This window comes from Eucyclogobius newberryi, unplaced genomic scaffold (assembly GCF_026437365.1).
Source record: "Eucyclogobius newberryi isolate DKJ021-1_F unplaced genomic scaffold, fEucNew1.0.hap1 SCAF_19, whole genome shotgun sequence".
Lineage (NCBI taxonomy): Eukaryota > Metazoa > Chordata > Actinopteri > Gobiiformes > Gobiidae > Eucyclogobius > Eucyclogobius newberryi.
In genome coordinates, this window is record NW_027315823.1 from 19,261,480 (window position 1) to 19,386,159 (window position 124,680).

At 38.9% G+C, this 124,680-nt stretch overlaps 5 protein-coding genes across 6 annotated transcripts; 2 read left to right on the forward strand and 3 right to left on the reverse strand.

The window, feature by feature from the left end:
• Positions 1-3,487: 3,487 nt before the first annotated feature.
• On the reverse strand, positions 3,488-40,552 carry col2a1b (collagen, type II, alpha 1b). Of its 2 annotated transcripts, XM_072452050.1 has the most exons (54): positions 40,252-40,552; positions 37,383-37,598; positions 36,057-36,073; positions 35,779-35,811; positions 34,036-34,068; positions 33,743-33,796; positions 32,139-32,240; positions 31,211-31,288; positions 29,812-29,856; positions 28,460-28,513; positions 27,254-27,307; positions 23,069-23,122; positions 22,946-22,999; positions 22,796-22,849; positions 22,590-22,634; positions 22,460-22,513; positions 22,013-22,057; positions 21,832-21,885; positions 20,474-20,572; positions 20,347-20,391; positions 18,458-18,556; positions 18,248-18,301; positions 18,047-18,154; positions 17,903-17,956; positions 15,018-15,116; positions 14,441-14,494; positions 13,955-14,053; positions 13,806-13,859; positions 13,621-13,674; positions 13,077-13,130; positions 12,886-12,939; positions 12,758-12,802; positions 12,574-12,672; positions 11,826-11,933; positions 11,670-11,723; positions 11,528-11,581; positions 11,193-11,246; positions 11,054-11,107; positions 10,664-10,771; positions 10,481-10,534; positions 10,333-10,386; positions 9,590-9,751; positions 8,232-8,339; positions 7,618-7,725; positions 7,348-7,401; positions 7,133-7,240; positions 6,845-6,898; positions 6,523-6,630; positions 6,268-6,321; positions 5,786-5,893; positions 4,623-4,911; positions 4,300-4,487; positions 3,978-4,220; positions 3,488-3,865 (listed from the first exon to the last, which is right to left on the reverse strand). In XM_072452050.1, exons 1-54 carry the CDS (start codon positions 40,337-40,339, stop codon positions 3,719-3,721), a joined length of 4,476 nt encoding a protein of 1,491 aa, XP_072308151.1. In that variant the 5' UTR covers positions 40,340-40,552; the 3' UTR covers positions 3,488-3,718. The 2 variants fall into 2 exon arrangements, with proteins under 2 accessions (XP_072308151.1, XP_072308152.1); XM_072452051.1 differs by lacking the exon at positions 37,383-37,598.
• A 23,409-nt stretch (positions 40,553-63,961) lies between these two features.
• nckap1l (NCK associated protein 1 like) lies at positions 63,962-82,490 on the forward strand. The gene is made up of 31 exons (XM_072452052.1): positions 63,962-64,119; positions 65,249-65,359; positions 65,428-65,520; positions 65,932-65,988; positions 66,774-66,916; positions 66,995-67,085; positions 67,352-67,489; positions 67,708-67,756; positions 68,239-68,395; positions 69,536-69,592; positions 69,678-69,774; positions 69,958-70,067; positions 70,153-70,285; positions 71,131-71,212; positions 71,281-71,339; positions 71,407-71,552; positions 71,621-71,747; positions 72,624-72,743; positions 73,042-73,181; positions 74,300-74,431; positions 75,425-75,643; positions 76,106-76,236; positions 77,418-77,515; positions 78,010-78,103; positions 78,248-78,330; positions 78,547-78,627; positions 79,470-79,563; positions 79,729-79,845; positions 80,731-80,840; positions 81,050-81,139; positions 81,674-82,490. The coding sequence occupies exons 1-31, from the start codon at positions 64,027-64,029 to the stop codon at positions 81,788-81,790; spliced, it is 3,369 nt and encodes a 1,122-aa protein (XP_072308153.1). The 5' UTR covers positions 63,962-64,026; the 3' UTR covers positions 81,791-82,490.
• Positions 82,491-85,759: 3,269 nt separating this feature from the next.
• Positions 85,760-95,629, forward strand: LOC140365558 (dual specificity calcium/calmodulin-dependent 3',5'-cyclic nucleotide phosphodiesterase 1B-like). The gene is made up of 14 exons (XM_072452053.1): positions 85,760-86,202; positions 87,884-87,997; positions 88,120-88,302; positions 89,004-89,070; positions 89,160-89,276; positions 89,574-89,714; positions 89,999-90,099; positions 91,536-91,661; positions 92,195-92,296; positions 93,055-93,175; positions 94,626-94,707; positions 94,773-94,890; positions 94,964-95,100; positions 95,306-95,629. The coding sequence occupies exons 1-14, from the start codon at positions 86,150-86,152 to the stop codon at positions 95,395-95,397; spliced, it is 1,554 nt and encodes a 517-aa protein (XP_072308154.1). The 5' UTR covers positions 85,760-86,149; the 3' UTR covers positions 95,398-95,629.
• Positions 95,630-97,699: 2,070 nt separating this feature from the next.
• On the reverse strand, positions 97,700-114,386 carry LOC140365559 (protein phosphatase 1 regulatory subunit 1A-like). The gene is made up of 7 exons (XM_072452054.1): positions 114,090-114,386; positions 106,762-106,822; positions 103,021-103,058; positions 102,884-102,947; positions 102,112-102,288; positions 99,004-99,126; positions 97,700-97,876 (listed from the first exon to the last, which is right to left on the reverse strand). Exons 1-7 carry the CDS (start codon positions 114,168-114,170, stop codon positions 97,797-97,799), a joined length of 624 nt encoding a protein of 207 aa, XP_072308155.1. The 5' UTR covers positions 114,171-114,386; the 3' UTR covers positions 97,700-97,796.
• Positions 114,387-119,191: 4,805 nt separating this feature from the next.
• npffl (neuropeptide FF-amide peptide precursor like) lies at positions 119,192-121,606 on the reverse strand. The gene is made up of 3 exons (XM_072452853.1): positions 121,427-121,606; positions 119,573-119,688; positions 119,192-119,495 (listed from the first exon to the last, which is right to left on the reverse strand). The coding sequence occupies exons 1-3, from the start codon at positions 121,568-121,570 to the stop codon at positions 119,375-119,377; spliced, it is 381 nt and encodes a 126-aa protein (XP_072308954.1). The 5' UTR covers positions 121,571-121,606; the 3' UTR covers positions 119,192-119,374.
• Between the last annotated feature and the right edge of the window lie 3,074 nt (positions 121,607-124,680).

Consider the following 124,680-nt stretch of genomic DNA (forward strand, 5'->3'; position numbering starts at 1 on the left):
AAAGAATATTTCCGGGTCTCATAAAACATCACGACTGGTCACACATTTACTGGAGAAGGGGACAGATTTAACGCAATAAGGTGCAACATGTAACTTTTCGTTTACACCACAATACAATTACAGGCGGTTTTATTGATAAAAAATGCCTTGAAAAGCATTTATTTACACAAATTTACTAAGTTGCCTCTCCAAAGATCTGAATTGTGAATTGGCCTGCCTTGCACCAGCATGAGACCCTTCACCTGAAAAGTTACATAATGCACCTTTAATACAGCAAGTTCAGATTAGTCTATTATAAATGATCGGATTCAAACAATACTGGTTGAAACATTCTATTACTTTTAAATATTTCTGCTGAAAATACCAAAAAGGAACGTTTTCTTTCTGAATGTTTCTGAATGCCGGTCCCAAATCACTAAATCACAAATGTTAATGAATCTGTTGTGTTTTTCTTTCATGTTGTCTGCACTGACTGTTACGTGTGTGTTGTTTATCTGCAAGTGCTATCATATTTAGACATTTTCAGATACTTCAAACTTCTCTTGTTCACGTGAAATGTAGCAGTTAGGGATGTCACGATATAAAAATGTTGGTGTTACAATTATTGTCCTAGATTTTTTGCAATTCTCAGTGTCTAATACTATTTACTTTCCTCAAGTGTATGACCAGCTTTAGGAAATCAAACATTCTGAATAATAAAGTAAAAGTAATATGACATGAACATCCACGTAAAAGGCACTTTTAGTTTGTCTTATGAATTAAATCACACCATGATTATATTGTGATCTGAATATCCACAATTATTGATGAACTGAATAGTCTTGATATCCATAGTAGTTGCACATAGTGCTGAAGGTTGACGTCCATTCCAGCAAAGCACAGGCTGATTGGATTGACGGGTGCGTTTGTTAATTTCACTTCAGTTCACTGTAATCATATTTGTTGTGGGGAGACTGTGCAGTGATTAATGTAATGTCATCGTGCAGTGTTATTAATAGTCACTCTAAAAAAAATGTCCTTAGTTTTCAGAATGATGGAGGAACACATAAACCTGCCATGTTCAATAATCAACAGGCAATGAATGATGTTTCTCCAATCAAATCAACGGAATCAATGGAATTACTGGACATTTAATTACAACTCAGGTACCTCTAATGAATGTTGTGTCTAAGTATCATGTATGTATAACAGGCCTATCAGATCGTACCTTTGCAATCCTTTAAAAATGAGCAAAAATGTGCCACTAAATGTCTTGATTGAGGTTTGAGTATCACACAAAGGAAAAATGAAAATCATCATATGTTTGTTTTGTGCTGATTTTTTTTTTTGTTTTCATATTTTAGGCGATACTTAATCAAAAAAATTGAATGTCATCGTAACAGCTCCTACGGTCTTTCTCTTTTAGTTGATTTAGTATATTGTCCACCTCTAAGACAAAGAAAATGTATCTGTGTAATTGTATTTGTGTAGCACTGAGAGAAGGAGTAGCAGAATGCTGTAATGTGTAATGTGAGCTCGCCTCGCTCCAGATTCTAGTTCTAGTGTCCAGCATTACAAGGAAAGGTTCAACTTGAAAGAAGTTTCTATAGTGGATTAACTTGATTCATGTCTTTGTGCTGTGCCCTACTAATAGAATGAACTTGAACCCTTTAAAATGTTTAATAAACCAAAACTAACATTCTGACTTAATTTGGAAATGGACAAATTAGACAGATTTAGATTTTCAATTTTTTTTTATCATTGTGTTTCTTTTGTTGATGTCTTTTTGTATTTTTTTATTCCCGATTTTGCTCTCTGGTCCTGTTCTATGTCTGTTTTGTGTTTTATGTTTTAAACTTTTAAAAATAAAAAAGAGAAAAAAGTTTAGCAAACCAAAAATGCTGTTACTAATAGTGTTTTTGTGTGATTTATTATCCACTCTAAATAAGAAGTTTGTTCGCACATATTTCCAGGTTTCCTCTTGCAAATCTAATTCAGCAACAACAGTCAGACACAAAATAAACATCTATCTGTGTACAATTTTCTGTATTTTCTGTGTCTTCAATGTGGTGTGTTTGAGTCACTGGTTTGTTACAAAAGCAATGTTATGTTCTAAGGAAGGAAGATTTATGACTGTAATAACAACAACAACAACAACAACAACAACAACAACAACAACAACAACAACAACAACGGAAAGGAGAGTAGCACTGAGGGACTGCAACATTTTAATCTTGATTCAATCATCTATTTGAAAAACAATGTATTGTGTTTCATACACTTTATTAAGTTTGTAAAACAACCACAACGTTGCCAACTGAAAATCTATAGTATAATTTTCCTTTTCCCTGGCTTAAGCAAAAACACTGTAGGGGCATTGCTATTAAATGTAAAAATAACAGGTGTAGAGGGAACAAAAAAACAGAACAATTGTGAATTTCCTAAGTTCACTTTAATTAAAGTAAATCAGGCTTCAGTTTGTTACTTAGTTTTGTCTTTTATTTCCAATTTACAATAATTAAACGTAACAAAAACAAGTCAATGTCATTTTTATAATATAATATATTATCAATAATAATACTATTATTAATAATAAAAATGTACACAACCTCACATGACTGAGCATTCAGTACTGGCTGAAGGACTGCATTCTCGTCCATTGCAGTGTTGTAAAATCAAAGTGTGTGTCTTGGGGGAGAATGACAGGAAGTTCAGACCAAAGATCACCTGCCACAACAGTCAGGGGGCAGCAGGGTGGGCTTCAGTAACTAACCTTCCACCATGGTTGTAGAATAGGCCAATCAAAATGGGTTTGTAAACAAATCTCATGGGGTTTAAAGCCTTAAAATGATCTGCAAAAATGTTAGCATGAGGTAGGCAGGTAATTTATAAATCAAACACAAAGTAATTAACATTTGGCGTTCCAAATAATTGATTATTTTTTTAAGACACATTCTGTGTGAACAAGGAAATAGAGTCAAGTAATAACATGTGGTAGGCAGAAAGAAATTATATATGTATACACGCATATACATATATATATATATATACATATATATATATATATATATATATATATATATATATATAATGTATATACATATATACAAATAACTACGAAAGTGAATCTGACAAAAATACAACGTGTTTTACAAGAATAGCACCATTGATTTTTATTACAATGAAATGTTTTTGAACATTTGACAGAAAGCTTTATACAGCTACATTTGGATCAAAAAAGTGAGGGGACACTTGGTTGAAAAAGAAAGGATATATTCGAAGGAGTTGGTTCATATGGTTAATAATTGTGTGTATTACGTGTATCATTAAAACTCCAGTCCAAACACCCAGGACTCTAACCTTCACAATAAATAAATAACAGTATATTATTTTTCCCATTTCCATCTGTGTTCCCATATGACTCTGGTTCTTCTCATATTCCCCCTTCTTTTGTGCATAAGTATTCATCCTGGAGTGGGGCACCGGGAGTGCTGGGCTTCATGGAGTCGCTGAGCTTGCTGAAGCAAAGATGTGTGAACCACAGATGACAGTTGCTGGTGCCATTCAGTGCAGATATCCTACGGAGTTCAACATGAGAGAGCACTTTTTATTTAGAAAAAAGTCCCATTAAAAAGTCTCTTGATTTTTGTTTTCTCCTTCTTCCCTCCTATAACTGAAGCATTCTCCTTTTCCACTTTTTATTCCCACTTTTTATTTGTTCTAAGGCTCCTTTTTCTTTTTACAAGAAGCAAACTGGGCCAACATTAACTCCAAACTCCTGGTCTGCTCCCCCAATATCCATAGGGGCAATGTCCACAAGAGGCAGTCGAGATGTCTTCTGTGATCTGTACTCAAACACTGTCTTGCTCCACTGTCCTGTGTGTTTCTGTGAAAAGAACCACATCGCCATGTCATTTTTGTGTAACCCAATATCAAAACAAGTCAACACACATTTAGTGAACATCATGTGATGAGCTAAACTAAATGTGCAGTCTTACCGCGCAGCCGTCCTCCATCACACTGTAAGTGAAGCGGCTGTTGCCCTCGGCTCTAATCTCCACATCGTTTGAGCCCTGCAGCAGCACAGCCTTCTTCAAGTTGCCTGTTGAGGCGTCCATGTAGGCCACACTGTTCTTGCAGTGGTACGTAAGGTTCTGTGAAGCCTCAGTGGACAGCAGTCTCAAGAAAGTCATCTGAATAGCAGCAGTGTTGGGTGCCAGGCTGTCATCACCATAGCTAAACTGCACATTATCAGAGGGAAGCAAAATTACTAACCTTTAAATGATAATGTGCAGTGAAAGGAATTAAAGCACGACTTACGCGGTATCCACCATTCATTGTCTCTCCAAACCAGATGTGTTTGCGCTCCTTGCTCTTGCTTGACCACCAGTTCTTACGAGGAAAGTTAGAAGGTTTAGGGAGCACACAGGACTCTCCGGTCTCCATGTTGCAGTAGACTTTGATGGCATCAACAGTGCAGCCTTGATTTGGATCAATCCAGTATTCACCTGCAGATTGAACAAAAAAGGATCAGAAAATTCCCACATTTTATTAGAATTCGGTGATCAATATAGATGCACTAGATGAACATGTATCTATACATTCTCCACAATGAACTCAACATTTCTGGACGTGTCACTCACCACTCTTCCAGTCTGGATGGCACAGTTTCAGGTCTCTACATGTGCGGGCAGGGTTCTTTTTGGATCCTTCTGGGCTGCGGATGTTCTCAATCTGGTTGTTGAGGGATTTGAGCGTGGCATCGACCTCAGCATCGTGCTGACGGAGGTTTCCAGAAGCCTGGTCAGCTCTCATGTATCCGAGAGGATCTGGACCCTTGTCAGTGTGACCAAGACCAGCAAAAGCCGACATGTCAATGCCAGGGCCTGGAGGGCCGGGAAGACCAGGGGGTCCAGAGTTTCCTGGAGGTCCCTGAAAAGAGGACATTTTAGTTATTTGTAGAAAAAAGAGGTTATTCTATTTTGAGCAGTTTCAGAATAAAGTGACATTAAGTTTTCTGCTTGAGTCATCACTTTGATATCCCAATCTCTACTGGTGCCTAATTCCTGCCTCTTCAGTCTCACTAAGGCCTTTTCTCTATAAAATATGGGTGGGAGATGCTGCCATCTGTTCTTCAGTCTGTTCAGTCATATGATTTCATTTTCCTGTCTGAGACACGCCAACAAAGCAAACAAACTCAAGACACACCCACAAACTACTTGTAATTCAAATATGTTTTACTCTCTCACAATTGTTGTGTTGTATAACTTAAAGGTGGTATGGACGATTTTTTTCAGCAAATTTTTTATCATATTTCCTTGTGGCATGGATAAATCATTTGTCCTGCCACGTATCAATCATAAAACGCACCTACCGCTCACCTGCAGCCGCGTCTGGCTCTTGCCCACGTTTCCGCGTGCCTAAGCGCATGGATCTATCATAATATAGTTCCCTCATTGTACGGGGCAAAATGAAGACGGAGAAAGACAGTTCGAGCTGACGCAGAAGTGGACAGAAATCTACGGAAGACGAGCGATGCGATGTGCTCCGTTGCGCTAATAAACAAACGCACGTGTGTGTTGTATCGGTCCGCACGGGGGAGTGCGCATGCGCACTTTTGCCTGCGTTCTCAAATCACCGAAAAATCGTCCATACCGCCTTTAATACTGTACGTCACTAAATCAGACTAAGCCGCAATGCAAAACTACAAAAAAACTCTTCCTTTCAATTAGTTACTCTATGACTGTGAAAACGACAGATCAATCACAGGAATATATCACAGGTATGTATAAAGTAGAATATTTACAGCGGGGCCGCTGTCTCCACTGCGTCCTCGTGGTCCAGGGGGTCCAATTGGTCCTGGGAGTCCATTCATGCCGTCCTTACCAGAGGGGCCAACAGGTCCGGGTGGTCCCTATACAACAATATGGAGGAAATATATTATAGCAGCGTTTTTCTGTGGTATATGTAGGTCCTTTAGGTACGTGGACACCTCTTCAGTTTTTGTCATTTTTTGTAAAACATTGTTAATTTATTGCTCCTCTTTGAGTAATTTCTTTTTTAAAACTCCTGTGGCAATGATGTATCCCTTATTAAGAACTGGTTTAGTCCCAATTTAGTCCTGAAATAGTGCTGTCATAGACCTGATTTGGATCTGGTGGAACTCGAACAGTCACATTTTTTCTTTGATGATACTTGCTGTAAGAAGTTTGAGAACCAGTGTATTATAGTATTATAGTATAATAGTAGAATATTATATAGAGTAAATATAAGGGATTGTGTGCATACTCTTTGCCCGGAAGGTCCAGAGGGTCCAGTGGCTCCCTGGTCTCCAGCTTGACCCTGAAAATAAAACACATCATATTATGAAAGGAATAAAACAATGTCACTAGTTTAAATATAGTGGTCATTGTTATGTACTTCATATTAGTTTGAGTTCTGTTCCATACAGGTAACGTAATAAAACAATTGAACTTATGAGATAGAGCTAAACTTTGAATTAAGACGCAGCAGATGTTGCAGAATGAACATTTAAATTCTTACTGGAGGTCCGGGCAGACCCTGCAGACCAGTGAAGCCTCGGTGTCCCTTCTGTCCTCTCTCTCCACCCTCTCCTCCTTCCCCTTTGTCACCACGAGGTCCTTGAGGTCCCTACATACATAAACACATGAGCATAATCAGAAAAAAACATGGTGGTTGTCTGTGGTTCTATTTCAGACAATGAATGGTTATGAACACGACTTTAGAGCGAACGTGTTCTCTATGACAGACCTCGAGCATCACGGATTGACCTTCAACTCTGTCTTGCTTTTCAGAATCTCCTAAATATTTGATTCTGCACTTGAGTGTGTACAAAGATACTTACAGGCATTCCTCTTGCTCCAGCGGGTCCAGGAGATCCTGCAGGTCCTTGTGCGCCCTAAAGACAAAATAAAGTGAGTTTGTTCATACAATCTCAGTTTATTGTGCTGAATACATTAAAACAAATTAAAGGGTGTAAATTGCCACAATTGGGTGATTTAGGTGGTTATTTGGTAAAAAAAAAAAAAAATAAAGAAAATAAGAGACATCTTTCAAACTGTGTATTTCTTTTACACTGAAACAATTCACATTCATTGTGAATATAGTTGCTGTATATAAAGGTGATACTTACAGCCTCGCCTCTGTTTCCCTGTTTGCCAGTGGGACCAACAGGACCAGAAGCCCCAGGGGCACCTGGAGCACCAGGGGCACCAGCCGGACCAGTGTTACCACGATCACCCTACAATTCAATAGATTTATTACACCTTAAATTACAGAGTATGAATATCCAATCAATATTTTTAGCATAAAATGTCATGAATTTAACCAAAACGCCTAACGGCTTACTTTAACTCCAACAGAACCATCTCTACCCGGAGGCCCATCTGATCCTGGATTACCCTGTGAGATAACACATTGATAATTATTATTGACAGCCCCCCTTTCTCCTGTAAGCAGATGTCCTCCTGAATACTGATGAGCTGTATAATGAAGCCTACTCATCTGACACAGAGAGGTGCACACACAGTCAAACATATGCATGACAAAAACAGCACTGCATCGCAATCAACATGGCATTTACACACCAGTATACTAATAATAAATGTTGCTCCTGACCTCTCTACCAGGCTCTCCAGCAGGTCCAGTGAGTCCAGGAGATCCGACAGGTCCAGGAGGTCCACGGTCCCCAGCACCACCAGAGGCTCCCTGCTTTCCAGGCTCTCCCTGGAATAGGCAGACATATACTTTTACACTACAAGACTAGTACAGATAATATGCAAAAAATTCTGGATAATTGAACACCAAACCTTGTATGATTATTTTAAAGCTTGTGGTTGCATCTAATACAACTGTTATATACATTAGTTAAATACATTTAAGTATGAAATAGTTTGAAAACCTAATTTGCTGATCTATTCCCAGCGCCGACTATTTTCTGAATGTCCTCCCTGCTCTTTTCCCTGTTCACAGTCAACAGATGATAATTCTTTTTTCATGTGCTCTGATAAATAGTGAGTGGTAAGGACATGTCCTCTGAGATAAACAGTGTGGAAGGAGCAGGGACATTATTTCTGCCTCGTGGCATTCCACAAATTATAATTTTAAACAGATATATTCAGCTTCAGAATAGTATCTGTAATTATGTATACAACTGTGCGACTTTTGCTGTTGCAACATGATGTTGACTGTTAGATTCTATTATACATATCCTGAGAAAAAAAAATACTCACAGAAGGTCCAGGCAGACCAGGGAATCCTCTCTCTCCCCGTTGTCCAGGTAGACCGACAATACCTCGCTGTCCAGCCAATCCTGCAGGACCAGAGGGACCAGAAGGCCCCTAACACAAAAAGGCATTTACTAAGACATTTGAAGTGTACTAATTAGTAAACACAATCCATAGTGAAGTTCATTATGTCTTCTAGTAATACACTGCTTTTCCCAAAAATAAATCTTTCAAAACCTAAAACACCAATATTTGTAAACCCAAATAAACATACATTTCCTTAGTGTATTTCTTTGCATATACTTTACTATTTACTGCACCCAAATTTATACTGTGTTTTAAAATATTCTTGTTTTGTCCTTGTCTGATTACAGAGCCAAGTTGTTACTTTCCTGTTCCTTTGGCAGGAGTTTTGATTTATACCTTGTGTCAGTTGTTCCACCTGAGATTTATATGACACACAAATCAACACTGATATTATGTGACAGCAGCAGAACAATCTGACTGTTAAATCTACCAACCATGACCAAGAATGACACAAAAAGTGAGCTTAAATGGAAGAATTGATCATAACTTTAACGTATGGCTAGATTATATATCACTTTTCTATGTGTTTCAAATGGATGCATGTGTGATACTGTCATCACTGTGTCACTGAGCCTGGCCTCCCTGTTCTGTCATAAGGTTAGCTCTGCTATTCCACTCTGTGATGGACACTGGTGGAGACCGTGTTCAACTGTGGACCATAATTGCTGAAAGTGGCTCTTAGCCCTGACAGACCAACAGAACAGTCAATGCACCGATGACAAAACAAACACATTTAATGGTTTTATCACTAGATTGCACACATACTTTCTCAACCCCATGGATTCTGTGCCTGGCCTTTACCAGAATGTCTCAGATTAGATTTTTGATCACAACTTTTTTTACTCAGAGTAAATTAGAGTGAGAGAAAGCCCAAAGATCTGGCCAATCGCATCCTTGTATGCACTGTAAATAAAGCACTTCTCTTTAAGGCTGGCAAAAACTGAGCACCCAAATGTCTTTTTGCCACAAGACAAGAAGTTGAGGATGTATATCTAAGTGTACTGAGTCAGAATATTTGATCATATTTAGCTATTTAAACGCTGTATTAATCAGTATGTAAAACAAATACCTCAGAAAAAAATCTAAAGAAAATAAGCAATTGAATGAAATATTTTGGATTGGTTAGATGAGACATATTGAAATTGTTTGACAAATGGTAACTACTGACACATTTGTCTGCCTGAGCATCATAAATTGTGTTATTTTTGTCAGGATTTAATAATTGCTCAAAAAAGAAAACTTATGCATAAGTTTTTCCCCCAAAAACATATACGTACAGGAGGCCCATCTTCTCCCGCATCTCCCTTCTCTCCAGAGGGACCTGCAGGACCACGAAGACCAGCATCACCCTGTCGACCGTGAGGACCGCCATCTCCTCTCACTCCCTTGGGTCCATCTTTACCAGAAGGCCCAGCAGGACCAGCGGGGCCAGGGTTGCCCTACAGAAAATAAGGTACGGTATACTTTAATAATCACTCGTGAGGGAAATTCATCCTCTGCATTTGACCCATCCTTCTTTAATGCAGCTGAGGTATCCTGTCAGGAGCAGAGCTGCTGCTGTAACGTGCTCGGGGACCCATCTCCAGATCTTTGTGCTAGGCTTAGTCAGGACTACTGTAGCTGGAGGATTTTACCTATTTTGCATGTTTTGGGTCGATGTGGGGAACCAGAATACCCGGAGGAAACCCACCCAGACACGGGGATAAACATGCAAACTCCACACAGAAACACCTGGGAGTTGAACCCATGACCTTCTTGCTGTGGTGCATGAGTGCAAGCCATTAAGCAGTAATATGTTATTCCATAATAATGATCCAGCAAGGGCTTGGGGACTGTGTGTTATGATTCCAGCCAAATGTGAAATAAACCCTCATAGTGACAAACATAGTGTGGCACAACATTTCAATGTGATAATTAACTGGAAGTCTCTCTGTCTCTCTTCTTCCACTCGCTCTTTGATCATCAAACACTACATCAAGGGTGGTGATCTTAAAAGTGCAATCATGTGAGAGGAGCTTACATTGGGGCCAGGAGGTCCAACACGTCCAGCAGCTCCAGGGAAACCAGTGGCACCCTAAAATAAAAGGAAATGTTTTTTTTTATTTTATTTTTAACTGAAGATAGATACACATTTGTGTTTTATGGCTTTGTAACATTTAAAAACTTACAGGAGGTCCTTGAGCACCACGAGCACCTTTTGGTCCAGTAACACCTGTAGGGCCCTGAAAGAGAATAAATATACATTTTAAATATATATTTATATTTCTAAATAAAACTGATAAAAAATCATGATTTTAATCACAAATATAATTATGTAGCAAACATATTATAGGTCATTGTGTCACACTTACTGCAGGGCCAGGGGCACCAGATGGTCCCTGGGGTCCAGGGGCACCAGCATCACCCTTTTGTCCTGACTCTCCCTGTTCTCCTTTGATTCCAGGCTGACCATCAGCACCCTAGGAGGAAACAATATGACATGTATTCAATGACACAGACTGTAAATGATGAAAAAGGTATTTCTCCTGTGTACTTCACAGACAGTATATTTTTAAAGGAAAATAGTGTCAATCAACAAGAGAATCCATATTTTTAAATGATTAAGTGTTAAGTTAAGTTACGTTTTAAATGTCAGCTTCACTTTTACTATGGGTTCCGGTTGTTAAAAGTGGACAAAATAAACTGATGAAACAATCCAACAAAAAAAAAAAAGCTCATGTAATTTTCAAGCAGTTACTCACAGGAGGTCCAGCAAATCCAGCAGGCCCATTGGGTCCAGTCTCACCTCTGTCACCCTAGAAAAGACAACCTGTAATGGTGCACTTACAAAAGCTTCAATGGTAGAAGATAATAAAGAAATGGGTCAATAATAATACATACAGGGGCACCACGGGTTCCAGGAGCTCCAGAAGGACCAGCAGGACCCGATTCACCCTGGAAGATTCACACAAACCATTTACAAAAACTGCACATTGACACAACTGTATCTCTCTTACAAAACTGGCCACAGCAGGAACTCTTAGAATCAGAAAGGTTTATTGCCATTGTCAATGAACAGAATTCACAACATATTGCCTATTAAATCTATGTAATTTAAGTTTACATTAAGTTATGACAGTAAACCTTTAAGATCCTTGATGGTGGCAAAATTGTAACAATTGATATGAGAAAGCTGGGATGAAAGAGGACCAAACACCTGTCCTTCAAATACGTACCTTTTCACCATTGGGACCGCCAGGGCCAGGAGGACCAATGGGTCCAGTGAGACCCTAAAATATAGATTAGATTGTATGGTAAATCAAGAGAGCAATGTGAAAGCAATAAAAAAACAAGTCAAATAATTTTTGGTTGACTTACTCTAGCTCCGTCTTTACCGGCAGCACCCTCAGGTCCTTTCTCTCCAAAATCACCCTGTGGACAACAAATCCGTCAGCTTGGGACCGAGATAGAAACCTGGCTTAAGTCATAGACATACAGACATTATAATGCATTGGAGTGATATTCATGACTCACTCTGTCTCCTTTGGGCCCGGGAATGCCAGCACCTCCTCTCTCTCCAGGCATGCCTTGCAGGCCGGGGGGTCCCTGAGCTCCTGCAGCTCCAGCAGGTCCAATAGCTCCCTATTTATAGAGAGCAAATACATGAGGTGCCATTAACATAACAGCGGGGTACTGTATTTCTGTTCTGTTGTAATTCTTTGACTGGTTCACACACACGGTCTGCAACAAAATTGTTATAAATTAGCTTGAAACATTGACTAGAACCTAGTTGTGGTCATGCTATATGTAGCTATTCCCATTTTGTCCTCGTTATCTGCAGAGATTTTAATCTCCACATATATATGTTTGTGTGTGTGTATGTGTGTGTATGTGTGTGTATATATATATATATATATATATATATATATATGTATGCAGTATACACACACACACACACACACACACACACAGATAACGAGGCCAAATTGGGAATAGCTGCAACTTCTTTTGCTGCCTGTACTGATGCCGACTGATAGAAGGATTCAATTCTCAGAAAGCTGTGCGTCAAACAATACTCTCTAAATACTCTCTATGATTTACTCATATCAAATACATTAGATTTAGCAGCTACATTTGATGCATAATGATGACGCTTAATGCCAGATATTTATCCTGCTACTTTCTTTTGTGCTTGCCACTTGGCATAAGGGATTTAGTTTATTGGGAACATTCTGTTGGTATATTATTAGAGGTTAAAAGAAAATCTTATTTTGAGACCTACCTTGGATCCGTCAGTTCCAGGGGTTCCAGGCAGACCTCTGGGTCCCTGCAGACCCTGGGGCCCAGCTGCACCTCTCTCACCAGGGAACCCTCGCTCTCCCTGCACATCAGCACAGTGGTCATCAGGGCGTGTTTGACAGCTTAATGACTCACGACTAATGACAGACATGTAACAGGCAACTTACTCTGGGTCCAGTGGCACCTGCAGCTCCACCCTCTCCAGGAACACCCTACAATAATTATATGGACATTTAAATTTTTTTGTTTGTTTTTTGTAGCAAAAAACGTTATGTTAAACTAAAATGGAACAAACCTGGTCTCCAGGTTTGCCCCCCTCACCAGGTGGGCCGGGAGGTCCAGGTAGACCCTGTGGAGAGAAACAATTGAACAATATTAGTATTGGAGAAGTATGTACTGGTATCTTAAATTCAATTAGATTATATAATGCAAACTGCAGTTTTTGAAGAGGAAAGCTATAAAAACTACAGTTACAGGTTCACTTACCTGGAAACCATGGGGACCGGGCTGTCCCTGCTCTCCTCTCTCTCCAGCGGGGCCCTGCACAATTCATCAAAATGATTACGGTAACTTTTTTTGTTTACACTATTTGGGTAATATTGATAGATTTGTCTCCAAGACGTTTTACCCAGACAGATCTACAGTACAGTGGGGTGGTGTGAGAAATGAAAATACTGTGAAAAGGCAGTAGAGGGCAGATGATATCTATGTCGATGCAGGAGTGGGATTATTAAATTAATCTGTTTTAACGCCCCATCTCATAACCCTGACCTTTAGATCTGGATGCTCCTTAACTGCCTGGATGAACTTTCTCATCAACAAATGAACATCTGCCACCTGTCCGTCCATGGGAGTATCTCTCCTTCTCTGTGGTTTTCCCCAAGGGTTCTACTTTTTCCCACAGGTTTTTGTTGTTATTTTTCCTTACTGAGAAAGAGGGTCTATGGGCAGGGGATGCTGGGACAGTTATTTCATTGTCGCCCATCGAGGCTTGGTGATTTTTACAAAAATGTATTGAACAGATACATACAGCTGGTCCAGGGGGTCCCGCAGCACCAGTCTCTCCATCTTTGCCAGGCAAACCCTGAGGACACAAATGTGATGTTATTAACAACTACCACAGGATTAATTATACCCGCACATAATGGACTAATCTAGATTACTGTCAACATAGGTACTTAATCTGCTAAACCAATCACAGTTTCTTTAACTCACTCTTAGACCAGGTGCTCCACCCAGTCCTTTCTCTCCTGACTTTCCAGGTTCCCCCTAAAGAACACATAACAATAATAATTGTTACTATAGAGTGCATTCAAGGTAGAGAATGTTTTTAATAGAATGTTGAATTTCATGATGTTACTCACAGATGCTCCTTTGGGTCCAGGGAATCCCATTACACCAGGCTGTCCGCGGCCTCCCTGAGGGCCTGGAGGTCCAGGGCGACCGTCCTCGCCAGCAGCTCCCTAATTACCCAATGATATTGAAAATATCTTCTATTATAAGAAACCTATTGTACGTGTTGAAGAAAAATGTGAAACAGTGAAACATGGGGATAACTTCTTGTTCACATGTTTTAGACACAACATAGAAATGCATTACACAATGTTTCATGTTCAATGTTTCAATGACACAGCCTGCGCTCTGAACCCATTTTGAACAGTTAAGGAATCCACTTAAGACACTTTCACAATACTAAACCAGAATGTGTTGTTTTATTTCTAGCTCACGGCATAATGAATAGTGGATAAATATTGTGAGAATCTCTAAGTTCCATGTGTTAGTTTTTCGAAAGCACAGCCCAAAAATTACAATAATATTGATTTATTAAAAAATCTGACAATGCCACTTACTGAGGGTCCCCCTTTGCCTTGAGGACCAGCATCTCCAGGGCGTCCAGTTAGACCCTGAATAAAGAAAAATGGGTGTCAACAAACATCTTTATGCAGAGAAAAGATACATGGAGTGAAAGCATACGGCAATGTGGCAAATCAAAATCACACCTCTGATGTGCAACAAAATATGTTTAAAATGTGACATAGGAAGAGAGCTTCAATATGAATGATCAATTCAATATTTCATGCTTTTATTCTACTTTCAGTTTTTTATGCAAATTCAGATTTTTAGATAAAATGCTCATTTAGTTTGAACATATTTTCATTCTTTCATTTATTGTTCATCTTAAATATCTTTGTTGCTTATTTGCAATTATTTAATCTATCGCTACTGCTCTTATACATTTCTAATAATAATAATTATTCTGTGATCTTCTCTTTTCTTATCATTATTTGACATAACAATCAACAATCACTTGGTTATTTGTTACAATCTGATGTCTGCTGTCAAATTATCAATATTACTTCATAGTCAGCTCTTCTGTAGTATTTTGTGATATTGGCAGCTGTATTTATAGGGATGAAGATCACTCACTCTGGCTCCAGGCAGACCAGATTCTCCAGGACGTCCAGGGTCACCGCCAGCACCCTTAGGACCACTAGCACCCGAGGGTCCTCGCTCACCAGGGGCTCCCTGTTTTAGAAACACAGGAACAATACAAAAGGGGGTCAGTCAGGGGCTGTTTACACGGACATGAGTTTTCACAAATCTGTCATGTTTTGATATTGGATTTGCCTCTCTTTAACACGACAACGAGCTGCGTGTTCATTTAATCCACGCTCCGCTGAAATCGCTGGAAGAGGTTGTTTCTTTGGGGTCGGGAGGCCATTCTGAACTCATAAATACTGAACAAACTGGTCTACAGAAGTCTAAAGAAGATGAAATGCTCGCAGCACACAGTGGAATATTCTTCCCTGTTTAAAGTGAGATACACCCATTGACCCAGAGGAATCAGAGCATTAAACACAAATGAAACTGGGAAAATTGGGACAATGGAAAATAGAAATCTGCCTTTTCTCAATTGGGACATGGACTGTAGGTCAGTGTGTCCACAGAGTCTGCGTTGTACTGCCACCCTATGGTCACATCTCAGACTTACAGCTCTCATGTAGATGAGAGTGTGTCATTACAAATCAGGCTTGAAATAGATTTGTTAATTTCAGCATTGCCATCTCTCAATATAACCATGTGTTATACCCAACAGATTCCCTGGAATTAAAGTTAGAGTTAAAGTTTATAATCATTACAAATGCAGTAAAATGTTACCTGGCCAGTAAAGACTACACACCTTTTCTATACTGTACAAAGAACAGGTCTTAACTCTTGATGGACAGGTGGAATAACCAATCAGAGAAATGCTTAGTCTGTTAGTGTTCTACACCAAAATGGCAGCTTATGAGTATCAGTAATCAGATATGGAGCTCAACAGTCCCGTCCACTTCGTAATAAGTTCGTAAGTAGTAAGTACCGTATTTTCTGGACTATAAGTCGCACCTTTTTTCACTTTTGGCCGGGGTGTGATATTTATATCACTTGTATGTGATATTATTTGTTATTTTGTTATATTCACACTTGCAACCGCATTTCATACTCCAGTTCAACTTATATATGTTTTTTTCTTCTCTATAATGCATTTTTTGGCTGGTGCGACTTACACTCCGGTGTGATTTATAGTCCGGAAAATACGGTAAATGAAGTAAAAAAGCATGTGCTGTGATTAATCAGATGTGTGCTGCTGCTTGCTGATTGGTTCTCGATCAAAATGTAAGGCTATATGGTTTTTGGCTGTGGCGTTTGTCTGAAAATCTAAATTAAAGTGTGAATTTTGTGAAGATATGCAATAACCTGCGTTGCACCAATGAAATTTCCCCATGTGGGACAATAAAGGAATATCTTATAATCTGGATTGGCGACTAAGCGGTTCACACAGGGGAAAATACATTTTACTTATATGTGGAATTCTGTGTCCTCCCTTGATAGTGACCTTTGATTTCACTAACAAAAGCAGATAGATGATCCATTTTTGCTTCAGGGATTCAGAAATATGAAAATGTTAAGCGTATGAGGCATGATGGCGGATTACCAGCCACCAAATCCCAGAAGAAAAAGATGTAAGCATCACTACAATTGAGTTGCCTGACCCGCCAGCCCTGCCCACATTCTGTTTGACTGTGTAAGGGTCTGGATTCGGACCATTGGGGGGCGTCAAAAAAACTCTCCAGCATTAACCGGTCCAACCACCGCTGCTAATTTGTGTCACGTGTCTCTCAAATGCGGAAGACTTTGTGTCACGTGTGTCTCAAATGCGGAAGACGTCTCTCAAATATTTTTGGAATATTCAGAACAAAATGTATAACTTCATTTACCTGAGATTTACAGAGTTTAGTGCGTCGCTTGTTGACTCGGCAGAAGTCCGCAACGTTTCTCAGTCTGTGTTATTTTTATTCTTTCCTCGTAATCCACCATGTTTGTTTGGACACGAACGGAAAATGTGTTTGTCTGATTGGTTAATCCGCCTGTCAATCAACTCCCTTTGGAAATTGGAGCGACTGGGTTGGATCCCAGACCCTCAGGTTTTGTAAAGTAGTCTGTTGGGAATGGCTGGTCAGGCAAACAATTGAGTGTTGGCAGCGGTTCACTGAAGCGGTTAGAAAACAGTACATTTGCCCAAAAATGTATGGATGTGAAAAGTTTGTTAGGGCAAAGAAAAAGTTAGATGGATATAAATACCTACTTCCTCCTTTAGCTGTTTTAAAATTGGGTAATGCAGATTTAATGTAGATATTCATAGTTTTTCTTGGATTTTTGAGTTTTAAAAACCCCAAAACGTGTTAACAATAAACAGCTGTGATTAATTCGACAACGTTTTTTATAGAGAGCTATTTTATTTAGAGGTGCTCTGATCGATCGGCCGCCAATCATGATCGGGCCAATCACGGCAAAAATCACGTAATCGGTGATCTGCAAAATGGGTGCACAAAATCAGACGCACCAATCACACTTATCTTTGTCATCATATTTGCCTTGAGATAAATGATCTGTAAGTTATTGCAGTAGTGTTGCTTGAGTTCCTTATTAAACCCTCCTTGTTAAAACGCGCTCTGATGTGGTCCTTTAAGTTCCGATGTATCCACCGTCTGCTCCCCGCTCGCTCCTCGCCTGCTCCCAGAGCAGACAACACGGAGCAGCCACGTGTTTCTGTAAACACGCACAGAACTACGAGCTCATCCGCTTTTAGTTAAAAACATAATAGAGGTTCAGAGCCAAAGGTGTCTATCGTCTATCAGCCGTATGAAGTGAAGTGATTGGGTTTCCCAATGTATCCACAGAATGCACAGACTTCCCTTATTTACAGGTACTCCTTATTCAGGTAAATTCAATTGCCAATCCAGTTTAAGGTCATTCTTAATCCCAATTACCTTGGGACCAGGCAGGCCGTCTTGACCAGGGAAACCACGGTTACCTGGGGTTCCCTGCAAATAGCAGAAATCGTGAGTTAGTATCCAAATTTCTGTAAGAATGGGCTTGCTCCACAAATACACATTGTGTAGAGTTGCACTTACCCTCTCTCCGGGAGGTCCAAGTGGTCCGGCTGAACCGGGCTCACCTCTGGGTCCACGCTTTCCCTCTTCTCCCTGGGGGCCGTGAGCTCCCTGAAGACCGACTGGTCCCTAACAACACACACACAAACAAACACACAAATATGTATTAGTTATTTATTTTACTTATTCCTTTACAAAATAATATTTTAAAAGGCCACTTACAAATTCTCCTTTTGGTCCAGCTTCACCCTTGAACCCGGGAATACCTGAGTCTCCCTATACAGTAATGCATAAATATGAATTATATCAACTCAGACTTAAAATAGTAAGCACAAAGAAAATGTGAATTAAAAGGCAGTTTTTTGACCAAAAAAAACACACACAACAGCAACAGCACTTCCTTTCTTCTTAGACTATTCAGTCGGAACCTACCGAGGTTCCTTTTGGTCCAAGCGGCCCAGTGGCTCCCTGAGGCCCAGGAGGTCCACGAGGTCCAGGGAAACCAGGGGCACCGGCGATACCGGGAGCACCCTATATATAGCAAACATCACATGTTAAGGCGAGACACTACGGGCAAAACTCATTTTTCTCTACTTATTATTTTTTGGTCATTTCACTCTCTCAACATATAGTGCTGTACTTTGCCCCCAATCTTAGCGGTAATGGGAGCCTTGGCCGTGGGGCAGCTCCAGGTCGGGCTCTTGCTACCTTCACAACGTTAGCGTTAGCGTAAAGATGCTGGAGAGTGGCGGTACATATATGATGAGAGTGCCAGTACTTATATGATGACTGATGACTGACAACTGTGGCATTCAAAAGCACCACTGTGTGGGTGATTTATCCACATCCAGGCAAAGAAAGAAGAGAGCGGTTCACAGCAAAGGAGACGCTTGTTGTCGTCCAACAAGTGCAACTGTGAGAAAGAACATTAATGTGTATGATTTGTTCAATGGATTTCAAAATAAAAACAAAAAAAGAACTATTTAATTTTTCATTTTGAGACAAATTACAGTAAAATGGTTAATTTTGCGTTCATAAATTTGTTCCCAAAATTGACAAAACAAACAAATACAGCATTGAAGCTTGCTTTCACTCCCGGGAATAGAGCATGTGTCCGTGGGCTTTTTCCCAGTCTGCTCGGACTAAACCAAGACTAAACCAGGTCCAAAACCTAAAGGTGCTGAACACAAAATGCACAGCAGTCCGCACAGCTCTCTGTGAATCCCACTCAGGTGAATGGCACAACTGTGCGTAACCGTGTGGCGCTAGCCCCGCTGCAAGCTCAATTCCAGTTACCCCTGGGGATTGGAACATATGTCCTCACAATGGGACCAGGTCCAGGAAAACAAGGAGTTGCAAAAGCGTGGCCCAGAGGGCGCTCCGGAGCAGAGTTAAATTTTGATCCAGTTTCCCAAATAGACCGCACAGACACAGTACCAGGTGTTCAACACTGAACCACTTGGCCAAGTTCCCCGTACGGAAGGTGGAGGTGTCCAGCAAAGAGCTTAGTGTGTAACGGCTCTGCGCTGTGAGTGAAATATTGACACGGATTATCCCTTCTTTGCAGACAGCCCCTCTTTTCTGTGTGCTATCTAACTGGACCGTATTCATTATTCTATCATGTATAAATTGCATTATATTTATTTCCATGAAGGCTGATTATGATTATTTTGTCCATGTGGAGTAATACCACTCCAGAAAATGTCTTGGGCATGTTACCCATGTTATGTTTTTCAGTGCACTACTTTTTAAGTTTATTAGTTACAATTCTGGCCTTTCGCAGAATGCACCACACCCTCAATATGCATCACTCCACCTCATAATTTGGCATGATCACACCTCTTGTTTAGAGTTCAACGCCCTATACTCTCAGCAGTTGTGCCGACGCTGGATGTCAGGAAAATACCGCTTTGCTAAGATCAGGGGCAAAATAAGACCCAGAATATTTCATGTGGAAACAGCAAACATGTCAATTCTGCTTCTAAAATGTATTTATTATTTAAATTAATCCACTTGCATCCATTAATTTCAATGGAATATTGTTATTTCAAAGGCCGTTTTCTTAAAATGTATTTTCTCCCATAGGAACGTAAAGATCAGCACTAGCACTTACACACACCAAACTTTCAGGTTTTTACACCAAAACTAAATAAGATATCCAAAATCCCCCCTATACATTTTTGTAACAAAATGTCAACAAATGTATTTTTTCTATTTACATTTTTACAAACTATCCACTCGACCACCAAACATATGCACATTTTGTGTTAGAGAATCATGGTCAGCACAAAACACTGTTAAAAATTGCAATCTGAACTTACAGCTGATCCTTTAGCTCCAGGAATACCATCCGTACCAGGGTTTCCCTACAGTGATAAAGAAACAGGCCTTTAACATTTGATGTATTAAATGTAAACAAATATATTTCTTTCATATGTATTTACTCACAGAAGCACCTGAAGGCCCTGATGATCCAGGAGTACCTGACTCTCCCCGAGGTCCCTGAGCACCCTCAGGCCCACGAGCGCCTGTTGGACCAGCTTCTCCCTGGACACAACACATTAAATCAGTAAACCGATAACCATGTAAAATATGCATGGATGCATGGATAAGAATTGACCCTGTGTTGTGCTATTTTGATTTGAATAGGATTTTTATTGTTTCTGGGACAAAATGATGATAGAAAAATGTAGTCTTAAGTCCAAATAATAACAATAGGCTCAGTATTATTTTGCCATGGTCTACATTCAAATCATATATTTTTAGGATTGGAATGTTCTTTAACCTTAATGATCTTTAGCATCACTCTCGGTTTGAAATCTTGAGCGGGCCCTTTCTCCATAATTATTGGGTCTTTTTGGATAAAAATCATAAGCCCTGTTTGTGTGTGTGTGTCCGTGAGTGCGGTGTAGACAGGAGTTTTTTTTGACTAAAATAATTTGTTAACACAATATGTATTTCTTTCCACAGGCTAATTTGCATTACTCAATAGGGTTAGGACAAATAACCCTATTATTCTTCATTATAGTAGAAAAGAGTTAGCTCAAGAGACATTCAAAGATGGATAGATACGACTTAATATTATTTATATAGCAAGATGTATAAATCTAAAGAAAGAAAAAATGTGTTATTATTTCGAAGAAGTCATAATATGTTTTTCAGCATTATTTTACATTTTGTTATCTGTAAATTGCATTATTGAGCAAAAAAAACGTTAATGATTCAAAAGGGTCAATTGACTTCCAAATGAAATTTTCTGAGGGTCCAAACATGCATGAATCAATTAAAATAAAACTCAAGAGTAAAATTCAGAATTTTAACGTGATTGTAAGCTCATAAAATTAGATTTTGCATAGTATGTTTCTCTTCTCTAACTTGGGTGCACGGTGGCAAAGGCAGTTAGCGCTCTTGCCTCCCAAGAAGGAGCTCATGGGTTTGATTCCCAGACCAGACCAACATCACATGATCTCTCTGGGTGGAGTCTGCATGTTCTCCCCGTGTTACCGTGGGTTCTCTCCGGGTTCTCCGGCTTCCTCCCACCGTCCAAAGACATGCATGTGTTAGGCAAAATTGGTAATTCTTGGTAATTGGCCCTAGAGAGTGAATGTAATGTCTGTAATGTCTATGTCTCTGTGTTGGCCCTGCGACAAATTGGCCACTGTGTACCCCGCCTAAGGCCCGAAGTCACAGGGATACCCTGTGGGTCACGGGGTATCCCTGGGGGGGTTCCCTCTCGGGGTCACCCGTTACCCCGAGAGGGAACAAGCGGTAGAAAATGGATGGATGTTTCTCTTACAGCAACTCACCTTTGAACCTGGAGAGCCGGGGAAGCCTGGAGCGCCAGAAGGACCAACGGGACCCTACACAGAGACAAAGAATAAAGTTATTGATATGTGAATGCCCTAATCACTACAGTGTAGTGATTAAGTGTAGTGACTACACCTATAACAGTCTTTTATAAACAAGAAGGACATATGTTACACTCACCGGAGGACCAGAAGGACCAGGCATACCATCATTTCCCCTTGCACCCTGAATAATAGGAAAATGAATTTAGGCTCTACATGAACCATATATTACAAAGAAAATGAGGTAAAGGTTGCAAGCGTTAAAAGTGTTAACATGAGAACACCTAGTCAGATTGAAACAGAGACACAGTCCCTTGTGTGACACGACTGGGAGTTCACATTTCAGCAGCTGAGGCAGCGCTCACAGCTTTTATCTTTTAAAAGTGTCACTCATTCAAGATCTCCTGGCTGGCAATGATGTACCAGTATTGGTTTTCTAAAGTTTGAAAGTCAAGTTAAGGTAAAAAAAGGGTAGTAGAGTTTCTAGTGTTGCTTGACACTTGACTATTTTCTTTAGACGGGAGATGAAAGAAACAGAGAATAAACTAGTGTTCTCAACTTGTATTGATTGAAAAAGCATACTCACAGCAACTCCACTGGATCCGGGACGTCCTCTCTCACCAGGCAGACCGCGAGGGCCCTGTCAAAAATTCACAAAGAGCTATGTAAGTAATTCAACCTATTTATTCAGTATATTCAGTTGTTATGATGCTCACCATTGGTCCAGGGGCACCACTCTCACCAGGGGAACCAGACTCTCCCTTAAGAACACAAAAACATTTAAATTTTCTGCTATTTCAATATTATTGTCAGGGTTTGTTACGGCCACATTTTTTAATAGATCTACAGTATTTAAAAAAAAAAAAAAAACATACTGTAAAGGAAAGACAAAGCTGAAGTATTATTGGGTCAGAAGCCTTACCTTTGAACCAAGAGCTCCAGTTTCTCCCTTTGCTCCATCAAGACCTGAATAACCCTAACAATGTTGAAAGGAAAAAGGTAAAAAAAATAATATGAATGAATGAAAAATAAATAAATAAAACACCAAAGATTTACAACAGATAAATCTTACTCTGTGTCCTTTGATGCCAGGAAGACCAGGAGTTCCTGGGAATCCACGAGCTCCCTTTAAAGACCATAGATGAGCCATAGAGCAGTGTTGTGTTATACAATGTACTCAAGATTAAGGCCTCACCTGAGGTCCAGATGGTCCACGGTCACCAGGTTTACCAGATTTTCCAGCTTCCCCCTTAATAAAAAGAAAACATTATTTTCCTGTGACAGAACTGAGTGTAAATGCTCTTTGATGCTGTTTTTTATTTATTTATTTTTAATTGCAAATGTTATGTTTGCTGCCATCTTTTGCTGAACTATTGTAACTGCACATATTAGTTGAATCCCAAGAATGACAAGTAATGACAAGGGGAAGCAGAAGGCTTAACAGCATTTCCCAGGCTTTTGTCCAAACAAACTTCCCCCAGCTCTTCCAGGGAAATCCCGAAACATCCCCAGGGCAGCTGAGAGAGAGCGTCCTATCAGTGTGTTCTGAGTTTGAGGAGGCAATTAAACAGATGCCCAGAGCCACCTCAGCTCCTTCCTCTTGATGTGGAGGAGCAGCGGTTCAACTCCCAGGTGGATTCTCACCCTAACATTAATTTTGTATTTCTTGGTCCGTATGCCTGACCCGACAGCATGAAATGGGGATGAGAGTGGGGAGAGACATGCAGTAAATTGTCAAGAGATGGAATTGCACTCACAACGCTGCGACCTGCTCCACAAGGGTCTCAACCTTTTTAAGTTTGTCCCGTAGATTATTAGGCCCGAGCGCCACAAGCTGGCGAGAGGCCTATTAATCTCGTAAGGCCGTGCGAAGCACGGCTGCGAAAGTGCACGAAATCGAGCGCGAAGCGCTCGCCCACTTCCAAACACTCACTAACGCACTCCTTCACTCACGCACGCCCCGTGCATACTAATTAGTAGTAGGAAAATGGAACATTACCGTTGTAAACGGGCAAAGCCCGTGCAAAAGTGCGCACTAAACGAGCACTTTACATTGAAAGCACTCATTTGCCCTAAGTAGCTCACGAATATGTTCCCCATCTCTTGCATGTTCCGTGCATATAAGCATGTAATGCAAAAATTGAACATTATTACTGTATAGAGGGCCAAAAACACAAAGTGGGCGGAGCCCACTCAAAATTAACGAAAGTACCCGTCAGTGACCAGGGACCCACACCATGAGGTAGGAAAGCGCGAGCGCTTTCCGAAAATGTATAGTTTATGATATTTGAAAAATGGGAAACATTGTTTTCGCATCGGAATATTATTCTTTCTTCTTCTTTCTTCTTTCTTCTTTCTTCTTTCTTCCTTCTTTCTTTCTTTCTTTCTTTCTTCTTTCTTTCTTCTCGGGACCAACCCCCCTATTTTTCACCCAGTGAACATTGACAAAAAGTCACAAAAATTTGCACACCTCTAAAAATCGTGCCTCTCTACATTCTGGCTATTTCCCTTTTCTAAAATAAAAAAATTGGCGCGTCAGCGCCCCCAAATGTACCAAAAATGCATTGAGAGATAGGAAATGACCCCAAAAAAATCTGATCGTAGAATCATGAAATTTGGCGCAGAGGTAGATGGTGACAAGAGAAGTAAAAAATATTATTACGGCAACGCCGTCCACCCAATCAAATGTCGGCCATATTGCTTCAAAAATGGCTAAGCAGGACTCGGGAGTTTTTCCAAACGTCGTACTTTTACGAACTCCTCCCAGGGCGTTGGCTCTAAAAAGCTGAAATTTGGTGAAAATGCTACTGAGGAGTGGGACATCAAAAGTTATCCAAATTACATTGATACCTCTCACGGTCACGGAATTTCAGAAATCTCCCAAATTTAACATTTCTGCCATTTGCGCAGATAAAGTCCGAATTGCGTCAAATTAGAATCAGTTGTTAAACTCTTTGCGCTAAACGTACTTGAAGTGAAATAAATTAATTTGGAGCCACAGCGCCCCCTACAGATTTTATATGGAGGTTAAATGTTTAGTTTTGCGAAATTTTATGAAATTTGACACACAACTCAATTTTGGCATCCCCATCAAAAAAGTCAATGAGACCCATGTCATAATTGTTATGGCTTTGCCGTAGCGATGACCGAAACCTCCCATGTTATTCCAATGGGGAAATCGCCAGAACATGTTTACACTTTAGACTTTCACAAACTCCTCCCAGGGCGTTAGCCCTATTAACCTGAAATTTGGTGATACTCATCTTCAGGGGTGGACCATCAAAAGTTATCCACATTTTTATTCAAAGAGTCACGGTGTCTGTGCGGCAAAGCCGCACATTTTGCCAAGAATTCAAAATAAAATAGCTTTTTGATGGTGTAATGGCAGAAAATGGGTCATGTCATGTCATTCTAATGTTGTTTTAGGCCATGACATGTCACGGAATTAATATCTTTGTTGTTCTCCTGTGTGCAGATGGGATAAGAATATGAGGTCCTGATTATACTGAATATCTACTGTCCGGCGCCTCTTAATCATCAATTAATGCGTCAGGACCGGATTCGGTGTGGAAATGGTCTTTGATTAAACCTCTGAAGAGATGGCTGGAACCGTCACAGACGTGATAGTCTGGTCTATCTCTTTTTGAGCTGATTTGGGTTGTGATTATGTTATGTTTGTTACCACCTATAAAAGGTGTACTTTGTAAATTGTAAAGTTAGGTAGGGACAGAACGAACTTGTCTTAGGGAGAGAGAGGGTGTTTATCCACTGTGCACGTGAATAAACTTCCACCTTTTGAGAGAGACCGAGAGACTCTGTTTCTGCTTCAAGTTATTGCCTGGTTACTCTTTACTTGATCATTGTTTACAGGAAACTGCCGTAACAATGGTAAAACAAAGGGGAGAAGATGTGACAGCGTCACAGATTCAGCAGTAGGCGTAATATAGGACAATTGGGGCGCGTTAGCGCCCCCTCCTCTTGCGGCGTGGCGGCGGTGTGGCGGCGGCGTGGCGAGGGCCGATCATTGCCGCTTGCGGCTATATTTTTGTATTATTATTACAAACCAATTGCGTTCACAATACCCAAACACAAAAGTTTAGATAAAATGACGGCCATAAAATGATGTGGTAGCTTATTGTCTAATATGTATTGTTTTGTTTACAAGACATAGGTCTAGGTCAGGGGGGCCCACACGTTTTCGGCTCAAGAGCTACTTTTATATTCAACAAAGCCCAAAGATCTACCTCTAGATCTAAATTATTGTATAATTTAGTGTTATTTTTATTGTCAGTATTAAACAGATTTTTATTTTTGTTTAACCATAATTAGGCTGTAGAAACACAATGTAGGCTTTCATGAATAGCCTAATATTGTTTATCATATACAAATGTGCAATATAAAAAGAGATAATCTGCTATTTAACTAGACCATTTAATACAGCTGAGTATTTTGAAAATAAAATATGCTCTCTCATCCTCCTGCTTCTTGCCTTGACTCTCTCTCCTCTCTCCTCCACCTGCTTCTTGCCTTGACTCTCTCTCCTCCTCCTGCTTCTTGCCTTGACTCTCTCTCCTCCTCCTGCTTCTTGCCTTGACTCTCTCTCCTCCACCTGCTTCTTGCCTTGACTCTCTCTCCTCCACCTGCTTCTTGCCTTGACTCTCTCTCCTCTTCCTGCTTCTTGCCTTGACTCTCTCTCCTCTTTCCTCCTGCTTCTTGCCTTGACTCCCTCTCCTCTCTCCTCCACCTGCTTCTTGCCTTGACTCTCTCTCCTCTTCCTGCTTCTTGCCTTGACTCTCTCTCCTCTCTCCTCCACCTGCTTCTTGCCTTGACTCTCTCTCCTCTCTCCTCCACCTGCTTCTTGCCTTGACTCTCTCTCCTCTCTCCTCCACCTGCTTCTTGCCTTGACTCTCTCTCCTCCTCCTGCTTCTTGCCTTGACACTCTCTCCTCCTCCTGCTTCTTGCCTTGACTCTCTCTCCTCCTCCTGCTTCTTGCCTTGACTCTCTCTCCTCTTCCTGCTTCTTGCCTTGACTCTCTCTCCTCCTCCTGCTTCTTGCCTTGACTCTCTCTCCTCTTCCTGCTTCTTGCCTTGACTCTCTCTCCTCTTCCTGCTTCTTGCCTTGACTCTCTCTCCTCTCTCCTCCTCCTTGCAGGTTGAGAATCACTGCTCCAAGGGAAAGGAAACTAATTATGAATGTTTGTGTTTGGGCTCTAGACCCAGAGCTCATGAACATAGGCGAGAGTAGGAGAGAGTAATGGCATGTTTATTTTAGTAACAGAGGAAAAAAAAGCATATCCACGTTTTCAAATCTACATCTACAATGATGGTAACACAGTAAAATGGTACAAATAAAGTTTGACAGGTTTTTGTTGAACACTTACATCATCTCCAGGTTTTCCAGAGGATCCAGAGGGGCCACGAGGACCCATTGGGCCCTGTCATAGGAGAGAGAAAAAAGCTCAGGTGAAACACAATTACAGCCACACACTGATAGGGGGCGACACTGTACAGTAGTCCAGTCCTCTTTTAGAGATTCCCACACTGTCAAACAGGAGATAAAATATGGATTTCAACACATAAATGCAATTACCATTTGGAGCTATGTAAGAGCATGTAAGACAGTACTAACTTCCATTAATAATTCATTTACAACTTGAATTTCCCCAGCCAAAACATTTTTATCTATTTTATGTAACAAATTAGAAACGGACTCAAGTGGTTTGTAAAACTTAAAAAAATAATCAGAACTATAAATTACAGCCAAACTGAGGGTGTATATTCCAAAGTGAAACAGATTCTATACATAAGATAATGCCTACAAAACAAACCCAGGCTGACAGTTTTTGGCCTTTCACCAAAATATTTTGGACTGTCAGTTTGACTCCGGTGTTAAGCTTGATTTTAATGCAACATAATGACTATAGTTAGGGGCCTTTGGAGATTAGCGCCGCAGTGGGGACCCTACAGTGTCAGCTCACTGGGAGGATGGGAATGAGGAGAGAATTAGAAAGGGTCAGCTAGCACAGGAAATAGGATGTGTATTGTTGGATGTTAAACAAGGTAAGAGTAAATAATGAGCAAGAACGGATTAATTCCCAAGTGTGATACACTGAGGATTTCAAATATTATTGTGTGAAAAACGTCAACGCCTAAAGCGCTAATCAAACTGAGCTTCTTTACAATATAAGTTCTGATTTAGGCCCAAGTTAATCCTATGATTATACCTGATTTAGAAGTATTCTTCACTCTTGCTTACACAAAGTAGATTAAGGTGGTCATTAACATGTAAAATGTTTGAGAGCAGAAAGGGTTATAAAGTTCTTATTGACTCCTAAACATTACAGTGACTTTTATGGATCTAAACTAACTAAAGATATACAAAAAAATCTGCAAAATAACTGTATATATTTTGACAAAAGTTATATTGTCATATTATTTTATAGTATTACATTTTTTATTACATAAAAAAAGGATAGTAATGCAAGGCTTGTCTAGTGGAAGAGGTGTTTTCTGAAGAAAGTAAAAAAGAGGCCAGGGGGCCGTAGTCTAAACAGAGGGAAATGTGTAAAGTATAATTCTTTACTCACAGCTTGTCCGGGCTCTCCAGCTTCTCCTGGGTTACCTTGGAAACCTTGTGGTCCCTAGGATGAAACAAAAACATAATTTAATAATTAATGCAGACATAAAAAAACACATATTACAAAAAAGAATGTCTCTCTTAAGCCTGTCCTTTAGTTGGTGAATGTGTCGACGGTGTCTTAGTCGACCACATATCTATATAATTTCTATAATAACGATTTATTTACAAAACAGCAGAAGAAAGCATGGAGTGACTTAACTGGAGGTTTAGGAGTGAATGAACTTTAATCTGCTTTTTCACTTCTCTGTGTACATGAAAGTTTTTGGCATATTTTATTTTACAAATTTGTTTGTACTACACAAGTTTTATGCCACCAGTTATGCTTTCTTTTCTTTATGATCATAGACGGTCTACTGAATACCAGAAAACACGTTGAAACAAGTTGCCTGCCATTGCCTACAACTTAACCTTTTTCCTGAGTAGGCGGGGCGACTGAAGGTAGAGAACATCAGAGTGTTTGATAGGCAGGTGTTTGTCTGATTGGTGCTGTTGGAAAAAGCCCTAGAGCTGCAGGGACAGAAGCCGTGCCCCCAGAGAACAGGCCGTAGTTAAACAGTCACAGGGATGAGTACACACACAACGTACGAAGGCTAATGGTTTTAGATGACATGTGTGCCATTTAAGGATTTCTGCTGTTTTTAGAACTCTATGAGAACAGTTGTTTGCTTCTGGACAATTCAAATAGTACTTGTAGATGGTCACAGTATTTGTAGATGCTTACTGTACTTGTAGATGGTCACAGTATTTGTAGATGCTTACTGTACTTGTAGATGGTCACTGTACTTGTAGATGGTTCACTGTTCACTTTCTGCACTACATTTGTAAAATCAACTGTAAATTTGTGTACATTGTAAGTCTATTTTGATTCTTATTTTTTTTTATCTTATAGCCTATTTCTATTTTTCCTCCTATAGTAGATTTTAATTGTTTTGAATTGTTTTTATTTTTGACTTATAAAGGTTGACTTATAGGTTGTTTTGTCATTGTTCATTGTTTTATCCACCAAAGCAAGTTCCTATGTTTGTGAATTCTGTTCATTGACAATGGTAATAAACCTTTTCTGATTTAGATTCTGATTCTAATTCTGATTCACTAGCCTGGATTGAAAGACAGATACGAATTCACCCAACACATGCATCTTGGGGACGGTCTCCAGGATTGTTGTACGGCATTTACTTTAGCACATTAAATTGATCCATTTCCTCTACATTTCAAAGACAATGACCCAAGCCAGATAAAAACACCATACACACTGACCACTTAAAGCTGCTTTATGTGTGAAATATGCAGTGTACTTACAGGTGATCCAGAGGGGCCAGGTGGTCCTCTGGGACCCATAGGGCCCTGAGAAACAAAAAGAGACAAGATACAGCATCAGATGATCTGCAGAATCATAATTACACCAACCACACACTGTCCAAGGAGCCTCCCTGGCTGATGTTCTAGTCATATCACAGATGCAAATGAAAGTCTTGTCCACTTAGATACTGTCAGAACTTATGAATCACCTGCCTTACCCCAGAGCTAAAACTCTAAGCTTGGCTTGTAAAATACATAAATCCTTTGAAATTCTTCAAAGTCTTGAGCTGCCTGTACCTCTTATTTTTCAAGTTACTTCTCTCCCTTTGGCGTGTTTTGAAGTGCAAATGTCACTAGTGGCAAATTAAACAAAGAACAAAACAACACATCTGCACCTGCTTACATAAAGTGTCTTTTCTGTATTGTGATAATTATTGTGTTTTTTTCTTTGAACACAAATACCGGTGTGGACAATAATAGACAATTATTGTGAAATAGTTATGTCTCAAACATGGCAATGTCTTCCTTTGTGCATGACTGCTTATTGACAGTCTCAGAGGGTGGGCCAAATCTCATTCCTGCTTCAATAATGAATGTATAGTATTATTTTTGAAGGCAGAGGTTTTGACAATTTAACCTGTAAAGCTCTCTTTTTTGCAAAAAAAAAAAAAAAATCTGGGATAGCAGCCAAAAGCAGCAGGAAGCTCGGGGGTCATTGGGTGTGAATAAAGTGGTCTTTCAGTGGATGTGGGGAAGCTGTGCGACAGCAGCCAGACACATCTCAATGTGGCTTTATGCCTTCACAGCCTATGCCTGTGTACTTGGACATGTTTTTATGAGCTTCATACATCTGACTATGAGGGTTGGGTGGTTTTAGTGGGGGCTTCAGTTCTGTGGTGGGCTTTCCCTGTTTCCCACTAGACTCTACAGAAAATATGGGCTTTCTTTTTAGGGGGTGAGCAGCTCATAGACGCATGTGTAGAAGGTGCTCCAAATCCAACCTCCCTGTGTGCTCTTGGTACGTCCCAGGCAAGCTGCCATGCCAGTGGAGAGTTCGCCAAATGTGGTTCCACAATTTATAATTAGCTCTTGTACTCCATTTGAAGGATTCATTTCACAGTAGACATACAATACCTTTAATCCCAAAATGGTAAAAAAAAAAAAAATGTCACCAAAGGGTTAGAGTCCATATATACGACTTCATCATCATCTTTGTGTTCTTGTCGTCTTCATAGTTATACATCCCATACGGTCGTTTTGTTTTTATATTGAATTTGAAGTAATTTACACATAGGGCAAATACACTTCTTGGATAAAAACACAGTAGAATCCCACATCCATGTTCCACTGTGCCAGTGCTGTTTGGAATAGAGTGGAGTTTGGGGTCTTCAGCGCTCACCATTGGTCCTTGCATTACTCCCATCTGTGCACCGCCAGATTTCTCATCGAAACCACCAGTCATTTGAGCAGCAAAGTTCTGTTGAGACATAGAAAGACATACGTTCACAATAAAGGTCAATAAAGGAGTGTCCCATTTGCAAAAAAGAAAAATGGAACATTCATTCAAATTACAAAATCAAATATCTAGTAGAAAGTAATAAAATGTTGTGTTTAGTATAATTCTGCCTAAGATCTAAGTATTGCTTCTCATGAGCAAGGACAGCAGTTCACACAGCCAAGAATATTAGCCCTTTGTAGAGTTTTAGCTCGCTCACAAGAGCCTATTTGTTCTCATCGCAAATTATCCCTCTAATGCCTGCTGTCCGCTGCACAATTTTGGGCGTCTGTGTTGACAGATTACAGTGCGTAGGGATAAACCTGAGTTGCGGCTCAAAAACGGGCACATTGTGACAAAGATTAAACTTCCATCGAACCATTGTATGACAAAAGACGAGCTGTGATTTATATCAAACATGTCAGCATTTTGGACTGTGGGTGCAGAGTGAGTCCTCTTACTGAAGCCCACAATTAATCTCTGTCTAACATGCGACGCTCTACAGTAAACACAGAACGGGAACAAGCCTTCATCACCATCTTCAGACCACACCTCTATTACCCAGAAGCCTGCGTATACCAGCCTAGTGATTGACTCGCTCGACCAGCCTTCCCTCCTCTTGTATATGCTTTTCTTTCAGCCTTATCTTTCCTTTGTGTGACATCTTAATATAGTAGAAAATGAAATCAATTATGCAGTGGACACCAGGATTGAGGTCTAATTCCCCAAATGACTTTCTCTTTCCAAACTTTGTCTTGTATTTTTCTGATTTCTGAAGTCTATACCAAGAATAATAATTTGAATTATAATACAAAGAAAACCGGACACTTACCCCTCCAAGTCCAGGAGTCCCATTAGGTCCGGGGGGTCCAGGAGGGCCGGGGTTACCGGGGGTGCCAGGCTCACCATCTCTGCCACGAGGGCCAGGGTTTCCCTACAATCAACACATATCATGAACAGATAGTATGTCCATAAAGGAGGTTATAGGGGCCAAAATATCATTTAAGAATGCTGAAATTGATCCAAACAATTACTCTGGATAAGTAGGAAGATAACTGCTGAAGTACTGAGTAACTCTTTGGGTGTAAGAGTCTAGTCTGTGTTGTAGCAGTGATGTAATCTGGCAAATGTTACATCATGTGAAAATGCTATTTCCAGTAATAGACTATAATAAACGTGTGGTGAGTCGACTTGAAACTACGTACACACATAATGATTTATCATTTATTTTATTAACCTTAACCTAGGTAAGAACTCTTTGAGATCGAGACCTCTTATTCTTGTTCCTAAAGTAACTGATAACCCACCTGTGGTTTGAATGTAACCATAACAGAAATACATCCCAGGCAAGTTTTTCCATTCATTTTGACACAAAAGGTTCACTATTATGTGACCCCTAATGGTTGTACTGGTCATAATTGATGCCAGTAATAGTAAAAAAAGTACAGCTGAACTGTCAATTCTAAACAATACAGCTAAAACTAAACACAATTTTACCTCTAATTAGATTTCCTCTTTATATATAATACTATTGAGTGACAGCACTTAAAATATATCGACGCAACTGAGCTCTTAAAACCCATTAATAATTTGCTTCTACCTACACAAAGCAAGTGAACTAATATTTTACTCAGGAAGTGGCTTGCTGAAGATTTATCAGTGGCCCTTCTGGCATACCTGTGTGCAAGTAGTGACATATTGCCCTTTGAGGGAATTAGGAAGAATGTGTTGAACACCTGAAAGACTTCTAATAACAGAAAAGAGTACCGCTGTATCTAAATATGCATACAAATTAGCTACACAGTGTAAATTACTGGCCTGCAGTCATTATTTCATTAGCAAGTCTTGTTACATTACATAGATGATAAAAGTCGCACAGGACTAGTTTACACAAAGGGATCGCAAATTGACCCTCAACAGGTAAATCTGTAAGAAACAAACAAGGAACAGTCTTATGGATGCTACAGAAAGGAAAGTAGCATCTACTATACAATAACTATTTGAACATTCCTTTACTGCTTTGAAATGGTTCATTGTATGTGGTATTGCAGTAAAATTACACTTTTCTGGGAGGAGATCAGAGATGTGATGTGCCTCCTGATGGCTAAATGTCACTATGTTTGAAGAAAGAGCACAGACCTTACACAGATGTTATCTGTTCTACCATTAGAAAGGATGACATATGTACTGAAGGGCAAACAGTAGTGTTTGGGGCTTTTTATTTTGTTTAACAGAGATTTTAAGTTGCAAAGTTATATTTGTGTTTTCACCCGTTTGTTAGGGAAAATGGTAGAAAAATTACATATTCTTCTACCTGTTTGAACGTAAACTAATACCACTGCACCTGTCACATTAACTATTACATGACCTCCAGGTCCACACAAATTTATGGGTGAAAGGTAAATTTCAGTATTATGGGCGGTATTTACAGCTTACCTTCTCGCCTTTGTCTCCTCTTGATCCGCGCTGTCCTTGCTCTCCTGGTGGGCCCTGGTTCAAAGTGTAAAGAGACATCAGTGCAAAGTCCTGAGGTGATACAGTCTCTATTTAGAACTTTAGAAACAGCTGTAACCTGTCAGCTTTTATGTCCATTTCCTATCACAGACCCAAATTACGTTTTATACTATTGACACAACCTCTAAATAGAAACACTTGAGAAAGAGTTCTCCAGAAAATAAATGGTTTATTATATGGGTTATATAAAATAAAATGCTGAAGGCAGTGCATACCATTGGGCCACCTGGTCCTCTTGGTCCTACAACCTATAAGTGTGAAAAAGAGAAAGTTTCATCACATTTCTGTTAAATAAAAACACATAAAGTTGAAACATCAATGTAACCTATATTCCACAGTACTCCCCTTTTTACAATACATATTTAACAGTGATTCATATTTGTTGTGAGGATGCATATGCCTCTTTCACCAGAGGGAGCGTGTTAATTGCTAAACTCTTTAAGCAAAGGCATGGCTAAACAACAAACAGAAACAACTGCACATTTCCAGCCATGTGTGTCTTCTCCTAAACCACTTCCATGTGGGTGTCGCTACAGTGGCTGCTCCAGGGTCTTTATGGAGCAATTGTAAACAGGTTGTATTATACTTGGCTGATTTCCCCAGGACATTGACTTCTGTTATTTAATTTTGTAATTTTGAGCTTCTGCAAAACTGAAAAGAGACTATTGGCAACTAATGTGAAGGGATTTTTTCATAATTTGTTGCTCTCTCCATGGCATAAATAAATCTATAATATTGTCTTTTTTCAATTCTTTGATCATGTGCAAATCTTGTGTGCGTCTATTTTGTTATATTTGTTTGAAGGTGGAATGGACAATTTTTTGGCGCCAAATCGCGTGGACTGCCACGTATTAATCATAGGATGCACCTACCTGCAGCCTCGTCAGCTCGTCCCCAGGAGAGCAGCATGTTTCCCTGTGTCTAAGCGCATGGATCTATCATAATATAGTTCCCTCAGTGTACAGGACAAAATTAAGACAGAGAAAGACTGTTCGAGCAGGCTCAGAAAGAAAGAGAGATGCGATGCGATCCGTCACGCTAATAAACAAACACACGTGTGGCCGCGAGGCTTTTCTCTGCTTCCGCACCAGTTCTCAAACCGGCAAAAAATCGTCCATTACGCCTTTAATTGTTGCAGTGGATACAACCTATTTACAGGTTATTTTCAACTGTGCTATTATAACGTTTTCTTGTAAATCAAATAAATGTATCACGCTCAGAGATTTGACCCAAAGTGAATGACGTAAAGAAAATTGTTTAGTTTTAACTGTTAGTTCCACCCACTTCCACTTCCATCCCTCACTCTGATGTTGGATCATGACAGACAAACATCTGCCAGCGATAGTCAATCACAGGCAGTACTTTCCACATAGTTCTTATCAAATTTAACTAACTCAGCTTCATTTTTGTACATTGCATCAGGGCAAACAACTCTCTAGGACAGTTATAGACAGGCAGCTGTTACAAAAAGATTAAACTGTTCAGACAAATAGGGGCCAGAAAAAGAAAAGAAAGGCAATCATTCAACAAGTATTAAACAACAAGGAGCCGTGCATTATATTCCTTATTACATGGGCAATATCCTTCACTCTCAACTTCTTTCTCCAAATGATTTTTTAATTTCACTCCTTTTTTAATCAATTATGGGTGGGAGGTATTGAGAAAAATCCTATATTTTTTTTTTGCATTGTCTCTATAATAATATTCAGATAACATGAGGTCATTTTTAATAGTTTTGACAATAGACGGTGTAATCCCTCATACGTGCAGGACTATTCCATTGTTGTGAGTTATGTTTCAACTCTCATGCAATCTGATCAGATGACCATTATAGTTTATCACAATGTTCTCTCCAAAACAACAATTGCAATATTTTTGGACACATCTCCCACCTCTACATGCACTTTATTTATCTAGGTACCTCTTTGAAATAAGTTGTAATGCATTTGAATACTTACATCAATAATGTCTCCGGGTTCACCTTTCTGCCCCTTTAGTAAAAAATAATAATGATATAAATACCAACATTAACAATAGGTTTTCAAAGAGTATTATTAGCCCACTATGTGTCAGAGGAAGTAACTATTATCCAGCAGCTTCCTTCACATCAAAGTCTCATGTAAATCCATAAACTACAAGACTTGAAGCTGATAAGGGCATGGGGCAGACAGAGGATAATAGCAGGTGCCTTTACTTCAAAAACATACCACGTACAACACAGATGCATTTGACTCACCTTAGCACCTGGGACTCCTGGCGTGAGGGACAAAGAAGGAGAGACCATGGTTAGCCGCTTTCCGTGTACAAGAAATACAGTAAATACAATTTTGTCTCGGGTTGAATAGTTTTGCAAAATAGCCCTGATACAATCTTTTAATTTTCGTGAGCTTAGGGCCAGACTTGACTGGCCAGTTCATCACTGTATTACTGTTGTACCTAAATTCCCATAAGTATAACCATCTGGAAAGATTAGAATTTGCCTTTAAAGCAAATCAACCAAATTAGCAAAGGCGCAGAGATGCTCAGCTGTAACTACATTGTCACATCTCAGAAAGAAAAGTAAGAAGACTAAAAGCATTAAAGACCATATTAGCAGACAGGATTTCTAGCATATTATAGTGCACAAGTGAAAGCCAACTCTATGTAAAACAGCAAAAACAAATGACTAAAAGCATTGCTGAAGCATTTATCTACAGGAAGGCAGTGTGAACAGTGTCACTTCTGATTTCAGCCATGCTCCTTCACCCATTTTTGTTGACATTTCCAAGTGGCTCGACAGTTGTTTGAATACTGGGGGCCCTTATGCATCACACTTCTGCAACAGCTTTAAATGTCCCAAATAGCCCCTTGAAATATCCTCAGTTTGGTTTTACTTGATGTGGGAGCTGCAGAGAGCTCCACAGAGAGAATATAGGGGAGAAATGTGGGGCCTTGCCTGCTGGTATTTCCTTAATCATTCCCACATGTCTTCATGATACTAGTATGTGAGTATTCAAACAAGATGGGGCCAAGGTAAATCCAGCTATGGAAATATATATAGGTGGAGGTGGCATGAGGCTGAAATCACTTAAGAAGTGCCATTGCTGTTAGCGTGTTCTCATCATGTGTTTGCTTTGGGGATAGTCAGCTGTTTGTTTGTTATTTTATGTAAAGATTATTCAGAGAGAACAGAAAGGGCACATGTGATATTCTGCAAACTTTATGTGAGAATGTAAAAAATAATGCGTACAAATATTCAAAAATTATCAAATTTGAGCTAATCCCTGTCAAACTATATGATAAACAAACTAAAATCAATGTTGAGATATGCTCTATTTGGTTTGTTTCTTCGTCAAAGCTTAATGAGAAGAAGTGATAGTCAACATCAAGATCATTTTCAATTGGGAATATACATTTAAGTCACTTAATTTGTAAAAATAAAAATAAATTAAAAAAGTACCCTTTCTATTAGATTAGCCTTATAATGATATAAAGTATTAAATGCATGAATGTCTCTATCCACCAAAGTAAACATGTTTGAACAGTAATTTATTTATGATAAATGTGATAAATAAATTACGACCGATGGGTGTAGATGGGTCAGGAGCGCAGATAGGACAACACTCTCCAAATGGGATTTCAGGTTTGGCACAGTCTTTGAGCTCCTCGCAGACTATCTCATCGCACAGGACAGTGCCAGTGTCACACACACAGATGCGGCAGGGCTCAGGTTTCCACACATCTTTGTCGCTATAGCGCTGTCCATCCTGTAAACAGCTCAGCTCATCCTCCTCCGTCACTGCACATCAGGCAAAGGAAATTGTACATCAAGCAACCTGTTACTTGGGGGGATGCAAACTGGTTAAAATTCACATGCCAATTATGTAAATGTAACAATAAAATGAAAACTAAAATGAAAACTGGATTGGGATGATAGCTGGTCTTCCTCTCTTATACTAGTCATACAGTTCATGTTAAAACATTATGGTTCCATGTGTTTGAAATGGGCCGTAAACACTAGCATCAATAAATCCTTTGAGGGCTGTGAGAGAAATGACATTACAAAACACACATATACATGACAGAGGTGGGAAATATATTGAAATGTAGATGATATTTTGAATGCTGTTTTCAAAATATTGAATATTTAATATATCATTTCTAGTTTAACAAATGCTATAAAAACTGCATTAAAATATAAATTAAAATGTAAGATAAGGGTATAGGGTCATATTTCTAAAATGTTGTGGTGGATTTACATAATATTGTCTGAATGTCATTATTGGAAGACTTGGAATTGGAAGAGATACATTTCATCACCCACCTCTAATTGACATGATCATATAACAAGTCTGTCCAGATGTATGTATACAACTACATGCATACGGCCATAATAAAACATATTACATGAAGAGATGCTGTTAATTATTGTTTTGTTTTTTTTCTTTCCCAGAAGTCAAGTGGATATTCAATCAAGTGAGCGCAGTCTCCATAGTCCCCACCAGGAGTCAGTCTAACACAAACAAACAGCTGGCTAGAATCAGCTGAGTAAGACTTGAAGGTCCAGCAATAAGTTCACACAAGAAAGTGAAGTGTGCCTGAGTTCCTCCACAGGTTAAATATAGACTACAGAGTTTACATTGTGGGAGACACCCCGATGGATTCCAGAGCAAACAGGCAATGCATTCACCAAAAATGTCCATTTAAAACACGAGCAAATGTGAAGTTGTTCTCAATACTCTTACTGTACTGGGCTTCAAATGACTGCTCATATGAATACCTTGCAACGTTTGTAACTGACCTGCTCACTTTCCAATCTGGAAGTTTCACTAAGAGTCAACATTGAGCAAATAACTGTGCAGAGTGTCAGAAGGTTTGATGCTCCAAAAATGAAAGACCCAGGCACAGGAGTTGCACTGTAAGTGGTAATATTTACGGCTTAAGTCCAACTAAGCTGGAGTTTACAGCACAATGAATGAGGTCTTTTTGAGCCAGCATAGTGTGACAGTGTGGGCAATTCACAAACTACTGCCATGAGCAAACATAGTGTGGAGCTTAGGCCCAAACAAACACAGGCCCAAACAAACTCATCTCCCCCGAAAATGTAAATGTTGGTGTTGATTAGTCTTACATAATCTACCATAGAAGTAATATTGTACCTGTTTTAAAATAAAACAAAACATGGAATAATGACTACTGGGAAAGAAACTCAACGCCACCAAATAAAATGCATCATGGTGACAAAATAATCTTAAGTGTGCATGTTTAACTCCTAGACAAATAAGGGTCCCTGTGATTGGATGACATTAGCATTAGCATCATTATCATAATTTTTACAAATTCACAGAATAAAAGTCTGTCTCCAGTTAGAAAAATAAAAGCCAGTATTATATTGGAGGCCTGCACATGGGAGAGAGAAACCTGAGACACCAGACCTGAGCTTATACCAACTCCAGGCTCTGCTTCTCATGAGCCATCTAGTTTTTGTTCTCTTTGACAGACTGTGATTTAAAGGTTGCAGCTTCAGGAGCACTGAAATGTCCAATAGATTGAATTCCCCATCACTTCTCTCCTACACCTTGGCTCTGACTCAGTCTGGCGCAACTGTCACCCTTTTTGATGATCTTTTAAGCAGATGGAAACCCTGAAATGATATGGCAGAATTCTGACCCTAGTCTAAAGCCATACCTTCAGTTGTAAAACCTCTGGAGGCCAAAATACAGCAATGACTACTCTAAATATCAAAGTACAGGTACAGCACAGGTAATAATTAATAAAACGACTCTTCCTAACTTTCATTGCTTTATGGCTGTTGGTCCACTTCAGCACCTCAGCAAGCTGGGATTTGCCTGAATGCTCTCTGACAGAAATGGAATGTGAGCATTTTTGTCTAAAGGCCCTTGAGCCCGACCACCTTTCACTTCCCCCTGCCCCCTCCACAATCATCAAGCACATTATAGAATAAGAATCTCGAGGCACGCACAGTTGTCACAGGTGTATGAAGCCTTCAGGAACAAATAATGCCATGAACCTTTCATTATAGCATGATTGACAATCAGAATGCAATTGACTTCATTCCAGTGGAGATAAATAAAAAAGTGATGTGGAATAATCTCCAATATAATCATGAACGCAAATGTTCGTGCGTAATGGTTCTGCCTCCATAACTTACGCACATCCAAAGGCATCTACTCTACTTTCTATCTTAAAAACGATAATAAACTAAACATTATCTGCATACATTTACTTGTCATTCACTAGTATTATTCAAGCGCATCTTTCTGCAATAAGAAAGCTACATTTACTGTGCGTAAAGCTGTGCCACTCGAGTAGCCAATCAAAAGAGCCACATTTCTAAAAGCAGGTGCAAGTTCAAAATATGTGTTTAAGTTAAAAGAAGACATTCTTAAACAACCAATCGCCCCAAATACCACAAAATAAAGTTTACTTACGTTCGTCCTGACATCTCACAACGGTTAATAGACAAGCTTGAGACGCCAAAAGTAGCAGTAAAGTCCTGGAATCCATAAAGCCTAACATGTCTAAATATTAGACATGCAGGGCCCTTGAGAGAGAAGACGAGGAGAGCGCAGCTTCTCTCGGGTTTTAGAATGTGTCCCCAGTTACAAAAGGCAAACCATTCGACACGAGTCACCCCTCAAGTCCTTTGGAGAAATCCTGTGGCGGGACAGTGACCAGCCGCTCAAACTCAGCACCGAGCGCTTCAGGCCAGACGCTGTAGTTTTATGTTCAGAGCTCAGACTACCTTCAATGAATCTTTGGATATTTCCAAATAGGTGGCCGGCCCCTTACCCCCTGTCAAGCTGAAACATGAGCCCCGTCTCCCTCCCATTCTGTCTCCCAGGTTTCATTATCCTGCTCCTGAGGCCGCGCCCCCCCCCCACGTGCTCCTGAACCCACAAACTTTATGGAATAACTTAGCCCCGCCCCCACTTGTCCCGTTCATCGAAAGCGTTACACTGCACAAAAACATGTCCATGCATATTTAAAGAACAAACCACCTGACAGTGTATTTTTTATGTTTAGAAAGGCCTTTATTGTAGAAGGCTACTTATAAGTATTTAAGCAGCTGATTTATGGGGCTATATTCCTATGCCAGGCTGAAAACTTGCCCTTGAGTATTTGATAACCTGATTAACTTGAATTGAGCAAGACCAATTAGAAAGCTACACATGAACTTCATCACCTCCATAGTTAAGCCAAATTACATCATGCTTGTCTTTGTGTTGCACATACTGTACACCAAAAAACATTTCAATCAATTTGTACAAAGATGAAGTTAGTGAATGAAATAAGTCGACCTTGCATGCACTGGTTGAGCTATATTTAACCTGTGGGTGACAGGTTGCATGCATCTTATCTGCGTCCGTCCCCCAGTGCAGTGCAGGTTGTGACCTGTGGGCTTTGCCTGTGACCCCACACACTTTATGGGCAACAGGAGCAGCTGGAGGAGGATAAGTGATTACTTCAGTCGGTCTGTGGGAAAGTTAGTTTTTGGGCCAGGTTCAAGTCAAAAAGGAAATAACTAAATGATCAGTTCTGGTTTGTAACACTGGATGGAGTCAAGAGTCATTACACATAGTCACGCCACTAGTCGGTGAGTTAAGTGGTGGTAACAGTTATTATTTCTGTTGTTTGTTTTCCTAAAAAACACAGGAAGACTGCTCCCCCCCTTAAATCATCTAAAACTACAAGAAGCCGCTTACTTCCGTGTTGAAAACCGCTTTTGTTTATTTACTTCCTTTACGTTACGTCGCCTTTAGAGAGCAAACAGAGGAATTTATTTCATTTGTGCTAAAATGACTATGTGACGCTGCCGACTCCAATATGCGTTCCTTTTTTAGTAACTCAAATTGTTGAATGAAAAAAGTGTGACACAGGAAGTGAAGACCTGAAATGATGGCAAATGAAGGCATCTTTTCCAAATGAGAATAAAGATGACTCAAATCTTTTACAAATTATGTATCACAAATTTGACTAGACAACAAGAAATTGAAAATAGAACTAATTGCCGGTAGTTTAAGTTCCTGATTGACAAATATTGAGCTATTGATAAACGGTTATTAAAAACGAGACAGTGGAAGGCTCTTAGCTGTGTGCCTCAGCTGCAAAGATAATCAGAGTATGGGAAAGGGAGAGACTTGGAGTGAGTGATAAGTAAGGGTCAGTATTTATTCTCTTAGTAACAATATTCTAATATTCCAACAATATTCTAATTCTTTAAATGTCTTAGTTCAAGTTCAAGTATTGCACAGAATGTAAACGGTCCATCAAATTAACTACAAAAGGGCAGAAATATCACTTGTTTGGGGGATCAAATTTGACATTTCTGTCTCTTTTTGAGGTCATCTTCAGATGTTTGACTTAATATTTCAAAAAACAACTGCGATAATGTAAATGTGTTGATACTATATCTATTTACTGTTTGGGATTGTCAAAGAGCAGAAGGAAGGGACACAATTCCACCGTGAGAAAGGAGATTACATGACCTGCACTGTATTTTTTACTATCTCTTGTATACTATATATATATACTCACATTTTACTTTACATAAATGTTTACTTATTTTATTTCAATGATTCGAATCTGTATTACTGTCCTGTTTGCTATTTGCTATCAACACAAACGTTTGCTCAGGACAACGACTGTTTTCACTTAGAACTCACAATTTGCTATTGGCAGCTTTTGCCACCAAAGTGCCAGGTGGAAAAAAAAAATTTGAAAAGTAAAGTATAAAGTATATTGGTGTTCATGATTTTGTGTTTTTTTGAAATCCCTTAATGTGAATGAAAGTGCTGATGGGGGAGAGGGGAGACTCAGGTGGAAACTTCATGAGCATTTGTGAAGTCTGACACACACATTATTCACATTTTTTGATATAAAGTTTTATTTAAAGGTATTTCAGAGACAGTTCATTTCTATGGGGTACTGGTACGTAAAGGAAATCCCAGTGGGAATCTAGTATTGTATTTTTAATCTGAATGCGTTTACTTGACCTCAAAAGTTTCTATCTTGATGTTATGGAGCTAGAGAATTGGTAAACAATATTTTACTGTCAAAGTTGCGCACCGGCACCACTGTGGTTTCAGTCTGGTCTCTTCTGTCTCTTGACACGTCTGGTTTGTCTGTCAGAGTGATCGGTTACTCCATATTTGTAAAGATGACTTCAATGTTCACAGATTCCATGATTCTCCCTGCACAGTGTTTACATCACCTTATTTTTTATGCACATGTTGAAGTACTGCTTAAGTAGAGGTGGAAATGCCAAATATTACATTTAGAACCCTTCATTTTTATACAAGTTTACACGGTCGCTTCATGTGCATTTTGATTTATGCGGTGCTGAATTTTGAAAGGTGGAAACACATTTAGCGTCCACACAATTCTAAGATCAGGGCTGACAGATGTTAAGTAAATAACCAGTGAAAAAAAACATAAAAATAAGTTACTGTAAATTAGAAGATTTGTGGGACTATTTATTTACTGCTTTAGTAATACTTTTAGAATTGCGCTATTGAAGTGAAGTTGTCTATATGATTTATTAAACTATTTTGAAAGGGCATTTGTTATATCACTATCTTTAAGTCATTTGTTTATGAGCAACATGGGAAATGTTTGATTTTACTTGGATATTTCATATACATATTTGTTGTTACAAAACAGATCTTGTTAGTGGCCTGTACTGTATTTACATGAACATATATTTAATGAGACAATAATGCCTTCACAGATGAAACAAACAAGAGGGAATAGCAAAGCAGGAGACAAATCACATCTGGAGTGATTCAGATATCCTCATAATATCTCAATCTTCAGAAATTAAGAAATCTCAAACCAACTTTCCAGACTAAACGTTGTTAACGACACAGCTCTTGTGCCGGCTGGCAGAGACAGAGCACAGTCTATTGTGTCGTGGAGGCTCTGCGGTGGGACGTATGGAGCTCATTTCCTGCAGCGGATCAGCTGAGGTGGGCGGGTGAATGGGCCTTTTTACAGAGCAGAGGGGTCCTGTCGACAGAACCAGGAAGGGAACCCCTGATCTCTGTCTGGGGACATGAGCTGAAGGAGAAGAGGCCATTTGTGTCGTTTATCCTGAAAGATGATTCATTTCATTTGTTCAGTTACTGCCTGTTTAAGGAAGAGACGTAATGCACTCGGATAGATTTAGCTCATAAGGTTTGATGCCAATTGCACTTTTTTCCAGGTTTTTACAGTGAAAATAAAAAGGCAATCTGCAAAAAAACAAAATTGCCTTCAATTATAGAAATAAACAATCAGAACCTGGTGCTTCATCCAATCACGAACTTCTATTTACCAGGAAAGGACGCTTGCTTTTTTAGTCTTAAGTTCCACTTCTGTTTTAGCAGCTGAAATGTTGTGCCCAGGTCAGCACTACAGCTATAACTATTTCTCCCCCACTTTCTCGTCTTCAGGAGCTCACACCAACACAATCCTTTGTCCACTCACTTGTTTTCTTTGTCAAAATTATCTTGCAAAAACCTATGGCAAGGTTTGGGGTCAACTATTTCAAACTTCCAGCCAACTTGTCCTTACATTCCCTTGTCCTGGTAACATAACTTTCAAATATGTCACATTTGGTCAGACACAGACTCTCTTTGACTCAATGGCATGTGTTTTGGTTCAATGTCTATGATCTGAGTTGATGACATGCCCTAACCCCACCATTACCCCACCATTACCCCACCATTACCCCACCATTACCCCACTAACGACAAGAGTCTGTCACTGCTTGTCTGACCTACTGAAGTTGCAATATACAAATAAACAAGAATACCTGCAGTCTGCTCAGAAGACCGGTTGTTATGTGTTGACTAATAATTGTAGTTTATACTATTTCTGTGTCGTTATCACGCATGCATAAATGATTTATGTGCTGTGGGTACAGTTCTGTTTAAGTGTCATTCTCCGTACCTCAAGACGAGCTCATCAGACTGACGAATGTATAATTATCACCAAATGGAGGTGTTAGCAGATGTAGCTTCCTTGAATGGTGGTCCTTTTTGTATTTCTCCTTTGATCCCCCACTGTAAAAACAAGGGCAAACATAAAATCATCAAAGCTAGTTCCTATGTTTGGGAATCTGTTTTTGACAATGGCAATAAACCTTTTCTGATTCTGAATTTTAAAAAGCATGTGATTAAATACTAAAAGCAATCACTTTCCAATCAATAGCTAAAATGTTATAAGACTTTGAATGTTTGTCTTTTAACAAATTAGATCTAAAACTAAAGTTATTATTGTATGATTAACCTCATATACTGTAGTGTCTGATTCTACATCTTTAGAACTCTTTATCCCTCTAATATTGTATCTACAGCACAGTATCAGCAGACAATAACTGTCTGCATTTAAGTAATCTGAATACTTCCTCTGTAGTAACTGTGAGGTTTGTTTTTATTTGTCAGATGTGTTGTGACGTATAATAGAGTTGCATAATCACAGGCCAAATAGTGTCTACTGCAGTAAAAGGAATGTTCCACTTATAACTGCACAGCTGCAGCTTCAGGCCAAAAACCATGAATCACGTCCAGGAGGATAATAGGGCGTTAAAAAGGAAAAAGGTCACCAGGATGAAAGTGTGTGAGAAAAGTATACTGAATAGTTTATTGCCATTTGAAAAAATAAAAAACACTTTTTGAATAGTAAAAGCTTTTTGATGTGCTTAGAAATAGAGAATCCAGTAAAAAACAGAGACACATTGAGAGCTGGACTCTGGAAAGATGAACCCATTCCCACTGCCTGGAGCTGGACTGAGTGACACTTGAGATGAAGCTGAGCTTCAGTCTTAATGAAAAGCAGAGGTGAGCTGGGACTTCTGAGTGGCTGCTCTGGATTGGCTCAAACATTGATACATTATGTTGCACTGTAGTGTAGTAGTGACTATTTTCTTACAAAACAACAATCCAAGACCTCTGAAAAGGGCTTCTCATCAGTGCTCAAGCAAAGGGAAAAAAGAATGATCCCTATTCAATTATAATATAATTAAATTATAATTACCTATTATAATAGGTCTGTAGCTATTAATGCGGTTTGTACTATTTCCATTATTCCTGGTCAAGACCCTAGTTCAAGACATGGAGATAGATCACTTTTTCTATCAACAGTAAAATTATAATGTGGGACATATTTTTAAGGGGTGAGATTCAAGGGTTGTCTTCCCATTCCCTTTCTAAGATTTGTTAATGTATGTATAGCTAACTTGTTATCAGAGGTGGGTTAGTGGCCTAGATGTGCACTCAGGAAGTTAAATGTTTACATGAGCAAACTCAAATTACTATTATTATTCATTAATCTATTGGTTGGCAAGTTACATAAAAACAACCATACACACATTATTATTTCCGTTCCTGCTAGTTGGGGATAATTACCTGTTATTTAAGCTTAGGCAAGACAACGACTCACTAATAAATCAGGTAAACACTGTTTCACAATTGTGATGACATTTAAATGAATCTGTGTGATTAAACCATTGTGCACTATTTAGTTTTGATGAAAAGAAAGAGTGGTGTGGCTGCTATGCTTTGCTCTGCTCACAGCGGGCGCTCTGCTCCTCTCTGTAATCTGGGCCACATGCCTCTGTCTCGTGAGGAGATCCCTGTGTGCAGCTCATTCTTTCTCTGCTAAAGACCTAAGCCTGAGAGGAATGCTCTCTCTCTCTCTCTCTCTCTCTCTCTCTCTCTCTCTCTCTCTCTCTCTCTCTCTCTTCTCTCTCTCTCTCTCTCTCTCACTATCTCACTCTCTCTCTCTCTCTCTCTCTCTCTCTCACTCTTGCTCTCATTCTCTCTCTCTTGCTCTCATTCTCTATCTCTCTCTCATGTTCACTCTCTCTTGGTCTCTCTCTCTTTCTCTCTCTATGTCTCTCGCTCTCTATGATGCTCTGTAGCTTTTACATTTGTAAATGAAGTGCGTAAGATTGTTTGCAGGACGCAGTTAGAACAGAGGTTAGTTATATTAAAATAAAGTTTTACGTGTTAAATAGGGTATTGACCTTAAGAAGTCTCAAAGTCTTACAGAATTAATTTGAGTTGCACGTGATTCTTTCTAAGACTCAGCCAAACTGAACCCATTAACCCAGAGGTGGTGCAGATTGGGCAGGTCTCAAAGAGCTTGTGGCTCTGTTGGCAACCCCTTTATAAGCTATGCACAATGTTTATGTTATTGATGTAAGTTTTTGAATAATTATTAAAAAAAAAGGTATTGAGCAAAATTGCAAAAGCATTTTTGAATCAGAGAAAATACCAGTGGTTCCTAAATATTCCTATCAATTACCATTTAAGAAAATATTTGGCTTTTGCCACTAAATCTAAACTAGTTCTATAACACGACTATAACAGGTCTAAACCAGATCCAGGAGTACACTATAGGGTAAAGCAGTGGTTCTCAACCTTGGAGTCCCCAGACGATATGTACAGTACGCAATAGCTTTATTCAAATGCTGTGATAGCTTTATTATAACTAGCACAAGACCAAGTGGTAACATAAGAAAGTACTATTATTTTTAAGTAAAAATTACATTCTATTGTCTAAAAAATGTCATTATGGTATCTTAAGTTTTTTTGTCTGATGCAAACTCTTGTCCCCTGCTCTTCTCTGCCATTGCTGCCACTTAACGTTTAATCTGAGTTTGATTGAGACTGTTATTTTTTCAAACGTGTTGGTGGTGGCTCAGGTCCAGTGTGGATGTGCTAGTGGAGGTGTAATGAAAGCACAGGAGAGCGGCAGACGCAGCAAGCCTTACAGTAGTCCACTGACTAAACTCCCAAACTGCAGCACAAAGGGGCTCTCTGTGGCCAACTTGTGGAATGCTGAGAAACTCAGGAGCACTGGGCAGAGGAAGGAAGAGGGGGTTCAGGGAGAAAGATGGAGTGGAAGACAAAACCAAAAAGATGGACAAATGACTATACACTTAGAATTATGTGTTTTGGCATGTGTTTTACAAAATCTGTGTGATACAAGCATCAGTGTCGAGCTCTTCTGCCTAAATCTCTGCGCTGATCTATACTTATTGTGACATTCTATCTAATACCTGACAGAGATCGTATGAGTTGGCAGATAATGCAAGATTGGGTATTCCAGTGTGGATTTTGAATGATTGTGTTTGCTATGATTTCTTCCAGCAGCTCTTGTTCACCTCTTCAATCAAAAACATGCCCAATGATCTAATCTAAGAGGGTCTGGCTACTGAAATAGGATGAGGAGAAAAGTCCCAGACAGGTTGATCAAGTGCCATTGCACATGTTGAAGGACCAGCCAAAACGTTAACCAACAGAATGATAGTTCAGGAATCAAAAGTGGTAGAAAAAACACATATTAGTGATTTGCTTGTCACTTGTTAAACTGCATGTATTCAGGTTGTCCACATTCCATTTCCCTCTACATTTCCAACTTTGGGTCAGACCACCAACTTGCTACGGCTAACGCAGTGGATAAATTCAGAGCTTATGTCAATAACTCCACCGTTTATCCACTAATGGGGCATTTGCTAACTCTTGACGAGGAGTGAGCAATTATAGATCCTATCTACTAAGATGGTGACCTACTGTAGGATAATATATATGTCATTCAACATACTCTGTCTTTTGATGTTATTAAATGTATTTAGTATTTAGTGTACAAATGACTGAGCGCGTAGGTACAGACCACGCCAGCGTTTAGGCTTTTGATAATCTATATTAATTTATGGATTTGAAGGAAACATTTTTGTAAGTCTTTCCAAAACAATCTAATGTATAATCTCAGCTGTAGAGAAACAGATATAGATGTGGTATCTTGTCTTCTTGAGCAAGCAGTGGCTGGGCAGAGTGAATACAATGCTATTCCTTGGCAACAGAAATAGAAGTAAAGTTCCTCTCAAATTCAGACAGCTTACTAGAAGATGAAAAAATGGGGGGGGGGAAATCACATTTTGGTTTGAACTTTTTAAAATTTTCCTCGAGTGACCCAGGATTTATAAAGCACCAGTGTATAGAATGTTTCCACAGGTAAACTGAGTGCTGGATGAAATGTGGCCTGGCCGCCACAGATGCTCTGTTTGCTCTAAACAGACTAATTCAGTTCAGCAAATGTTTGTGAGTGCCTCTGCCTACGCCCTGGACTGGGATATAAACCAGCTTTAACATTATATTATAGTACCTCTTTCTTTCACTTCACACATTTTTTGATGATGACAACATTTTGTAGGGCCACTACAGCCATGACTTGTCAGTGTTTAATGCGATGCTCAAAAACACTTAATCTGACCTTGATCATTTTATAGACAAAAATGACTTTTCTCATAGTTACAATCAGTGCCTGTTCAAAGTACAGACATGGAGATTGATTGGAGAAAACAAAAAAAGTCTGAAAAATACTATTCATCTCAAGATATTTAGAACTTTCTTGTTGTCTGTACCTCCCAGACTAGGGTGACACACACAAACTGTTGTGGGATTATTGGATTAAGCAACTAAAAGCAAAAGTATACAAAGATAAAGATGGCATTTCTAAGAATCTGCCCTCCTGTGAATGAGCTGCAGAATGTATGGCCTTTACTCCCTTATCCTGGCTCTCTAGTACAAAACTGAGGTCTGTCGGAAACTGGAACTTTCTGTGTGTCCAAAATCAGCAGAGAGATCATGACTGTTTATGCAGAGAGCCAGTGGATGAAGGAGAATCAGTTTCCTTTCTCAAACTAATGCCGTTTGTATTAGCTCCAAAAAGGACACCAGTGTTGTTGTTTGGTCTGTGCAGTTTCACTCTCACAGCATGTTTGATTACCTTTTGGATAAGAGCCATGCTTGTAGAAGGAATGAAGGAGAATAGGCATAAGAAATTAGTTTGGAAAACAAGTTCTAATCACTGATTAGGGAGTAGACACCGAGAACAAGAACAGGTTTCCTCTGTGTAATAAATCTATGGCCTTATTCAGAATGTTTGTGAAGTGAATGCAGTGACGATTAGAGTCATGGCAGTAAACAGACACACAATAGTGGGAAATAAAAAGATCAAGATGAGCAATTACAGTAATTACACTAATTTTACCAATGATTAACTTTTCCAGTATCTTTTCAGTAACTTTTTCTGACTTTCTGTTGTTTTCCATATACAGCAGGCACTCAAGTCTCACTGCAATGAGTTTGCTTTGTACTCGCAATGTCCGTGCGGGTCTTCCAGGCACTGCATCGTAGTTTCCCCCTTTTAACCAAAAACATGGTCCCTGATCAGCAGTCCACAGTAGGACCCAGGGGCACTGGTTTAAGGAGGGGCCAAATGCAGAGAAAGAGTGAAATACATTTCTCTCAAGAGAGATTAATTCATCAGCCATTTTTGCCAGGGTCAGTTGAAATGCATGTAACAGGATAGATATTTCACTAATATGTAAAAAAAAAAAAAAAAAAAAAAAAACACAAATATATATAAAGCTCAACTAGTTTCTTTCAACTAGTTTTCCTTTGTTTGACCATTTCTATGATGTAAATCATTTTACTTCCTGGTTGGACATGGGCATCAGATGTGACCAAACCAACTGAGGTGCATCTGAGTTTGAAAGGTGTGCAAAGACAATACTCTTCATTAATTTACACACTAAGATATGACAAATTATTTGTTAATTTTTTATTTGAAATATCAGCAAAATTGTGTTCCTTGTGTGTACATTGTCCAAGCATTTTGGCCGGAATATTGTGCATTGACGAGAGATGGAGGGACTCACAAACTGCCACTGGGGAAAAATATGATACATATTTACCACAAAGTAATAACTAGAAAAATCCCTTGATTAACAATACTTCAGAAACAAATGCAAGTAGATTTTAATTTGTCTTTCTATCAACTACATTATAAAGTTAACAAGTCCCGAAGACTGTATTTAAATCTGGACGAAGACAAAGTGGGACTAAAATGTAATGGCCATGACACACGTTTCACACATGCAGCCTGATGCTAACCATCGTAGATCCAGACAAAGCGTTAAATGGATGACACACTTGCACTTTTTCATATTTCAGTAGAGCACGTGAGAGAATGTGATAACATACACTGATTTCAAAGTAAACTGGCGCCATCCAAAATGTTTCTGATCTCCTTCTTGTGTGAGAGGTTTGTGAGAATAAGGCACAATAAACACAGTTCCCTTAAGTAAAGGCCTTAAACAAAAGCAAACAGCTCCAGCTTGGCTATAGCTTTATTAGCGCTCAGCTGGTTCCCATTAGAATTGCTTTGTGAACTGCTTTCTCCTCAAGAATCCCAAACAAACTGACCCTTTGCTCTGTTTGCCTGCCTGAACCTCTCCAACATCCTTCATGGAGTCCAGCAGGCCTCACACAGACAGAGGTCACCTGAGCGAACTTTCAGACACAACTGCTGCTGTTACAAAGGCACTATGTGTCGATAGCTCTGATTGATTTGTAAACAACATACCAAAAAAGTTTGCTGTTTGAATAAGATCTAAAACAAAGCTGTGAAAAAGAGCCGGGATATTGCTGGGTTTTCTTGCCTTCAGCCCCAATCTGAGGATCTGACATCGTCACAATCTGAAAACACACAATCAGTGACAAAAATTATTCAATATTCAAGTTTTTTTAAACGTGCATGTGTCCAATGGAATTCCTGAATTCCTGAAATTCACTACAATGGCATTCAGGCCGATTTTAACCTTCTCTCGCTCTTTGAAAAATGCTGTTTTAATGTTTGACTGAACAAAAATAATAATCTTGTTATCAGAATCAGAATACTTTAATGATCCTCAAAGGAAATGATTCAGTTGCAGCAGATCCAAACACAATGGAATCACAATATAAGTCACATAAGCAGTGCTACTGGGACAATAAAATAGTTTTTAAATTTTGAAAATACAAAAAATATTTACAATGAAAGTTTTCCTCTGTAGATGCTTTTTATACATAAATAAATACATATTTTTTTAAACAAAAACACAACACTTAACTAGGTATGTGCACTGATATGATGTAAGATTTTCAATCCCTGACTGTCCTATTCATAAACACTGATATTCCATTTGACTTCAAAACAATGCATCTCGGCTGTAGGGCACCGGCAATGGGGATGATTGATGGATATGTGATAAAATGTAAATATATGATTATATTTGTGTGTTAAAAGTTATCTGCATCATTAGCCTGGGGGGAGGGAAAGGCATGTATTTCTAATAACATGTGTGAAGCTGTTGTAGAAGCAGCCGTGAGGAATGTTCCTCCCATCCTGGGGACCAGATGGGTAGAACATTCACCAAGGTTTTTATCTCTAAAGATAATACCAAAGAGTCGTAAAAGACAAGTGCCTTAATGTGAAGCTGACCAATGAGAAATGTGACCCGCCTCCTCTTTTCTATGTGTGATTTTAATAAAATGACTTGTAAGAGGGAGGAACGCTGAGAGTGATTTTGGAAAGTCGTTCAGGTTGCTTACAACATCTTGACTCGGCTAAGCCTTCCTCTCCCTTGCAAGCCACACAAAAGACTGACGTTTCTGTGTCGTTTAATATTCTAAGTTGAATTATGTTCTCTGACTGTTAAGTAATAGCATTGATTCATGTGTAATTTCTTGACAGGATACCTGTGGGGAAAGGCAATAACTTAAAGAATGGATGACAGGAATGGAGCCGACTATCAAGCACTGGACTGAAATAACTTTTATAATATGGAAACATGTACTTTTACATTGAACCAGACACCGGGACTGATGGGACTGATACGTAGAGGGACATAAGCCTGACTGACATTTCTTATATACACATTGTTTCTTTTTCTACTTTGGGCTATTCCATTTCCTTATTTAGAACAGAACAAAAAACAACAACAACAACAATAAACATATTAATACTTCTGGGTTTTATTCCAGATTGAATAGCTACTGTATGCAAACAGTAAACAAATATGTTGTTTTATACCAGATTTGTGTCTGGCCCCTGTTAAGCACATTGCAGGGGCCAGATATGAGCTGTGAGAAATAAACGGGTTTGGGGCTGAAGAATGTGCTGATGCTGAGGTTGACCTATGAAAACAGATCTCTCCCTCGGTCCATTCCTGACGCTGGGCTCGCAGCACTGAGCATCCTTTGTGCAGGAGCAACTCCTGCGCCTTACTCATGTGCTCAGACTGCAGCATCTGGATCAAAGCCTCACGTGTGCGGCCCCACACCAGACTTCCTGGGATCAAAACAAGGCTACGGGGATATGAAGGGGTATGAAGGGGTATGAAGGGGTATGGAGGGGTATGAAGGGCTATTAAGGGGTATGAAGAGCTATGAAGGGGTATGAATGGGTATGAAGAGGCTATGAAGGGCTATGAAGGGCTATGAAGGGGTATGATGGGGTATGAGGGGCTAGCAAGGGGTATGAAGAGCTATGAAGGGGTATGAAGAGCTATGAAGAGCTATGAAGGGCTATGAAGGGCTATAAAGGGCTATAAAGGGGTATGAAGTGATATGAAGGGGTATGAATGGGTAAGAAGGGGCATGAAGGGCTTTGAAGGGCTATGAAGGGCTATGAAGGGGTATGAATGGGTATGAAGGGGAATGAAGGGGTATGCATGGCTATAAACGGGTATGCAGGGCTTTGAAGTGGTATGAAGGGGTATGACGGGGTATGAAGTGAAATGTAAAAAGTGTAATTGGTGTATAACTAACAGTATCAACTTTTGAATGTCTTCACCTCACTGAACATTTTGAACTTAATCTTAACTTGTAGTTGGATGCAGTTTTATGAATGAACTGTATAAACAATGGCTGTTTATCATTCCAAGATAAGTGGAAGTGAGTATGGAGGTACGGTGTGGTGTTTGTTCTCAAGGAGAGTTGCCCACACCACTTACTGACAAAGCAGTCTTTCATAGCCCCTTTACCAGTAATAGGAACCTTTCCCCTGTGGCCAAAAACAGAGTGAGCTAAAATGTGCAAAGACAACAGACAGAGAGGTCCCTGCTGCGACCGTCGCTGCTGTGTTCAGATCAACTCAGCATCTACGAAGGCAGAGGAAATGAAGCCCCAGATCAGATGTCCCGAGAGGCCAGGGGGACCCACTGTAGAAGTCACCGCTCACGGACCAGCCCTGCATAGACACATTTTCTTTCTTAAAATATGCAATTAGAAAATATGACAACGAAATAAACTAGATAATGTGCAATGGCTGAAGCCATTGCGAGTGTCTGCATTCTTGCGTAAAAGTACTACATGTGTGTAGTAAAGACTTTATTCTTGTTAGGCTCGAGCCATGGAATGGAATGTTCATTCTAACGTGCTTTGAACTCATGGGCTTTAAAACACAGAATAAAGTCTGAAGAATAAAGTCTGGCGGCAATGTAACACTTGGATACCAACCGCCATAAAACAACAACAACATGTAGTTTAGTTGTGTAAAGAAGTGTAATGTGCAAAATTTGTGGAAAAGGTACTGCGTTTGTGTGAAAGTACTGCATGTGTGTAACACATGTGCGTCTACATGTGTTATTGAACATTTTCAATATTTGTTGAAAAATAGTCAGCCTTCCCGCATGTTCATGTTTTCTGCTGCGTTTTGCGGCATACCAATAATGCTCAGTAATTCACAGTTGATGATTTCGTAGTTTGCGATTCAAATAGTTGTTGTCCTGACAAATTGCAAGATCGTGCTGAACGCAGACCTGAGCAGGGAGAAAGAGAGAGAGCCTCAGTTACCCGGCTGCACCCCCTCCTCCCTGTAGAGAAGCTAATGCTAATGCTAATGTTAGTAATTAGTAATGCTAATGCTAATAGCGTTAGCGTTAGCTTTAGCAATTTACTTTTGCAAATACTGAAAAATATTCTGGTATGTAAAAATGTGTAAAGCAATAACCCCCCTACAGTGAAGCGATCGTAAAGAGGTATAACTTGTTGAAATTGGTGAAAGTGTTAAGGAGTGGAAATGTGTCAAAGCTCCTACAATCCTAAAATACAATAACATAGTGTCTGCTTCACACTCAATGAGGGAGTCAACCTCTAATATTTGTCAGTACCAGAAGGGAGTAGTACTCGGGTACTGACTAGAACCAGGAAGTATGATCACATCAGTCCTGTGCTCAGGTCTCTGCACTGGCTCCTGTGGCTCAGAGAATAGACTTTAAAGCAGCTCTGCTTGTGTACAAGTCTCTCCATGGCCTAGCACCAAAGTACATCTGGAGCATATTAGTGCCATATGAACCATCTCGGACTCTGAAGACCTCAGGGACCGGCCTCCTGCTGGTGCCAGAGTCAGGACTAAACATGGGGAATCTGCATTTCAGTTTTATGCAGCTAAAATCTGAAACGGTCTTCCTGAAGATGTGAGACAGGCTTCTACTCTGACAATGTTCAAATCTAAGCTAAAAACAGTTTTGTTTCGCTGCCTGAAAGGATTTTTTCTTTGCACTCTTCTCTTTTGTTTGTGATTTCACTTTAGACAATCAGTTGGATTGATTTAAAATGGATTTAAAAAGGAGTTGGACTCCAAAAACACGTTACCCTTTGTGGCTAGGTGTTCTTTATTTAATTTTGAAATTAAAATGTTGTTAATTTTATTGTATTTCTGTTTCTGTAATTTCTTTGTGATTTTAATGCATTTTTCCTGCTGTGTGAAGCACTTTGAATTGGCTTGTGTATGAAATGTGCTCCACAAATAAACTTGCCTTGCCTTGCCTTTCTCACTTTCCCAGTACTACTTTTCAGTTTTCTGACATCATACTTTTACTTAAACTTGAGTAATATTTAGTATGAAGTAACAGTGCTCAAACTTGAGTAAACATTTAGGGTACTCTACCCACTGTGAGTAATTCTATAGTGAAAAAGCTTTATATGAACAACACGCTTGAAACTCTTACAACTTCGGATCTGATTTGATTTGTCATAAATCTTTTTTCTTCTTTTAAGAAAAAATAATTAACATCCAAAATAACATCCAAATTGTTACTCAGTACTCAAGTATTAGTTTCTCCAAATACCTTTTTACTCTTACTTGGGTAATTATTTTGGCCTCTACTTTTTACTTACTACTTGAGTGATATTATTTGAATTACTCTTACTTAAGTGTATATTTTGGCTACTCACCTCTGGTCAGTACACAGAGAGAACTTTTTATGGTATTTTATCACTAGAGGAAGTTTAACCATATAGAATAATTTTGTTAATTCAATTTGTTTATAACAAAAAGAATCACAATGTCCACAAAGCTCTAAATAAAATGTGCTGTCCCACTATACCCTTCCACTCCATTCACCCTGTTGTATTTCAATGCTGTCCAGAGCATGAGTTGTGCGTAGGGCAAGGGAGAAAGGCCTGTTTGGGAAAGGGCTATCGTCTCACACGTGTTTGGGTGGCCTCTGTGCTTCTGATTATCCGATGTGATGGGAGAGCTTTGTTTTGATTGGGGGCCTGCGTCTTCAGAGGGCTGTGGTGTGAGGTGGGACATCCTGTTTCGGTAAAGGGAGAGGGCTTGTGCTCTGTGTCCGAGTCCCAGGGTGTTGCCTGCAGAGATTAGAGCAACTTTAAGTTTCCGACTGTTGATGTTTTCATATGAAAGTGTATAGTTGGACGACAGATCAAAGTCTCGAACTCACCAGAGATAATTGGGTCAAGTTTTCTCACAGTATGTACGATACAGCATACTGACCATGTGAGTCTCATTTACAATAGTCTGTAGAAAACTGTGCATAACTCTAATATACCTTATACTGGCTACACAGCTGAATACACTGATTTTGGGAGAGAAAACGGTCCTACAGTTAATCATAGTGCATAGTATTGTATGGTGAGTCTGAGAACAGTGATTTCAGGAAAGGCTGAAAACATTCTCCAGAATGTCTGAACTTGTGTTGTATATAGGTTTCATAATGATATTGTGATAAAAACGCAATGTTAATTACTTTTTTCCTGCCATTTTGCATGATATTATAAGGTTAAGTGCAATAACGTTAAAACTGATAATAAGTGTAGCATGTTTTTATCATACAGTTACAATGAATTTAACTCCATCCATCCATCCATTTTCTTCTGCTTATCCGGGGCCGGGTCGCAGGCGCAGCAGTCTAAGCAGGGACTTCCTTCTCCCCAGACTAAATCTAACTCCTTACAAAAAAATACAGAAAGCCTCACATGATGAACCTAATGGAAGGTTAAATGCTGAATTAGTACAAATGAATTATAACACGTCTAATCATGAAATTACATCATGAAGCCATCTTCTAAATCTGGGCTTGAAAGTTGTTTTTGCTTTGAAGCTTTATCATTCTTTATAAACTCACCCTTTGATTTGTTACAAAAAATCCAGGTTTGTGTGGAATTTGACATTTCCATTTGCTACCTCTATTATTAGGTGAAATGTTCAGTGTTGTATTTATCTCTTTTAAAATCGGTCTCCTCAGACATCCTTCTTCCCTTTTGGACTAAAGAGCAGGTTAGAGCAGAGGAATGTGGTACGGTAATTTGAGTTGAAGAGGGTGGAGGGGAAGTGTTCTGGGCTGGGCTCAAGAATTACCTGAGGATTGACTTGAACTTAGTAGATTTTGTGCGAACAGTTTCTTTATATACTGCAATACTGTACATAGAAATAATTCAGTGTGACTTGGTTTTATTGTTATTTTTTACCTTCATTTAACCAGGACAGAGTTCCCCTGAGATTCCCCAGGTAGCCTGGAATCCAGACTGGTTCTCTGTACGTTCAGAGGATCTTAGTCTGGTCACCACATTCTTCGCTGCGTCTACGGGCGTGTTCACACTTCTGGTCTTAACTGGAGGACTGGAGCATGTTGTGAGAAAATACGCACCAAAGCTCCTGAGGTCATTGGTCTGGTTCTCTGGTTCACATTTGACTTCTGTGAAAAGAACTGAACTGACTCAGTACCATCACTCGCCAGGAGAGGGCAGTGTGCCCTGGATGTCAGTGTCAGAAATGTCAAGCACCTCATGTAAATCTATGTACATCTAAACTGTTGGTTTGTTTGTAGTATAATTCCCTCCCCTGCTCCTGTGTGGTGTGTGGACATACATTTGTATTTTAAGTTTAAGGCTATTAAGTCTTTCCCTTGGTCTTTGTGCGCTCAGGTGCGCTCCAGGAGAGCTGCAGGGCTGGAAGTGTATCGCACTGAGACTTCAGATGTCAAATTTGACATATTTAGCGCAAATCTGTTTCGATAGCACATTCACATATCAACAAACAAAGCACACCAGAGTTTGCTCCAATAAAAACGTTGGCGTCCGCAACCCCCAAACATAAAAAAATAGACTACCCAGAAACTGACAAAGTTGCCTTATTTCTATTGATTGATTTTATTTTAAGGACATAGGTCTAGATAAACACATTTTGTTGGTCAGCATACAGGAATCGACATTTACCACTGCATTTGAAGGGTGTCAAACATTTAAAATTTTCCCAACATCATCTGGGGACCCGCTGAAATAATTGAGCGCCTCCCAGCTTGAGAACCATTGATCCAGGCTATAGTTTGAAACAAAATCATCCTCTCCCATCTCAAATTAACTATGTTTTGTGCTTTGCTCGTTGCTTCTGCAGAAATCCTCAGTACAGGGAGTTTAAAGCGTCTGACAGAAACGATTACCACATCGGTCATCACCACCAGTCGGACATGTTGACAGATTATTACACACCTTGACAGATTATTACACACTATCCCTGTTACCATGGGAACATCCACCTAGCAGAGTAAAGTCTAGACTAGTTATTACTCTTAAGACCCATAGAGACAGAGCAGGTGAACATAAAGGCTGAAGAGCTGTACCATTATGGCCGACTGGACTGGAACACTGACCCTTCTGTGACTGTGATGTCTACATCCAGATACTATCTTTACCTCACTGATACAATAGAACTCTTGTCAGGTCCCTGCACTGACCAATAACATGACTGCGCCACCTACAGGAAGCTCCCATGTGATCACTGATAAGGCTCCACCTGGACATTACAGTTACTATGAGATCGCAACTCATGAAAATTATTTCAGCAATTGAGTTTTATTATTTGTTATAAAATGGGTAAATGACTGTACAGTGCTTTGTCTCATTATGCCCCATCACCACCTATTCATTGACTAGCACCTCCCACACAATCAGTCTGAGCTATTTGGGGCTTTGTCAAAAAATGAGGTCTTTCTGTGTCCACTTATTTGCACGAAGTCAGTAGCTATTTCATCTTGGCGCACCTACCTCTCTTCTTGTGACACAACAGTTGGGCAGGAAGTGGAAGATGAGACCAGAGCAGAACAAAGTCAGAAATCGGCTCCAGTGAAAATATGCTTTTTGTCATTAAGTGTATAATATGAAATAGTACAATGTAAATTACACTTTAGTTTGCTCTGTCTCCCATTTTCTAGCTGTTCAGCTCCACCTCAACTTAATTTCTGCTCAAAAATATTAATGTTTGCTTTTATACAATGAATCATGCAAGACTTAATGACGTCACTACTAACTACTAACCCTTACTCAACTTTCCTATTCCATTAGTGGCAAATGCAGTAGCAAAAGTTGACACATTTATTTAATCTGTGCTACCAGCCGAGGCAATCAGCTAATCTGCTTTTGCCGCTGGGCCAATCCTCCACCTGCAAGCAATTTGCATTCTTTTCACTGGATCTCTCCAGTTTGCCTCGTACGTTGACTAAGAAGAAATTCTAATCTAAAAATGAACTGGAACTACTGACAAGCCATTTGGTCAAGACCAACAGTGAATGCTTGTCTCATCATAACTTCATAAATACATAAGTTACCTATAGTGAGTTGTAATTCACACAACACAAGTAAACTGAAAGAGCTGGAATATAAAGAGACCAGTTTTGTGTCTCATCAAAGTCTTGTTTGTCTTTGGAAGTGCAGAACAGGGACCAGCCCTGCAAACTACAAATCTCAAATACTATCAAAAGATACATTTAGTCACGTTTTCTTTAAATACAAAAGTGTTTCATTTTCAGACGCGTCTTCAAGCCCACGTTCATATCGAATTACAGTTTCTGAATATTCCACATCTTTCACAGCTAATAGTCAAACTATTTGTGCGAAAGCAGCCACAGGACAACTTTGCACGATCCGTAGCTTCTTCTAAAATATTCAATCACTTTGTTTAACTCATGATTCAAATATTGTGCCTATTTTTCCAGGTTCATAATTTTACATTCCGACTGATTATGTGAAGAGATGAAGCATGGCCCTGTTAGAGGATTACTGTCTAACTCTATCCCTCTGAACGCTCTGTCACCTCCTGCTTTAGCATCAACACAGAGGTCCACCCAGCACCTCAGTAAATTTCATACTAATCTCACAATATTCCTTTCACAGTGTATCATTTCAATCTCCCCACACTAAAGAGGAAAGATTCATTTTTGACACCAAGACTCCAATTCCATTTTCGTGTTCAATTGCATGATAATAAGTCTGATTGTGTTTTTACATTACCGCGTCAAAGAGTTATAGAGTACTATTGATAGCTTTCTCTTCATGATTGGCGCTGACACAAACATTTACTAGATCCCTATAAAGCTCTCAAAAGTTGTATTCTTGGATTAAGCTCCTAATTGTAAGCAGTTCACACTCGCGGTAAAGCAGCGGACCAGAATGCATTCTCCATGTGTCGCCAAAGGATTAGTGATTGCAGGAAGTCTGGGCACTCAATGGTAAACCACAAAACAACTGAGATGTTAATAAACTTCTGTGATATTTTTACATCTTAACATTTGAAAAGGGACATTGCAACTGGGCCATATATTTTTAATGTGACACAAGAAGTTTACAGATGGTTACTTCTAATTCTTCTGGTGTGGAGTTGTTTTCTGCTCTAGCTAAAAGTAAAAGCAGAGTATTCTGACCTTTCTTGAGTCTCGCGGTCAGTTTGGGACTTTTGAATTTAACTGCTGCTTGTTAAGTATTGGTTTTGTACTGGTTTGGTTTACTGGAGGACCCTGTTGAGAAAGGTTTTGAAAGCGACTGCAATAAAGCATGTACAGTTCAAATCCTGCCAGGACATGGTAACGGTAAAGCTCTGTGAAGGTTTTAAAAGCCGTCATATTTGTCACACACGCACGCACACACACACACAAACACAAACACACACACAACTTTCTACTGTGCAGTGTGGATGATGCCTGTAGGCACTTTACAGTAGATGTTGTGAATGTTGTTTCTGTCTCTTGTCAATGCTCTTGCCTGTACCATGCCCTGACGTGCCATGAAAGAATGCCTCCTGTATATGTCTAATCATTTAGATGTGTAATTACACACCATATAGAGCTATAGCCAGGGGACACACTATCACAATTATGTTCTTTAAAAGGAGAAGTTGCTTCATTCGGTTCTAGAGCCAGAGAACCAAATGAACAAAGAGACAGAACAATACTAAATGCTAACATGAACTCTTTTAAAGCTGATTGTCAATAAATATACTATTTTACCGTTGTTCATATAACAAAATATGTACAAACCGTGTATACTTATAGTGTAACAGATGTAACTACAAGTCAAATGGGGACAATTAGTGCAGAGGTATCAACAGGATCACTACACACATAGGTGTCACTTTTTCCCTGTTCACTATCACATTCAAACCCTGGTGACATTGTATAGAAAACCACTCACTGGCAGACAGAACTGATACTGAATGGAAATAGCTCTCTGCAGATGAATACTCAAGCCCAGTGTGTTATGTTATATTGTAGATACAGTAAGTACGAAGAGCCCGTGTGCTGACATGTGGACTGCAGACGGAGCTGGGGCCACTTCCCTGCACCCCTTTGTAGATTTGCCTGAAGTCAAATGGGGAGCAACAGGCCTGTCTCAAGTCAGTTTCGGCTTGCCACAGTAATCAAAAACACAAATCTGCGTAAAAAGTGTCCCAATCAATTATAAGCAAGTCAATCCTCTAATCCTTTTCAGTATTAATTCAGTAGTATTACAATTAGCTCTATCACTCTATCAATAAGTCATCATTCCATCACATTTAAATAGAGCCAATGCGGTATTACATATGGCTTTAGAACAAAGAGAAAAAGAAACATACCAATAAGTTAAATTGGGTCAATGTCTACTGTTTTTAAAAGCATTTTTTAAAATCACAACCCCGTTCAGAGAGAGTAACTTAGTTACACCTCCCTCAACTCCATTGGCACTCCTCTTGCCTGTTTACATGTGCTTTTGTCTGCCTTCCCAGACGGTCTTGTTAACACGTCCTTCATTCTCTCAGGCTTTGCCAAACGGGAAATAAATGTCTCATGTCCATTTAACACCAGTCATTCATTTACCTTGCCGACATTTTCTGTGGTTAACTTTAGTGCTTCTAATTAAGACGATTATCCCCCCTCAGCTTAGACATAAAAAAAACACTTCATTATACACTTTGGTCAAGATGCCTCTAAAAAGGAACATGCACCCAGCACTTGCTTGTTTAGCAGCTCAGTTTGTTCTGGTTAAATTTACAGTCTATAAAGTCAGTAAATGTAACTCGATTTATGTTTTCACTGTTTGGGATATAAGGAACTACTTCATGAATGTACTTCATTAATGTAGTTCATAAATGTGTGATTTTGAAGTTATTTGGTTAGTTTGCATTATATTACTCATTACTACATTACTAAATTACTATAAAGCACATATCTGTTGTTCATTTAGTTATTTGTTTGTTTGGGTGAATCTATTCCTTGGGCCACATGCTTCAAAGTCTTTGAAGCTTTCTCCTGCTGAGCTTTTGGCTGATAGACACTGCCATCAAGTGGTCAAGAAACAACATAACATTATTCAAGAACGTATTGAACTTATTGATTTAATATTTCCTGCCTTCCTGCTGAATGCTGATGTGGCCCAAATAATATACATGTTAGTAACAAATACTATTATAAAGCTATTTAAGTTGTAAATAATCTGAATCAGAAAAGGTTTATTGCCATTGTCATTAAACACAGTTCACAAACGAACTTGTCTCCGCGTGAAGGTGCAACATAAAACAATGAATAATAAAATAATAATAGCAACATTTATAGAGTCAAGTAAGGGCAAATAATGGTTAAGAATGTACTAATAAAACAAGTAAAAAAAAAATACTTGTCTCGGTATGTACAGATATTTACACAAACATTACAGATGCACGGAAATAAGATAACCTTTATTTGTCCAACAATGGGGAAATTCCAGTGTTCCAACACATCTTAGACACAGAAACAGATTAGGCACAGAAGTGTAATAATAAAAAAACAGAAAAAAACTTGAACTCACCAGAGATAATTGGGTCTTATATTGGCTCTTGTACTCTTGATAAAAATAACACTCTTATTTACAGCTGTTTTATGGACAGAAAATATTGCACCAGGATGGTTGACCTTCTGTCACAGTATTGCACAGGATTTTGACAGTATTGCACATGATTCTGAAGCTGAATGACACATGTTCAGGGCTAACAGTGTTTATTGTAGCAGCAAGAAGGACAGACCTGCAAAACCTCTCCTTCACACATAAATATGGCAGACAGTGTGTGGATAGTATTGGTTGAATAATTGTTAAAGTGGCAGGTGTTAAATGTTCATGAGTCCAACGGCAGAGGGAAAGAAACTGTTCTTATGGTGGGAGGTTCTGGTCTTGATGGACCGTAGCCTCTTGCCTGAGGGGAGTGGCGAGTGGTGTTAAGCTCCTCGTCCAGTTTTCGGTCGTCTGCAGCTTGGGGGGCTTAGGGCTTGTAGTTAGTGAAATGCCGGAGCCCACTTCACACAGTGGCGGGTTTTTGTCAGAGAACTGCTGCTTCAGACGCATTTTTCACGCACTGTGATCTAGCTCTTTATACCTCCCTGCTAAGTCCATACTACGCTTCTTTGTAGCGGTCACCAGCCCTGTGCGCTGCCTCCTTAACTGCCAAATAAAGTTAATTTCATATTTTTTACTATACATTTAATTGTGCTTTGCCAAATTGACAATAACAATTTAGCCTAAAATGGCCAAATTAAAAACAAGAACAGTTAAGTCTACATCTGAGAAAATAACAGATCAACTTTTCTTAGTTTGCAATACAGTAAATTGCATTACCCTAAATATGTCAGTTCAGAAATGCTGATTAGTGCGATGTACTGTACAGCTAAAGAGAGAGTGAAGGATTTACAAGTCTATGATACTTCCCTATATGAGCCCCATGTGACCCAGACCTGGGAGAGGCTGTGGTGCTTCTGCAGCCTCACAAGGAGACCTAGGCCCTCACGGAGTTGCAGGTGCTTTGAGACCAAAATGATGGACTACCAGCAGAAACTGGCTGAGAAGTTGACCCTCTTGAATGAGCGGGGCAGTGGAGTCCTCATACGCATGAACTACATTAAGAAGGTGAGGCTCACAGGAAGTTAACATGAGTATGAGACTTGAAGAAGGATCTAACATTTTGCTTCTTTTAACTTACATTTTGAAACTTTACTCTTTTTACAGGGATGGAATTTATTTTGAATATGTAACAGGAGCGATATTTCTGGTCTATGAAAAGTATTCATTATTGAAATCCTTGACTTCGGTTTGAGAAGCTTTTGTCACTGCATCGTTCTGCAAAAAGGAAGCGAGAACAGGAAGTCAGTTTTAGCTCACAATCTTGTCAAATTTCAGTAAGGCTATAACTGTGTGTCAAATGTTTGATGAAGCATAAATGACATCAATATATGAAGTGTAACAGAAAACAATGAAGGAAAAACAAACAAAAAACACTTAATGTTTGGATTTATAAACTTTTTAAACAATTTAGCACTTCAAGTAGTTGGAACCATATCCGATGTTAATAAAGCACAGTTCTCACTTTGAAGATATTGACACGCTGTGAGAGAGGCTGCTGGATCAGGGCCACCTTAGATGTGGTTATGAAATGAAGGAGGAGGATTCAGTGTAATACTTCACACTCATCACGTGCATCATATTTATGTCGACATAATGAAGCTCTTCAGCACACTGGGGTTAAGATTTGGATGTTATAAAGCCTATCCTGTCTTATCATGTTCCAAATATTTGATTATTGTTTAATTCTGGTTTAGACCTGGTTTAATTCTAGGTTAGACCTAGGTCTGACTTGGTTGGTACTAGTTTTATCTTAGTTTAAGTCTAGTTCAGTACTGGATTGGCATATTTGCAGAGCAAAAAAAATGCTTAACCAATGTTTTGCTTCTTATTTTTCACCAAATTATGTCACCAGTGGTGGTTGTTCCCCTCAGGGGGACATGATTATTGTCCTATCGCCCAGCCCTAGTTTACTGTATTGCTGTACAGCAGTAAGGGGATACAACTGTCCAAATAAAGGGTCTGTAGGTCAAACCTCAGCCATATTAAAAACAGTGTGTCACTAAGTAAAACACAAGCTACCTCCAGGCCCAATATTGTGACAAAACGCATTAGACATAAAAAAACGACACAATTACTCTATGACCGGTTCATTGTGGCTATCAATAAGCTACAGCTAATTGTCTTTTTATGTCAGACATGTACCGACCCCAAACTACGGCCATCCGTCCTGTCTGATAAAGCCATGGAGTCAGCCATCAAACACATTAACAAGAAATTCCCGAACATTGACTTCAGAGGAAGTGTTGTAAGTTTGCATTAAATAATTAGCAAATGTTGTCTACGAGTGAATTAAAAACATGTATTTGAATGCAGCAAAGTCTGACCTCTATCCAGCGCCAGAAGTCTGAAGTGCTCTCAGCCACGTCCACCTACTACGACTCCTTCCTCGATGTCATAGAGTTCAGGGTGATTCTGTCTTTTTTCAATTTGCATGTCCAATATTTGTGTGTGCAACTTTCACGGTTGCCTTGCTCCTACATGAATAACCGAAGTACACAATGAGCCATCCAATGTATACAGATATTTCCTCTTTCACTTTAGGGCTGCATCACCTTGATTTGCACTTTCAGAACAAATTTACATATAGAGTGGTTTATTTTCATTTTGAAATTTGATTTAACTACAAATATCAAGGGAAGTTAAGTCAGTGCAGTTAGCTATATTACTCCAAAGATATTTCCATAGTTCAATGATTGAGGTCACTCGCAGACATCACAGTTATGAGTTATAATATTTTTGTTGCTGTATACAGTTAATAAAGCGAGGAAAAATGTATAAAGCCTCTTATATCTCAATGATTCTATATCGTTCATCCAGGACCATGTTTATGAGCTGCTCAACACAATAGATGCCTGTCAGTGCTTCTTTGATATTGTGAGTATTTGGAAAAGAGGTAACAAAAATTAAAGCTGTGATAGACAACAACAACATCAACAACACATCTGCTTATACCATCTGCTGCTTCTATTCTGCATTATACATCAATGCTCTCTTCTCTCTCTCTATGATGCTGTTTCATCTCAGTGCAGTAAGCAAAAAATACATTTGATGCATTATGAATGTCTCTTACATAACTGATCTTCGTTTCCTGTGATGAGACTAAACTGATTTTAAAAAGGTCTTTGTTTGACCAGCTAAATCTCTTGTATATTCCATTATTTGCAGTAAAGTTTCAAACTACATTTTAGCACCTGATCGTAATAATTTTTTTTACAACAGCTTTGGTTTAAAGGCATATCTGTCTATGACCCACTGACGCATCAACAGCCATACCACACTATATCAAGATGCAATAAAATATAGTAAAGTTATATGCTAATTACATTTAAAAATAAATCATTTACATAGGTGCCCATTAAATAAGATAAGATAAGATATTCCTTTATTGTCCCACATGGGGAAATTTCATTGATGCAACGTAGGTAGATACAGAGGCAGATACAGAAGAAAAGAACAGATCACTTGTAGGAAGTTTGAAAAACACTCTCAGTAGAAGATCTCCTATAAACAAAAACTCCCATAGACAAAACCTCCCATTTCCCAACAAGGGATGGAGGGGAAAAAATAATAAAGATAAAAATAAATAGATTTTTATATAAGACTCAAGTGCAAGTGTTACACACCAAACCATTCTCTCTGGTATTTCCTCTTTTTGTAAGGCCATCAATTTTGACTTCACTAAAAGCTACTTGGACCTGATCACCACCTACACCTCTGTCATCATCACGCTGTCTCGCATTGATGACAAGAAAGCCCTGGTGGGGATGTTCAACTGCGCTCACGAGATGACCAACGGAGCAAGGTGCAGTCTGGTACGGTCACGTTAGTGCGCTGTATTTATGACAACGTTTTCATGATCACCGCTCCTTGTGCCTTGCAGTGACCCTTCATACCCACGACTTGGACAGATGCTTGTGGAATATGAACATCCTTGGAAGAAACTCACGGAAGAGTTTGGCCCTCACACAAGAGTAAAAACTGACATCAAAATACACACACTTGATTGATTGATGTACTTTTGGAAACATTTGGTGGCAAAAGTTGTATACTTCATCAACATAAGTATTAAAACTGTCAAGTTCAGTTAAAGTATATACACCAGAACAATTGCCCGTTAGACTTTTGACTCAAACAAAACAGGTAGTCTACCCGAAACAGCCCCAGGATTAAAATTCAGGCATATCTGAAATGAGACAACACTATATTTTTGACGGCTGTGTTTTTCTTCCTGCTCCAGTCAGTGACAACGGCCCTGCTGTCTCTGGGCGCGTTGTATCCTCGCAGGAACCTGCCAGCGGAGCAGTGGCGCAGTGCCCACCTCCTCAGCCTGCTCAGTGCCCCCGCGGCCATGTTGGACCCAGCCTGCTGCGACACGGTGAGGTGTCTCCACTTACACACACTCTGACATGGCTGAGTGTGTTTGTTCTGAAAAGAAAAGGCACGAGCAGAACATTGTAAACATTGCGACACGTCTCACTTAGATCTTCTTTCCCTTAATAGAAATACAATATTAAAATGTTTTTGTTTGTTTTCCTCTTATTTGAGTTCTAGCATTGATTCTTGTGTGTTTTTTCTGAATGCATTGTTTTGTAGGTGACATGTGAATATCTATCAGTGGAAGTGATGGAGAGGTGGATTATTAGTAAGTAGACCAAATAAGCCTTTATTTGTCCCACAATGGGAAAATTCCACTGTTGCAACACAGAGTAGGTACAGAAGTAAAATAATAAAAAACAGATAACTTATAAAAAACACTCTTGTAGAAAAACTCTTTTACTCTTAATAGAAATAATTATAACAATAATGACATAATTATTTACAGCTGTTATATGGACAGAGAATATTGCACCAGGATGATTGACATTATGTCAGAGTATTGCACCTGATTATGTCAGTATTGCACATGGTTATGAGGATGAATGACACATGTTCAGGTCAATCACAATATATTATGATTTTGAACAGTGATGATGATATGATTCCTATTATGTCCTTACTTTTTAATCTTAAAGGCCTACCTATCTTTATATCTAAATATTAATATCTTATATTGGCTACATCTGTGTGTGTGTGTGTGTGTGTGTGTGTGTGCGTGCGTGCGTGTGTGTGTGTGTGTGTGTGCAGTTGGCTTCCTGTTGTGTCACAGCAGCCTGAATGCTCACTCACCTGCTCTGGAGCTGTGGAAGATGGCTCTGCGCAGCGGCCTTTACCTCACACTCACCAGGGACGAGATGCTCAACATCCACAAAGTCTCTGAGGATCTCTTTGACAACATAAAGGGGTAAAGAAAGGAACTAAAAAGTAGAGCTACAGAGTTAAGCCTGCGGAAAATACTCAATACCCATTCAATGCTCTAATTATCTATTTTCGGCTCATAAGCTGTAGCACATCTGAATATAGGGGCCAGAGGCTGCTCTCTATTGGCCAGATTCAACAGTGCAGATGAAGATAAACAAACATTTAGGCACTCGCACTTTGTAATGTTTTTGCTTGTTTTAATGGAGATTTTATTGCTTTGTCTGGAATTTTCCACTGCATTGCATTAAAGGGGGCATATATATATATATATATATATATATATATATATATATATATATATATATATATATTGGATGGCGCAGCAGCTAGTACTCTCGCCTCACAGTAAGAAGGTCCTGGTCCTTTCTGTATGGAGTTTGCATGTTCTCCTTGTGTCTGCGTAGGTTTCCTCTGGGTGCTCCAGTTTCCCCTAACACTAAAAACATGTACAATAGGCTCCTCCCCTCTGGGGAGGACTTCCTTGAAAAAGAGTTGCTAAACTCAGTGGGACTTTCCTGGTTAAATAAAGGTCAATAAATATAAAATAGTATTTTAAGGGATTTTTGATGTACACCTGAGTCATCTGTGTTCCCGCCCCCTCGGGTTGACTCCTCACATTAAACAGCATCATAACTGGTCCTCTCTTATTTACGCCCTACACTTGGTATGCCAAAGTATCATGCAAAATCAACTAGTTTTTTAGCACCATGTGTAAACACATCATGTTTTACCCCAGATTTAGCCAAAGCTAATTTCCATCTGTTGTCCCTGGGCAGGCTATGTCATCTATAATGTATATGTCTTTTACAATTACACTTGTTTATATTGCTAAAAAAAAAGGGGGTTTAAGGTTTTATTGCCCATAGGCTTTTTAGACTGGACAGTGCAGCCTGAAGTGGGATTCGACTATTGGGTAGCTCAAGACTTTTAAGATTGATGCTATATTGTGGAACTTTCCAGGCAAAGCCATATCAGCTCCAGGGAGACAGGCAGGTGGCGGACCTCCTCCAGGAGATTTAAAAGATTTAAATCAGCCTGATTTTCACCATATTGCTATGTTTTAAATTTGATTGTGCACACTCTTTCCTAAACAACTGCTTTGATCTTTCATCTCTCTTTTCAGGTATAACAAGCGTATTGCAGACATTAAGGAGTGCCGTGAACACGTCCTTGTAAACAGGTGAGTCTTGAATTGTCTCACTTTAAAAGCCTGATGAAAAGTAATAGGTTTATGAGTATATGTGTGTTATTGTTGTTGTATCCAGTGGGGCCATGCACAGAGAGAAGAGACACTTTCTGAGAGAAGCTTTGAAGGAGTTATATAATGTTCTGGAAGATGAACCTGGTTTACTGGGACCCAAGGTAATGCAGTCTTAACCATAACATGCAGCGCTGCGGAAACATAAATTATTCATTATAACCCCTAAAAAGACGCCTGCTCCTGGGAAGCTTCGACTGAGAGACCTTGAGTTTCAATGTTGTGGGATTTTCTCCTGTCACTGCTGAAATGTGCTCATACCTTATTCTTTGTAATTAAAATTCTAGGCCCTGTTCGTCTACATGGCTCTGTCCTTCTCCAGAGATGAAGTTCAGTGGCTTGTCAGGCATTCAGAAAATATGCCAAAGATTAAGATGCCCGAGGACTATGTTGACAAGTAAAACAGGCTTATAATAGTTAATCCTATGGTTACATGGTAATGGGTGTAAACATACATTCTTCTTGTACCCTTTGTCTTGCAGTCAAATGGCTGAGCTGCTCTTTTACATGGAGAAACTGCGAGACCTGATGACAAAGCACAGCCGTGTCGTCCAGAGATATCATGTTCAGTATTTGGCTCAGTTTGACGCTCTGGTTCTGAACGATACTATACAGGTGTGTGTGCCCAGACGTAAAAGAGCAAACATGTATTTAAATATATAGGTGCACCATGTAACTGTTCTGGTGGGAGGTCTGCCACCTGCTTTTCTTCTTTGAAATGTTTTCTTTTCCTGTAATGTTCAACTGTATGCCATTTATTTATGTTGCATTTGTTCAATTATGGTGCAAGATGTATTGCAATTGAATCGAAATTACAATTTATTGGAACAGCAATTATTCAAGTAACATAATTTAATCTGCAAACAGCAAAATATCCTGTCTTAAAAGCAGCTATAACCCTGTAGTTTAGACCTTCGCAAACATGCTCTGAAAAGCATGGAATTCTTCTATTAGTTTAGCGGTTCATATTTCTGTCTCTGAAATGTTCTCCTGGACGTGATGTGAACATTAACACAATCCTACATTTGAAACACAAATCGTAAATGCCATCGCATTGAAGAAAGTCAATGAAGAAAAATAGATTTATTTTAGATATTACATAATATACATTCATTCATTCATTTTCTACCGCTTGTTCCCTTTGGGGGTCGCGGGTGACTGGAGCCTATCCCAGTGACTTTGGGCCTTAGGCGGGGTACACCCTGGACAGTAGCCAACTTGTCACAGGGCCAACACATAATGTACATATGACACACAATTGTCCCTAACTCCCAAGCCTGGATAAGTGGAAGGGTTGAGTCTAGGAGGGGCATCTGACAGAAACATTCAGTGTGTGAAATACATAAAGGCACATGATGTTATATGTTAGATGACCTTTAGCCCAAGAAGGACAATGATTTTAACGTATTTCCTGTCGAATCTTACAACAAATGGATCTTTGTTTATTCTTTCTTTCCAAGAACATGTATGTGTGTCCTGAAGAAGAGTCGGTCCTTATGAGTTCCTTTGTCTCAACTTTGTCAGCTCTTTCCATAAAACAAGGTAACCACCATATACAAGCTTTTACAATCATTTATACATTTAATTGATCGATCGGATTCACCCGGCAGTGGAAAACAGGGAGGAATTTGATTTGCAGCCACTGAGATTGGATTGGTTGAGATTACAGGTTTTTACTATTGTATTATGCATTTATTCATGTTTATAGATGGTAGGTAATATATTATTCGTTGTAGGCATATGCCAGTGTCAACAAGGCTAACCTTCCCATCAAGGAGTACCCAAACCTTGCAGCAGTGATGAATGTGATCCAGTTTCATACAAAGATGGTTGACAACATTGAAGAAACGCTCCATGAAACCTCTGACTTGTCCATACTTTGGTCAGTGCTTCCTTAGCTTTTGTTTTAAGCTTAAAGAGGAAAATCAATTTGTCCCTTTTTCCTTTCAGTTTCTACCCTTGTGTGTTTGAGAAGATGTTCAGTCAGAGCAGCGACGAGATGAAGCGTTTCCTGATGTCGTTCCCGTCCACCTGCTCTCACTTCAGCCTCTGTGGACACCCGCTCTGTCCAGAAGAGGTCAGGCTACAGTCACGTGCGGTTTGAACGCTCTCAGATTAGAAAGGAGGGATCGGTTACATATTCTTACATGTAATCATGGCAACTATGGGTGTTTTTCTCATATGCAGCTTTTGCGTTAGAATAAAAATGCAAAGTGGGGGGAAAAAAACAATTGGAATGATATTGCTTCAACAAATGCGTTGCTTAAGATAAGATATGCCTTTATTTGTCCACACATGGGGAAATTTCTGGAAAATTTGGGTAAGCTCTCTTAAATTTTGATCATTAAAGGAGATATTTTATGCTTTTTTTTCCCTCTAATTCTTAGTAATAAATTACATCATATTTAGATAATTATTTTACATTTCGTTAATTATAAACTGCAAAATGTAGGCTTAGTAATAGAAATGGGACCTCTGACTTAATTTCAAAACTACAGAATTGAAAATAATTGATAAGCCTCTTCATTGTGGCATTTTGCTGTAGCAAGCAGTGGATTTTCATTGACTTGGTTTTATTGGTTAAAAAACACGGTTACACAAAATTCCTGAACATTACGTGTGTGACCCAAAGTGTAACATTTTATAATATACATGTGGGTAGAGGAAGTGGGTAGGAGGGGGTAGGTGAAAACAGACATTTTCTGAGCACCCAAGCCTCAAATGCAGAGCACTACAAGATTACTCAAGCATGCATGAATCAATCTAAATAACGAAGATTGAACAAAAGATGACATGTCTAAACATTCATAAAGGATGATTTTGCATAATGTTTCCCCTTTAATAGGAAACATGTGAAAAGATGAATTATTATTACACTATCAAAGTAGTGCTGAAACAATGTTGATTACTAGTATTCCTGTCAACACACTGAATGTAGTACTTGTATTTCCAGTCAGAGGCCGTAGAGAAGAGGAGTCTGCGTCTGTGTGTGACTTTCCTGGAGCAGATAGCCAAACAGACCAGCAGTGTCATCCTAGATATTTGTGCTGAGCAATGTCGGCTCCATGACCAGGTAAAATCTCATTATCTGCCAGCATGGAATCTCTGCTCCTCGATCTGAATGTAATTATGGCAGTCGCAACTTGGATTAGCTTCAGGCAAGAGTTCACTTTTGAAATAAAGTCTGTCTTAGAGTAGATTAATTCAGTGTTGTTTCTCTAATCCCTTAAGTAAAATTAGATTAAATAGTTAATGTTTTAACTGGATTCTTGCTAAGTGGCTGTGAAATTTCCTCTTTTCTTCATTCTTGCTGTTTTTTTTGCATTTAACGTCCTTCTCCAAATCTCACTTCCTCTTTCTTTTTTCAATAGTTACTGCCTAAGCATTGTGCTGAGACTGTCAGTGCAGCTCGCTACCGGAAACACAAAAAGACTGTGTCAAAGAAGGGAGAAGTGCAGAAGGAGAAACCGGGGGCAGAAAGCCTCAGGAAAGACCGCGCAGTTGTCACCAAGTCAGTCATTATTTAAAATACATTACATACAATGTCTGGCTGGATGACATCATTCACTATACAGTGAATTCAACTTTTGAATGAAGTATAACAAATGTATTATTATGACACATGTAGGAGCACTGGGGGTAAAAATCCACAAATTGCCTCCAAAAGTACTAGAATATTTGACACTTTAAATCATCTACAATTGTTTCATAGATGCACACTTTGAAAATAGTTTTGTAAAATATAATATACATATTATGTATATTATATATAAATGCAGCAATATGGCTTGCTAATTAAAAAACAACAACTTTTATTCATACATTTCATAGGGACAATGCATATCAATGAGCACATGTAAATTGCCGTGTGAATTTGACAGATCACAGCAAATAGCAAATTGAATGTTTGAATGTTGACAGTGTTGGATATTATCTTATTGTCAGAGAAAGGCTATTCCAATAATGAGTCCCTTTTTGTCCGAATGTGCTGCGTCTGTGCGGTACCTGATAACCCTTATGTTCTACTCAAGCCAAAACAATGTGCTTTTTTAAATACCAAGAATATCATAATGGTACGTTTACCTGCAGTTTACTGCAGCGTACATTTGAGTCTACATCACTGAGTCACTGCAATTCAATGTTTTAAGACAGAAGCTGTTCACATTAGAAGATCTCTGCTGACGTCTTCGGAATAATTTTTCTCCCATCTACTGCAGCGTTGCATTATGTATTAATAGACATAGACTTGTATATGCACAAAACTAGGGGACTTAGGAATGAAATCCATCACCATCAGAGTCTCCCTGAATAAATCATATTTAGCATATTTAGTGTTATAGCATTATTGTCTTAAAACCTAAACCTGCATTTTGTAACCGCCAGGATGTTAATGAAAGGAAACATTGATGTATGAGAAAAGGTCAAGGTCAAGTATAAGTGTATTTATATATCACATCAACAACTACAGAGTGCCCAAAGTACTGTACATACTTACAGTACTAAGAAGTAAAAGCACATGAAAAAACAACCAAACATAGGACATTGTTATGAAAAGATGGTGTTGGTCCATTAGAATAGAAACTCCTAATATAGATCTGTTTATTCATTCATGTCATATCTTCTTAACAGTTTGGACAAGATGCACCTGATGCTGACAGAGCTGTGCTCGACCTACAGCCTCAGCTCGGACCTTATCGTCTTTGAGCACATTGCGGTTCCCACTGAGTTCCTGCTTTCTCATCTGGAGACGCGCCTGGCTGAGTACGCTGAGTGAACAGAGCACAATTTTACTGTAGTTAAATGTGTGTGAGTGCAGTGGTAGAATTTAGGATCTAAAGTTTAACTGACTTTTATTCAGTCACACTAAGAACTAGCTAAATGTAACGTGCATTACACGTATGTATATTTTTTATTTGGATATTTTCTATTCATCATCTTAGGCTGGCATAATTATTGCTGATTATAAGAAGCTAATTATACAGCTGAATATGCTCAGATACTGATGATGGTATTCATCAGTTCCATGTCCTTAATATATGAAATGTGCCCTAATCGGATGGTTTGATGGATGGCCAAATGACAGAAATATTGTACATGCAAATTATTCAGCTCATAACGGACAACTTTTTATTTCTAAGATTTATATGAATGACACGGATCATCTGGCCTTAGTCGGTATAAAATTATATAAAGTATACAATTCTATATAACTATAAAAAAGTCCCTTTTCTTGAGTGACGTGACATGACCAGAACTAGCTGTCTGCTGTCAGTATAGCATCTACTCAGCTGTTCTTGTCTTCAAAATCAAAATCAAATCTCGGCTCCATCAGAGTAATGGAGCATATGCAAGTTTGTGTAGCACCATGTTCCAAAACCAAAAAAGAAATGTGACATGCACGTTTTGCTGAGTGTCGTTTGAGGCTTTAGCGTGTAGTCTAAAGTCTTGATTCTCGGGAAACTCTTATTGCATATGTTCTGCTCAGTGTCCCTGCCATGGCTGATGATTATCTCTTCTGTCACCCTAAATTTAGCACACTTTAGTAAACTTAATTCTCTCTTTACAGAAGTAATTGTTTAAACGGAATACAAGATTGCGGAAGTGTAGGAAAGCCAACAAATTAAGTTAAGGCCCGGGGCAGTCACTGTGCTGTATGCCTCGTTGAACCCATTTTAAAGTGCCATCTGTCCAGCTCAAATCCACTCCAGGTCATTGATAAGTGAGACGTTGGTCAAACTTTTCTTTTCCCTCCAGGATCATCGTGAGAATGGCTAATTTCAGCCAGGCCACACAAGAAATAGCGCGTCCGTCTGATCTCCTGGCCGACATAAAGGCCTACACTGCCACCTTGCAAGGCCTGGGCAGCTACGTCAATGTGGATGTCACTCGCATGGTTAAGAGTGTTCTGTTGCAGCAAACCCAGCCTCTGGACTCCCACGGTGGACAGACCATCACAACCTTATACACAAACTGGTATGTGAATGTGGACTCATCATCAGCATAAGCTATATTTCGGACACTTACGCAGTCCATAGGCAGCACACATGTAGTACAACAAAAACAAAGGCCATAACATCCTTTCCTGTACAGGCTCAGACGCCATAAGTCTTTGTGCTCACATATATGTAGGTAATGTTAACAAAATACACTAATACACTGTTATTTTCTGTCTGACACAATACTCCTCTGCATTTATTGGGCTATAAAATGTCAAAAGTACTCTTAGAAACCTTTACCCTTTAGCCCTGACTGACTTATTGACAACATTATTGAATCTCTTGTTGGGTATAACATATTGACACAGAAAATTATGTTCGACTTTGTCTGTTTAAAGTTGGATAACATTGAGTTTTGAATCAACAAAGTCTATCCTTTCCTTTCTTCCATATTGTTTGTATCTAAAGCTGCAGGGTTTGTTTTGAATCTGCCTCAAAGGTACCTGGAGAGTTTGCTGCGCCAGGCAAGCAACTCCTTTATCGTCCACTGTCCCACAATGCACTGCTTTGTCAACCAGACCATGGACAATGAGCCCAGTTTCAAGGCGGAGGAGTTCTCAGACATTTCAGGTCAGACTACTACACGAGACGCATCTTAATCAGGCCCAGAATCCTGCTTGCATCTCAGTGGAATAACAATACCATTGAGCTGTAAAAGCATCATGTCGTTTTTAGTTTGGATTACCTTGGGGAGAGATTTTAAAACCTGTTTCTTAATCAAATAAGGAATTCACGCCTCTGTACCAGTAAATTAAGTTTGCATTCATACTTGCACATACACATCAAATTTGGGATTAAACTGGAACTAATCCTGGACTAGACCAAGACTAATCCAGGACTAGAACAGTGTCTACATACGGACTGAACTGGGCTCAAACTAGGACCCAACAAGGACAAGTGTGATATCACCCTTAATTAACTTTGTGCCACAATCATAATCGCTCATTGTCAGAACAAGTTGCGCCTGTGCTTCTCCTGCAAAGAGTCACGAAACTAGCAAAGCTTATTGATGTAAAAATGAATAATACTACCTGTTTTACACAGCTCTGACAGTGTTGACCTGATGGAAACTTAAAACACTTCCTGTTTGAAAAAGCTATTCCAGCCTCTCTTACGTGTATTCATCCTCCGCAGAGCCTGAAAGTACACCTCCGCTGTATCGTAGGAACAGTGCACTGCCTTGTGATAAAAATAAAAAAGATTACAAATTCACATTCTAATCTCTGTAGACACTAATACACACACTACGCCTCCTCACAATTGCCTATATTTACTTGTTGTGAGTCACCAATGGTTTTTGTCCTATCAATCATTCTTATGTGAAAAACATTGTAAATTATTGAGGTTTTTTAAATCAATAATAAGAATAATCTTTATTTTAACATAAAGACAAGGTTTACAGAGAGCAGTACACTCAGCAACGTAGAAGACAAATAATAATAACATAGTATACAAGCAGTGAAAGCTGACAGAGAGAGAGCAAACAACTAAATAAAGAAAAAAGGAAACTACAATATGCAACACAAACAAATTAGGAGGAGTTTCAATACTAATCTAATACAAAAGTCATTGTATCGTATCAAATGTATGTTGTTACTATACTATATAGTATAGTATTGTTATAGTATGTCTATAGTATTAATTGGTATCAATAGCACGGCTATCACACTTCACTTATGAAAAGTACTTGGTCTAATGTCAATTGTATATAAGAGTGTAATGTAATTTGAGAACATTATTTCTTTAAACAGAGTTGAGGGCACTGGCTGAGCTCATTGGCCCTTATGGTCTGAAGTTTCTGAGTGAGAACCTCATGTGGCACATCACATCTCAAGTCAGTGAGATCAAGGTAAAATGTGTGGAATTTGTCTGTTTCTTCTCAAGTCAGTTTCCATGGAGTTCAGCTTCCTGTTCCAAGCAACATTTTGGGCACTTTTCACCATTCAGAAGATTTTTGTTTTAAATTGCTAATTGCTATGATAGTAGTTGTAATATTTGTATAGTTCTGAAACCCATGAATGTATAGAGAAAACTATTTTGATAGTGTTTTACTGCATTTCTTATCAAGTATGGTCATTTGTCATTGATTTTTTTTTTTTTTACTGTGAGCCGCTAAATGCAATCTCGACTGAGTATATATACATGTTTAAATTAATGCTCGCTGTCATAAAAAATGGGCCCAGGATTATTAATAACAAGGCACTTTGTCCTGGATAATCAAAATATAAAAAAGTCACCTTTGGTTAGAATCTCTGCTCTGATCTCAATGACACAGGAGCTTGGATCGCTCTCTATTTCCCACTTATCAAGGTGATTTTTATTGACTTTGTTCTCTTCTGTCAGAAACTGGTGATTGAAAATATGGACGTCCTGGTACAGATGAGAAACAATTCTGACAAGCCTGAAGAGATGGCCAACCTTAAGAGGAGACTGACAGGTGAGGTGGAGAGACAGATGTGGGGGAGATTTGCTATTTACAGCAAACTTTTTACAAATGAGGAGAATCTTTTTTGTTCTTTTTATATCACATTTGTAAATTGCACTGAAGCAAAACTGATAATAATTATAATTTCTAATAAAGGTGGAGAAAACATGCTGAAGAGGATGACAATCATCGGCGTGATCTTATCTTTCAGATCAATGGCGAAGGACTGTCTCAAAGATGTAATGTAACACTACTTGGAACAGAAATCTTAAAAATGTTTTACATACATAGTTATGATGATTTATTATTTAAAGCTACTCCACTATTGTTCCTGTTTTTGTTCTGCTCGTTGAGGGACAGATTGCTTCTTGATTGGTTCTGGTTTAGACGTGTTTTCTTAGGTGAAGATGTAGTGATATTCAGAATAAATTGTATATTCACGTATATTTACACAGACTCTGGAGAAGCACTGTTCATATCTGGTGGGGCCCATCGGTGGCCTGAGAGACTTCCTTGCCCCTGAAGCTGACATTAAGGTACCTCCACTTCAATACAGTTAATGCAGGTTCAATGACACGCCTGGCTTCCTTCATTTACACTTTTATTACTTGGCATGAATTTCTATTCCTCCACTTCTGGGGACTTTCTTTTAGATGTTGTGCGCCTCACATCAAACACGCGCTCTGAATAACATATGCCCCCTGGTGAGATAGTAAAGACCTTGAACTCTGTGCCTGTTTCCCAGTGGATGGAAGAGGAATGTGAAAGTTGCATTGGCATTCAGTGAGGGGGGAATGTTGTTTATGCATTAATCATCATTAATCATCTTTTCAGCATATTTCCCCATGTTGTAGCATTGGATTTATGGTGATGTTTCAGGGCCACCAAAATTCAGTGTAATGCATTTACACATGCATTTTTTTTTTTGCAACTTGAATTGCACAACTTAAGATTTAACCATTTCTCTAAAAGTGTCCCTGGGCCTTCCTGAGTGCCATATATCGCGAGCCAAATGAAATTCCTTATCTCTCTTTGGCGCTGCCTCACCCCCCTCGCGCCCCTCACTTGCGTCTGGCCCTACATCTGAGTGAGCTATGGGGGACGTACCACCTCCCGCTCCTGGATAACCCCTAAGACGTCAGAGAGCTGCTGTTGCCTCTGAGAGACGCAGCGCATCAGTGGAAACTGTGTGCCCAGACAGGCCAAACATACAAGCATTACAAATAAGGAAAGATCACAACCCTCGTTCTAAAATTAGGTCCAGAACATAGTGGAATGTCACTTACTGGTAAAATAAACGGTTCCTCCTGAACTGATACTGTCTTAGTAACGCTATAAAAATCATCCTAAATCAAGACTTTGTTTCCTGACTTTGCAGGCGACTCTCAGCGTGTATGAACTGGCCTCCGCTGCAGGATTTTCATGTGATATTGATCCAGCTCTTGTGGCAGCCATTAGCAGCATGCAGACAGGTAAAAACTGTTATAATAGAGGCCAACAACAGGGTTTCGAACAGTGTAGAAAGTATGACAAATGCTTGAACACAGATTGAGCACATAATAAGATAAAAATATTATGTTCCCAATCTGTTTCTTTGCCCTTTTTGTATTAATTGGAGTATTTTGTTTGTTTCCAAGACAACACCTCCATTGATGAGGAGTATAAGCTGTCCTGTTTACTGCTGGTCTACATCGCCATGTCACTACCGTCATTGGCCCTGGATCCTAACTCCTGCTACTCTCGGGAACATGGAGGTGCACTTTCATTCACCTGTGTTCACAATCCGCCCACAGCCACCATCAAAACCCTGTCCCTGTCATTAATAATCCCCACCCTAAGATTAGGCTCATTAACACTTTTGCATCTCAAACTTTCCAGCCTAACTCAAGTGGTTTTAGTCACAGTATCCTTCTTAATTGGAACCATGTTTTCTAGTGAGATTTTTCTTTACAGATAAGTTTGGGTTGACGTGGTTTGGTACGGTTGCTATTGGCTTGTGGTTCCCCTGCCTTCATTTCCTCACTGTAACATTAAGGGGAGTTTAGATTTCTATCAGTACAAAGGGTGCGATTATTCTCTTTTATTTTTCCACTAGTCCATTTTGAAATCAACATACCTATAAAGCTTTGGAAAAAGTCATTAGGTAGCAATCATTAATCACAGAATCGTAAAAACATCCTCTCTTGGCTACAGGCCTTGCCATTAAAGCTCAAGGTGTCACAGAGAGTAGTGTCTAGAGGTATATTATATCTCAAACTTTTTGATCAGCATGTAATGTTTTTTAGAATACATAAAGAACATAAAACACAGAACATGACCAGGTTAGGATTAAACAATATGAAGAAGAACACAAGCGGCACAAAACAATCACTGAAAACAAAAACATGACACACTAAACTGAAAAAGGTCCAATCTTGTCCAAAGTCCAAATTAAGTCTGAATGTGATTTTTTTCCTTCTTCCGTATCTGTCACAATGTCAGTCCAGTCCTTGTGTGTGGCTGCAGATTGTGTTTTTTGTATTGGCCTTTTTCCCTGCTGCCAGGAGTATGCTCAAATGGTATCTATTTATTGGATACATGGACACAGAATCTGCATTTACACGTGACTGAAAGCATCTGAAAGTCTTGTTTTTTGCCAGGGCACAACAACAACATCCACTGTTTAGCTACGGCCATCAACCAGCTGTCAGCCGCCATGTTTACTGTTCAGAGCAAGAACATTGAGCAGCACCTCAAAGAGTTTCTCCTGGTGGGTGAGAGCCAAGTCTCTTAGAATACGTTGAATTATGTCACTGTTTTGTCAGGATTCCAGTGTTTTAAATAAACAATTTCTTGGGCACTTTGTATTTATGTTGAAATGGTTTCCCAAGACCTTCCTGACCTTTGTCCTGGCTGAGGTCGCATGCACCACTGTCAAATCATTTAACTTTTTTGATGTCTTTTCAAATTGCAATGCAGCTGGCGTCATCCACTCTTCTTCAACTTGGACAGAACTTGGAACGGGTGGAGAGCAAGAATCGAGAGTCCGTATACTTGCTTTTACACATGGTAACAGTCTTTTTATATTACACATTGTGATTTTTAAAAAAAATATTATTATTTTATTTACAATCTCAAAATATATTTTTTTAATAATAACATAATATAATAGAAACTTGGGTTAGGGTTAAATTAGATTCTGCTTCTGAAAGCATGATGACATGACCAAGAGTAAATTGCAATCCTTCAAAAGATTTTTCCAAACAGCACATATCTGTTTTTGCAAAATAATTTTTCAGTTATGTTTTTAAGGGATTTTTAACCCAACTTTCAATGCTGTTGTAATTAAATGAATGTAAGAAAGGGCAGTCCAGGGGGCAGTCCAGGCAAAGCCATAACTAGAAAATTGACTGAGTGGGCCTTTAACCAATTTATTTGAACAACCATGTAACTGATTCTTCACTTCCCATGATCATCTTTTGCAGGGAGACACAAAAACAGCCCTTAGATAGTCATCTAATGTCAAATCTTTACTAGCAATTTAATGTTTAGAAGTATTTTGTTGTACCAGGTTGTTTAAATGTCTTTGTTCTTGTCACACAGCTCGTGGAAGAGTCTCCCTTCTTGAGTCAGGACATGTTGGAGTGCTGTTTTCCTTATGTGCTGCTCCGAAATGCCTACAGAGAAGTGTACAGGGCCTTCATCATCACTCTGGGATGATCCACGCTGCTTAGTTTTGGCATCAGCTGGTAATGTGCTGGACTAGAACCTCAGATTAACTATGTGCCCAGAGTTTCACAGGCAATGCCCAGTTAAAACATGAAAGGTAAGGGTAAATTGGGTAAGGGTAAATTGTTAATTAAAAGCCAGATCATTAAAATTACTGTCCCAAAATTTGAAGTAAATAATATGCATTTTATGACCATTTTAAAGTTGATTTATTTGTGACATTGTACATCATTGTCAAGTTATTTATTTATTTTTTTTTATTTTGGCTCTCAAATAATTCGTCAATAAGAGAGCGGACTGAGTTGTGATGGTGTTACCTTTTCTAAGCCAGCACATACCCTACCTTTAACTGAGAAAACGTTTGTAAAATTGCCTTTCATAATAACTTTACTCATTGCATTTTGGCTCTAGACACATAATAATATTTTAGTTAAGTCTCTATACAAATCATCCTCATCAAACTGTCTGTAAGCAAACTATAACCAGAGCTATTTTCTTTCAAGTGCAAATACATATGGATTTATTCAACATTTGAACAGTATCTTATGTCTATTGTTGCCAGAAGACAAAAACATGCGCTGACTCTTTACACGCTCTTACTGTGTTTGTGGTGCTCATGTTTGCTTACATGCATCTGTTTTTAACAAAATCATTGAATCTTCAAATCAATACTAAGCACTGCAGAATTGAATATACCATCTGAAGGTCAGTACCTTTGTATCTTTGAAAATGAAAATAAAAATGTTGAAATATTGCACATGGCATTTGAGGTGAAATCCTGTTACTAATTCTAGGAGGTCTCCAGGGAAACAGTGTGTCCCTGTAGCTTTTGCCCTGATCTGCTGGAGCAGTGTCTGTTTGGTTGCCACACAAGAGATGTGTCCATTCTTTCTGTTTGTTTGTTGTATTGTGCAATATCTTTTCACGAGAGGATTCAATTCCCTCTGTAACAACAGGGAAACCTACTGTAAACACACATTTGACACTTACAGATACTAATAGTGGAAATCCATTCGATTGGAAGATTTTTTTTTTTTTTAATCCAAGATGTCCCATGTTTATTTTCAAAGCAGATCTGTAAAGTAGCTCAAACGTTTGATATTCATACATATATACTATTCATATTTCGACTGAATCTCCACATTCAAATATTCTGTATCAGGAAAGCCCATAGTGATTCCTCTCTTGAGATGCGCCCTGGTGGAAACTTTGGCTCTTATATTGAGCTCTCTGCTGAATATGTTGGTGACGCACACTTCCTGCTGATTGGTGGTACAAGTATCATTGTATGGATACACTAGAACTGTGAGTCAATTTAATTTAGAGTGGCGAAAAGGCTGTTAGTTATTCTGGGGAATATACAAAGAGGCCCATTAATATAAAACATGCAGACTCTAACTGAAGACATACAAATGAGATTTAAAGCGGTTCGCGCTCTGCAGGAGGTCATGACACCTATGTACAGGATACACAGTGTGTGTGACGGATGGCTCGGTCGCCACACATGCAGGACCACACAAGAAAGGTAGGCCTCTCCTAAAATCTCTTATTTGTTGTTCCACTTATTGTCTTCATCTGCTTTAAATAGACAGTTAGATGTGGGCAGTGTAAATTTTCTGGGACAGCGTACTTTTGTTCTTTTTTGCTCTGAATAAACTGCTGAATGCATAATCATGATTATAATGAAACTGCATTTCCTTGTGTTAAATTACCCTTGCATGTGCAGGTGGAACTGTAAAATTAAGATTGAACATATATGAACCATAATAACTATATTGTTAATGATCTGTTCCGCCAAACTAAATCCTCTCTAACATGAAATGTTTTTCATTTATTGAAAAAAATAAAACAAATTCTCTCTGTTTTCTCTAGCTCCCTCCCACCGTCCAAAGACATGCATGTGCGTGCGACCTCTAACGGAAACAAGTGGTAGAAAATGAATGAATACTCTTGGGATTGTCTTCAAAGTGATTGTGTTATAGGAGTAGAGATACAAAAGTAGGTTGTGAATGACATTGGCCTACTGGAAATGCTGATTTACTGAAGCATAACCACCTTACAAATGGTGTCTATTCATTCACTGTTGTTATTAATACATTGTAATATTATGGCCAAATATAGTTTCCAACTGATACTGATACCAAGAAAATGCTTTGTTTAATTTATAAAGCTAGAGACAAATGACCAATCTTTCTTGACCCTTTCCGACATGTCTTTGATGCTGTAGTTCCCCTGTGCACATGCAACATGACATTGGGACTTGATTTATTGGGCTGCAAAGTCAAATTGGGGCTTTGAAATTCAAAACGCAGAGTAGTTGTTGGCTTTGGTCAATGTGCACAGGGAGCTCAGATGGAAAACTCGTCTCAAAAGGGACAATAAAAGAAAAGCTGCTCAAAACCTGTAGCTTACTCGAGAAGCAACTTAACATTACATTCTTTACATGCATGTTGTGTCTTATCTGTCTAAGTAATAGTGATATTAGAGGCATTTGATATCACTGTTACTAACATTGATAAGTCATGTGGTGTTTTAATTTTGCCATTGTGCCATGTCAAAGAGCATGGGAGCAGAGTCAGAGGAGCTGGAGCAGTGTGGAGGGGCTTTCCCAAGGCACACAATGGTGATAGAGCACAACATATAACAGGAGATTTGAGATTGTTTAAGGCATGATGCGGTTACATTGGATGTGATGTGGTTTATTTCATATACTGTATATTGCTTTTGGAAATCATTATACTTCTCTCAAGTCATTTTAAAGATTGAAAGCCAAACATTCAAATTTCACCCCTTCAGAAATAATTCTGACATTTGTTGGTGTGCATTTCCTATTACATACTCTGTTATAGACTTAGCTTTATAAATTATATAACTATTAACAACACAATTATCAAGAGAAGTTCTGAAGCTTGTCCCTGGAGGGTCGTTGCAGAGCATGTCATGTTTTGTTTTCCCTGTGAGAATTGTTTGGGATGACTGGTTCTCCACAGGGTCTAGCCCTATAGCTCCAACTGAACTGACGTTATATAATATACCATTACTTAAAGTTCATATGTTCTCATGTTTTTCCAATTATTACTTTGTCTGGTGGGATTGTCACTGTTGTAAATATGTGTTAGGGTTTTGCATTTGTCAATTTAAAGTTTGTGTGGAAACACACACAAGAATTACAAGAAGTAGAGCTCTAAAGCAGTTTCCCTCTACTTATGTCATCAGTATGCAACGTGCCACACAATTTACACACGACTGGCACAATTTGTTCACAGTTTAAACAATCATTTAGGTGTTATCGGGTATTATTAATGGTCAAATCAAGTATTGTGTAATTTATATAGATTTTGGCCCTTGTTTACATTATGGTTGCTAAGTAACAGTTGTGGAATCACCTCTATGTCACAACTGCTGCTGATGTGAGACCAGGAAGTAACATTATAAACTAAACAAACTAAATCTTTAATATAATCCTCTGTAGTCAAACCTGTCATATGCACTTTGGAGTGAAAGTAGCTCAGTGGCAGAGTGCTCGTCTTCTGACCCAAAGTATTGATCTCAGCTGCCTCGGGTGAATCCTGCCGTTGTGGCCTTGGGCAAGACACTTGTGAAAGGGTGAGTTGTTCCTTGTTCAAAGCCCTTTGAGTGCCTTGAAAAGTGGCACTGCTGACACTTGAAGTGCTGTGTAAATGTGACCATTTTACGTTAAACATGTTTTTTTATTTTTACATATCAGTTGTTGGCCCCTGCAGCAATGGCTGGGTGACACGGTCACCCTTTGTCATGAATGAGTGAACCAATCACAGTAAAGTGGGAAGCAGATCATTGTATTTACCTCTTAAAGGCAGTGAGAAAATTATTTACTTTTTTTGCCATATCACTCAGACATCCCCTTCTCCCTTCTCAGAACAGCAGGCCATGTATTGAGCTGTTGTGGGCTCGAGGACGGCCTTTGTTTGTGTGTTTGGGTTTGGGGGTGACTGCTGGGCTTCTGTCAAAGAGCCTCTGTGCACTGCCCTGATTTGCGGCAGCAGTGGAAAATTCTCATTTGGGATTTGAGTACACACGGCTTGAAAACCTGGCAGTCAAAACTTGATCAGTGACTTCAGCTCACTCACACTTCACATATAGCAGGTTTACACCATGTTTACACATTCAACACACAGTGACAACAGTCTGGGCCCTGTCAACCAATCACAGCCCAGAGGAGTCTCCCCCCTTTAAGGGGGCGGGAGAGCTGCTGAAACACAACTCTGTTTCAGGACACACAAGTTTGAGTTGGTGGTGTGGACAACTTTAAAGTTAATCCATTTGATTGAACATATTGACTAGTAGATCTTTTTTCCTGGTGAGTGTAAAATGGCTGAACTTGTGCGGATACGAAGGAAACGGCTACAGGTGCCCATCTCTAGGTAAGACTTAGATTCAAATGACTCAAAGAACAATTTTAGTGGCTTTTTTTCAAGAAACCACAACTTGTCTCCACTAATAAAGTGTTGTATGTGATCATAATAATACAATGTCCTTCACTAGAAAACCTTTTCAATAAAATTGTGTTCTTTGTTGAAAGGAGAAGTATTTCAAAACAGTAAAATACAACATGAAGGTAAATGTAGTGAATGAAGTGCTGACTGAGCAATGGTACAGTTTTTTGTTTTTTTTTACATGTTTAAAATGATAATATATTAATTATATAAATGTGCAAGTGTTTCCATTCTGGTTTTGTTAACATAGGCCTCACGTTTTAGTTTTTGTTGGTCTTTGTTCTGTTTTTGTGTATTGTATATGTATATATATATATATATATATATATATATATATATACACACACACACACACACACACACACAGAAAATTAAATTAAATTAAAGTGAACAGTTGCGCTTTTCTCTGTCATAAACCTTTACATCAAGTTAATGTCTCAGACCAGAAACATAACCTTAGATAGACCTTAACAAGAAATATTCAAGGTTTTCTGTATTCCACTTCCGTTAGAAAGTACGTACTTTATATAATGTTACAAAGAGTGATACATTGACTCATGGTGCTTTCTTTTGGTAAACTCTTTGATGTATCCTGTGTATTTTGCTTGGTTGTTCCAGGGAAACTTCACATTTCTGTAGTTTATACTCGTAGGTGTGTCTGTATATTATCTTGACATGAGCCAGCTGTAGTTCACCTCTTGTTCTTAGCTTCTACAGAGGAGGATTGCCATTTGTCTCTGTAAACACAATTGTACTTGATGTGAAATTTCCTGTAAAGCTCCCATCAGAGTGTTTTCATTCAAACAATAAGAGCATCAAGAAGATTACTCACTTTAAATGGAGCCCCTGCTTTTGCATGCGTGCTATTTTTATGACTCAACAGCTTCTGAAAGGCCTTTGCCAGTGTGATAAACACTTGTTAGCTATAATGTTTGGCATATGATTTAGTCTGGTTTTATTTGCACACAATTTCTCAGAAATACATGCAGTTGAGTCGTGGTGTAATGGCAAAGGCATTTTTCTTTGTGACAGGAAATTAATTCACTTGTATATGTCTAATAAGAGGGACATTTTTCCTCTTGTCAGTGATTGCTTGCAGATTTACTGCTGCAGGGGATTCAAGTTATCACTCAGGGTGGGAAGACTTGGCTTTTGTGTTGGTGCATATCATGTATGTCATTTAAAACACAGATACCTTTACGGCTCTTTTTATATACAAGTGATGATTGGTTTTCTAAATGTTCTCAGGCAAACACAAATGTAGCAAATGTCATAGTTTTTCGTCAAGTCTACTTTGACAGAATGTGCCTTATATAAGCCAAGAGCCATGGGAAGTTTTCCTCTAAGAATATTTGGCACCATTAGCTGCATTCAGACATCTTGGCAGAGAAATGACTTCCGAGCAAACTATTTCCATTTACGAACAATAATACCTGTTAAAATAAATATCGTTCCTCCAGGTATGGACTCAAAACTCATCATAAATAAATATTGTTTGTAACTTCTTTATAGAAAACTGTGATGCCACATCAATGTCAGAATGACTTAAAAAGCATTCATATGATAAGTTCTCTTAATTCTGCTTTTGACTCCCTTTGTTCACTTTCAGGCTGAGAAGTATGCTGAAGCAGCTGGACGAGAAAGAGGTCAACTTTGAGGAAATTAAAAATAACTTGGATATTACTGCCTCATTGCTGGAGGCTGTGTACCTTGATGGAACGAGGTACAGAAAATGATACAGTTACAGTTACAGTTACATTGACTTTTGTTGTTGTTGTTGTTTAGTACTCAAGGCCCAGTACTCAAGACCCAGATTACAGCACTATGTCATCTCTTTCTCCTTAGGCAATGTCTGGAGTCAGAGGATGACTTGCAGCAGTTGCAGTCGGATGAAGTTCCTTCAGAAGTCACGGATTGGTTGGCATCCACCTTCACTCAGAAGATCAGACGCCCCCTTCGAAGATCAGATGAGAAACCTAAGTTTCGCAGCATTGTTCATGCAGTCCAGGCAGGCATATTTGTTGAAAGGTACATCAAAAAAACAATACAAAAATATATAAAATGAAAGTGTTAGGACAAGAGCTGGAATAAGTGGTAACTGCAGTGAAAAGGTGGGATAAGCTTCACACTTATAGAACTCCTCACTGCTGGAGCTTAAGTCACAGTTGGACATTAGACTTTTCTCCCCAAAACTGAAATACTGGCTGAAGGAAAATCAACAGTGTGAACACTAAACTGCCTTGGGATGTTTAGTGGACAGATATGTCTAATTATTTATATGTATTCCAATCTATGCTTTTAACAAACTTTCTATTGTAGTGTTTTCTATTTGTACTAACATCTCTCGAAGCCTAACCAGGGACGGAGGCTGCACATGCCTATGGCAAGAAGCCTTATGTACATGACATCGGTTACCTGTATGGTGGCAATGTACCGTCTCTTTCATATAGAGAATAAATAAAGGAAAAGCCCTTTATTAATTATAATCTCTTTATAAATATATTATTATACTGTATGTAGTACAAATGTAATGTAACACAACATAACATGCTGTTGTTGTTATTTTAGTCATATTGTTAAAAATGAGCCTCATCTTCGCAGTAAAACATTCTTCCAAGTCAAAAAAAGGCCATATAGGATTTAAATAAACATCTCCTGAGACAAGATGGCTGCAGCATGTCAACACATAGACTATAACTACATTCTAAATAAACACTGCATTATTCCAGGATGTTCAAGAGGTCCTACACTGCATCCCTCCCAGACCAGCCTACAGTGGTCATAAACTGCCTCAGGGTAAGCACTGGCCATTCATAAATCTCTCCTGGCAAAACATTCTGTGGAAACACCCGTTTACATCAATAATGCCATCACTTCTGATGCAGGACGTGGACCGCTGGAGCTTTGACGTGTTTGCTCTGAGCACAGCCAGTTCAGATCATGCCCTGCGCACAATCTTTTTTGAGCTCATCGCCAGATATGACCTCAACAACAGATTTAAGGTTTATTCACTCATACATACAGTATTGATACAGACGTGTTTTTAATCTTTGACGTACATTGTTCATATTTGAGGTATTCTGCACATATGCTTGGTGCTTTTCCTAATAGTATAGGTGTTTCAATGCAGAGATTGATTACGTCTGATTGGTTTTGCGCTTTACTTGCCATTGTATTACTTGAACTGGATGAATTATAATCACCATACACTGTTGTCAGTTTAAACAGTGCATAATTCTGAACGCATTTGTTGTTGACATAAACTTAACTTGTGTGGCTTTACTCACATTTTCTTGCAGATCCCCATCTCCTGTCTGACAGAGTTCCTGTCTGCTTTAGAGAGAGGATACTGCAAACACAACAACCCGTACCATAACCACGTGCACGCTGCTGATGTGACCCAAACCCTCCACTGTCTGCTGCTGCGCTCTGGACTTGTGGTACCCACTCAAGCACAGCTCCCATAATTAGTCCTCATTTCATTAAATGATAACACACTGGAAATTACCATTGAGAAGTGTTAAATCGACCCAGTTAAAGTCTGCGTGCATTTGTTATGTGCATTTACAGCTATATCAATCCAAATGTATGTATGACATTTGAGAAAGGGATAGATAGTTTTTACTTTCTGACCAGTGTTGTGAGCAGAACAAGTAATCTACAATACATGACCTTTAGAAAGCAGAACATTATACATTGTGTGTTTTGTCTCTTGTGTTTCAAGCACTGGTTGACGGAGCTTGAAGTAATGGCATCTTTATTTGCTGCAGCAATCCATGACTTCGAACACACAGGAACAACTAACAACTTTCACATCCACACAAAGTAAGCACTCAGCTATTTACATCCCCAGAGTGAAATAGCATCACAGATTGTCACAGTTCTGCCTTTTGCCCTTTTGCCCTTTTATCTTCAGTTCAGTTCCATTTTTCAGCCAGTTCCGGTCCATCTTTTACTATCTCTCTTGTTTTCCTGCTCTCCACAGCTGCCTCTCGTCCCCTAAACATCCCATTGTTACATGTACTCCCTCATGTGCTGCTCATTCAGTCTCTGCTCGACTGTTGACCAGTTAAAAGAGACACTCAAGCTCTTCATTTATATCTGATCTTCAACCGTTTTATGTGAAATCTGATGCTGCGTTACCCCCTGTTTCTGAGTTTGTTCCCTGAGATTTTCCCGTTTTTGGTTGATATTTACCGTAAGTTGTGTCAATAAAGAAGTATTCACCTGAGTTATTTACCTGCCTTCTTTGTAATATTTAAGGTTTTCCTGTTTAAAGACACTTTCTGTTTTACTTGACAAGGATTTATGTCTTTATCATTCTTACCTGTTTGATACAGATGTTCAATATTCCATGTATAGTTTCTGTCAAGCTGGATGTTGGACAGGAGGGAAATTCATGGGGCAGTGCTGTATTTTTAGATGTTTGTGGATTTTTCCAGGCTAAAGATAATATTTATGCTCATAGTAATATTTTAGTTTGTAAGTGAAACAAAAAGACACTCGCCACAATTCAAACAGTCTTCTTTTTCTTCTTATCTTCTAGCAGTACAGTTATGTGTAATGGATTACATCTAGACTTGTATGACCTGTTTAATATTAAATATACCATGGGCTTCATGGATATAAATCTGGCCTTCTTTGTTGCATAAGATAAGACAGTTTAGGGTGAGTCAAGGCTTCTGTGAAATAATGCAGCCGCACTAAAGCTTGCATACAAAAGAAAATATCCAATTACTGGATTTAAAAACACATTTTCAAGGTTGTTCAGTTAACAATAAATAAGATATTCCTTTATTCCTTTATTGTCCCACATGGGGAAATTTCATAATAATAAATAATACATTTTTCGTTAAAGCTGAGAGGAGTGAAAACCTGAAATATACATATGGTTCTGTCATCAACATTTTTATTTACAGTTCAATAGTGTATTTTATATCCAAACACATCTAGTTGATGATAAAACCTACATCGGTTTACCTTCATTTTGAGCTTAAAAAAGGACAATATGGTCCATTAACCAACTCTGTTATCACAATCAAATGAAACTTTGGCGAATGTGCTTCCCACCTTCTTTGAGCACTTTGCACTTGCAGTTTCAATGTGTAATGTGATGTATTGTGCTGGGCGTACGGCTGTGTGTTACAAATGAACAACATAATACTATTTCAATTATATAATCAAAACAGATTATGTCAATGTGGGGGAATCGTTTGGACTTGAATGACTCCTAAAAGACAAACTGTGTTTCTGTTTCCCAGGTCAGAGTTTGCCCTCATCTACAATGACCGGTCTGTTCAAGAAAGCCACCACCTCAGCGCAGCGTTTCGTCTCCTGCAGAACGACCAAATGAATATATTTTTGAATTTAACTCGAGAAGAATGGATGTAAGATTCAAATACACAGTTACAAGATACACAGTTAAGTGTAGTCTGTACTGTATAGAGTTCCAAAGTTCTTGTGAAACCTTTACCAAATTAGTAGTCAAATGTATTATTTTTTTGGCCCTAAAACATTTGATGTGATCAAATCCATTCAAATTGGGACGTGATAAATGATGTGACAGACGGGAACTAAATCATACCAGCATTAGGGCTGCCTCTTGACCCAGACCTTTAAACTCTGGTGTAAAATTTCAAGATAAATCAATAAAGATCATGTTACTAATATAGTCAAGGCTCTATTGTCCTGCATATTATTTGTTATTGTTTTATGTTTTAATTATGAATGCATAAAAACTATTGTGTGCTAGACTGTCATGTTATGTAGTAGTTTTATTTGTACATAAACTCAAGCTGTAGTCACCTCAGATAAACAGCAGCATATACAAACTTTACTGCAGTCCTCAGTTATCCATAGTAGCCTTAGACTTAAGGTTGTCTGTTAAACTCTGTGTGTCTCGGTTTGTTTCCATGTCCAGGGAGATGCGCACTCTGGTCATCGAGATGGTGTTGGCCACTGACATGACGTCCCACCTGCTCCAAGTCAAAGCCATGAAGTCCTGTCTACAGCAGCAGGAGCGGTGAGCTTATCCTCCACATTACCATGAGTTTGAAAATAGTTTCTTGGTGCCATGTAAGAATTCACGACTGTTAAACGATAAGAGAAATGTAATGTATGGAGCAGGACGTTAAAGTTTATGTAACACAAAAAATGCAGTAATCTATTTTGTACATTGAAACTTAATAGATTAAATGGACTTAGCAGTAAAATAGAATCAAATACGACAGAGGCTTGATTATTGTTCGAATACTTTTGTAATACTTTTTGGAATTGTTTATTATATGTTTATATTACATGTAACAATTAACCCTTATTTATCCATCTAGTTTTTGGAAATACAAGTAATTATTTAAACTATACAAATAAACTACTATTTAAAATTGTGTTTTATTGATGCTATAACTTTACCTAACTTAACAACTATAAACTTAGAAATCAAGTGTCTGGCAATAGTTGTCTGATTTCTTGTACAATACACAGATCAAAATCAAAATAAATACAGAGTTATGATATGGCCCTGTATTGACCATGTATGTATTTTTGAATCTATTTATTTATCAATTTGGTTGTGTATTTATTGATGTATTTAATAGGGACAATGCACATTAATGAACATCTGTATTGAACAAATGTAAGAAATGCTGGATTTGACCTACATTTACATCCGCAGTTGCTCTGCAGGTAACAAAACAATACAACATATAAAGAATAGATTAGTACAACACAAGGAAATTATTGTTTACAAAATAGTACTTCTGCCTTCTCTTTGTCTCACAGGATAGACAAGGCCAAAGCGCTGTCTCTGCTGCTCCACACTGCAGATATCAGCCATCCTTCCAAACCCTGGATGCTGCATTCTCGCTGGACCAAAGCCCTTATGGAGGAGTTCTTTAGGCAGGTAAGTGGTCACTTCTTTTAAAGTGATGTATTGTGTGTCTAAAATACAAAGCATACAACGCTACAGATGGATGTGCAAAGTGGAAGTGGGTATAGTTTAAAGGAGATGTATTATTCATATTTAATCACGTTACAATTGTTTTCTCTTCTCATTTACCCACTTGAAGTTGTATTTAGAGTGATTCCTACATGCTCATCTTTTTTCTCCTGCATTGTTCTAAATAGTCACGTTTGAAAAAGACTGTTTAGATCAATATTGTGATTTAAAATGTCATATATGTAAGATAATGATCCATGGCTGTATTGATTATAAATATAGAAAGCACAATATGTCTGATCCTTGGCACAATCCTTGGCCAATGTATGATGTTCTTGAATCTAATCCCACTTCTGTTCATATTGCATTTTGTTGGAGAAAATAACATCTCTTCCCTGTGCCAGTCAACTGAATGTGTTTACATAGCCCGGTTGCAATATCCTGGTATTCCCTTGAAAATAAGATGGCTCAAGCGGCTTTCCACAATTCAATTTAAATTTCAAATTATGACAGTATTCTGGATATGGTGTTTACATTCGCTCAGAGAAACCAGGAGACTCATGACCTTGTTTACATGTGTCATCTGAATATTCTGGATATCTAGAGTGGTAACTATGGCAACAATGGCACAGATATTGCAATGAGCTCAACATGTTTATAGCTACTTTGCTAACTAACTTAAGGCTTTTTGGCCATGGATCTGTTTGTAGCTCGTGGGGACAAAATACATTCAAATAAGAGCATGAGCCTGCGAAGCACAATCTCATGTCTCATGTCAGTCTCAGAGCAACACAGACAGTCACAGAAGTTAGTTTGCTTTTAAAAGTAGGCTGTATTGTACAGAGTATTGTACAGTAGGCTACTTAAAGGATTTATGATGATAAAATTATATAAATAAAAAAGCCCCGGTCCTTTTGAGAAATTAGCTGCTCCTGCAAAATGTGTTTTCACATGCTCAGTACAGCAGCAGTGTGAGAAATCAGGGCACAGTATTCTGGATACTATTGGAATATCCCAGTGAGAATAACCCGGTTTCTCATAACCGGGTCATTTGTGCGCATGTAAACGCACAATCACTGTCAGCTCAGCTCTATGTCATCAGAAGTACATTACTCCCTACAATGAAAGCAGAGTTGGCCTGGAGAACTCTGGAATGCACATACAATCACAATGTCTTGTAAACTTATCCTGCATTAGAACTCCAGTCTCATGCCTCTTCTTTCCCCTTCCAGACTACTTACATTTATTCTACAACACACTTATTCTGTTTATCATGACTGACAGCCTCAGCCAGGCACTTGTGTCAGATTGAAGCCATAGTTCCCAGGCCTCGGGTGGCCAGACTCAATCTAATCTTATTTTGAACGGTGTGTGGATGCCCTTTAAGAAATATTCTCTTGTTTGTTTTTCTGAGGGTGATAGAGAGGCAGAACTTGGACTGCCCTTCTCTCCATTGTGTGACCGCAAAACCACCCTGGTGGCAGATTCACAAATTGGTATGTAGTGCTAAATTTGTTATGAGTCATATGTCTACTCTCAAGGTAACTTTTCTGTCCCACAGGTTTCATTGATTTTATAGTGTACCCCTCATTCTCTCTGCTGACTGACATGGCAGAAAAGATTGTCATTCCCTTAGTGGAGGAAAACCCCGGGCCTCCAGATCCCTGCAACAGGCACAGGTTGGTGAGGCTAAAGAGAGAGTAATGTCATAGCACAAAGTGTGGGTGACAGGCCTCTGTGTTTCCTCACCAGTAATTTGTGGAAGGAGAGCTCCAGAGGGCTGCAGTGGAGTCTGGCTCACATCACAGCAGAACTGGTCAGCTTCCGCTCCACTTGGACACGGCTTACTGAAGACAACAAGCTCAAATGGAAAGAGAGTGCCTCCAACGGTACGACACGTCTTCAGACACATGATAAATAGGCTTCTGGTCGGGCTAAATGAGTCTATAAAAAGCAGATGGATTTTAAGGATGTGACCAGGAACATGCTCTACTCCATGAACTAGTTGATTTGATTTGTCTGCCTCTAAAGTAATCACAGGCTGAGATTAGCTTTCCTTTTGTTTCATCTTAATAATATTTTCCATTCCCGCAGGATTTCCAGACGCCAATGTGACAAGAAATGAGAAAAGTAAGCAAGATCAATCTGAAAACACGATACAGCGCTTATCTACAGCCACACCGTAAAGAACGTCTACCTGTTTAAATAAAACCATAACATATTGTAGATTTTCTTGCTGAAACAATGTTGAACCTAGAGGTAATAGTTGCAAAGATGTCATGTCGTGTATAATATGAATGTTAATTTAAACAGTGTACATGCTGGACATGTTTTACAGTGATAGTGCTTATTTGACTAGATGTAATCTTTTTAGAACATGCACTTAGAAATAACTAAGCAATAAATATTTGGATAAAATGCCTGTGGTTCTTTGCCCTTGCAGCAGAGGGAAGCATAGAGGAGTGGGACAAAAAGAGGTTATGTTGAGTATAGTGCCTTTTTTCAACACAGTTCATTTAAAATAAAGCCACACCTCAACCTCTTATCTATATAATAATATGGGAATAGAAGTGCTAACATAGGTGATCCATATCAAGAAGGCTTCAACCAAAATATGGACCTGCGTTTGAGATTATTCAGGAGCCTAAAACAGCATTGGTCTGTGGCGAATAGATAACACATTACTGCCTTTTTGCTAATTATCTTTAGTTCTAATTCAGTCTTGTATGAAAATGTATGTTTTGTGCTCCCAGGTTCTGAGTGTTTAAATTATTGAAAGGCACTATTTTAGGATCATGTAGAAGCCAAACCTCTTCCAAACAGCGGTGTGGGAGAAGAGTGAAACCATATTCAGGTTACTCCTTTTTAGACACATTTGACGAAAAGACAATCCACTCATCACGTTGTAATACAAGGGGCATTTGAGGCGACAGCTGCTAAAAATAGGTATTATGATAGATGCTGCTAGGGTGCAGTCGCTGATATAATACTGCAGTTATCAGGAGAGCAGCTGAAGAAGTACGGATGTTATCAAATATTGCATAAGTAAATGTACTAAACCAAATAAAAACAGAAAGACGGTTGCAATGTCTGGCTATAGAACACTCAATCTAAAATATTTTGCCTTACAATTACAAACAATACTTTGAATGTAGGATTGGACTTCTGTTACTTCATCTGAGACTATTGCAGCAACTAAGTGCCAACAAATTCAAGGAAACATACCCAAAAAGTTGTTTGTATAATGCACTAATAGTTCATAGATCTGGAGGTCTATATACTGTCTCTGCTCCTGACAAGTTGTCCCAGAGCCCCCGAAGAATATGGGTAAAAAATAAAAAATAATACACATAACGATACCATTATAAATTTAAAGACTTTTATTGTAGCAAACAAATTGAATTGCAGACAAAATTGTCATTTAATCCAAGTAAATCTGAAACAAAAATCCCAATGTAATCAAATAGAAACAGTACCATCAAGAACAGAGCAAACACAATATATTTACATTGCAGAAAAGAAAAAAAATCAAAATTAGGAATGTTTTTTCTTCATGTTTAGTTTAAGTGGATGTTGTCTCTGCTCAAAGGATTGTCACATGTTCTAAGTACATTGTAATGCCACAGTTCGAATGAAAACACAAGTTAAAATAGATGAAAGTGTGATACATTCAGCCTTTTTTTAAATACACTTTGAACTGGTTCAGTCCCTGTTCAAAAAACAAGCACATAAAACATCTGCGTCCAGAAATGGTGAACATTTGCTGCAGTGCGTTGAGGTTGTTTGTGCCCCAAGTCCAAGCTGAATTTTGAAAACAACGTGCTGTTTCTTTTTCCAAAATGTATGTTAAGACCAATACTATATAACCAGCAGTAACAGAGAAGTAAATTGTAGTCACAAGACTGCCACAAATAGATTTGGATGCAACCTACGATACATGTTGACGAGACATTTTTAAATCATTTTTCAAATGAGGTTGTTTTTGTGTTACCGACCCAAGTCAAATGTAGCTTAATCCATATTAATTGTCTGTGCTGGATCTGAAGAAAACCATTATAACCCCAGAAAGATAAAATATGGACTGGTATGTGAAGATAAGATATAATACAGTATATGGAGAATTTAAACTAATAATATTTTAGCACCTATGACATATTTTATTGCCTGGAGATGGGAAAGAAGTCATGGCACATTGCAGTTGAACTTGCTTTTAATTCGGTTCATTGTGAGAAGGGGAACAGTTAAGCGATTTATAATGTCGATGTTTTTTTTTGGACTAAACGTATTCTCTGTTGGCCATCTGTTCAGTGCATGAGCGCTATAGAAAACAACACAATTAAACACTAAGTGGCTCTTGCACAACCTTGTTTACGCTGAATAGACCGTAGAAACCTTTATTGTGGTGGGATAGGTAACTAAGACGTGGACTGTGGTTGTTTATGCCCTGATGTTTTCGACACACACGCATACACACACACACACACGCACACGCACACGCACACGCACACGCACACGCACACACACACACACAGCCCTTTGTGTGAGGCCCATTGAGCAGCGCTATGTCGCACACCGCCACAGACATCTACTTGGCTTTCTTCATGCTAGATTTCTTTGTCCTGCCCTCTGACGGCTGACTCGCGCTGGATGATGCCACTTTTGTGTCTGTAAGCACACAGCAACAAGACATAATGAGAGAATTATAAAGGCACTTGGAACATTGTGCCGGTAACAACAAAAACAACCAAAACATCACTTACCTGACAAAACATGACATCTAAAAAGAGACGTGATGGTAGTTTTTAAGACATAATTTGATCTTGTATTAATATTTTACTATCATTACAAACAGAATATCGTACTGTCCATAAGTAGAATCATTACAAATCAATACATGCAGATTTTTCTAGGTTGTAGCCAAACGGAGGCACAGTTGTTTGGCAGATTTTTACACACATACTTTTTCGGTCAGAAACAACCACATTACTGGTCAAGGATTGAAATGAGAGATTTGATCCTGCATCCTTCTGGTTTGAAGGCAATCTGCAACCAAATGCACCACTGGTTCTCCCTACGCTATATTTCATCTATTTGGTAAATATCTGGATGTCATATCACTTATGTTCTTTGTTCCAATGTTACAGCTCTACATATTTAATGATATCCACAGAAACAAGTGCAATGTCCATATCTATGATCATTTTATCCATCAGACCATTAGCTTGCAGCATGTTCAACTCTACTATGTGTGTGCAATGCTTCGAAGAGTACTGTGTGTGTCCATGAGAGCTTCACATTAAGACAGAGATCTCATTGTGACAAACTTAAGAATAAGATTAGATTTGTGATTTGTACAATAATCAGATTCTGTTGAAACATGTCCAGGGGAATTGACAAAAAAACTGAAATATGAACTGTATTTCAGAAAATGTTAGTGCAGAAGAGTAGAATAAGGATATTTTGTTACGATACATTAAAAATGGCAACTTTTGCGGATGTGCTAATTGCATCCATTCAAACCGCGATATTGATTCGACTGCGGTTAATCTCGCAGTCCATAGACGCCATGTTCTTTCCCAATAGTGTAACTTTAATAATGGCCACTCACACACAGTAATTATAGAGCGACAGTGTCAGTATCAGCTATATTTCTGTTGGATCTTTAGTATCAATGTATTATTGCTGGTGCTGTTATATGACACCAAACTGAACTGCGGCTGGTTTCAACACAAACCGCAGCATAAACAAATCCTCCCCTGGGACATGCCATGGGGGAATTAGAAGGCACATACCTGTTTGTGTGTTGCTCTGTTGTGAAGAGGAATCTGCAGCAGAGGTGGCAGAAGAGCTGTCCTTCTCTGAGGCCAGGGAACACTCCAGGCCTCCTCCGTCTAATAGACTCTCCCTGGAAAACTCTGCAAGTAGATGCAGAAGCAACACTTTGAAGCAGTCGTGATGGCTGTTGCACCGGATCAGTAGTTTGGTGCAAGTCATTGAGATGAGGCAGGGTGTAAATCAGAAATGAAAATGTAAAATACCCAAGTAACATGACATTCAAGAAGAAACAGTGCAAACCGAGACGACACCAGAATCAAACCATGTCTAAACAACAATAACAACAGCCACATAAAAAAACAATTTAGAGGAAAATCTGTAAATGATCAAAACTAAATCATATCTGACTTAGATGTGGGCAATAACAATACAAACACAAGCAAAATGAGCTGATTAAAACTAAAAGCTGAACAAAATCACACGGCAATCTTTCAAACATGGGTATAAAGTGATCCTCTTTTTTAAACAATCCTTTCACATACTGTATGTAAACCTCAACTAATCTACTTTACGTTTCAACACATTTCTGTGCAATTGCCAAAAACGTCTGATGATCGGGAAACTCAGAAAGAACTATTTTGTCGAATGTCCCTCAACCAAACCAGGGATCTGCCGGTACAAATCCAGTTCCTGTATGACTTGAACTACCCACTGCCAACATGTATTCTTGATCAAACATTTAAACTATGACACAACTCACTGTGTGTCATCATTATCCTAACGTTTGCCTGCTGTTGTAAGTTACTGACTGAAGCCATTCAAATAGTACTTAATACAATAATACAATAATACTTCCCATTATATGCAGCGTTTTGAAGACCACTTAAATCATAAACATTGATTCAAATGACATAATAATTAGTTTTACATGGTTAATCACTATGGCAACAGTACATATTTTTTGTAACTCTGAAATCCATGAACAGATCCTGCTACTTTCGCCCTGTCCAGAGTTAATGCAATCTGTCTCCTGTTCCTTTTCTCCAGACTGGAAACCTAATTCGCACATACTTTACAACAGTCCACCATAAAGATACAGGTAGTGATACTGATGATAGTGTTATATCCATTAGAACACCAAGAACAATGTGCTGGAACATCAAAAATAGACACTCACCTACTGTATATGAATTATATTCGAGCACTCAAGACAAATCCAGTCTATTATACTTGCACAAGTTAGATCCAATATACTTAGGGCACTTAGAATAATTTGATGTCAAACAAAACACATGCACACTTATGTTTTGAAATGCTATAAATGTATTTGTTTCTGCATCTGTGGGAATATGTGACTCTTTGGTTACTGTATCAATAAGCAGTATGAGACTATTTATTTTTGTGGAGGAAAATCACAGACAGTTGAAGCACACACACACCGATTTACTAGTTTAAATTTAAAAGTCTAATTTATGTACATTGATATTAATCTGCAGAGCTGCATTTGACCAAAACCTTACACAGTTATTGAAAGCACTAGAGTGAACATGAATGAGCCAAAGGAAGTTCCTATGTTTGTGAATTGAAAGTGATATTACACTGAGTAGTGGTTAATTTGTAAATCAGACATAGACAGCCAGATCAAATGGGGATTTGGGATCGGGGTTCACACAATAAGTGAGCATATGGGCTCTTAGAAATAACAAAATACAACGTAAGTGCCCTATGAAGCTACATGTCGCTCCAAACAAACAAAATGTCAGTAAAAGCAACTTATGATTGGTCAAATCCAATACAAGACCCTCAACAGAAAGGTGATCTACTGTATCTAGTCAAAGTTACTCAGTCAGACATTTGTATCTTAAGCCCTGACACTGATAAACCTGTTTTTACAATGTCTAGATTTATCATCAGCTTTCATTTTCACAGTCCACTGGCTGTGTTTTTGTTCCTCCGCTCCATTCTATTATTGTATTTCCGACTCTTCCTCTTGCGTTATGTTAATAAACTACACCAATTTGCAAACCGTGACAGCCGCTTCCCTCCCTTTCTGATGCTACACTCGTTTTCTCGCTGACCTTGTGCTCTTCTGATCAAGTGCTTTTGACGCACTCTTGAATCGTCTGAATCAGCCCCAGCTCCTCCTGCTTTTGAAGTGCACACGCTTTATGTTCAATTGAACTGATGTTGAGAGATGCTGCTGGCTCTTCTCCTGCATTTTATGGATCCAATTTTATAGAACTGTCTTTTCTACTCGTTTGGGAAAAGTAAAATATAGAACACATTTTAATCTAGATATTTGTGATAAACCCACAAATAACTATTATAGTGCATTTATGAGATTTCAATAGAATATTCATAATCCAGCAGCCCTGAAAAGAAAGCTTTTAACAATGTTTGGCCCGAAGGCTTTATTAGACAGGATAGATAAGCGTGAAATGGGGAATGAGAGAGAAGGGAGGACATGCAGTAAATTGAGTCACTGCGGCCGGCTGCACATGGAGCCTGGCATATGTGCTGCGACTTAACCACTCCACCACCGGGCAGCAGTTAAGAATGTGTTTTTGTTGTTTGATTTTGGACTTGTTTTTCTCATTGCTGTTTCCTCATTACACATGTGCGTCTTACAATAATTATCATCAGCTTATTGTTCAATAATCGAAAGTTGGAACACAATTTTTTGAGGCTCAGTATTCATTATATGCACTTTTTCTTTATATTTGAGCTGAAGAGAATCAAATAATTTAGCTTATTAATGATACTAACTAACTACTTAAGTGTTTTATTCTGCTATTTATTGCAGCTCATGTTTTCTTTAATAACATTGTTCATTTAAAAAGGTTTAATAGAATTATCCTGCTTTCGGGTTATTTTCGTGGCAACAAGCAGATTTAATATTATCGTTTATTGAGATATTTTCAGTAACAATATATCACACTTCTAAACGTGTTATCGTGACAGGCCTTGTTACTCATAACTGGATTATTTTGTCATCTTGAACGGCATAATTTGCTTTCCTAAAATGAATATAGTGTGTTTGTTGTAGCATGATGTTGTGTCACAGTTATACAGACAAGGATAGTGAGTTCACAAGCAGATTCAAGTGTGGCCAAGTGCAGTCTGACCTTCCATTTGGCAGCGTAGCTTCTCGAAGGCCTCCACGGTGGCCTCCTCGTCGTCATGCGGCAGCTCGTCTCCCACAGGGTCTGGGCTGGGCCGGTCTGACAGACAACTCTCGGAGGAGCACTCGTCCCCCGCTCCCTGCTGCCGGTACAAATGGTGCTCCACGAGGAATTGCAGCTCTGAAGAGGCAGAGGAGCAAACCGGTTAGTGCAGGGCACGCGTGAAGAAAGAGTGCTGAACGCCAACCGTACACTAAATAAAGCACAACCACCTCTGCTAGCGTTCCAAATCAATATTCTTTCACAGAGCGTAATATTATGAATTTTTTTGTAACGCACACTTTTCCCTGCCTACATTGTTTACATTTTTACTCATTTTCATGAAGTTGCGCAATAGTATTAGCTGTTATTGGTTTCAACACTGGAGCAGTAGAACACCATCTGGTCTGTGTTGTGTTGTTGTGACGCCTGTATTAGAGGACAAGCAGCTCTGATGCCCATTTTAAAGGCATGCAGATTTTTCTTTGTTGTTGTGTGTGTGTGGGCATTGTAGTGTTTGTGTTTTGGTTGTTCGCTCTTGATGTGAATGTTTTTGTGTGTAGTAACATTAGATCCTCTTGCAAAGAAACAACAGATAATTCCATGAATCTGTATCTTCAGTGTTGAGTCTTAGCAGACCTATGTATGTATGTGTATTACAGAAAGACACTGTGCTTAACATTTAATCTAAAATAATGAAGGAGATGAGTGAGTGAGTGAGTGAGTGAGTATATACCTTTCATAGTAGGTGTACCCTTTTGCCCTTTCCTCCGTTGCCGCGGGGAATTCAGTAAAGCTGCCTGCAGAAAACAATACAAATAACTCAGAAAGTGCCCCAATGATATGACAAAAAACACAATATTATAAACATACCTTGTACAACTGGTTTGGGAGGTGGTCGTCATCTATTTCTGTGTGGAAAATAGAAAAATATGAAACATAGAGACGGAAACGATCTCCTCCTCCAACCTCAAAAATGACATTGGCTTAAACCAGGGGTGTCAAACGCATTTGGGCCGTGGGCCGAATTTCGACGCTCAGGCTGGGTCGCGGGCCGAACATAACGTAAAACATAAAACTATTAAAAAATGTAAGAAATAAATAGCTTTATATAGCCTACGCTGTTTTGAAGCAATTACTGGATCGATAAAAAAAAAATTACAAAACGTTTGTTCTCCTAAACTGAAAAGTATTTAGAAAAACAAGTGTAATTTCACCAATACTGTGCTTCAGTTTATGTGCATTACAACTTCAGAGTTGATCTACAGTTCTACACAGAGATAAACATTTGACTTTATAACAAAATAAACTTCTCAAGATCTAAAAAAACATTTAAATGTATTAACTAACATTTCCACGTCTGTGTAGTTATCTGTACACCTGAACTGACACACCACTAAACTTCTGCTCAAAAGTGCTTAAAGTGCACTTTTCCCTCGGCAGCTCACACAGCAGTGCAGCAGAGCCCCGTGGGGGAGGGGCGGCCACCGGCGGCATTGTGGGACGCGTAGTTTTAGCGATAAAAACGGTTACGGATGTAACTACGGTTCTATGAATCGATTTAAAAAAATATACATATATTTAAATATAAATTTGAAATGTTCGGCGGGCCAGATTAAAACGCCTGGCGGGCCAGATTTGGCGGGCCAGAGTTTGACACCTATGGCTTAAACCAAACCCCACTATTGACGTGTGTGTACGTTGTAATGAAAATGTGACCTCGGCACATAAAAAAAAGACTTGAAAAAAGACTGAAAAAAGATGAAAAAAGACTATATACAAGCAGTTGTTATGTTGTATAACACGACTCTGGGGAAAGAGCTGGATCATGTGCAGTCAATACAGAGCCTGAAATATGACTGAGCAGACCTAAATATAAAAGTGGAGTGGAGGACAGTGCAGCCATTAACTTTGATCAATGGTGAACTTAAGCCAGATCTAACTGTGTTTTCAGACAGACTTTTTCTGGGACATCTCCTTGTTGCCTGGCAACCTATGCATCCCAAGGCACTGTGAGAAGTGAGCATGTGCATACATTACCCCCACTCTAAAGTTTTCTCTGGGCTGATCATTTTGTCTGCTGCGTCAAACCAGCAAACCCTTCAACTTCACCTTCAGTTTCTCCCCTGCTCATATTTACTGTGGTATTTTGAGAATCTCTTGGGAGTTTAACTGACTTTGTAATGTAGGTCTTGTTTCAAATTCCAGAAAAAGGGTAATTTGAAGTAAGCCTCAAGAACAAATTTCACAAATGTGGGTCGTCAGTGTGAAAGTATTGAAAACTCTTGGTGCTTTAAGATTTAAGATGCTTACAAACGCAGCTAAAGATCTGATCTGAGCCATTTTCATACATCATGTTCTCTAGAACTGAAACACTTCCAAAAGCACTGAAATACCCCAAATTGCATATGTGTTCCTAAGAGCCCATCTGTTGTCAGAATGTGTGAAAAGGCCAATAAAACAGCCCTCTGTCAGTGTAAGCTGATCAGTCTATCACAGAAACCCCCCATGACCGTCTGAAGCTGAGCCAGATGAGAATAAGGCACTGATTGTACTGTTCACCCGGACCACTGCTGCTATAAGAGACATTTAATTCACTTGAGCTTTTATGGACGTTTTATGGCAGACAGACAGCAGACAGACAAATACATTGATATTAAATAAATACATTTTTAGACCCCCCCTCCCTCCTCCTGATCCAGTTGCGTGCCTGTGTGTGAGTCTGTGCTGTTTAGCCTCTGTGATCTGCAGAGCAATAAATAATGCACAAACCATCAGTGCATCAGCTGTTTGCTCCCTCTGCTCCCCTCACTGTGTCGCTCATGTTGGGCACAGATTGTCTACATTTTGGCTTGTTTCTATGACTCAAGCATAATTTCCTGGTGCCAGTTTCTAATTTGGTTTCTTATCTGGGTCTGAAACATTTCAGTGCAAGCTCAAATATCCATTAAAATATTAATTTCCGAAATGATAAGACTTTCATATCATGGGCTGACTATAGTGAAAGCTTTTATCTTCTCAGGGCCATTTTCCATGTGTCAAATGTATTTATTTTCATTTGTTGTAACATTTTTCAGCCTGTACAGGTTTTATTGGACAGATTTATGTTTAAAAATGGGGGTGAAGAAGACTTAGAGAGAGAGCTAATTGCCAGGACCAGACAATTATTTTTTGTTTATGTCATGCCAGTTTTTAATCGTAGAACGTCCCAAGTAATAACCAAAAAGGTGAATCCAGCTGAAGTACAGTAACTGGTAAAGTTGAATCTTGACTACGATGTTTATCTTGAAAGAGGCATTTTCTCTTCAGAAGCTTTTGGTGAAGGGTTTTCATGCTGTTTTTTTCCTGCACTACTTCACAAGCTCTTAGGTAGCTTGCAACTGTTTTTCTCTGTCTGATCTCGCTGGCAGCACGACTATCGGGAAGCCTCTTTGTGTTTTCTGAGATCAAAGTTAACGCTCTGTAGGAACTCAGAGACAAGCAGTGCGGTGTGATTAAAACTGAACCTTGCACAAGGAGAACTGTTTTTCCAATCACTAGCTGTATATTGAGTTTATTATTTAGTACAATCAAAGTTACAAACTAATATATAGTACCACCATAGATCCTTGTTTATCCCATTAGACACGTTTATTGTAATTTAATATGTGGTAAACTTACAGCCGTTTGTCCCTTATTCAATTACAGTGTGAAGAATGTACCTTCTGCGCCGAGTACATCCGAGAAATCACGTTTAATTAAACAAAGAAACGTACATTTGAATGGACACAATTGCTGGACAGTAAAATCAGCAATCATAAGAAATAATGGTGTCTGCAAAACAACATAATCCTATCCTGTCTCTTAAAACCTTTCAGCGTGTCGCTTCAAAAGAAATCACTATGAAACACTCCCTGTGAATCTGAAGTTTGTTTGTTTTTTGTTTGGAAAATGGCCTCCCTGCTACACATTCCCTTTTGACAGTCATCAGCTCTACACTGCGGAGTAACACACTGACTCAGCAGCATTGCACCAGCCTGGATGACTCACTCCACAACAGGGAAGTCTCCACACAAGGACGGCGCTGTTTCATCATTAAATCCTCATTAACCATATGCACAGTTGTATTTTTCACCATTCAGCCCTAAATAAAATACCATCACGCATAAATGAGGAACAGGTATTGGAAGTAGTATTATTTAAGTCATCAACCACCGCCACCTTCTTCTACACAGCGATGTAATTGCTTTCCATGCTTTCTTCTTACAGTGAGCGCCTCTCCGCAGATCTGACTTGTAACTTCTAAATCTATTAGTTGTAACAATCCAGAGAACGTCTTTTCAAACCTGAACCTTTCAGTTTGCCTGGATAATACAACCACACAGAACAACTAACTTTATTAAATCACTACTGGGACATGGTAAGCTTGAGATTCTGCTTTCATTTGTTAATAGACTGATTTTGAGTTGATTGATTGTAATGTTTTGTCATTTGTCCAATTGACCGAGATAATAAATGAAAGGGAAAGACATTACAGATCCTAATTGAAATAATAAAATAGATTTGCAAGGTATTCCGTAGTTTTGGATGATCTTATTTGTTGGGTGCAAGTGCAGATGCGACTGAATGTTTTACCTGGAGATGACTGATCACTGGATGCCACTAAAGTCGCTGGTGTGGGTCTGCGTCTTCTGATCTGGAAAAAGTACAAGCAAATACAAACACATAAGTTAATAAAGATGCAATTACTGTCTCAACCCACATAGGTCATCCTGCCATTTTCCAACTACAAAACATACTATACTATATGTACAATTAGTTGCATGTTTAAAGTCCAATTTGGATGGTGCTTTAATTTAACATCGGCCAAGCTACATCCTACATCAATCAAAAAGTGCCAATCACTTCCTCTTCCATGTCTCAAGAACAAAGTAATGAAAACAATGAGATTGCTCGGACGTGCATAACTCACAAGTACGTACAATATTTCAAAAGTTTTGCTTTAAAGGTCTAAAACGCAAAACAAAAGCAGACACATCCATGCATTTTAGGGACATAACATTGGCTTATATTCATTTCCCTGAGACTGATCCTAACCTTGCATTGACCTAAACCCAGTCATCTAAATTTACCCATACCTTAACTTAACCATGTGGTAGATCTAATAGTGATGGATTTACTTCATGGGGACTAAAGTGACCCATAAAATGACTGTTTACAGATTTAAGTGATGAACACCTGCCCAGTGCGCCAACACACAACTGCAAATATCATTATTTTAGAGTTATAAAACAGTAGTATATGGGGCGTTCACACTTGCATATGGACTACATCAAAACTGGGAGTTAAACTGGGAACTAGACAAAGGCTAAACCAGGATTAGAACATGACTAAACTCAAGTTTACATCAGGACAAAATTGGGCTCAAAACAGGACCAAATTATGGCAAGTAAAGGTCAAACAGTTCCAGCAGAACTACAGTCGACACCATTTTCCAGGATGAATGTGGTGACGTGCTTTCACCTCTTTAACACAGGCCTTTGATTGTTTCCTATTGGTCGAAAGTCAAAAGCTTCTTTGTATAAGCCACACTGTCGAGCTCTTACGTCAAGTGCATTCTGTGATGTTTGGGACCTTGTGGTTGCTGTTATGGTGAGGATGATTAATAGGCTCACACAAAAATGGAAAACAATGGCACTATTTTGGAGTGTTGAGCTGCAGTTTCATTTTTAACTGGAGCTGTAAATCTTTGACGTCTGAACCCACGTGTCTATTCCCTCGTAAACTGAGGCGGCGCTGCTGATGCGACACCAACGCCACTGAGTTCACTCTGAAACACGTGCTCTCCACACTTCACCCCTTAATGGCACAGAATAGTGATGAAACTCTGTGATAATGTCCTCTAATGAAAGATGAGCAGTCGCAGACGAGGAGCACGTCTCAGCCACACACTGAGAGTCTAATTTGCCTTTCAGATTTGTGAACAAAAAGGGACTACGCAGGGCAAGAAGGAGGAGAGAACAACGAGATTGTCTTATCCTCGTAAGCGTCACTGTTCTGTGGGAGAAATGCTGACCTCACATCACACAGCTCACAATGGCTCTGCATCAGCGATTCTCGGCCTCAGTTTATGACGGACGATAACAGGATCCAAAATTCTTGTGGCACACATAACCAATCAAGATAAATGCTCTCTGTGCTGTCAAGAATTAAATAAAAAATAGAAAATTATAAAGCCACTATATCGTTGACCTGAACAGACCCTTTAATATACTATGTCATCAAAATATGTTTGTCTGTAATGGAGGCGACTGGAGTCAAAATGAAGTAGACCATTGTACACTTTCAATGATTAACTGACATCAAATCTAAATGCTATTAATATTTATATTCTATAGTCTTCATAATTTAAAAAAGCTACATTTTCTAATTTCCAGGGTAGAATTGTTTGCTTTTCTATTACAGAAAACAATTATGTAAAATACAAGTGTAAATGTGTTTAAACCAGGCTCTGATATCCTTCACACATATCTGAGTGTTCTTATTTGACAAAAAACACCTTTATTTTTCATATTTTGTGAGGAGGTTAATTCCAGTTTCTTCACTGAAATCACATTATGTTCCACTTCACTTTTGCCTCTATTCAAGAATTTAGACTTTTAAAGTGTCCATATGAAATTGACAATTGTTTTATTGCCTCTAGTAGTCATTTATGGGGTGGTTCGTGACACTGGGTTGGTTATTGAATGCGAAAAGCCTCGGACACCCATCGACCCAATCCAAAATATTCAATCGTCACTGTTTGAGCCTTTCACAGGAAAAGATCCACACAAGTCAACAATTTTAGATACCAGAATACATGTTTTAGCAAAGTCTTTAATTCTTTTTTTTCCACACTTTTTGTCCTTTGTAGTTAAACGTACAAAGATCATCCCTGCATTAAAGCCAGAGATGTGCCTGTGTGGACCTGATTAGCCACATATTGTTATTCTCTTCAGCCGGCGGCAGAAGCAGAGGACTGTCCTCTCACACAAATACCACAGAGAGGACAGACGCTCTCCTCACCAGCAGCCAAATGCACTGCAGTCAACAGACAAAAGCCATCGGAAAGTGGTGGGTGGTTGGAAAAGCCAAGCACGCCTCATGATCTGGTAGGAAGTAGAAGCATGAATGTTTTTATGTTTTTTTTACTTAATCAATTCACTTTTTTCTCTAATTGAACTGAAGGTCATGTGTCTGCACTTGTCTCCTTACAAAAAAATAATCACTGGATGAATAAATTAAGCTTCTGACCCTATACGAAAATATAATCAAGATTTTACATTGTGACGTTCTTGTTTTATACTGGTTTTATACAGGCTTTAGTGACTAAAGGCTCTGGTGGTAGAAGTAGTAGTATTTTTAAAAATACAGATACAGGGGCAAAATAGTTCTCAAGCAAAAGTATCACATAAAAAAATAAATGTAAGTAAAAGTACTGGCTGAAAAATTTACTGAAATACTGTAGTATTTCACACATATTTTGAGAACTATGACAGTGAAATGAGTAGATGTAGTATTTTTTTTTACATCACCACATCTACGGTAAAGAAGCCAGTTAACACCAATAAATGGGGACATGGCCTTGATAGATTAGGTCCATAACAGATTAGTTGTTCTTTGTCCTATCTTAACAACACAATGTTCTTCTTAGTACATCTTGACAACGGGCAGCGGACATTAACATTCTGAAACAGAAGTGTGGCATGACATTTTCCATAACACACGGTATCACCATTTCAGACAGTCTCAAACCTGTGCAGTAATAAGTTTACTTTGCAGTCCAGTTGAGAAGTGTAGTGGAGTAGAAAGAACAGATAACTTCTCTCAAATTTAGCAGTATCATTTTTGGGCACCTATTCTTTACTTAAGTTACTTACTTACTTATTGTCCACCACTTACGCTTAGGACGTCCCACACAAATGTTACTATATTTATTCCATTTTGTCCACATCTGATAAACGGTAACTCTCAAGCTGCTTGATATGTTGTACTTAATGAAATAATAAAGCTGTAACCCACGTATTTGCAGTCAAATCAATCATTCTGGGAAGAATCAGGGTCACTTTGTTCTGTAAACCAAAGAATAAGAAAATACCCTAAAATAAAAATAATAGGACTTTTATATGGATTCGTCCTGGATATTTTTACTTCAATACAAGTCCCTAACATTTCAATGCAAATTTACCTTCAGCTTTTAAAATAGAATTGTCAGAAACTCTAGAAACCAGCTTTACTCATTCATATATTTAACAAAGAAAACCTATGCAGAATTTAAAATCTGATGCAGAGCTTGTTTCTACTCATAATTAGAGTAAAACAGACATCAGAGTCAAAAACTACAGAGTCTCAGCTTCACAAAGACTCCAGTCGATTGTACTTCAAAGCGTTCAGGAACAGCTTCAGTTTTAATTGGAGCACATTTCGTCAGGCGTTTTAGGAAAAATAGGCCCTCAGCAAAAGGGGGTTAACAGTGAGAAGGAAAGTGCAGAAGAGTGGAGATAAGAGCACATTTTCACTCCAAAAACTAAAACACCTGGGATTACACCGACACTCCTCAAGATACATTTAAAAGGAGATGAAATAATTTGTCATACCAGAACAATGGCACCATTCTTTTCTCCGCCATGAATTATTACCATCCTCTAATATCTCAAACCAGACACCATAAATCATGAAATAATCAAAGAATTGCAGTGACTCTTATCTCATTTCAGTCTACTCCCATTATAAGTCCTTGTGTTGATCCGAGACAGTGGGTTTCATCTTCCTGTTTCGCATTGACCAAAGCCTGTTGTGTGTGATGGATCCAACACAATGGGAGGTCGAGATGAGACATTAAACTACAGCAAACATGTCACTCGTCCTGAACATCCTTCACGTTCGGCTCCACTGCACTTCGCTGCTTTACGTGTTCTTCCTGGCACTGCCACAAGGCTCATGAGCGTGGGTGAAATAATTTTTCGATGTGTTCGTGACACCTTCAAAATGTTTTTCAGGTTGTTCACGTCATCAAAAACAAATAACATTTTACTCTGGCTTTAAGACGTTTACAATGGTTTCTATTATGAATGAGCACAGATGATTGTTGTTGCAGTTTACATGTTATTGTTGTTTTTTTTTTCATTTTTTCCATTTTCGTATAATGGAACCACATAAGACATCCAAAGACATGCATGTGTTAGGCAAAATTGGTGACTCTTAATTGGCCCTAGTGAATGAATGTGAGAGTGAATGGCTGTTTGTAATGTCTATGTCTCTGTATTGGCCCTGCGACGAGTTGGCCACTGTCCAGGGTGTACCCCGCCTAAGGCCCGAAGTCACTGGGATAGGCTCCAGTCACTCGCGACCCCAAAAGGGAACAAGCGGTAGAAAATGGATGGATGGAACCACATAAGTCAGATAAGTTCTTTTCACATTCATACTGTCCTTGGTGTCCTTGAGAAAAAGCCCTGAAATATGCAATGACGTTTGTGGCTGCAGATGTAGACTCAATTACTGAGATATATTTGTCTATCGTTAACTATGCAGCAAAGGGACCTTGGGCCATGAGCGTGGAGAAATGTGTTCATAATGTCTTCAATATGAGATAATTTTAATGTTTCCAATCCATTTAATAACCATACATTTTGGACGGCTGGAAGTTGCAGTGGCATATTTCTTCGTGTTATTTACATTGTGCCACTGACAGCAGGGGGGTGTTCTTGTTTGTACGAGGCTGCTGCTTTATAATGAGATGAGTAAAGGTGGCCTACTGGGATGACAGACCTGACTGTGCTTTTGTAGTGCGAGTCAGACCTCTGGGAGTTTATTTTGACTGACGTGCCGGCTAAGATTACTGAGCCGTGGGCCATGCCCCCTGCAGCGCCATTAACTTGCAGGTACTTGCAAACACAGCACGTTCACAAATACATACATTAGCCTTTTCTTACAAATGCCCAGTTTGTTGTGGATGCAATAATCTAATACCCAACTGTTTTTTGTTTTCTTTTTCTTGTCGGTAACATAAATCTACAGACAAAGAGGTTTCATCATTTCGACATACTCAATTTCAAAAAGGTCAAGAGCTCATATAAAGCTTCTAATGATGCCCTTTATGAGCAGGCAGCATATTCCAGCATAATAAGAAAATTACAAAAAAGCAGCACTTTGAAGAAAATTGGTTTTGTTTGAATCATGTTATCACTGGCGAAAAAAATGGGTGATGGTGACCTATAAAAAATGGGCATCAAATGCAGTTTTGGTTATTTGGAATACATTTCAAATTACTTTACAGTTAATTTTCTACTGATTAAAAGTTCACAATCGGGAGCTTTCCCAGATCATATCCAGTTAGCTTGAAATAGAGGGATGAATTATAGTGTAAGCAAGCCTGGACTGAACACACAAAATAAAATAATAAATATTCCTACTAACCACCCAAAAAGAGTATTTTTACATTATAACATGCTTAAACACTTATTGATCCATAGTATAAATTACTTGGACACAGTAGCACAAACAACAAAACAAGGTGCTCATTCTTTGTAACAGGCAGTGTGTTTTCATACCAGTTGTGGGTGCAGCTTCAATTATTGGCAAAGAAGACAAAATTGACTCCGTATCCAAGCTGCATTCAGCCTCTGTGTCATTTACAAGGAGAGCACACAATGTTTCCTAATGAGCACATCTAATTCACCATTATTCTGACCCTGTCCCCAAACAACCCAGTGAATCCCAATAACACATCCCACACTCTGAGAAAGGTCACTCCAAAAACCTGGTTCTTTTTGAGCTTTGCAGTAATATTGGAGAGGAAGATCCAAGGGCCAAGTCATGTATTTTTGCTGGTTACTCAAGACTTATTCATTATGGATGATCTGCCCTCTTCATGATATATTGATACAAATATGAAAATGGGACGCACTTTAGCACTATATTCTCTGCAGGCAGTGATACTTTTTACTCTTATGTGATAAAATACATCAGCCAGGTATTACTTGCAAAATTAATATGTTTTAAAGCATGCGGGTGTAAACAAATTCAATATGTTTTACTGTTAATAATATTATTAAATGAATTAGTATAACCAGGGGTGGAACGTGACTGAGCAGATTGTTGGGGTAATTGTCCTTTTTTGAGTAGATTTTTAAACATGTACTTGTACTTTCAATTTAGTGTAATGTAATTAGTTACATTTAGTATTGAGTACAGTCCCAATCGACCAAGTGTACGGTTGCTTCACCAGCTTCTTTCCCTCTACAAACACTCAAAATGACACAGCATCGTCTGCTCTGATTGGCCAGAGCTCCGCGAATATATGAATAGTGAATAAAACAACTTAATTCTGTTTAAACAATATAATCTTTTTAATTTTGTGTAAAAATATTAACAAGTGGTATTTTTTGCGGGTACTTTTTACTTTTACTGAGGTACAGTTTTTGCAGCGGTACTTGTGATTGAGTACATTATTATGAAACTGTGCATTTACTTGAGTACAAACTTAAAGTGCTCTTTCCACTACTGAGTAAAACACAACCACTATGTGCAAAATCCTCACCACCAGTAGGGGGAGTAAAGTGCATGCATTTGAGAGCAAAAATAATTGTCACGAACAACAACACCAAATACAAGCAACATGACCTTATTATACTTAAGTAGTCATTGTGTTGAAGTTTAAACTACTTGCCTACTAATGTTGCCAACATACAATTCCGTTAGGGTCACGCTAGTGTTATCTCAATATTGATCAAAAGCAGTATTATTTAATAGTTTTTTTTAAACTGAAATAACTAAAAGCCACATGCAAAGCACATTAATCTGGTGAAATACCTTAGAGAAATGCTATACTGCTGTAGATAACTTTTGCGTGACATTGGTATGACCATATTATCCAGATAAAGTAAGTTACAGGGCTCGCCTCCTCCTGCGCCCTTCACTCTCACCTGCTCCGCTGCCTCGGGGTCCAGGTGGGTGTCCAGTAAAGGCATCGTGAACTGGATCTTCCTGGGGCTCCCGGTCTCCATGTCGTCACCGCAGCTGGTAGAGGGAATGATCCGTGCGTCAGAATCCAAACGTGGATGTGATAGTTAAAGATTCACGGAAAAATAACTACGAGGAAAAATAAATAAATATCCAGCTTTTCAGTGACTCGACTTTATCCTTTAAAGCTGTTGGTGCATTTGATGTTTTTGTTTGTTCTTGATGTTGACGTGAAAGATCGTGTCCACCTGCTGGTGATGAAACCCGTCACTCTCCTCCGCGCTCTCCTCACTCCAGCCGGAGCCAAGGGCACGCGGCGGAAAAAAATCAGTAACACCTCTAGTTGTTTCCCATTGGCTGAGCTGCACTCCTCTTCAGCGTAGGTCCCGCCCCTTGAGCGCAGCTCCGTGTCCCCTCATTGGCTGTTGGAGAGCGGGGTTTACGCTGCAGTGCAGCAGATAGGAGAGTGAGGATGACAAAGACACGTTTCTCCTGCTCACAGGAGCTACAGGACAGACCTACTTCAAGGCATCTAGAGAATATTATGGGCCTCGTATCTCTGACAAAAACAGCTCATAGTTCTGACATTTTCTCAAAATGATATTGTGACTATCCCAAATGGTTGTGACGAAATAGAATAGTGCCCATGTGACAGTTTTCTCTTCTCTCTTTATTTATGTTGTCTGGGCCTATGTCAATCTACGTCCAAGAGGAACCTGATTATGCAGAACTGATGACATAAATGGATTCATAATAAATTATTAAATATAAATAAGAACATTAAAATGTTAAACTATGTGTTTCCATGGGTTCTTCCTGGCCATTTGAAAAGATCACGTGTTAACTTAGGCCACATTCACATTGCAGGTTGAAGTTGATTTTTTTCCCCAAATGTGAACTGGATTGGATTTTTTTGCAACTCAGGCCACTTTTATAGGTGGTACTAAATCTGATTCGATCTTTCGTCAGACTGCAGTCTTACTTGCTTTCTGAAATGCAAGGAGCCACACTTTTAAATAGGAAAAGACAGGAATTAAACTTTCAAACGCCTGCCAGACAACAACAGCAAAGCTTTATTTAAAGTGTGACAAACATAAAATGCCAACTTTTGCCTATTCAAGACAAAAAATGAAGATGGCTAAAGGCTCTGTCTCAGAATATAACAAGACCTGCAGTATGAACGTCGCCATATGGCGACTCTAACGTCCCATAGTGGATGCTCTCTGAACAAACTGTAACCCGCCTATTAGTCCCACTGCAGCTATAATAGCTATTATTCAATATTTGCAAAGCACAGTTATTACTAGATGTCTGCAAGATGTTGAGTGGACTAAAAGTGGTTATACGCTTGTCTGATTCCTGTTCACATGTGGGCGGGCTGCAGATGCTAGTTCAGTTCTTATTGATTAGCTGTGAGGTTGATTGTCTGTACATCACACATACACAGCTGGGGCCTGTTACGTGACACCAAGGAGCAGACGGCTGGAGTCCCATTTCCACATTATCAGGAGATTTTAGGGGCCACATGCTACAGTGATGAGACCTATTCACATCTAAATTATGAAAGCAGAAGCACGATTCAACCAAACATCAGGCTGCTGTTTTATCATATTTAAATAACCTTGGTTAATGGTTTTATCATGCAAAACATTTTAGTTCATAAACACTACAGTTTTTTCATATTTACTCTCACACCGTGTTATTTTGTCCAGTACACCAATTTCTATATCTATATCATCATCAGTTTAATTTATGTAGCTAAAAAGTGTCATTTTAATCTGATTTCTATGTACACTAGTTGTGACAAATTCCCTCCCTCACATGTTTTGGAGCATCACAGCTGAGGAGGCTGAGGAGGCGGAGGACACAAGTACACAAGTATACAATACACACAAGTACACAAGTATACACCTTCCAAGCTCCGCCCCCCACACGCCTGAAACCGAGGGACAATGAGAAACCCATATAAGACACTGAAATCCATTGTTTCCTCCTTTTTTCTCCTGTGTTAGTGAATCCAGAGCTTGTGTCCTTTGAGTGTAGAAGTTATGCATTTACTTTAAATGTTAAAAGACTAGTATTTACCTGTTTAGACAAGACGATTTGATGATTAATTAAAATGTGATTATGTTGCACCAAATCACCAAAGCAAGTTCCTGACAATGGCAATTAACCTTTTCTGATTCTCATGTTGGATTGTTTCTGATTCATCTCTTTTGTTCCAGAGATGTCAAGCATGCGTGTGGCCATAAAGGCAGTCAAAGAATAACCAAAGAAAGAATCAAAAATGGAATAGAGAAAATAAACGGATTTTACTGACCTCTTCATTGACTTATGGACAATAGCAACTCTGAACTAATTTAATACTAGTCATTTTCAAAGTAACATTTTTCCTGCAGCTGTGAAGACAATGAACAAGGACGTAATAAAAGCTTCCATGATAATAGTCCTACAGATGTGCGCTTTTGTCATCAGACTTAATTAGGGGGCACAAGAAACGGGCACTTTGACAAAATGCATTTCCTTTTCTTAGAGAAAGATGCTAGTTTTATCTTTAGTGGTTTAGCTTGAGCAGGTTTGCAATCAAGCCACCCGTGTTCATTGTACACATAACTGTTGTAAACTAAACCAGCTTTAATGGTTGTAAAATATTCAAATTTGAACATGGCGCAGTTGGGGAAGCTTATGGGCCCTGTGTTCTGGCAGGATCTGGATAAAATGTGCAAGACAACAGCAACTGAGATAGGGAATGGTTCCTTCATGCACGGAGCTTTGAGTAAAAGCGCTATAAAATAAAAATGTTGGTAAACACAATATACTGTAAATCTTATACATTCTCAATTTACTGACTCTGATTTTCAAACCTAGCTTTCACATTTGGAACATCGTTAATATTCATGTGCATGGATTTTTTTGGCCACTAGCCGGGTCCGAGTCCGGGTGCGGATCTGCGGAAAGAATCTGCACGAACCTCTAAAGTCAAGTGTATTTCTGACGTATTTTCTTGCAGAAACAAAAGGCACAGACAAAGGCCAGCTTTTGAATTCCACAGTCTGTTTAACATGGACTGGTCCCAGGTGTTCTTGGTGATGTCCACGACACGCATCAGACGCAGCAGCAGAGTCCACATAATGAATGAGGGGACACATGAGTGCTTTGAGAGCCAAACTGATCTGGCAGAATGTGAGGCCATCTTCAGTACAGTTTATCCATGCTCTGTCTGGTGCTACAGTCACAGCGGTGTACATCACTGATCCATCATTCTGAGTCTCCTCTGCTTTCTGACATTTTATATATTAAAGATTGCACGTATAATGTTTGCGGCTCTAAAGCAGAAATTAAATGAAAACATTACATTTTCCTGGTTTTATCTAATTTAACAAGAGCAATTACCACTGTAATGAGGATGTGTTTGCTGCCACAAACTAATTAACCCTGAATGGTGCCTGATTTGGCTTCCATTTCTAAAGGCTAATGATGAAACATAACATTTCATAAAAGACAGTTTGAAGGAAAAACATAATTCTAGCTTTAGTTAATTGCAAGGCTTTATAGCAGAATATGCTACATTAATGGTTCACATTCCAATTGGTTTCTACGCCTAAGTCTTTGCAATATATAATATATGCAGTTCAATACGTTTTTTTTAAATGTCTGTTTTCCACCATTAATCTTCATCACAATTATCATTTTGTTTGTCTCTACATATTGAAGTCAGTGTTTCATTGACCCACTGCTGCATCACTGTCGCTTCATCCTGATTTTGCAAAGCTCTTTGTAATTTAGTGCTGAAAGTCACCTTGCACTTGTTTGTGGAATAACATCATTCTCTTACACTGTAGTAAGCCAGCTGTCTGACAAATTGTGCAGCGTCATGAACATATCCCGTTAGAGCTGAGACCTCCAGCACAGCAGACGATTATGGAAGATTTGCAAAATGACTGTCCATTAGACGGGTCAGGATATGGTCAAGCTTCCAACGCAGGTCCAGAGTTCACACTGCATGGTTCGTATGATTTATACAGACCATAGAACATGCAGTATAGACTATAGAACAAACATAGGCTAAATTGTCGTTGAATGATTTTTTTTAGGCCAAGCCCTCGTGCTTTTATTCACGTACAAATGATTCTTGTAAGATGCTCATTGTGTATTTCTGGGGTAAATATGTTGGGCTCAATAGAACATTTAAATGAATCTGTCTTCTGTCCGTGTGCCATAATTGCAGCACACAGTTTTGTGACGGAGGCATCCTGCAGAGTCATGACATTCAGATGTGCTGTCTTATCTTTGCCCAGCTGTCACGATCAAACGCTTAAGCCTTTGTCTCTCTGGGGCATCTTTATTTACACAGTACACACATTGCAATGTTGTTGTTAGAACAGATAGTTAAAAGGAGCTGATTTTGATGCTGTGACATTTGTTGTTGTTGTCGTAAGCATGCAACTGTGCTTTAACATTATAATTTGCAACTGTTTTTTTCTTTTGTTTTTTGAGTGAAGAATATACTAAAGCATACCGCGTCGCATATGGCCGTCAATAACCAACCGTCCCACCCTTGTGCATTACGTCCCGTCTCTGCAGAGGTCAAGCTAAAAGAGCCACTCCCTAAGAGATGCTGACGTGCCCTGGTTTTCTAGTAATTGTCTGTGGGAAGCGAGTAAGTGAGGACTGATTGCATGTTGCTATGTTTTAATTAGTGCCAGAGCTTATTGCATGCCGCTTCCTCCCGTGGCCCGTAAATCCACCCCACACAAGCAAACATGCTGCAGTAATATACATGAGTGGTGTGGATGTTGTTAAGGCATTGTGTCATCAGCAGAAATATGCGCTTTAGAAAATATAGATACAGCTGTTGAATGGTTGTATGGCACTAAGTTGGCAAAGCAAAGGAGCCACTTGAGAGCTTTAAACTGACATCAGATGGAATCAATAAACGAGATAGCAACAAACAACATATTTTCAAAGCTATATATTTTAATTGCCGAAAACCATTATACATAAAACTATAGCCAAGCAATCCATTTATACTCAGCACTTAACATTCAGATGAAACAAACTTGCTTTTTGAACAATATTCACAGCGATAGTCATTGAATTGTTTTTGTAAAATAATGTGACCTCAATAGTGTCAAATGAGCTTGAATTGTCAGGCACGGTGTTGGAGCAAGCCTTCAATTGAATTCTGGTTTATTCAAATCATTCATTTTTCCTCAGTCTTCACTTGGTTTCAGCGCTTCAGGTCAAATTATTTCTTGCCAAATCTCTGGGGCACAGCCAAACTCCAGATCTGGTCTGGGACACCTTCTCCGTCGTTGGACATTATCGGCTGCTCTGACAACTGTGGCCTTCTGGAGTTGCGGCCAAACCTGCTCCCCAAATGTATAGAAGACGCAATCACAATATGGTCACAAAATCCTCACTATGGAAATTTGATCAAACTTACCTTTGTGGCTGGTGCAAAACTGAGTTCCTGGTTTCTCTCTGAGATCCGAACAGCAGAGCCTTTAGTGCCATAGTTAGCAGATGCTCGTCCACTGTGTCGTCTATGATTTCACTTTCCTGAAGACAAATAAATAAGAGTTGAGCAAGACATAAAATATTATCACTTGAAAAGCAGAAGTTTTGAAGTATGAAGTTGGACGGTTTGGCTATGGCAGGGCATTTTGTCTACATCCTATGTTTTTTTTTATTTTTAACATTTTGTCCCGTGCATTGATGATATAAATGTGCAATCTTTTGGGATTTTAGGACTTCACTCTGAATTGTAGTTGAATACAAGTTGGTATAATCCCTCATTTGTCCAGGAGTGGGTGGAAAGGGTTTTAAATTGAGACTTTTGATTGCCAACCAGAAAAAAGGAAAAAAAAAGAGATCTGAAAGTACTGGTCTGAGATGAAGAGTTAGACTTTAGAGCTACATAAATCCTGCCCCGAAACTTTGTTTGTTTGTTTGTTTGTTTGTATTTTGATAAATTGCAAGCCTAATTTTTGTTTGTTCCCCATTAGGTTCTGCCAGCACCCCTCTCACAACTGCCTAGTACTCTTTACACAAAACCGATTGGTTAGTTGCTTTAAAACTGTGGAGCTCCACTTCCTGCTCGCGCCTCACTGAAATAAATCAATAATTAATTAACACAGAGAGCAAGTTACAGATGGATAATCAGGCAGAAAGTTTAGACCTTTAAGTACCACGTAAATACTTCACCTGACGACGTCTATATGTTTTTAAAAGTAAGTGGTTTTGTCTCTAAGTTAATGCTAACATAAAATAAATCGAATCAATAATGTCAAATTAACACCACAAACTGAACTGACGTGTTTACAAAAACACTCAACGTATTCTATGTACGTTTTATATTTAGCCTTTAGCTTTGAGACAAAATCACTTACTTATAAACACGAAGGGTGAGCTTCTTCGAATTTAGATTTATTTGAGTATTTTAAGTGAAGAGCTGCAGAACTAGCCAATTTGACTGACTTGATTTGTCGGATGTTGTCCAAAACAGATGGTGAATTCTATCTTAAACCACAATTACAAAGTTGGGTTATTATTTTTTAAATAACAATTGCCTCCAAGATAAACACAGAGCAGTTTGCTGTGCATGCGTATATTTTCTCAAGGTGCTCCTGTTTCCTCTACGACTAAAAACATGTACAATAGGCTGCCATCCCAGGACTCCCCTGAAAAATACATTATTAATAATGATAATAATAATAATAATAACAATAACAACAACAACAACAACAACAACAACAACAACAACAACAACAATAATAATAATAAATAAATAATGATTTCAGCAGGACTATCCTCTTCAAATAAATAACAAAATAAATAAAGCAATGTTTTAAAATATTTTTGTCAGTGTTATTCAGTTTAATTTTTTGTACGTATTGACAAATTCCCTTTCACATAACAGTTTAAATATGAATATTGAATCTGATAATACACAAAATGAACAAATACTACCACAAACTCTTATACAGCTGTAGTCCTTTAGTTTAGTCAATTATTTGGTCGATGTTGTCTTTTTTTTTTTAGTCAACTAATTATTGTTCTTGGATTATATGAATTAAGGTATGGGGTGAGCTAGTAATCAATTAAGAGAATCACATATATTCCTCGTTTTGCTAGTACCTTTATGCGTAAGTAGTTTGATCATAAACATAGTTTTGAGAGCTTTTGCCATGCCCGACGAGTCAACAAATCAAGCAGCGCATGTCTTTAATTGCCCAAGAATGACTTTGGTTGACTACAGCCCTACACTCGTGTGTGTTTGTGGAGTGCACTGTCTCACCAGAAGGTTGTTGGCTGTGTTCTCCATTGATCCACTGGGCAGGACATCCTCTCTCTGCACACCTCCCTGGACATGAGAAGACTGACTGACCCCCGCTACTGCCAGGACAAGGGCCAGGACTGTGGCCACCGCAGCTGTGTCCATAATGGTCAGGAGACTGATGGGTGCTAGAGCTCTGAAGTTTTCTGAAGTCTGAGCGCCACAGGCTGAAGGTGAAAATCTGTTCTTCACTGGTTATAGGCTTCATCCTTTTATACTGGACACATATTCCCAGGGGACACAGAGAAATATGCTACAGTCCAGGAGGGACCCAAGGGACAAGACCTAATATGAGACGTAAACATGTCCATTTAGAGGGAATTAATGATGACTGAATACACGGACACATTATGAAGTCCTCTGGGTAGTGACAGAACAACTTTGCCTGCTATTACCTGATAAATCCCTGCAAATGGTCCACTAACCTGTGTCTCTGTTGTCCAGTATGTTTGGACAGCACCCAGGCCACTTATATGAGTCAACAGACATTTGCCCCGCTGTCAAATCCGGCCAGCTCACAAATGGATAATCCAATGTCTCCTTCAAATAATAATAATGATGATAATGCATTAGGTTTATATAGATTTCCATGTACAGATTAAGATTTATTAAACCACACAACATCCCTACCCAACTAGATGAGAAATAATAAAACAAAAATTCATTATAGCACCTGTTGGCAGTATACACAATATAAACAGCTGAATCAGTTTTATCCTTTGTTTGTTTGGATTTGATAATGCTAAAAAAGTCCTATTCTTGGGAGACAAATTGATGGGACATTGTGCATGTGTTTAGAAGACAACAGGAGAGTAGTGTTAAGAAGACACACTAAAATATACAATAGTTTAATTGGCAGTGATGATCTTGACCATTCTCTATTTTGGTTAATGAAGGCACATTTATGAGTCACATATTCACCTCCCCTGAAAGGCCTGTGCACACCGGTGTTCCTCTTCAGTCGATCTAGTTTACACTCACAGAGGTGGCAGTGGCTCTTTCCACCAGCCCTTCTCAGCTACACTCTACTCGGCACTACTTGACCTGGCTGTGTTTCCATTAGGCCTCCAATGTAGTATCTGATACTGCATCCATGGATACTGCCCACAATAAACAAATGTTTCTGTCCAAATGTCCACGCTATTTCTTAAATAGAGCACTATCTAGGGGTCACGCCATTTTTAGTGGTGCCTGAAAGTCCAGCAGGTGAAAAACTGTGGCGAAGAGCTATTTTAACAAAGCCCTGTTGACCTGTGATTTCAAATAATTAAAAAGTTGCAAAAGATCACCATCGCAGGCAAAAATAATTAAGTCTGTTTAACATGAGATCCATGTTAAATAAAACGTACATGATGATTAGTAGTGAATTTGTGTGTGTAAGACGTAAAAAGTCACTGTAAAAATAGTACGCTGATTGTGAATGATAGCGCTATAGAGACACTAAGAGTGTGGGACTATGTAGTAAGTGAAGAATGGACAATAGAACCCTCTAATACAAGCTCTATGGTAACTAATGTGACCAGTTAGAACAGTTTAGTAGCCTACAGTGGCGTGCGATCAGGGAAATCAAGGCAATCTGTGATTGATAATGAGTAAAAATTCTGTGTGTCACAACTATATTTAAATTGTTCCATAAATATATCTGAATAAGTCCGTTTTCCTCCTCACTTCTCCTGCTAAACACCCAAAGTTATATCAGAGTATAGGCTAGGGTAGAGTTGTGTAGGTGGAAACAGGGCTTAAGCACCATGTCAACTGCAATGAGTACTCATGGGTTTTCAGCCTCCTGCTGTAGGTGACATTTAGATTACTTTTCACAATTACAAAAATATTGGTATAAGACACTGATTAGAATGAGTAATATTTAGTTAAATTGTCAATTGCTATGACAACAGTCTTAATTATTCAACATTCTGAAACCCATGGATATTTTTTTCTTGGAATCACTGTTCGATTCACAGGCCTCTTTATTTGTTATTTTTTATATCAATTATGCTTACCCTTAACCGACGCCCCTCTCTGGCTGCATCAGTCATGAGGGCAAGGAAAATAGCACTCTAAATTACTTTTACTTTGTCCGCGGGTCTTTGCCTGTTCAACTGCATATCTGAATTATGTACTCCTTAAACTTATAGAGTGATCCGTGCAATGGTAAAATTGAAGACTACTTGATTTGTCACTGAATGTAGGCTTAATCTTAAAAGGTAAACTGACTCTGCATGCTATGGGCGAATCAATACCAAATATCGATATATCAATACTCTGCACTATTTTTATACGTTGCTCATATGTTAGGTTTTCTGCACATATATTTACTATTCATTTTAGTTCAATCTGAGGTTGAAAGAAAATAAGGATGGCCAATATAAAATTGTTCATAAGAAATTTTAACGCATTTTACTACAATACTAATTGGTATTGGAATCGGATCGATATCACGATATTTGCCATAGTATTACTTGGTATCGGATCGAATAAGAAAATCTGTGGTAACGCCCATCCCTACTGCATGCCCCAACAGTGGCACATTAGCACCCTCTACTGGATCTTCTGGGAGGCGTCTGGCAGCAGAGTCCGCCTGCCCTGCAGACCTTAAAGGTCCCATAACATGCAAAATCAACTTTTCAGAGCTTTTAACCTTCTTACATTGCTATTTGTGCTTCATATATGTACCTAGAGTGTTTTTTTTGATTGATTCCCGCAGTGTTTAGCTATATTACAGACTATCTCCTTTCCTCGAATCTCCAAACTGACGGGCGGTGGCTGCAAGACTGCGTCATAACCACAGGCACGCGTCATCATCCCCCCTCCCCCTCCCCCTCTTCGCAAGGGTGGGGGCGAAAATCAAACCAAGCCGTTTGCATTTCCGGGTTGGTGAGGGGGTCCAAGGTCTGGGTGATATTTCTTAACTATTATGTTATGGGTGTTGCACAACCCTTATTATTATCAATTATACACTTAGGATAGACTACGAAATGTGAAAAAAGCATGTTATGGCACCTTTTAACTCATGTGATTTACCTTCATCCAGGGGTCCCTAAGGCCCGGATGTGTCAAAGTAGCCATATCACCACCATGGGAAGAAGAAGTCGCCACCATATCAATAGTTTACGCCATCTATAAAAAATCCTGGCAGAGGCCATTTAGTCTAGTTATTTTTAATGAATAGGGGTTAGCACAGTTAATTATATATAGTTAATGCTTTGTTCTGTGAA

Excerpts from the sequence above, each read along its gene's own strand:
- col2a1b (XM_072452050.1), bottom strand. The coding sequence starts at position 40,339 with ATGTTAGGCTTTATGGATTCCAGGACTTTACTGCTACTTTTGGCGTCT. Across the intron at positions 11,582-11,669 it reads CCGGTAAAGACGGAGCTAGA|GGTCTCACTGGACCCATTGG; the intron begins GTAAGTCAACCA and ends TCTATATTTTAG. Across the intron at positions 8,340-9,589 it reads CGGGAGAAGATGGGCCTCCT|GGGCCTTCTGGTCCCTCTGG; the intron begins GTACGTATATGT and ends TTTTTGTGTTAG.
- npffl (XM_072452853.1), bottom strand. The coding sequence starts at position 121,570 with ATGGACACAGCTGCGGTGGCCACAGTCCTGGCCCTTGTCCTGGCAGTA. Across the intron at positions 119,689-121,426 it reads ACACAGCCAACAACCTTCTG|GAAAGTGAAATCATAGACGA; the intron begins GTGAGACAGTGC and ends ATTTGTCTTCAG. Across the intron at positions 119,496-119,572 it reads GTTTTGCACCAGCCACAAAG|GTTTGGCCGCAACTCCAGAA; the intron begins GTAAGTTTGATC and ends TTTGGGGAGCAG.
- nckap1l (XM_072452052.1), top strand. The coding sequence starts at position 64,027 with ATGATGGACTACCAGCAGAAACTGGCTGAGAAGTTGACCCTCTTGAAT. Across the intron at positions 65,521-65,931 it reads TCGATGTCATAGAGTTCAGG|GACCATGTTTATGAGCTGCT; the intron begins GTGATTCTGTCT and ends TCGTTCATCCAG. Across the intron at positions 72,744-73,041 it reads AATGTCGGCTCCATGACCAG|TTACTGCCTAAGCATTGTGC; the intron begins GTAAAATCTCAT and ends TTTTTTCAATAG.
- LOC140365558 (XM_072452053.1), top strand. The coding sequence starts at position 86,150 with ATGGCTGAACTTGTGCGGATACGAAGGAAACGGCTACAGGTGCCCATC. Across the intron at positions 89,715-89,998 it reads TGCTGCGCTCTGGACTTGTG|CACTGGTTGACGGAGCTTGA; the intron begins GTACCCACTCAA and ends TTGTGTTTCAAG. Across the intron at positions 94,708-94,772 it reads GGTGGCAGATTCACAAATTG|GTTTCATTGATTTTATAGTG; the intron begins GTATGTAGTGCT and ends TCTGTCCCACAG.
- LOC140365559 (XM_072452054.1), bottom strand. The coding sequence starts at position 114,170 with ATGGAGACCGGGAGCCCCAGGAAGATCCAGTTCACGATGCCTTTACTG. Across the intron at positions 102,948-103,020 it reads TCCCAAACCAGTTGTACAAG|GCAGCTTTACTGAATTCCCC; the intron begins GTATGTTTATAA and ends TGTTTTCTGCAG. Across the intron at positions 97,877-99,003 it reads ACAGAGCAACACACAAACAG|ACACAAAAGTGGCATCATCC; the intron begins GTATGTGCCTTC and ends GTGTGCTTACAG.